Consider the following 144179-nt stretch of genomic DNA (forward strand, 5'->3'; position numbering starts at 1 on the left):
CCAACCCCAACCCCTTTATTTTGAAGATAATTATTGCAATCAAGAAAACAGGAACATAGTTTAAACAACTATTCTTTCTATTGAAAACTTAAATATTTTGTAAAATTAAGATAAATAAAATATTTATATTTTTTTAAAATTTAATAAGATTTTATTTTATTAATAGAATATAAAATTTATCTAAATGTCTTTTGATAATAAATATCTTTAAGTTTATTTGTTTTTTATCAGAGAAAATATTATTGTATTTTTAAATTTTTTTGTCTATTATTACATTTAAAAACTGCTTGATTGATCATCAGATCTTAGATTTTAGATATTAAAAAATAACGATCAATGAAAATTTAAAAGATATTCTATTTTTTTCATTTACTTGATATATTAAATCTATATTTTTCATGTTAATAACATCAGAAAAAACTTAAATAAAATAATTTAACGAAATGAAGATCTTTAACTTCCATCTTCCATCATTAGTTGTTGCATGTTATATAAAAATTTTGCTATTTTCATCAAAAATAATATAAAACCAGAAATATTTGTGAGTCATATCATATATAAAATAAAGAAATTAAGTAAAAAAGGGAAAATCAGATTGCTAAGGTTAAGTGTTGATTATAATAAATGGATAAAGTGGTATATATAAATTAATTATAAATTTATTTAAACTTAACAAAAATAGTTTGTTTATAATTTTTCAATTTTCCTTAGCTTCTTCAGCTTTCTTTTGTAATTCATCAAGTTAGGCTTGATATCTCTTTTTAATAGCATCGAAGACAGGTTTGTTTTCGTCCATAATCTTTCTTTGGTTTTCAGGAGAGAGATCTTCTTCAGTGATAGCCCACTTTTCCTTGAAGGCCTTAATTTATTCTTCAGTGGTACCACAGTAAAGAGGAACTTGTAAAGTTACATTGCAGATCTTTCTGAATAATTTTATATCCAAGAAGAAACCAGCATCCAAAAGAGGAGCTAATCTTCTAGCATTTTCCTTAATATCACTAGTGTTATATTCCTTGAAGAGTTCGTAAGATTTTTCGTCAATGTGATCCTTCAAAACATCAGATTAGAAAGGGAAAGTGTATTTCATGCTGCTTTCGTCGTAGTCATGAACTTGCATAAACTTTTAAATGAATTGTAAAGACTCAGTAGTTAAATTTTCAGTGGGAATAACTTCATCTTGATTTGGAATATTCTTGACGTAAGTACTTAACTAAGCGAATTTGGGGTCGAATTCTACAATGACGCCTTCCTTACTTTTTAATCTAATAGGTTGGTTATCCATTTTATATTATTTACAATTTCTTATATTATTCTTAACAAGGTTTTATTTTTACTTTAACTTCTATTTATAAATTAATTATTTCAATTATTTAATACTTTTTGTGTTTTTGAAATTAACTTTTCCACGCATACAGGCTATTCTAACTATAGAAATCAAAACCTAAAGAATCTTGTTTCTAATAAATACTTATAGCTTTGGTTTTGCAATATCGCGGTTAATAGTTGTCACTTCTCACTTTATTTTTTCTATCTGTGTATGTTTCTTTCTGATCTTTTTAATAGAAATAAGAAGATGATAAGAAATAAATTGATTATTGAAATTCCCTTTTGGAGAAAAATTTTGCTATTTTTCATAAATAAAATAAAGTTGAGAATAAATATTTATTCCAGAAAAAAAAATAATTCTATTTTATACAATAAAAAATATATATGCATAAATTATATTATCAAGAATATTTTTATTTCTTAATTAGTTAATTTATATATAGTATCTAACTTTTTATTGACTTAATTTATTCTCAAAGTTATGATATTGAAAAAGATTAAATTAGCTATAATATTTTTCTTCTCAAAATAAAAAATTTATTCAATCTATTATACCTAATCAATTTAATAATTTTGTAAATTAAAAACCCAAAAAGGAATCTATTCAAAATTTATCAAAAATATTAAACAAAATTATTTTTATAAAAATCTATCTCAAAATTTAATATTTTTCTGATTAAAATACTTAAAAATCAATTCAAATTATTATGATTATTTTTAATAATTTTTTTTATGTGAAATATATAGTTAATAATATTTTTTGATAACTCAAATACTATTTACTATTTTATATTTATTTTATTTAAAACAAATTATTTTGAAAATCAATAATAAAATCTAATTTACTTTCCTATTTACATTAAAATTTTAATGGTAAAAAAAACATTTAGACCACTTGTTAAAATAACATTATAATGCTAATTAAATAAATAACTAACTAATAATATAACTAGTTACATTTTTATTTTAATTATGTAAGTTAAGTTTAAGGGATGATAATTAATTGTTTTAAAATGAATATTTATTAAGTTTATGATAAATAGATAAATTATTAAAATCGAAATTTATTTTTTCAAAATCTAGTTTTTGCTCAAAAATTACCTTAAAACTTCTCAATTTTAAAATTTTAAATGAAATAATAATTAATAGCAAAAACTTTTTAAACTAATGTTAATTATTTGTTTTATGTTGATTATAATCAGATATTTTAGGATGTTATACTATTTCTTGTGAAAATAATTTATCTGAAGGACTATTTTTAAATTGGTAATTATGAGGTTAAAGAATTTATTATAAAAATTAATTCTTGGTTAATATCTAAGAAATAATAATAGCCAAATTTGTAAAATAAATAATGAATGTATAAAAAGTATAATCTAAAAGGATAGATTTTACTAATATATAAATTATAACATGCATATTTTTAGGTGATTTTAATTATAAAATATAATAAATTCATTGTATTATCTAATTAATTATTATTTATTTAATTATTATAAGTTTTTAATAAAATTTATAGTGTTAATTTATTTTTCATGATTCATCAATTTTAGTTAGATTCTTTTAATTAATCAAGTAAATTTTTGCATTAATTAATAACTAGCTCTTCTTGTCAATAGGCTAGCATCAAACATTTGAATTAAAATATTTGAATTTTTCAATCTAGAAAGGTTGGCTATTTTAAGGATAAATGTTTTATTAACCATAGTTGCTAGGATTGAACATAGGAGCTTAAGGAGATGACATATTTGGGTTATTATACTACATGTTATTTGATGAGATCAGCTATTATGCTTTTTACTAATCTTGCATCAAATATTGATATTATAAAAATTAGTTTTATTGAGCTTCATCTTCTTAAGAGTTCAAAGATGTAAGCTTCTAATTCATTTGACGACTGGGATCGTAAGGCATGATTCCAGCAAAGTTAGTTATGTCATTTAAATTTTTTTATTGGTTTAAATTAGAATTGCTCATAAATTAATTATTTTCTTAGATCATTGAATTCTTTTTAGACAATATCGAAGTGTTAGAGACTGGACTTTATTATTAGTTAGTTGTTCCAGATCTTTTTATTCCTGATTTACTAGAAGAAAGGGCTGTATTAGATTGTATTCCAGTTCCTACTAAATTAATCGATCTACGAGTAACTCTAGATTCATTACGTAACTTCTCGTTTTCTCTAAGTAGCAATTCTTTCTTCTTTTCTAACTTATCAATGTGGTCTTGTAACTCATTCTTTTATACAAGGAGATGGTCTCTATCAAGATTCCACTTTGCTCTTTCCTTTTCGTGTTCAAAAATAAGAGTACCTCTTTTTTGTTCAGCCTCTTTGTATTTCTATTCAATTTCTGCTATCTTTTGTTTAAGAACTTCTTTATCTGTATCAAGTTATCTTTAATAGTCTATAATCTACATTTTTATAAAAAATATGAGTAAGTTTAATCCAAGGAATTAATTTTATTTACCTTTTAATCTCTTTCGTTTTTGAGTTACTCTATTTCTAGAAGCAATTTCTTCTCGTTTTCAATGAAATCAGCTAATTTCTTTTCGTTTAACATTTGATTTCCTAGTTTACCATGCTTTTCGACGAGCATATTCTCTTTTAACTGCTTAATTTCTTTATTAAGTCTTCTTATCTGTCATATAAAAATTTGTGATTTCAATTAAAGAAATATTTAGTAATGATAAAAATTACCTTATCTTCATAATCCTAAACAGATCTTTAGTTATTTTCATTTAATTCATTAATTTAGTTTTGGTATTTCTTTTCCATAGAAATGAGAAGTTCATTGAGGTTGTTTTCATGCTCGTCCTTTTCATTGCTTCTAGCCTTTTGTAAATGCATTAAAGTCATTTCAAACTTCTTTAAAGCATCAGCTAAATCTTATTTAGCCTTTAATTATTTTGATAAGCAAGTTAATTAAAAATTTTAACCTATTAAAATAATATTACCTATTCTTTTTATTGTTCCAAGAAAGCGAATTTTCCTTCCCATAAAGCCTTATCTCTTTCATAGTTAGTGATAAGTTCATTCTTATCTTATTCTAGTTGAAGGTTAAATTATTTATATTTGTCAGCTTCATTTAAGAGTGTTTTCTTTTCAAGAGAATATTACTCCTTAAGTTATAGAATTTGCATAACATAGTTCTAATTTTCAGCTTAGTACTTCATGTCTAATTCAGATTTCTTTGATTCGATATTTGCTAATTTTTCTTAATAGATAGCTTTCTCCTTTTCAATTTAAGAAAGCTACTTGTTGTAGGTTGCTTCTATTTCCTTAAGAGTTTTTTTAACCTTTTCATACTTCTCCTCCATCTGGTCTCTTTGTTATTAGAGTTTATCAGTTTTCTCATTCAACTCTTGATTCATTTCCTATTTAAGTATTTCTATAAAAAATAAAATTAATTTTATTCAATTTATTTAAAAAAGAATATTTTACTAAGTTTTTCTTCATAATGTTAAATTAAAGTTTCGTTTTATCTTGCTAAGTCTTCATTCTTCTTGGATAAGAATTCATTCTAATAAATTTAAAAAATTTAATAAATAAAAACTAAATTTAAAAATATTTATCAAATTACTCTTTAATTTGAAAGAGCTATTTCTCTTGAGAATTCTATTTTTTATTGAATTTATTCATCTGAAGCTTACTAAAGCTTTTGCTTAAGATCGTCGATGTAATTTGAGTTTTCAGTTCTCTCTTATTACATTTCTACCTTAGCTTGAGTTAATTATGATTCTCTCTTCTTCAAGTTGGCTTCTAAATTTTCTTTCTTTTATTGAAGAGCAATGTTTTCTTTCTCCTTCTTTGATAATTCTTGAGTTAGATTTTCAACCTTTTGAATGAAAGTTTTTCTTTCAGCATTGAAATTGTTGATGTATTATTCCAAGGTTGTGTTATTGTTGCTTTGGAGATTAAGCAAGCTTTCTTTGGTTTCCTTTGTGTACTTTTCAAGAGTTTCAATTGTTTGTTGCTTCAATGCAAGTTCATGCTCATATTATTATACAACATTGTGGTATTGAGCTTCTTGTTCTCTTAAATCATCCTTTAAGTTTTCTATTTCCTAAAATTAAAATTTTTTTATTTAACTTTTAAATTTATTTTAAGTAATTAATTAAGTACTTCTTCATAAGTGTGTTAAGCTTCTCTAATTTACTCTTGATATTCGTCACATGATAGCTAGTATCTCTTATCCCATTTTTCTTTATCTTCAGCTAATCTCCTTTCAAGAGTCTCTCTTTCGATTTCATAAATATTTTTAAGTTAGGCTAAACTTTCTTCAGACTTTGCTTGAGATTCGCGAATGTCCTTTATAGCATTTTGCTTGATTTCTTCAATTTCATCTTCAAGAAGTCTAATTCTATTAATGTATCTTTCTTCAACTTCCTTGAAACTCTTTTGCTTTTCATCTTCAAGCACACTGTTCTTTTCCTCAAGTCTTTGATTTACATTTTTCAATTCTTACACTTACTCTTTGAGTTATTCTATTTCCTTTTAGAAATCAGCTTCTTCAAATTTGTTCTAATTATTAATTGTATTATTAAAAAAACATCAAATGTTTCAAATATATTACTCTCATTTCTAATTCACTGTTCTTTTCATTTAATTAGTCTATTTATTAGATGTAACGCTTCTTAGCCTTTTCAAAATCATTTTCAAGTGCCTTTATTTCTCTAGTGTGATTTTCTTTTAGTTCTTGTAATTAACGATTATCTAATTTACCAGAGCTGTCTAAACTTGAAGACTCCAAAGCCTTTTGAATAAAAAAAGAATAATTATTATAGAGAATAAATAAAAATTAAAACAAATACCTTCATAATAGCTTCATGAGCTCTTTTGTTTTCTTCTAATTATTGCTTTGATTCTTCAAATTGAACTTGGAGGAATTCTATTTTTTGTTAAAGAAGGGCTTTTTCTTTTTAGAAATTATTTTTGAAGTTAATCAAGGTGTCTTCCTTCTCTTTGATGAGCTCTTCATAGTAAACCATCTTTTCTTAAAGTTCAGTATGATTTTTGCTCATATCATTTTGAAGGAACTAAGCATGCTACTCTTCGTAATTTCTTAAATCTCTTATTTCGTTTTAAAGTTTTTGGATTTACAATTGAGATTCTTCAAGGAGTCTGCTCAAGTTATTTTCGTTAACTTCCCATTTTCTTTTTTCGCTATCAAACTTTTGTTGACGATTTGTGAGTTCATTTTCAAGCTCATAAATTCTTTCTTATAATTCATTGATTTTCTAAGTGAGGGATTTGTTTAAAGATTCATACCTTTAATTAATTAAAAAATAAATATTATATTTTTTTATAAAATCTAAAGATGTTTTACTTGTTACTAATATCTTTAATTTGTGAGTTATAGTCTTTCTTAAGACTCTTTATGTCGTTTGATTAGTCTTTGTCTTTTTTAGATAATTCTTCCATTTACTTCTCATAGAACTAGATTCTCTAGGTGAGTAATGCCTATTATTATTTAAAAAATTATTTTTTAAATTTTATTAGCCAATAAATAGATAATTAATTACCTTTTCTTTTTCAAATTCAGATTAAGAAAGAATTTTATTTCTTTCTAGCTCTGAGAGCATTTCTTCCTGCATGATTAATTTCTACTTTTGATCATTTATGACTTTGACACACTCTTATTTTTCTGAAGTAGCTTATTCTTTAAACTCATACTCTAATTTTTCTTTTTCGCTTTTGACTATGGCTAAATTTTCTCTTAAAACCTGTAATTTTATTTAAATTATTGTTGGTCTATTTAATTTTTTTAAAAATATTTTTTTTTACTTATTCGCGCATTTCAATTTCAGTTTTTTCAAACTCTAGTTAAGATTTCTTAATTTCATAATTATTGATTTCGGAATGCATACGTTGCTTCAATTCTTAGAGTTCGAATTCTAATTTCTTTTATACTTCTTGACTTAGAGTTTTTTGAATATCTTACTCATGGGAGAATTATTTGATGAAGTATTATGCACCATCAGATGTTGCTCTATGAATAAAATCAGAAACAAATTATTAGCGATTTACAGTCTTAGGTCCATTTTCCATGAAGTAATTGTAAAATAGCTTTAAATCTTGCTCGTACTCTGGGTAGTTTTTATATTCATTCATTTTTAACTTTCTTTCTATGCTTTGGAATTCTTATTAGATAAAGGATTGACAGTTTCTAGCGCTTTCTCTTTCATTTTCTTATCTGACAATATTAAACTTTTGCTTTATTTTCTTAATGACTTCATTCAGATATTCTTCAGATACTTCACCAACAGCTTTCTTTTTAAAGATGGAAACACTGCTTTCCTTAGCCATTTTGTGGTATATCTTTAAATCTTCAAGAGAGCATGGAATCTTATTGTGTAAAACTTCTCTTAAGACCTTTTATTTAAAATTTAATTAATTAATTGACTGACTGAATATTAATAGAAATTTGAATTGAAAAGACTGAATTAATTAATTAAAAAATGAAAGTAGAATTTTGCTATTTTTTTCTAATTTTCATAGCAGAAAAACCAGTATTTTTTGAATTATTTAATTAATTGATTTCTCTATCTACTAAAAATTTTTAAAATTTTCTTCCAATCTTAAGGCGAAATTTGAATTTTTATGTTTTCTCTTCTTTTTAATTGTGTAAAGGTGTTTCTTAAATATTTGTTATTAATTACTTGATCATAATTTTCAATTGCGCTTTGTTAGGCTTTGTGGCATTCGTTCTTGCAAATATAAGACCAAGCATTTTCTACATTTGGAACAGCTCCGTTGTTTATCGCAAATACATAACTTTTAATTAAATCACAGTACATTTCTCCTGTTAAATTTTTGCCTCTAAGCTATTTGCATTTCATTCTGCATAATATAGATTTTCTCAAGTTAATGACTTGTTCAAAGAATTCTGGTCTTAACTAGTCGAAGTCTAATTTATCTAAGTTCTACAAATTTTCTTCATTCGTTAAAGGTCTAACTAAAGTAGCACAATCTCTTTCTTTGAAGAAGGTCGTTAAGAGTCTTCTAATTCTGTTTTTTTGTTCTACTTAGTCAGAAAATCCCTTCTAAGGTTGCAAAGCTTTCTCTAAATAATCCTATAAATTAATACCAAAATTTAATTAGATTTTGAAAAAGATATTCTTTAAAATTTTTAAATTGTTGTAAAAGCACCTAAAAGAAAAGTATTGAATAATCAATTACTGTTTTTTACTAACTAGTTAATCAAATAATTAAGAATATTGTTGATATTTGTTTATCATTTTATAATTAATTCAAAATGTGCTAGTTTACCTTAGATGTTATTTACTCTCCTTCTTAATCTACTAGTTGAAGAGAAAAGTCTCTTACTACCCAAAAGAATGAAGGGAGATATTAAGAATAATCTTCGAAATCTATTTCATCGTCTTATCCACTCTTAATGTGAATATTTTTAGTGAGATTGACAATTAAAGAGAGATTTTGAATTGCAGCTTCGTCAATCGAACCAACAGAGTTATATATAAAGCAAGAACTTAAAAGGATAGTTAATGCAAATATTCTTGAATCATGTGTTGAGTCTTCATCAAGCGCACCTATACCTTCTGAATCTATGATTAAAATGTGAATAGTTTCACCATCTTGATTCTAACCTAAAAGAGGCTTTCCCCAAACCCAGAGTCCCTTTTTTAAAAATACAATATCACTTGCTGAAATTTTGATATATTTCATTTATTTCTGTAATTGATGTTTTGATTATAACTCTATATTGATAAATATGCTTTTTAAATTGGCTAATTTATACTTAAATCATTTCAGAATTATTTAAAAATAATTTTTGTCTTCTAAGTTAATAATTTAAAGTCAAATCTTTACTTTTGTGCAAGGATTAACAGTGGGTCCAACACCAAAACCGTCTGATCTACTAAGTAACATTTGGTTGAGCAAATAACTTTTACCTGTACGATACATACCAGCTACACCAACAACTCCTATGGGTCCTGGGACGCTTTAAATAAAATCTATCGCTTCGTCATTCAACTAATAACCTAATTTTAAAAAAATATGTAGCTATGCATTATGTAATTATGAGGCATGGAATGTATATATCTTGGTAGAGCTAAAAAAATAACTGAACATGAAGTATTTATATTTGCTTACACTATTAACTAGGATTGAATGACACAAGAGGTATTGCTTCCTCCCTATACTGACCTTTCTTTGACATATTTTTATTTGAATGTAATTAAATTATGAATAGCTTTACTTCAAATACTCTTAATTAATAATAATTTTTTTAATTTAATAATTTAATTTTTTGATATGAACGAATAAATCTCTTAAGCTACTGCTGCTTTTAATTGTTTGATAATTAGATTGATCGATTTCTTCAATCTTTTTGTTTTTTTGAAAATTTAATTAATTATTCTTCTTAAATTTATAAAGATTTTTCAAATCTAAATACAAAAAAAGCAATTAATTAAAATCTATTTATTTAGTTAGTATTCATATTTTACAAAATCATAGCAGATGGATATGAATTGTGATATTATAAACTCCTCTTCAATTTTATTCATTAATTTAAATAGCTCTTTATTAAAGATAAATTTTTATTAATATCAAAGAAATTGTAAACCGTCTCTTTTCCAAAATTATAAATTGTGGGGACAATTTTTGTTAAATTAATAAATAGGCTATGATAAATATCAACAACTTTTATATAAGCTATCTCCAATAATCAAAGCTAGCTAATTATATTATTCTTTGATAAAAGCACCTACTAAAAACATTTTTAAGTTCTTTAAAATAAAATATTATTTATTAGATGAAGGAAGTATAATAAAATTTATTTTTTATTTAAAAAATAATTTGGATCTTTTAATAATTAATATGAGTTTCTTTTAAGTTACATACAATAAATATACAATTCTTTTAAAAAATACAATAAAAAAAAATTTTTAATTGTAATTAAAATAGATTTTAGCAATCTACTAACAATAATAATTTAAATTTATTTTTATTTAAAACTAAAATTTAAAATTATATCAAAATAAGCTAAGATATTATTTTTTATTAAATTTCCATTTATATTATGAAATCATTACTTCCTTTTAATTAATTATTTATTCAAATTTTAATTGCTATCTTTGGATAAATCTTTTATAAGAAATTAATTTTTCATATTCATTAATAAATACTATTATTAAAGTTAATATTGAATGTTTGTTATAAGCTTTTGAATATTTATTTATTAAGTTAAATTTATTGATAAATTAAAGTTTACTATTTAGTTTAATTAATAAGCATAATATTTACTAAACAAAGCATCCATTTTTTTATCTTTAAATTTTAAAGCTATAAATGTTTTTAATTAAAAAAAATACATTTCAAATTTAATTATTTTCTTTATATTTGATTAAAAGAAACTTTTTTGATTTATGAAAGAATTTTTAAAAATTAAAAAACTTTTTAACAAAAAATACAACAAAGAAAAAATAAAACAATATAAAATAAAAAATGATTATATCTTAGATAGAATAGGTTACTTAACATTTATAAAAATATTAAAATTTAAAGTAATAAATAATAAAAGCTTGATTCTTATTCATCTAAAGAAGCTTCATAAAATATAAGCAAGATCCAGCTCTTGTTTAGGTAATTTAGTTTAATAATTTAAAATAAATTAAATTTTTGACATTTTTTTAAAAAAAAGCAATGTTTTTGATATTGCCTCTACTCATAAAAAAATATGTCAGGAAGTAATAAAATTTTAAAATTTAAAAACTTTATTGATAGATTTTAGGTAAATAAATTCATAGTCTTATTTAAAAAAATAATTTATAAAATTAAAAGCTATAATGAGATATTTGACTAAAATGCCACTTTATTTGGAAAAGCTTTTGAAAAATTAAAAAATTTGACTTAACTTTCTCTTCAACTTCAGTAATAAAAATTCTTATATTAATTTATACTTTTTTAATTAAACCTAATCATATAAATCGAATTAGAATAAATTGCATAGAAATTCAAGGGGCTTAAAATCTCTTTACATCTATTGGACAATGCAAAAATATAAGACTAATAAATATTGATTTAAGGTATAGATAGTATGATTATGTGTTTTATTAATTCATTATTTTTTGGAGATTGATTGGTGTTTTTGCTTTTTTTATTTAGCTTTTTATCAAGTAAAATAATTTGTTACAAAATTTTTTAATTCAAAAATTTAAGTTAAAACAGGATAAACTTATCTAATACAAGCTAGTTAATTAAGTCTCTAAGTTAATTATAAAATCTTACTTCGTTAGCAATTAACTTAAGGTAATTAGAATAGGATAAAGAATTAAATATTTATATTATTTTTAATTAAAATTAAAGTGAAAATTTTATAGAATCAGAAGAACATGAAATTATTGATATTTGTGAATCTTTATGTGAATTTCATAAGTTGAAAAACTTATTTTTAGGTTTATAGTAAAATCTTTAATAACTAATTATAAATATAAAAAATAAATTAAATTTAGAATCTTATTTATATTTTGATATATTATTTATTTAAATGATAAAAAGATCCATTAAAATTTCTGATAAAGATTTATCTCAACTATTTTCATAGCTTGGAAAAGTAAAGCAATTATGTAAACTTAAACTTGATTTAAGGTAAAATTATATACAAAACAAATATATCTGCAATCTAATAAGCAATAAAATTTTAATTTATTAAAGCGATAATCAAATATAAGAGTAAGGAGCTTTGATTATAGGTGAACAAATAAGCTAACTTAAGAATCTGGTTTCTTTGAATTTAAATCTTAAGTAAAAACAATCAATTAATTTTTATAAAATATTTGTTAAATAATTAAAAAACTTTATTATATATATTTTTATAAAAAGCGATAATAAAATTTAATCAGCAGGAATTATAAATCTAATTTAAGGAATAAATTAAAGCTCAAAATTAACAAATTTTGTATTAAAAATCAAGTAAATAAATTTAAAATTTGTTTATATGCTTAAAATGCAAAAATATTTTTTAAAATAGCTTTAACAAAATAGAAAATATGATAAATTAAATAGATTTTAAATTAAATGTAAATTAATTTAAATTTTTAAATCACATAGAACTAGATTTAAGGTAAATTTTTAATTAATTTTACTATTATTTTTAATTTAATTAATTCATAATTCATTATTGCTCACATTAAAAATTTTTCAAAAAGCTATAACGAATTTTGTTAGAAAGAGCTGAAATGCTTATTTTACTAATTTAGTTTAATTGAAGCTCTTAAGTAACTATCTGTTGACTTAACGTAAATTATTTAAACAGACTTTTTATATTTAAATTGTTAAATTTTATGTAAAAATAAGTTCCAATTAAATAAATGATCTATGTTTACAAGGGCTTTGTGATGGAATTATTAAATGTACAAATCTAAATGATTTTAAACTAAATTTAAGGTAATTTTAATATTAAATTTTTAAGATCAAAATTTAAAAAATTGTAAATAAATTTAAAAAGCATTAACCATATTACAGATTTTGGAGCTTAAATAATTGGCAGTTCAATAGGAAAATGTTACAATCTCTGCTCACTAACTCTAATATTAAAGTAATTTCTAAAATCTAAAAATAGAATTTAATAACTTAATTTCTTCTATGAAAAAGCTAAAATAAAATAACTACTTAAGGTTTTTATTATTTAGATTAAACATTGGAATACTGTAAAAATTTGGCATCTTTTTCACTGTCGTTAAGGTATTTTCTTACTTGAAAATAATCAATTATTATAAAATATATTAGTTCATGAAGCTGAAAATTGGTTAATAATATTTTAAAATTTAGAATGAACTAAATAAGAAGTTAATAGGAAGAAATCTAACTGCTTTAAAATCTTTAAAAGTGTGCAAATCTTAAATAATTTGTTCTTCAGATAAGGTAAATTTTTATATTTTTAGTTTTTTAAGGAAGTTTATTAGCTTTTTAAATAATCCAATTTCAAATTAGCAAAAAGTATTGTTTTTAATAAAAAAATAAAAATCTTGACTATTTTAATGATTTACTTTTCATATCTCCTAATTTTATTTGAATAAGTAAATAAATTAAATTAAAATATAAAAAAAAAGCAACAACTCTTTTAGTGATTATGATGCTTACAAATTGTTGAATTCTCTTTACAGCTGCACAAGCTTACATACTTTAGAATTAGATTTAAGGTAAAAATATTACAACACATTTTACTCATAAATATAATTGCTATGAATAGTTTTTATAAGTTTTACTTACCTGCTACTTGCTATTTTTTTATTTCTATGTTAATTAAATTTTTATTATATTATTTTAATTTATAATAGATAAAATTTGATTGAAAAAGATAGCTTCAAGATTATATTTAGGAAATTAATTAAGATTAAAAGATTAATTGTTTTAAATTTTAAGAATCTTTTTTATTGAAATATATGTTAAAAGTAAGTAATCTTATTGATAAAATTTATTTTTAAAAGTATTTAAATTCTAACTTCCTTTAAAAAATCAATTTTATATTTTTATAAAAACTATTTTTCATTGTTATTTTAAGAAATAAAAAAATCTATTGATAACATAAATAGAATTGTAAATTTTAATATATACAAATGAGAAATAATTATTTTTTATAAATATTTATTTCTAATTACCAAAATGCAAAAATGGATAAATTAAATAATTTTTAGATTTTTCTTCAAATATATTCTTTCAATTTTTATTTGTTCTCAAAAATATAAAATTTATGCTGCTTTTATTAAAAAATTTTCCTTTTAATTTTATAAAGAATTATTAAGCTAAAAAATTCAAGTTGATAAAATTTTAGAAAAATGATTAATAAAGAAAACTGCTCTTAATATACGAAATTATAAACTGTAAATTTAATTTCTTATGTAAGTAAATTAGAAATTTTTAATCTTTAACAAAAGTTTTTATTATGCCACTGTGAAGATTTTGAGAATCTAAAACTTAGCTTTTAGTAAGTTTATTAATATTTCAATACTTAAATATTTTATATTTATTTTCATAATATTTTTGAGAAAAAGAAGTAAAAAAAATAAAATTACTCAAAGCGATCTATTGTAGTTAAGATCTAAATTAGAAAAATGTGTTAATCTCCGTGTATTAGATCTTAACCTTAAGTAAATTAATTAAAATTTATTATTAATTTCTATTTATTTTGTTTAATAAAAATATTAAATAGAGTAAATAAAATTAATTTATTTTTATGTAATTATTTTAAAACTAATTATAAAATTTATCTAATAAGTGAAAATAGATTAGATGATAAAATTTTATCATTTTTATTCTAAGATTTTTTACCAATTAAAAAATTATTGGGTCTGAAGCTTGATTTAAGGTAAAATATTTTTATAATATCTTTAATAACAACAAAAATTATTATTAAAAATTACTTCAGTACTAACAAAATTGAAAATCAAGGAGTTAAGATATTAAGTGATGCTTTAAGTCATTTTCAAGAATTAGAAGACTTAAATATTGACTTGAGGTATAATTAATTTATTTGTTAATAAAGATTGAAAATAAGAAATGTCATAAAATTTATTTTAGTATTATTATTTTTAAATTACAAATTTTTTTATTTAAATTCAAAATAAATTAGGATTATTTTTTCGTTTTTTAGATTAATCAATAAGAAAAAGAAGCCCTATTGTTATTTTTCACTAAATTTTACATTATAACTAATTATATTTGTAAAAAAAAATTTTTATTTTTTTTTAAATACTAAATTTTTTGGAAACAAATATTATTTAGATTAATCAAACTATCAAATTTTAACATCTATTTAGTTTACTTAAAATTAATTTTTTATTTTAATTTCTAAAATTAAATATAAAAAGAATTTCTCAAAATAAATGAAAATATTATAAATATTAAATCATTTTTACCTTCATTTTATAAAATAGTTGTAATTCAATTAGAATAGATGGAATTTCTGCATTAAGCATTATCTTTTAAAGATGTAACAAACTAATTCAACTTAGAATTTCTTTAAAGTAAATTGAATTAAAATTTGCAATTTATAATTAAAATAAACTTTAAAATGCTTAATTCTTTTAAAGATTTGTATTTAGAAAGAGAATAAATCTACTTTAGTTAAAACAAATTATCTTAAAAATGATTATTTTTAATAATAATATGATTTTTTCACAAATTAATTCAATAGAAATAATAATTTGAATGATATTGACTTAGCTGAGTTGAATAAAAATTTAGGAAATTGCAAAAAATTAACCAAGTTATTTCTAGACTTGAGGTATCTGATACATAATTTAATAAATTATATTAAATTTAATAAGTAGTTTTAATAATAAAAAGTTATAATTAGATTGGAGTGAATAAATATTTATATTTATTTTAAGGTTTATCAAATTGCTAGAATCTTTAAAATTTACAGATTGACTTAGAGTAAAATAAATTAAATTAAAAAATTACTCATTTTTTGATAAAAAATTTAAAAGGAAGAACTATATTATTAATTAAGCTTGTGAATGTTTTAGGGATGAAATTGGCAAATATACAAACCTTTTTAGTGCTAATACAAATTTAAAGTTATTTAAATTTTATTGATTTGAAATTTTTATCTAATATTTCTGAAATAATTTAGAAAAAATGAGATCGGAGATTATGGAATTGAATTATTAAGTTAAGGGTTAGCAAAGTGGTAAAACATAAAATAAATTTCCCTAGATTTAGAGTAAATTTTATCTTTAATCCTTTTTTTGTTAATAAAAAAAAACTAAATTGTCAATCTAAAATAATAATATTTATGAAATATTCAAATAACATAAATTTTTTTTATATTCAGTTTTATTGTTACATATTAGAGAAAATTAGATTGAAGATTATGGTATTTCATAGTTAAGATAAGGATTAGCTAGGTGTCAAAAAATGCAAGATCTCTCACTTAACTTAAAGTAAATTTTATAAATTTATTATGTAAAATTATAATAAATATATTTTATTGCAGTTAAAAATAATAAAAAAATGGTATTTAAATATTATTTGGCTCAATTATTTGTTTACATTATTTATAGAATTACAGAATACCAAATAGAAATAACATTTTATTTATTTTTTGAATAAATTTACAAATTAAAAATCTATCATTAAAATAAATTTTTAAATAATTCGATTTCTTAAAAATGTATTATTAAAATTAATAAAGCTCAAATCTAAAAATATCAGATGATGGAATATCTAATATGAGTAGAAACCTTGAAGTTCTTATGAATCTAACAAAATTAACACTTAGTATAGAGTAAAATAAACTTTAATTAAAAAATTTGCAATATTTTAATATGATTATTAGGAGAACTAATGTCAGTGATGGAGGAGTTAGTAGCTTAGGAAAATTTATTCTAAAGTTAAAAAATCTTCAAATTGTTTCTCTTTCTCTTTTAAATGGGTCATTTCTTAGCGGATTTTAATTAAGAGAAGGAGGTCCTAATATTTTAGCATCAGCTCTCGGACATCATTAAAACATAAATACCTTAGATTTAAATATAGAGTAATAAATTTATTAATCATAATATCTTCTTTTCATAATTATTTTTCTAAAACAAATTAATTTTTATTGCAATTTTACAATTTTTTTTATTAGAAATTTAACAACTTTTTTTGGAGAAGGAATTCCTGAAAATATAAATCTATAGAGCTTATCTATTCATACATAACTATCATATGTTGATTAAGATAAAAATACCTTTGCCTTTGGGTTAGGATTGAAAAATTTTATAAATCTTAGCTCATTCCGTTTAATTTATAAAAATAAAACACATGAAAAAATAAACAATTAATGAGCTTATCATATATTTTCTTAGTTAGAAAACTGCTTAAACCTTACAAGTTTAGTAATTAATTTTAGGTAAAATTATTATTTTTTTATAAATTAAATTAAATTAATATTATATTTTCTTAAATGATACTTTTTAATAGTGCTATTGGTTGTTTTGATCAAGGAGCTTAAGGTTTAAGTCAAGCATTAATTAAATTGAAGAATCTTTAAAATTTAGATATTGATATTAGGTAAATTTAACATTTTAGATTTATATTTAAAAGTTAATTTCTTAGCTTAACAAAGCTTTAATTAAATTTTTGAAATATTAAACTTAACAAATTATTTTTTCACTTAGTGAATCTTCCATAAGTCTACAAGGTTTTGCTGATTTTGGAAAAGGAATTTAACAAAGTAAAAATATCTTAAATTTGATTATCAACTTAGAGTAATAATTTGAAAAACTAAACAAATAGATTAATTAATTTAATATTTTTTTAAAGATTTACTAAAATTGGCAATGAAGAAATAAGAATATTATCTGAATCTATTGCTGACTTAGAGATCTTAGTTAATTTGAAGCTTAATTTAAGGTAAAATAATTTAATAAATTTAAAATTTATAGATGTAAAAAAGCATAAATAACTATTAAGTTTTATATTAAAAATATAATTTTAATTGAAAGTTTTACTTACTTTTTTATTTACTTTATTTGATAAATTTTAATTCATAAAAAAGAGTAAATAATCACAATGATTAAGGCATTCTTATTTTAGGAAACATGCTAAAGAAAAAAATAAACTTAAATCTCTTTTCATAGATATTTCAAGGTAATTAATTTTTAAAAACTTTAAATTTAAATAACCTTTAAGAAATATTTTATAGAATTTTATTTTAAATATTAAAAAAATAAAGTTACAACTAATTTACATTAAGTGCTCAAAAAATACTAGTTTCTTAGATTTTAAAAGCATAATAGTTAGCTGCATTTAAGATTGTAAATGACTACCTTTAATGAATCATTTTTTAGATAAATACCAGTTTATTAAATAAATATTTTTAAAAAAATTTAATTGTTGTTATTAAAAATATTATTTTATGTTTTGTTATGCAATATCAATTATTATTATTCAAAAATGGCAAAATTGAATTTTAATTTTTTTATTCAGCTTTTCAAAAATATTAAAAAATCATCCTTTAAACTAAAATTTTAACAGTAATCAAAAAATCAAAAGTATTTAAAGTGTATGAATCGATCAAAAATAATCTTCAATTTTTTTTTGACAAAAATTAAATTTACTTTACAAAAATTGTTTGTTTATATCTTTTATCATCAAAACAAGTATGAACACAAAAATATAGATTTAAGTACAAAAATTGAAATGGCTGGCAATCAAATGAATTTAATCAGTTCTGATAGTAGTTTTATGATTATTATACTTTTCTTTTAGTAGAATTATCTTTAACTAGCTTAATTTTTTATTTCATATCATTAATTTATTTTTTCAGTTGTTCATTTTCTTTTTTATAATTTTCTATGCTATCTCTCATTTATGCAATTTATTTAGGGCAAAAGAAATCTTTTACTAACCTATTGAATAAAAATAAAGACATTTTAAATCAGAAAATTATTATCTTGCTTACCTGTCTGCGTCTTATTTTTAAGGCATCTTTTTATCATATAGGGTAACAAACAAATCAGAAAACTACTCTATTAATTGTTAATCTTCAACATACTTTTTAAATTCCTCCTATCTAGACATAGATTTCTTTTAAAATATATTTTTTTATATTTGTTTAATAAGATATTACTACTACGTTACTATTATAAAATTGTACCTTATCTATTTAAGTTTTATTTTTCAATTTGGAATTCATTTCTTTCAGAAATTTATGGTATTATTCTGTTTGTAAAATATTCAAATTGTTAAATTAATTAAAAAAAATATCTGATTATTAGATAAATAAATAATTAATTAATTGATGCTATCATGAAAAGCGTTTATCTATTTTGAATAATTTTATTAATATTTTGTTTAGCTGATAAATAAAATGTTATTATTTTATTTTTATAATTCAACAAACAAATTCTAAAATTAGATTAGCAGAAATTTGTAATCATAAAAAATTAAAGTAAAGAAAATTGATAAGGTAATTGAACAATAATTATATATGATGCATTTTCATAGATATAAGCAATCAGATTGTAGTACTCATAAATATTGATTGATTGAAATAAAAGAAAAAATATGTTGGATTTATTTATAAATCAAATGAAAAAATTAACAAAACTTATTAAAGAATTTGGGTTAGTTAAAGCTAAAAGAAGGGAATGTATGAAATAATCGAATATTTATCTTTGAGTAAGCTAAGTGAATTAATGATTGAATGAATGACAGATGTTTATAGAATAGAAATGTTTGTAAAATAAAATAAAAAAATAATTTTTGTTTGAATGTTTCATATTAAATATATTTATTAATGTTTTCAGATTTTTTCAAGGGGCTTGATACCAACCAAGTAGAAACACTTTTCAAGGACTTAACGAGTAGCTTCAATGAGAAGGATACGAGTAAGCTTATCTTCAGAATTGTTGATGTGATATTTACGATAACCTTCAGCTACTTTGCAAGCAAGGTCATACATATAGTCAGTTAAACGATTAATTGCTAAATCTTCAGTAACCTAGTCAAGAACATCAGGGAACTTTATGAGGAGGGAAGCAATGATTCTTTCTTGGGGATGAGAAATCTTGAATCCTTAAGTTTAGATAATTTTGCAGAGTTCTTCAGACTAGACACCACTCTTACGGATGATGGAGCAAAGACGAGCATAGGAATAGAGTAAGTAGACAGCAGTATTACCCTTAGTGTCAAGCATTTTATCATAAGAGAAGTTATAGTTGCTGATTCTGTTTTAACGTAAATCGTAATATTTAATAGCAGCCATACCCATCTTTTCAGCAGCATCAAGATATTCTTCTTCTGAGAGCTTGGTGTAGTTACCCTTGTTTTCTTTTTCTTCTTCATCTTCTTCAGCACCTTCTTCTTTAGCACCACCTGAAATACGTTCTTTAATTTTTTCTAAAGCACGTTCTCTAGCTTCATCAAGTAAATCTTTTAGCTTGACAGTTTCACTGGAACGAGTACGGAAACGCTTACCGTCTTCACCTTAGACGATACCGAAACCCATATGCTCAGCACGAGTAGTGGGAGGAACGTGCCATCCGATTTTTTCAGCAGCAGCAATAATATAATCAAAATGAGGTTGTTATCCAACATCAGTAATGTAAACTAAACGATTGCAGTTCAAAGTTTTTAATCTATACTTGATGCAGGCCATATCAGTACTATCGTATCCGTAACCACCATCCTTTTTGACAATGAAGAGAGGAGGTTAGTTCTTATACTTTTCAATGAAAACACATTGAGCACCATCACTTTCAACAAGCATACCAGCATCCTTGAGGTCTTAAATGACAGCAGGAATTTTATCGTTGTAGAAAGACTCACCGAAGTCTTCTAAAGTAATGTCTAAACGCTTGTAGATTTCAGTGAATTCCCTACGAGAAATTTCACAAAGAATTTCCCAAGCCTTGCGACATTCAGGGTCACCACTTTGAAGGTCGACGACAGTAAGTTAAGCAGTCTTCTTGAATTCAGGATCTTCATCGAATAACTTCTTAGATTCCTTGTAGAACATAGTTAAATCTGATAAATCAATAGGTTCATTGAGGAAATTAGGATATTTTCTCTTCATATAAGTAATAAGCATACCGAATTGAGTACCCCAATCACCCAAATGGTTAATACGAAGAACTTCGTGGTTTTAGAATTCAAAAATACGGCAAATAGATTCACCAATAATAGTTGAACGCAAGTGACCAACGTGCATTTCTTTGGCAATATTAGGAGATGAGAAATCAACGGCAATCTTTTGTTTCTTTTCAGTGGGGTAGTTCAAACCATTCTTTAAAATATTGTTAATTTCATCTTCAATAACTTATTATTTTAACTTAATAGTCAAAAAACCTTAGTCAGTAACACCTAACTTTTCGATAGCACAGTCCTATTTTATATAAAAGCAGTTTTTTAATATAAAATCGTTTATTTTTTGCTTTGCATTTTAAAATTACGAAGATCTTCTCTCCTTATTAATACTTAAAGAAAGTTAAAAATAATTTGAAAAGCTTGAATAAAAATAGCAAAAAATCAAACTTATTATATTTTTTCTCCTTTATTTTCATTACTTTTAAATTATTAATATGATTTTTACTAATAATAAAGATGTTTTTGGCATTAATGCAAATTAATAATTTCTTTTTTGGATAAATCTTAATGAGATTCATGTTTTATATGCTTTAAGAGATCTGTAAAAAAGTTTTATTTATTATTAAACCTTTATCTCTATTTTAAAGATAGAAAATAAAAAATATAAATAAATATATTAATACCTTATCTTCAGGATTGAATGATTCAATAACCTTATGACAGAATGCCTTAATGTCTGCCAAACCAAAAGCTTGCTTTGTTTTCTTATCTTTATTTTGGTTGAAGACTTGCAAGAGAGTTGGGGTGTTGTAATCAACATCAACTAAGTTAGAAACAGGTTAAATCTTGATAGGAGGAGATTAAACATTGTAGGGCTTCAAAGCATTGTTAACAACGTTTAATGTGTGTTGAGATGCGATTTTCATCATACTTTTTAAAACTTTAGACTCCATTTATATTTAAAGTTGCTATGTATCTATTTATTTTCTTTAGAATATTCAAATAATTTCTCTTCTTTTATTATTTTTTAATTAAATAATTATTTTTTGGCAACTAATTTTTTGTACTTTTAAACCCAACATTTGTGCATCTAATATATGCAAATATATACCCAAGTTTCTATCATCACAAAATAGTTAAAATTTAATTTAACATACATAGATGCTTTAGATTAGATATTACGCCAAAAACTGACAATTTCATCAATAATGTCAAATTAATTAACCAATATTATATTCGTTATTATTTTCCCATTTAATTTGTCATCCTAAAGACAAAAATATTTCCAATTATTAACAATTGTTACAAAATTAGGCACTATCATAAAGCCATTTCATAATATTTAACATCTATGACTTATTATAAAAATATAAAAGATTAAAATAATTTAAGCTGATCAAAAATTTGATTCAATAATTAATCTTTTTTTTCATAAAATATTGTTATAGAATGTGAATCAAAAGATAAATAAAAGATTTATTTTATAAAGTGAATGAAATAATTAGTATTATTAAGCATAATGATTATATTTTTTGTTTTAAAAAATTACATATTATTAAATTCACTAGTTTAAATTTTATCCAATTTTAAAGTAGATAAACAAATAGATTCCTTTTCAAAAAAGAGATTTTCAAAGTTTTTTATTTCAAAAATTTTGCTTACAAGTTACTATTATTTTAATTTATTATTATTACAAATATATATTTATAAAATTAATAAATTTCATTTTACCACAGGTAGATTCATCTTTAACAGTCTTCTTAGTGTCAAGTTAAAATTTCTTGACTACATTTTTATTGGAATTTTCTAATTTATCTGTTCATTTTTCACTATTGATGAAAGCTTTAGTCTATTTTTAATCGAATTCAACTCAATAACCTTAAATCTAAAAATTGTAGTATTTTTAAAAAATTAGTGTGAAATAAATTATTAGAATTAATATGTAATAGAAATTAATTTCTTACTAGACTTGACAATTTTTATTAAAAAAATCTATTTTAAAAAATATTAGAATATATATTGAATGAGACAAATTAAAATAAATAGGATTTTGGAAAAAGAAAAATTAAGAATTTGACTTACTATTATGAAACAATAATAATTATATTGCTATTTATTATTGATATTAAAAATTGACAAATGCAATTCTAATTAAAGATTTAGATACAACTAAGATTTAGTATTTTTTATATAAAACAAAAATAAATAAAATTTAATAGTACACATAACAAATGAACGAGTATTCTGTTGAAGATTTCGAAAAATATTTACAAAACGGGAAAATTATATTTCTTTATGATGGATTGTAATATCTATATTTTATTGGTTTATTTACAAACTTTAGTTTATAATCATCTACATATTTAATTAACAGATGCAATTTATGTTATGGAACAGTTAAATTCTTTTATAACAGAAATCCTTCAAAGTTTGAGTTCATAAATCTGTAAAGCGTTATAAATGTAATTTTCGCTATTGTTTTTAAAAATTTTGAATTTTTTTTAATCTAACTCCTTTTTATTTCAAATATTATTTTAGAACAATTAGTTGGTAGAAATATTTTAAATTCCTACTAGCTTAAATGCTGTGACAATCATTAAAGGTGCTTTTAATTCAACTCAAAATAACTAAAATCAGCTTTAAAAACCTTATAGAATTCTATATAAATCGCAAGCAATACAAGAGTGTCTTAAAGAATTAAAATAACCATGGTGCATTATAGGATTTATTATTTAATTAATCCCTTTAACTGTTAAAGACTTCAGTTATGATTTAATAGGTAGATTTAGATATAAAATATTCGGAAAAAGTGATTAAATATGTTAAATTTAGAGAAAATAAAAGTGATATGCTATTATACCAAACTAACTATATATTAATTTTATTTAAGTTAAAATTTGCATTTATTATTTTATACATATCATCTAATATATTGATGATTATCATAATTAATAAAAAAGATTTGTTATTATATTTTACCTTCAATTTATTAAAAATTTAATTCATAAACGTTACTTCTTATTACAAATAAATATTAAGGATTTTACTTTGTAAGGAAGCATTTATATTCACTAAAATAACAAAATATTTGAGATGATTAAATTTGATAAAAAATCAATTGAAAGTATGGAAATTGATTTAATTTTTTTTTGGTTTTTAAAAGTATATATAGTGTTGTAAGTAAAATTAGTTAAAATTAATCTTCAAATACACCAGATCATTTCAGCTCACTCTTTGATTATATTAATTAATAATTTAATCTACGACGAGATTTAAAGAAACATTATAAATACTTTAATTTGAATACGATTTTAATATTAACACAAGAAAAGAAAAAAATTATTGCAAATTAAGCTATAGTAAAAATTTAATAGAAAGTAGTAAAAATTGTATTTAAAATAAAGTATTTTTATATATCAGCTAAATAGCAAGATAATCTAACTAGAAGGCTGATTAATATAAATAAATAAACAAACTGAAATTAAATAAGTATGGAGTTCGAAGGGTTCGATCTAGAAAATCCGTGCTAGGTCTAGAAGTCTGAAGAAGAGAGGAGATTAGAAAGGCTTTAGACTGGGTTTATCACAATTCAGCAATATTCAATGCATGAAAATAGAATAATTAAATAAGAAGATTAAATCAAAAAAAAATAAAGGAAAATGCTTCAAAAAATAATGCAATAAACGAATCATTTGAGTAATAAAATGCAACAGGATTAGCGCAGGAGTTACCATAATTTTGGGAACGATTCATATAAGTTTATGAATAACCATCAAAATTAGTAATACTAATCTAATTAGCACAATGAGTAGAGTTATTGTAATAACTTCCACCATAAAACTCATATGAATAACGAAAATAATGAAGAAAACAGCAGCAATTTGAATATTTGCAATTAATATTCTGAACAATAATTCTAAAATTATGATTAGCCACCTGATTATATGCACGATGAAGAAGAGTGGGAAGAAGAAGATGAAGAGGAATCTTAATTTTTACTAGAAGATGAAATACTTTTAGATTTAGATTTCTTTAATAAAAAAGGAGAAGAAAATATAGATAAGTGTATCATGGAAAAAGTGTCTATTTGGAACGATGTTAGACCTGTTATTTAGGTGATTGCAAAGAAAAATAGGATTGAAATAATTTACGACAATGGACATAGGTTGCTAAAAGATTTTAGATTTTTGATAAAAAAGCTAGAAAAATATAAAGATAATCAAGACGCAAAGTTTGCAAGCTAATTGCTTTAGTAGCACTAAAAAAATATTGAATTAGAAGAAGATTTATTTGCTAGAATAGTTAAGTATTATGATCATGAAATGAATATCCTTTATGACATGGTTGCAAAAAATTATGAGAAATCTAAATAAATTGCTTACAAAATAATAGATTCGAGAGATGAGACATAACTGTTTGCTTTTTCTATCCGCAAACTCAATCTTGATGATGGTATTCAGCATATTTCAGGTCCTTTTGGCTATTCAAAACCTCTCGTTGATATATTTGGAGGAGATATGGGAACTTATGTGAGATTTATCATGAGAAAAGGTGTTATTGAACATTTTAACAGACAAAGCCATTTTATTATATTTCTTATGAAGTTAAGAATTATTGATAAAACTGATTTGACTGTCGTAACGCTTGATAACATTAAAATACCTATTTCAGTCTCTTTGGAGAGACACTCTTTGAGTAAAATTCAAGTGATGCCTGATTGCTATTAAGAAGATTATTTGAAAATATATAATATTTTTATTAAAGATGAAATTCTCAAGCAACTTCAAGATATGCGTCGCTCAAAAGAAAACTTTTAAAATACAATATAAGGCTTAGAAGATTTTGAATATTTTATGCAAAGTCAGATATTCTATGATAAATTTTATAAGAAGTAAAGACATTCTTCAGATTCTGCTAAGATGTGCAGATATAGATACTTAGACAGAAGCCAAACAAGTAGATACTAAGGTAAATCTCAGCGAAAATATTGTGAAGAATATCTCCGTAACTTTTAAGGATAGTTTAAGAGAAAGAAGATATACAAAAATTCAAATCAACAAGAATAAATATAAAAAGAAGGTAAAAAAATTTTAGAAAATCAAAGCAATTTTAAAAATCTGTAGCTAATGTAAGGCTTATATTTAGATGAAGATATTATAGACCTGAAAGAAAATGGAAAAAATATCAACGGTTCACAAGTTGATATCCAAATCGATAGTTAGACTGTTAAATAAGAGGAGACAGATCCTGATCTGTCAAACTCAAACCATAATAAATAAAGCATAAATATACAACAAAATATCAATAGCTCCTCAGGTAAAAACTAAAGTGACGAAACTTCAATTAAAAAATGTGTTGAATAAGATGAAAATATAAATCAAAGCGATAAAGATGATTAAAACTCATCTATACTAAAAAAACCCATACGTAAAAGAAATAAATCTTAATAATCAGCAAATAATTTGAAAAAGTAATAAAAAAAATCTGATCTTGGAGATTAATAAAATAAATTTTCTTCAAAAGAAAACAACCTTTGAGGACATTTATATAAATAAGCTTATTTGCAATTCTTTACTATTATAAATGCAAATAATAGGAAAGGTAATGCATTAGTAGAATTGAACTAAAATAATAAAATATGGGAAATTATTACTGCAGCTATTACTCAATCAATCAATTAATGGATGGATGGTAATTTAATACATTTCATCTTCTAAAATAATTAAAAACAAACATAAAAACAACCAATTATATTTATTAAAAACAAACACTTTAATTATTTTACAAACAATTACTATTAGTATTTTAATAATTAATGTATTAACATTAAAGAAATACCTATAAATTGAAAAACAAATGCTTAAAAGAAAAATTAATTATCATTAAAAACAACAAAAAGTTCCTAGTAACAATTTAGTTGTTAAAAAATTTGTACAAATAACAATAAATTTCAACAAAAATTATTCTAAAAATTATATATTAAATAAACAAAATAGAATAAATTGGTGCAGTTTATTTCTAAAAAATATAATATAAATTATTCATAACTAAATTAAAAAAATAATTTTATATTTCTTGATATAATTTAAACCTTTAACTAGATAAAATTTTTTAAACTAAAAAACTTCTTTGCAATTAACATTTTTAACTTTATTTTAATTTCCAATTCGTTATAAGATGAATAATTAATAAATAGAAAGATAGATAGATAGATAGATAGATAGATAGATAGATAGATAGATAGATAGATAGATAGGTAGATAATTTACTTACTTATTTAAATATTAAACCAAACATTTAGAAATATATTTTAAAATAAATAATTAATTAACTTTAATTTTAGACTAATAAATAAAAAAATATAAACTTTATTTAAATATCTGAATAATTTTAAATATTTTTTTAATCTCTTATCTAATGATTTAATTATAATAGAGACAGTTTTATTCGTATTTATTAAATTTATTTTGTGTATTATTACTTATTAAAAAAAAATATTGTATTAAATAAATTAAGTATTTGTAAGGTTTTTTAGAAGCATATCTTAAATTATTGTTAAAATTTTTGTGTTAATTAAAATGACTTAAAAAAATAAAGTTGTATTATGTATGATTGTATTTTGAAATAAATCAATTAATATTTAAAAAAGTTTATAAAAGATAATACGATAAAAATAGATGGGGAGGGGACATATTAATTTATTTTATATTAGACAAAAAAGAGGAATAAATTATATTTCTATATAAAGTTTATTTTGAAAAATTATTTATTTATTTATTTATTTTATTATTTATTTTAAGTATGGTTTTATTTAATATTTATTTATTTATTTATTGCTTTGTATTTTTATTTATTTGACTTCACAGAAAATAAACTTCAGATCTTTTTGAATTTTGTAAGATTATCTCCATATTGTTAACCAATATCGATACCACCCATTAATAGGTTTGCTCTTTTAGCATTAATTAATTAGGATTACTACTGCTACTGTTAAAGTAGGTATTACTGTTTTAAATATTCGTTATTTAGTAGTTCTTGAATATTCGGATCAGCAGGGTTCAATTAAATTTGAGAAGATGGATCCAAAATACCTTATGCTTGCATATTTTTCATCTAATTTTGTATTTAGAGTTATTACAGCTGTTAAGATTAAGAGAGGTTAGGCATTACTAATTAGTTCTATTAAGAGAATAACAGTTAATTTTATTTTTATTACTATTGAGCCATCAACAACTATTGTTATTGCTAAGACATACTTTAAATAGGCTAGTTCTATAAAATTATCTGTTAGTTCGGTAAGTTTTGCTAAGGCTATTATTATTGGAGAAGTTATAAGCGCTACTATTATTGTTATAGCTAGAGAGCTTAAATTTAAGACTACTAAGCTAATTATTACTAATTTGGCTATTGCTGTAATCTCTAATTTTATTATTACTATTATAAAAGGAATAAACTTGGGTTATTTCCAGACTGCTAAAGTTGTATTAGCTATGATTAGGATAATCCTCCTTGATTCTGCTAAAATTGCTATTGCTGTTATAAATAAAGCTTCTCGTTTGGAGTAAGAGTATTATTCATTTCTAGAAGCTAATGATTGGCTGCAAGCTACTACTACTAATATTTTTGCAGAAATTCTTACTCTTATTGAGCTCTTTGTTAAGCAATTTACATTTTTTCTTTGAGTAATTGTTATTGCATAATTTGCTAATATACTTGCTGCTGTTATGACATTTATTAATTTTAAATATTTAGGTTTTAGAGCTGTTAATTTTAAATCTGCTAAGATAGCTACTATTGCTGTTAATGGTGCTATAATTATCTTTAGAGTGATAATTATTACTAATGCTAGTTTAACTATTCCATTTAGCTTTAAGTTAAGTTTGGTGATGCAAGACTTTCGCTTAGTTGTTATATTTAACCATTTTCTGCAGCTCCAACTATTTGCATGCCTTGTGCAGAGTTCATTCCTCCATTCTTCAATAAAAAGCTTTACAATGCAGATGATAAGTTTTAATTTTAGTTTGGAGCTCCACCTGTTGGAGTAGCATTTTGACCTCTGATTTAAGTAGAAAGTTATGCTGGATGATGTGCTGATTCTCCTAGGGAAGGGAATGTAGTTGCTTATTAGCTCGAAAACAAATTAACTTGAGATGTATTTGGTAAAGTTTATCCTTTATCTATATGGATACTATTGCTGAGATTAGTTTACATCTATTATTAACGCATTTATTCTAATTTAAAAAGTTGTATAGCATTTTAGTCTGATCCCTAAGCATTTAAATTTTGCATATTTAATTAACCTCCCTTTTGATCAGTTGGAGTAGATAATCCCACACTTGAAGATGCAGCTGGGTTGTTATTAGTCCAAAGTTAAGAAGTACCAAGAGTTACTTCATTATTACTTTAACCAGGTATCATTGATTGGTTAGATATTTAGCCATTTACTCCGCTAGAGTCTAAAAGGCCTTATTTTTGCAATTATTATTACTGGAACCTTAATTACTGTTACTATTACTACTACAATAAAGCAAGCTATTATGATTAAATCTATTAACTTTAAGTTAACAATGATTGCTATTATTATTGCTGCTAATTCATTACTATTTACTAATACAACTATGGATTAGTTTATTTTAGCTGCTATATATCAGAAGCTGACAAATTAGCATTAGCATTTACCTATGCAGCATTTAAAGGGTTACTTATACCAATAGACGATGCCAAAGTTGGGTTAAGAAGAGAGCTTTATTAGCCTTACTAACTAGCTAAAGCTGCTATATTACTTCCCTGTTGTAGTTATTAGCTTTTTTTTAATACATCTATTAAATTTGTTGATGTATTTTGCTTATTCATAGCTTAGGATTAAGCTGAAGTAGCAGCTCTGTTTCCATGATTAGAGCTATTAAGCAAACCTTCAGATTTATCTAGTTACTGAGATTTTTACAACTGCATTTACTTCTACATCTAATTTCCTTAAAGGAGAGCTGCATCGCCGCCTAAAGATATTGAGTTGCTGAGCAGTTATTTTTACTAAATTTGCTACTATTATTATTATACTTAGTGCTACTACTATTATTATTGTAATAAAATAATCAAACTATGATAGTTCTACTCTTCATTTTAATAATTTTCCACCAATATTTTATATTCAACAATTTAATCAGGCATTATTTGCTTTAACTAATCAAGTTTTTTGAGAATTTCTAATCTTTCACGTAACTCTTTCATTCTCATCTAAGTTATAATAATTTATTATTTAATTGCTTCAATATTGTGTTGAGTATTTAGGGCAATTGACTGCTGAGAACCAAATTAAGGAGAAGGAGGCTGTTGAGCGACTTGAGATAATTACTAAGAATTTTAGAGTAAATTTCCACCGCGATTTTGAGAGGTATGCAATCCTTATTACAACTACTGATTTGAATGTTAAATTTGTTAGTCTTGAGTAAATATATGAGATGATCCTAACCCTCCAGGAACTTGTTATTAATTTAGACCTTATAGTTAAATTTATAGCTGTTATTGCTATTAAAGTCCTAAAGGATATTATTTGAATTGAGGAGTAGTAGGAGTTGCTTGAGGTTCCTTCTATCCACTTAAACCTAATTAATCTTCCTTCTTTTCTGGTTTACTCACGTTAAGCCTTAAATTTATCTTATTATTTCCTTCACTTTATTTTTCTTACTTTTAGTGTTTAGTTTATTTTTATTAAACTTCCTTCTCACTCTACTGATCTGATCCAGATTTTTATCTTGTATTTAAATTGTTTGAATTGTTTCCGCTATCTGAAGCTTAACACATAAAATTATCAAAGTTTGGGGGATCAATAGTCATAACTCCAAGCAGATCTTCCTTATCATTTTATTCATCATCTCCTTTTATAGAATCACCTAAATTAGCCTATTGCTGTTGTTGTGAAGAAAGATTTGACTCTTCTCTTTTTCTTATTTCTAATTATTATTATATTTTTAAAAATTCTTATATAGACATGATTTGCTATTCTACTTCATTTATCTTCTAGTCAATCTACTACAATTATTAAGCTTGGTTAGGCTATTGCTATGCAACAATTTTCATTTATTTTAATTAATTTAATTATTAGAAATAAAACATTTGCTATTTTTAAATTTCAGTTAGATTTTACTGTGGATTTACGTTAATATCTTAAATAATTTGCTACTATTTCTATTATTACTACTAATATTACCATTACTGTTATTATAAGAATTATTGTTATTACTTTAATTAATTTTATTAAAATTATTATTATAATAATTGCTCTTGCTGTTATTAAGCTTATTATATTTATAGCTGATTCTAATCTAAATCTTTTTATTCTTATTGTTTTTCCTAATCTATTTAATTTTGAACTTATTCCTCTGTATGTTAATTCAAAATTTTTGTACCATTTTAAGCTTTTTTAGGTGAAAGATGTTCTTTGCTTGGAACAGCAGCGTTTGCTGTAATAGACTGATCCTCCTCTACGTTCTAACTTTTTTTGACTTTTTCACCATTTTATTGTAATAAATTTAGTTTGTTAACTTCATTCTACATTAATTATTATTATATTTATAGCTAATGTTAGTTTTAATGTTGCTATTATATCTATAGTTGTTATTTTTATTATTAATTTTATAATTTATAAGATTATTTACTATTTTCTTCTGTAGAGTTGTTTTTATCTGCTATCTAATTGCTTTTGTTATTTACATTCTTATTATTGTTTAGTAAATGTTTGTCTTACTTCTTAATTTACTTGTTTACTTTTTTTTATTTATTAACTTTTTTATTGCTGTTACTACTTTCTTCGTCATGTTCTTCCTCATGATTATTATTAACATTGCTACCATCGGCTTCAATATTTTCTTCATCTATTTTATTGCTAATTTAGTATTATTAACTTTTTATTTCTGCTTCTTCATTTTCTACTTTTTTATTAACTTTCTTTTATCCGATAGAATTATTTTTTTTATCATCTTCATCCTCTTAAATATCAGATTACTCTTTATTTAGTTCCTACTCCTTTTAAATTAAAACCTTCTGCTTAGATTAAGCCCTTTGTCTATGTTCAGGTTCAGGATGTTCAGATGATTCCTTTTATTAAGAACCTTTTCTCTTTAATTGGCTGCTTTCTTTCTTTGAAACCTTAGGTGGTGGTGCAACTTCTTCTTCTTCAATGCTCTCTTCTTAATTAGCTTCTTATGCATAATTAGAGTTAAGAGGTAATATATCTTTTAAAAGTAAGCTATGGATGAAAACCATTTATGACTATGGCTCATAGAATGCTCTGCAAATAGGAATCATAGCAATAGAATTTTCGCTAAATTATTTTTATGCTCCTGTCTCATTTGATTCTTCATCTTCCTCTAATGAATTTTTATTTCTTCTTTCTTCCTCTTCTTCCTCTTCAATTACATCTAATGCATGCAAGATAATTCTTCTATACAATTCATCAAAATAATTGTTATTGTTAACAATTGACTCATATAAGCAATTATATAAATTATATTCGTTGCTATCTTTGTTAAGGCTATAAAGAGATTTCCATACGTTATTTAAAATATATTTTATATTTAGAAGATATATACTATTCTTTACACCCAAAGTTTTCATAGTGGATTCATAGGACATTTCTTCGATTTCATCTTTAACATGGCCTATAAGTACACCAATAAATAAGTCCTTAAGAGAAATACTTCCATCACTGTTTAAACATGTTTAGCTACTCTCTTATAACTCCTCACTCAAGAATTCCTCAGGTACATATACATTCTTGGCATTATATTTCTAGATAAGGAGAACCAAATATAGCAATCTTTAATAAATAGCATTAACGTAGTGTAAAATTGAAAAAAAATATTTGCCTCCAAACGCAAAAGGTCTATTTTCGCTTTTTGGGAAATATTTAGAATGCTAGAAATGAGGAATACTTTTAATTTATGAGGATATAAATAAACTACAGCCGTTTTACTAAAATATTTTTTAAGATGATTTAGTTTAATAGTGATTAGAGTTACCAAATAGAGGATGGAAGTTTTATGTTCCGTTTTAAGATTTGTGAGTAGGAGAACTAATTTATTTTAAGCTATTCTCAGAGTTACTAGACTCTCCTTTAATATTTTAAATGAAGGCCTATTCTTCTGGAATATCTTTATTCATATTTTCATAAAAATGGTTTAATTAATAATCTTCTTAATTCAATCTTTAGCTTTTTAAATAGTTCAAAATAGAGCGCTTCTATTAGGAATTAATTGTATCCTTTAAAATTTATGGAGTTACTTACAAAATACATTTAGAAATTTGTTAAAATATATTAATATGTTCCTCAGTTATTTATAGCTTGTCCCTTTGCTGCTACTCTCTTAAAAATGTATATATCAAGTCAACTGACATTTACAATATTTCTTTATTTTAAAAATTAAATGTAAAGCTAGGAAAATCTATGAGATGCTTTTAGCTCGATGACTTTTTTTTATTCTTTTTTTTTCCTTAATCAAGTGAAAATTCATGATTTGCTTAATAAAATTTTTACATTTCTTAAAATAATAATTTTTAGTTTTTATCTTAGACTTCTTAAGCTTCTTGAGCTGATTAATCAATCAAACACCTTTCAAAATTGAAAAAACTTGTTAAATCTGGACTAACTTTGTCTTGAATATTATTTTTTAAGGTGTTTTGATCATTACTTGATAAGGAATATCTACGATTTCCTCCTTAATTATTTGAAAGTAAAATTTCCTGCATAAGTTAATTAGAAATCCTTCTAGCTTCAGCTTCCTTTTCAATGAATTTAAAAATAATTTTATTCAAATGTAAATTCTAATTTTCTAATTTTTTTGCATTGTAAGTTTTTTAGTCAATCGAGGCAGGATAATAAAGCTAATCTAACTTTCTCCATTTTTCTTAGAATTGCTCTTTACAATCTTTTAAGGCCTTTTTTCTGAGCTACATTTTAGCTTATAGCTCTTAAATAAGGTCAAATTCCTCTTATTCAGCTTTTTCTTCGAATTTATTAATCATAATCTCTCTTAATGCATCTTCAGTTTTTTAAATATCTATCTCAACCTAATTAGCTTAAGTTTAATCTTATTAAAGACTGTTTTATTAATTTTTATCTTCAACTTATACTTAGCTTTCCTCTTTAACTTAATTTTAACTACCATCTTAATTTATGATCTCTTCTTTTATTTAGTTCAATTACTTTTCATTATCGAGTTAATTAGTTTATTACTCTTATTGTGAGCTTGACTTATCCTATGACTATTATTACTACTTTTACTATTATTTTTCTTTTAATTTTGAAAGTTCATCCTCATCTATTATTTCCCCTTCCTCTATTTCAACTTAGGTATCTAATTAAATAATTGCACCTACTTCCTCTTCTTTTTTTTGAATATCAGTTTACTATTAATTCTTTAAACTTTCATTTATTTATATTTCATTTTTTTCTTCAATCATTTTTTCAGCCTTTTACTAATCCTCTGATTTAACTTCAGGATTGATAACAATCTCTTGCTTTATTTCAATTTATTTTTGATTAAACTCCTAAAGTTCCTTGTGAATTTGTTTAATTTCTTCTTCACTAAATTGCTCTTCAAGTTTTTCTATCTCCATAACGCATGGATTTATTTTTTTCAACTTGCAGTTATTGTATACGTATGTGTTATATGAATTGTATTAAGATAATATTTAAATTTAATTTATTCCATCAATAATCCACTGCTTTTCTTCTAAGCTTTAATATTATTTATTTTTTAAGAGATCTAACATACGTATACCTTAAGTTAATAACTGAATTTCACCATCCTATCTATATCTCTCATCTTCTTGCTTGTATAAAACATCATGATATTCTGTTTTATTTCTTGAAATAATGTCATCCTTGCTTTTATAAGGGAGCCCAATGCAGTAAGTGTTGATTTCTGGATGCTTAACCGAAATAGTATTCCCTTCAATTCCCGAACATACAGCATAGCTTACATCAATACGTTAAAATTGCTAAATATCTTTTTCAAAGTGAACAGCCCTAACATATGGAAAGTAATATAGATTCTTGTACAACATAGCTTATCTTGATTAAATCTTGAGACGTCTCTATTTTTGCTCATCTGTTTCTTCTAATTCGATTTAACTGTCAATAGCTTCATTATCTTCAAATCTGTTTCTATTGTTGTTTTGGATTTAAGTTTTAGATTTAATTTATGTTGCATTTAAATGAAACAACTAATAAATAAATATACTTATTGCTATTCTAATTATTTGAGTTTTAAACTATTTGCTTTGAGTGTTTCCTAGAAGGAGGACCTGATGATATTACTCGGCCTTCACTCTAGTCAGACCTCTTTCTTCTTAAGTCATCACACTTGCTTTTAATTAATTATTAATTAAAAAAATTAGATATAATAGGATTTAGATAAATTATATATATTACTTGATCTCTTTTCTCATTTTAAAATCTTATTCTCCTCCACAATTTCCCTTATGCTATTTGCTTGATTTTATACCTTCTAATTCAATTTTGTCTTCATAACTTATCTTGTCTTTGCTTTATTTCTTTTACTTATCACTCTTAGATTTTTCATTATCGTATTCATCTCTTTTTTTGTTATCCTGATCATCAGACTCTCCTTCTTCATCCATCCCTCCATTCTCTTCTTAATCATCTTCATCATTTTCACTATTATTACTTTAGTCATCCATTTATTTACTATTTTTCATATCTTTATCTTGCTATTTTATACTCTTTTTCTTATTATTTGTAGTTTATTGATTTGGATTGCTCTGCATTTATTGATGCTAATCTGCATCGTTATCAATACTTTCTTAATCATCATCTTCATCATCGTCATCTTCTTCATCACCTGAAGCTTCATAATCTTCATCTTCTTCATCATCATCTTCGTCGTAGTCTTAATTGATATTGTTATTACCTTCTTAGTTAGTGCTTTTAGTTTAACCATTTGCTACTGACTAATTGGGTTAGCTAATTTAAAAATTAGATTGATTCATTGGTAATTTCACACTGACAGTACGACTTCTTGTTCTAATGTTGTGCCCACTTTCACTATCTTAACCATCTTCTTTCATATTTTCATCCTAATTCTACTCATTTGAATTAGTATGGCCCTTTTCGTTTGTTTCAGCATCCAATTAATTATCCTCTTCACCTTGTTATTTTTTGGGTTTTCTACCACGTTTGCTTTTTGCTTGCTAGATGTCTGAGGAACCTTTTTTTGATTTATTATTATTTGAAGCTCCTTCTGTCTTGCTCTTCTGTTTCTAATTAGATGAAGATTCATTAGAATCTTTTCTTTTTCTCTTCTTCACCCCTTTTTATGAATTTTAATTATCACCATTGTTTTGATTATTTGCTTGATTTCTGATTTCTTGAAACTCCCTTGAGTTCATCGAAAAATCTGAATCAAATTCATCCTATTCAGCAAGCTGACTACTGCTGGCTTCATAATCTTCGTCCTCTTCACTATCCTCTGCTCCAAAATATTATTGATAGAATTAATCATCTTACATTCTCTCTATTTCGGACTGATAAATCTTTGCTCGTTTTTACCTCTTTTCGCTATTCATTTTTTATTGATAAAGACAGGATGATATGATTGATTTAAATCAATTTAGAATCCCTTTCTGTTCAATCTAATTAGTTAAATAATATGTTGAGATAGACTAGCTAATGTGATATTTTTGTAATCTAATTGATGCTGTTTTATCTTTACTTTTTGGCTTTTTGAATGATGAATTCTAACAATTTTTGTCTTGCTTATCTATCTATTGTTTTCTTTTATTTCGACTTTATTTGTTTTCTCTCTTTTTTATTTCTTTTGCTTTTAAGTCTTCTATTTTTATGATTATCAATTTACTCGCTTTACTTTACTTTGCTTTTTGATATTATATTTTCTTGAAATTGATTTCTCTAAAAATTGTTTGGAAATTACTTTCTTTGTTTCTTTCTTTGATTTAGGTTTGTTTTTGTATTTACTTTATCTTTTTTCTTAACAATAATCAATCAATCAATCACATTTTTCTTTTATTGTATACATATATATAGTTAATTTATCATTAATTTATTGATTCATTCATTGATTCTTGATATTCTTTTAGTTTATTTATTAGTTTGATTTTTATTAGGTTATTAAATTCAAATTGATTTTGTAAATTCTTCTTCCCCTTTTACAATCAATCTTTCTTTCTTTCTCACGTCTTTCTTTTATCATAATTATTAATAATACTTTTTTTGTTTAATTTAGGTTTTTTTTGCATGATTAACCTCTTGAATAGTAATTATTATATTTGCAAAAATAATTATTCCTTTTTCAATACTTTATTTCTAAGTTATTACCTTTTGATCAGCAAGCAAACAAACTATCAAATGAGTGATTCCTTTTATAATTAATTTTTTTTATCATAATTTTTACAAATCACTCCTTTTAAATTTTGATTGCAACTAAATTATTAATAAATTTATAATACAAAAAACTATGATTGCTAATAAGATAATATAAGAAGCTTTCCTTTTCTTTCGATTAAAAAGCTTAAAAGTGTTACAGCTAACCTATTTTTCCTCTTTTTTCTTTTCTTTACTTCATTATTTGTGCTATACGATAAAATCCCAATCATCTTTATATACACTTAATTTGATATATAAAATGTCTAAATAACTAGCTCCTCTGAAATTCATAAAAATTTACAATTATAGTTAGATGAAAAAAGATATCTGTGATATTTTTAGTAGAATTTTGCTTTTAAGACCAGAGCGCTAGCTATTATTTATTAAATCTCTTCTTATTTTTTGTTAATAAATTTACTTTTAAATACCGATTAATTCCTTTTTTTTTATTTTATTTTCTGTTCAATCATGAATTATTCTGAATAGCTTCAATTTTTCACTCTGTTAAATTCTTAATCAATAATTAGTTGGCTCTATTCCATTTAATTTTATTTTTAATATTTATTTAAATTATTTTAGCTAATTTATTGCTCCATATTTCTAATTCATCTTGAGCTTATACAAGGACATTACTTCGAACTGTACTAATGCTTAAATGAAATCAAATCAATCTTTAAACTTTACCTTTTAAAATTGTCAGTCCAAGCATTTATAAGCAATTTTTATAAGTTAAAAATGATTACTAAAGTGTATTAAATAATTAGAATTCCAATCCCATAAATATTTTTTTTGATTTAAAAGGTTTGTAAAAAAAATGTGTTAATTTTAATAAAATTTTTTTTTATAAGTTTTTAAAAAATTTACTATAATAATTTATTTTTTCTAGTTAATTAAAGCTATTCCTATTTTTAGTAAGTAGCTATAAAAAAAATAAAAGTTAACTATGAGCGTTAATTAATTCTTTTAATTTGTATTTGTTATTAAAAAACTAATATCATCTAATCATTTTTGTATTTTATAAAAATAAAATCAATAAGAAGAAAAAACTTAATTTAATTGGAAATATTCATTCTGAAATAACAAATAGAAGAACATATTTAATAACACATATAGAAAAATATTATATATTTATTAGGTTAAAAACTTTGATCAATTTCATATATCATTAGTATTTAATAGTAGTTAACTTTATTCAGATAAAGTTTATTAAATTCTTTCTAAGTAAAGTTTTATCATTAATATATCTCTCTCTATTTTTATTAAATTTAATTCTATTGGTCAATTTTTTGATAAATAAAGCTTGCTAAAGGTTCTATTATCCATTAAAAGTTTTTCCTCTTTTAAATATCAACTTTATTAAATTAAAATTGAAATAAAGAGTATTTAATTTTTTGAATTTGCTTTATTCTGAATTCTATTACAAAAATATAAATTATTTTTGTTAAAGAAATTTAATTTTTTAAATAAATTAATAATTAAATTGTAACTATTTATAAAAAGAAGATATAGTAAATAATATACTATTTATAAATTATTTCTCTCTTTTTTGCTTACTTTGCTTAATCATTTTTTGTGATATAAATTTAATTTAAAAATTTTACAAATATTTACACTCAATTTTTCTTTTATCAAAATAGATTACTTTATTTCTAAATAAAATAAATTCAAATTAAATTAATTTTAATAAAAATTAAAAAATGAGTAGTTTATTTTTATTAGATATATAAAGTACCCATATTTTACCTTTAAGAGTTTTAATTAAGAAATAAATACTTTCGACTAAATATTTGATAAAATTAATTAAATTTGCTAAGTATTCATAAATAACAGAGAAATTAATTATCTAAAAATGAAATAATACATAATATTTTTAACAATTTTAATACATGCTTTAGCTACTGCTAGTGATTAAGATAAGCCTATAGTTGTGTTTTATGATTCTTGCGACTTATAAAATAACCATATTATGTATTAACAAGATTCAGATAAAGAAGATTTAGATACAGTTTTAAATTATCCTTTCGACATCAAAGCAGTAATCTTTAAGTAAAAAGGTTAATTAAAATTTTATGAAAATGGATAACTGTACTATCTAAACCATGACCTCGAATGCATTGAAAAAGGCTAACCATCTTATTATGATCCTTAAGCTTAAATTTTTATAAAGCGAAACAATAAGTTTAGGTCAAAACTACTCAAGAAAAGCTTAAAAAAATAAAAATAAGAGCACATAAATGCTTGAAGGGATGGCGAATAATGCTATGAAAATAAATTATTTACAGATGAAATTGCAAAAAATAATACAAATGAATCTGAATATTTATAAAACTAATAATAAGATATGATCTAAAAAATTAAAATTATGAATTTATTGAAATGTTTTAATGATATACATGTGCATTTATTAATTTACTTAGTTACACAAATTATACTTTTTAGAAGTTAAATAAATATAAAAAGATATCTTCAATAATCAATTAATTTCAAATATCTTTTTATATTTATTAAATTGAAATATTAATTAAATAGGCATTTATTAAATTTTGAAGCAGCAGATTAATTGATTTATTTAGTCATTAATTTATATATATATCTAATTATTAGAAAATTGAAACAATAACTTATATTAGTTATTTTAGATTACTTTTTCAATTTCTAATATATGTTATACTATTTTCGTTACTATGTTTGCTTTGTTGAATTTTTCCTTAGTTGAGATTGTTATTCTTTAAATAATAGCATTTTGTATTTTTAAATAATATTATTTCTTCATCTGTTACATTTTCACTCCATAGCTTATTTCTCAATAATTTTTAGCATTCAATAACTTTAGTAATTTTATTTTATAAAGAGTCTCCTGTTGTAAAATGAAATTATTTTATCTAATTTTAATTAATAAATAATAAAAAATTAAGTAGTGTTTGTTAAAATAAATTAGTTTATAATATATTTTGTTTATTAAATTAGATTAACTTATTTTTGGTTTTAAATATTAAATAATACCTAATTTTTATTAATACAACCAGTTAACAACAGAAAATATTTTAGGTTATTTGTAATAATATAAATTTTAGAGATTAAAAATCTTACATCTATATTTTGAAAAAATTTTAATATTTTAAGGGATGATTTATACAAACAATTGCCAAAATTAATTAAAATAATTAATTTTAATTTTTAAATTATTTTCCGTAGAAAAATTGATTATTTGAATATAAGAAAGTGGTATTTACCTCTTGAATTGATGAATTTTGAAGATCGCTCATGAGATTTTCGATAGAAAATTAGATTTGTTAGTTAATTATTTTTTTATTAAAAATCTTTTAAAAAATAAATTAAATATTTAAACTAAAATAAATGTATTTTACTGTTTGCTTGTCTTTTTATAATTACTACTCTGCTTTTTCCTTTTATCTAACATAATCCACCATTTAATCTACTTCAATATCCAATATAGATTCATTATATGCCTTTGATTTATACATTTGCAACTCATTTTATTATTCTTCTAAATCTTTTCTCAGATTAGCAATCTTATTTTATAAAATCTCTCTTCTTTTCTTTAGAAACTGATTTGACTCCCTTTTAAAATAAGTTAATAATTCTAAATAAATTTAACTTAATTTTGACTATTTTACTTAACATGATGAAATTAATCTAAAATATCAGAAGGTTTTTATATCTATTAAAAATTATTTTAAATTTCATCAAAGAAAGATTTATAATCTTTGATTTTTTGAACTTATTCGAGCACTTTTTATTGAAATCGGGCTTTTCTGTTTTCTTCTCTGTCAGATTTTCTTTATTCTTCCATTTATTTTTCAATTTCTATTTATTGTTAATATAATATCTCTCTCTATATCTATTTCTAAACCTCTTCATCGTTGTTTTCCTTCACCCTGATATTCTCATCAAGTAAATTTTATTTGGACTAAGTCTGCTGTCTCTCTCTTTTCAATTTCATGAATTCTTACTATTATATGAAAACATGTAATTATTATTTTTACTTAAAATAATATATTTGATAATTAATTCAGTATTATTTGAATTTTATAGTTGCAAACTCTGAATAAAAAAATTAAAAATAAATTTTAAAATTATATGATTAAGAATTGATTATAAGAAAATCATTTTCATCTATTTTTTTTAGAGTTTTCTGAAAAAGTTATAATTGAAAAATATATATGTGTTAGTTACTTTTATTTTGTCGATTGCTTTGACATCTGTACCTAATAAATCTTATTCACTAGATAAAAATTTTTTAAGAACTTCAAGCATTATTGAATCATTTTCATATGGAACTTTTTTAATCATGTAATCATTTGACCTTACCTCGATCATAAATTGGAGAGATAATTTTATTGTTTCTTCATCATCTACTTTTTATTCATATTATTCTATTTCTTGCTTAAGCTGGTTAAAGTCAGAATCTATATTTTAGTTACATTCTTCAATTAATTTTTACTCACCCATCAAATTTTTGACCTACATTTATAGACTATAAAGTTTTTATAATTTTTCCTTATAGGTTGGGGCGAAGACGTTAAGCTTGTGCTATCCAAATAATAATACATCTTGAATCTTCTAGATTTAATCTTATCTACTTGTATATTGTTCTTTCTTAAGTATCATTTCTCCCATATGTCTTGTTGATAAAACTTATGGAGAGTTCTACTTTACTTTTTTGTATAATAATTTAAATGAAATTTATATAATTTAACGTTTCTCTCTATAATATTTAAAGGATGTTAATACTGATAGAACTTTCTCTTGAAAAATGAAAAGTTTATCTTGTTGTACGCTTGGTGCTCAAAGGACTTACTTACTAAGAGTAAGTGTTATATTTCTTTTCAGGAATTTACTTCTCGATTTACTATATTAAAAAATTCCTTTCATTCTATTCATTTTTGACTGTCTCAATAACTTTTGGAGTCTCAAAGAATAGAGTTGTCTATTCCATTTCATCTTATGTAGTTTACTTAGCTTTTGTTCCACGTTTATCATTTCCATCAATGATTTATTGAATATTACGAAGCTAGCTTACAGCTCTTTTCAACTGATTTTATAAATAAATAGTTATAGTGTGATTTTTCTTAACATAAAATAAATAAAAAAGTTAAGTTGATTTCACTTCAATCAATTGTATATTAATTCATTACATCTTATACTACAACATCTATCTATTTCTACTTTTTAAACTAAATTTTTGGCTACTCTGAAAGGGCTGATTTTCTTTTAACCTCAACCGGCTTGTGATATTCAGTAATAAAGAAATCTTCAGGATTGGCATTTAATTGATTAAGAATTAACTTTGGAATTCTTTCTGATTTTTTGTACAAATTATAAAAATTAATTTTTCAAAATCATTTTATTAATTCCTAAATTACTTTCCGCAGATTTATTTCCTCTTTTTTGAATAAAGCTTGACTGTGTTGATTAAAATTAACTATTTTGTGAAACTTATTAGCTATGATTGAATCTAGGCGAAGATTATGATTTCAAAATAGATCTGATTACAGACGATCTTTTTTATTCCTATGAGGATCTAGGAATACTTTTTATAGATGGTTACTTCTAATATTGTATTAATTCATTCATAAATATGTAAATCAGTGATGATATATAAAATTATAAAACTATAGTAAATCAATCTTCTTAGTCAATTAAATATCCTATTTTGTATATTTTTAATTTTGTGAAAGCAAAATTTTTAATGATTTATTAAAGCATCACAAGTAAATTTCAACTAATTATATACAAATGACCTTTTTAATCAGTTGATATTTTTAAAAATAAAATCTATTTTCACCATCCAATAAATTTATAAAACTTCAATCAACCAGTTAATTTTTAAATGGAGTTTTAAATATCAAATAATATAAAATTTTCATAGACAATAAAAACTCATCAATTAAAATTGTTTCATTTAATAGAAATTTAATATTTTTAGGATAAATAATATTTTAATAATATCAATTTTGCTTTTAATTATTTCTATAAACAATCTCTAATAGTGTTTAAAGTAACTTAAAAAAAATCATTTATATTAATACTTTTTTAATTTCTCTTTATGATTTAAACTTTATTTAAATAAAATAATTACTTAAATTAAGTTAAAATTTAATCTCTACTGATAAATTTATAATATTATCAATATAAATACACTCTTTTTAATTTTATTTATCTTTTTATAAATATCATTTATTGAAGATGAAAACATTTTATTTTTGATTATTCTTATTTTTTAATCTTTTAAATATCAACTCAAATAGTTAAATTCATACTAACTTCTCTTCGATTGTTTGATTTTTATTAAAAAAAGCAGATAATCAAGTTTATATTACTATTAATAATAATTTATTTTTGCTATACGTATAAATAAAATCAATTTTAGTTAATTAAATAGATAAAAAGCATAAAGATCTTTACAATAAAATGTATAACATAACATTACTCTAAAAACTTTTTTTTATAACTACTCTCTTTACACCTTAAAAACATATTAATAAATTCAAAAAATAAAAACCTATAAATATTATTTAATACCTTATATTAGTAGATTTTAAAAAGTCTTGTTTAATATTACAAGTTTTAGTATTTTGCATTTTTAAATTCAATACCTAAAGCATTTGTTTTTTGGGATATGTACATATTAATGAGGATAGTAGTAAATAAAAATAATATTTCATTTGAAAATGTAATTTAACAATTTTAATAAATCTTGTATTTGAAATCAAAATTATTCCTATTAAATTAATTTCATATTTGAAAGGTAAAATAAAAATATTTAAAGTTTAACTTACAGTTACTTGTTATTCTTTGATAACTATATTTATTAAATTTTTAAATTTAAATAATATTCTGCTATTAAAATTCTAGATTTGTAAAACAAATAATTAAAAAAGATAGCTAATAAATAAATAAATAAATAAAATTTTAGAAGGATAATTATGGAGTATATATTATAAATATTTATTTTTAATATTTTTGGATAGAAAGCAGAAAGAGTAATTATAAAAATAAGAAATTTAAATCCAATCATTTTAATTTACTATTAAAAAATGAATATAATTTAAAAGTTAGTGTGTATTAATTAGAATAAACAAAATGACATTTACGTAGATATCAAAAGAGATTTGTAATCTTATTTGATCCTTGAAATATAACCTGAGTTTTCTAGATAAATAGGAGATCTTTAATAAAAAGTATAAATTATCACATTTTAATACTAATATGAGTAAATTAATATAAACTCTTGACATTCTACCTTAATAATCTGAAGACAGTGATTATGATTCAAAATTCCATAAATAAATCTACTTTTGCGATAATATTTAGTTTAATGCATGTTACCCCAAAAAGTGAGAAAAATACTAGCATTTAAAAAATAATAAAGTTCATTAAATCAATCATCTATCTACTCATTAATAGTATTATTATTGTTTTAATTTTTTATGAATTGAATACATTAAATTTAAAGTATTCAAGGTGTTTAAATTTTTTAAAAAATTTGAAAAACAAATAAAATAGACTTTTTATACTGTTTCATTAATGTATTAATTAACTAAATATTTTTAAAATATTTCATAATAATTTAATTTTGTTCATGCCTTACGAAATAAACTCCTTTTAAGTTGTAAGTAATCTAAATTTTTTTCAAAATATAAATTATTCATTTTATTTTTAAAAAGCTTTTTTACAATTTTTTGATTCCTAACTAACTAGTTTTCTACTTCATTATATTTAATTCAAACATTTTACATATAAATTTAAAAATAAAGCGAAGTTAAATAAAATTTAAAGTAAATATTTAAAAAGAAAAATAAAATAAAAAAATAATAATTTCTTTATTTCAAAATTTTCATTGCTTCATTCTTCATTTAAGAATTACTTTATTTAACAAAATTATTAATTCGTTCCTAACTAATACTTTGATTATCAAAATAACTAACTTTTAATTAAGAAATTAATTATTTATTCTTCACTGTTCGCAATTTAATTATGCATTCATTCAAAATGTTAAAATATACCATAAAACTAAGCCAGCTCAACAAAAAATAAATATTCATTCATTTGCAAAGCAAGTTATTAACATTTTTTTTAGTTTTTCAACCACCTATTAAAATTTTCTCTTGAAAATATTACAAACATTAAATTTTGACTGCTTAATTTTCTTTAGTTAAAATTAAAGAGTATAAAAATTATTATTCTAGTAGTGATGTCAATCATATTTTCTATTTCTTAAGCTACCTTCGAGCTTAAAGAAATATAATGACTAACTGAAGAAATAGTGGTTCTAGTTGATATATTAATGTTAAAAATGTTCTCTATCATAATTCAAAATGAGCTAGCTACTCAGAATAAAGGTAATAAAATTCTATTTGCAAGGAATACAGTGTTATTTTTAAGTAATATAAATTATGTTTAAAAAATACTAAATTTTCAATATATATACATGCCGATTTGTTGATTTTATAGTTTAATTGATTGTAAAATGTATGGTTAATATATAAAAAGACAAAGAAAGAGACAAGACAATTAAAGTGCTTATAATAAAGAAGGTGAGATGATAATAATAATAATAATATTAATTTGTTTTATAGTAATGAGATTTATAGGTAACCGATTGTATTTTGTTTATTATAATTTAAGGTGAAGGTGAGGAATTTTGATCATCAAAGAGCTAAGCATATAACTAAGCAAACAATTTTTTTGCAAGTGTTGTTTGCTAGATTGATTGATAGATAATAGATAGGAGATGATTTTATTTAGCTATTTTGTCGTCTATTTATCTGTAATTAAGGTTAGTTAAATAGATAGAACCGATATACTTTCTTTTGCTTGCAAATTTAAGTTATTAATATAATGATATTATAAGTTGAGATGATAATCAATTTCAATGAAGGGATAAGACTGAGGAATTTTATTTATTTATTTATTTGTTTAGCATGAATAAGTTTTTTTTGATGATTTAACTTATTTGAAATATGTTAATGAGATGTTATAGAGTTATGGGGAAAGTGAAGAAATTGAAAATAATAATATTTTTTTTGCTTTTTACAGTCGTTTTTTTAGTTTTAAAAATGATATTATAATATTTTTTATTGGCTAAACTTTATTTATTCATAGGTGATCAAAGTTTTTGTTTAACTCACTCAATTTTAATATTTTTGTAGGCAGAGCAATTAAGAGAGACATCTATTTCAATACGAGGATTGAATCTGCAATATTTACGCTTTTTACCGTTAGGGTCAATTTTCTTACGTTCAACGTTCTTTTTGTTTTGGATTTCAGGAGCTTTTTCTTCTACTACTTTAACTATTTTGTTGATGAAATTTTCATCAATATCTTTATTTTCCATGTTTTCGATATTCTTTAATTTCAAGGAAAAGCTTACGTAGAAATGTTCACCGTGTTTATCCTTAATATCTTTGGCTATTATATTAATAAATAGAAGTTTAGAATATTGAAATCAAAATTTTATTTGCCATACAGAATTAAATATTATATTTTATGAAAATTCGATTAATTGATGAAAACAATCTTCGGGGTAGGGAAAAATAAGTAATGAACAATTTTGCTAGTATTTTAGGGTTCAAAATACCGCTCTTTTTTTTGTTAATACGTATTGATTCATTAAAAGTAGTAAGTAAAAAAATTAATTATCGAACTCCTTATCAAATCTAATAAGGATACATATATTTTTTAAATTCTCCATAACCAACAAAAGGTTTATGAAATGGATAGCCTTATTAATTGAAAATATCTACTTTGATAATAGAAGAGATTTACTATTGAGCTTTATTAAAAGAGATGATGCTTCGTATTGTTAATGTAGTTATATATTTTATAAATTTAGGTAATAGCTGCTATTAGCTATTTATTTATTTGAGTATAAAGCTCTATACTTTTTCCACAAGATAATTTAATAATTAAATTTTCATAAAATTTTCATTTGTATTTTTTTAATTCTATTAATAATTTTTCTTAATAATTTTTTTTTTTTCGACTTTTCTTTTCAATTTTTTTATGAACTTTTATTGCTTTATAGTTTTAAATGATCAATGTGTATCTCGTAAAATGAATGTAAATTTTGTCAAATTTATAAATTTCTAAACATTAAAAATTAACTTTAAATGTATAAGCCAATTACCAAGTAGCTTTTTAATATTCTTTTAAAACATATTCCTATTTGTCTTAACTTAATTTTGAATTTAGATTTGATAAATGCTTTTATATTATGAGTAAACTTTAATATCTTAAAAATTGTAAACCAATTTGCAAAAATTTTCTCATATTTAATCTTGCTAATGGAATTGAATGCCCGATCTGATGTGTTACATATAAATAATATTTCTTCTGGTGTTTTCTGCTTTAATTAACAGAATGAAATAGTAAAGCACATTATTTTAGCGTTCTAAAATTATATCCTCTTTTTTTTGCTGCTATATTTGAGTATTTTTGATTTTATAGCTTCATAATTTGTTGATTTGATTTATGTATTTTGATAAACAATCAATACATGTGAAAAATAAGCGTACTTAAAAATAAAGTTTAAAAATTGTATTCATGATTGCAAGTAGAATCAGATGAAGTATTTTATCTAAATAAGATAGAAAAATAAATAAAAAATTTATATGTGAGGAGAGTAAGTGATTAATTATTTATTATTTAAAATAATACATATTTTTAAGTAATCTACCCCTTCTAATTCTGATTCTATCAATAAAAAATACACTTTGTTTTCTATGAAAATTCAAGATTTTAGATTTTTTCAAAATTTTTGATTTTTTATAAATATGAAGAATGTCTATTTGTTTGTTTGTTTGTTTTCATCATGTTTAAAAATTTGTAAGTAAGTTTAAATTAAAATTAAATTATTACAATATTTAAGCTCTTTGGTTTGGGGTTCCCATGTAAGGAAGTTAATAACGTCTCTCTTCTTAGCATGACCTTTGATGAGGTGGAATAGCTTGGAGAAATGCTCTAATGTTTTTTCTTCTTGGTGCTTCTTTTCCAATTCTTTCATTTCAGAACCGATCATACGGTGAGAAAATGTTTCTTAAAGGTTAGCTGCTAATCCTTGAGTGTTTATTATTTATTGCTTTGCATCGTTGACAACCTTAGCAGACATATTGTTGATACTGATCAATTGAGAAAAGCTTTCCATCTTAACTTAGCGGATGTTTTAAGATATTTTTGAGATGGAAGAAATTCTTTCGTTGAGTTGTTTCTCATTGAGGCAAGAGCTAGGCTCTTCAATTTCCTTTAAAACATTGATGAGGTAGGTGGTGTCATTGTTGCTTGTCAATTTCATCATGAAGTAAGCGCGTTGAAGAGATTTGAGAGTATCAAGCAAGTTGTTAATATGTTCTTGCATTCCTTCCAAGCTTTGTATATTCTAGTTGAAGAGATTCTCAATAGTATTAAATTAATTGCTTGTAGCAGCAATATTTTCAGTTACTTTTCCCTTCACCTAGTTAAGAAAAACTCTAGCATCAATAATTTCATGACCTGTGTGTTCTATCAAGCAATTCTAGCACAACAATTACCACTAATAAGAGCAATTTGGAGAAGTACACAAGAACTTCAAGCCTGGCTCAGCCTTGTGTTGATGCTTTTGGCAAGAAGGTATCTTAATGCTGGGCAAAGATTACAATTAAGCAGCCATTAAATGCAAATTGCTTAGATTGTTGAATTATTCCATTTGTTATAACTGCTATTACTATTGTATGTTTTCCATCATATTTAAAAGCATGAATTACTGTTGTGGATTTTAATTTTATTGAACGTTTTGAATGGGTAAGCCAATTAAATTATTTTATTGGTTTAAAGCAGCATTAAGTTGTTGTTAATTTTGCAATTATTGGATTTAGAATTGCAAAAAGTTATTATTGTTTAAGAATTATAATGGAGTTTATTAATTGGTTCCGTTATTCATATTGACTAATAAATTCTTAGTGGGTGAATTAGTGCCGTTATTGTTGCTGTTTGAGTTAGCAAGAGTATTGGGGCTAGCGAGATTATTTACTAACATGTTTTGGTTGGTTGGATTTTAAGAAACCTAAGTGTTCAATTAGAGATTAATAGAGTTTTAAGACTATACAGGAAGAGATGTGCAGTTTGCAATGCTTGTTGAGCTACCGTTCTAGTTATTTAAACTAGAAGAGCTGATCAATTGATTCTAAGTCCGAGAATTAGAAGCAAAGTTAGAGACAGTTGGAAGATTTTACTGAGAGGAAGTATTGCGCATTTATGAAATCAACTCAGTGTTCATAAAGTATGGCATTTAAAGTTTAGTATTAGAGGCAAATTGGTCAGGTTGCATTGTGGGAGTGCTTGATGTTGTGGAGGTTTATTCCATAATATTTATTTTTTCAGTAGTTTGCTTTATCTTTTATAATTTCAAATAAATGAAATATATTTGGTTATTAATTAATTATGATTTTAGTTTACAATTACACTTAAATAATGACGTGCTTCAGATAATACCTTTTGCCAATCAATTAATAAATTAATCAATATTTTATGTAAGTATTATTATTTAAGTAGCTAGATTTAAAGTAATGCAAATTTATTAATTTTTAATTTTGGTATTATGATATGTGATTTAATGGCTAGACGATTTCTCTCTTACTTTTATTTATTTATTTATTTAAGACGTGCCTAGTTTAGTTTATTAATTTTTTTTTTTTGATAAGAGGGCGATTGATAATTATTTCTTATGTTTCTTTTTTTTTCACCAAAATAACGAGATTAAAATCTCTTTTTCTTTTAATATTATTTATAAATTTAGATTATCTTGTGTGAGATTTCTTAATTTAAAGGGAAGTAATTAGCGATTTAATGAATGAACGATCAAATAGATATGGGAATTTAGAGTCAAATCAATTCAATTTTTGATTGAATTTAATATATTGATAGATTAAGAATCAATCAAGTATACTTTTTTAGTTATTATTATTTACTAATTAATTAAATTATTACGAATTTCTCTGCCAAAAATAATTAAATTATTTGTTTATTGATTATCTTATTAGCTCTTTACTTTCTTTTTCCTTATTTTGATTTGATTTTTTATTTAATTTTTCTTTCTGTGATGTAAATTTAAAGTTTTAAGTAACGAGGATGATGATGTTTGATGTTCACAACGATAAACCAAATCTCTCCTTTCTTGTCAGATGAAAAAAATTTCCCCCCCTTTTACTACTTTTAATTATAAAATTTCTTAGATTTCAATCAAATATCTAAATTAGATGAGGGATAGTTGTATTCCTTCAAATTCAGAATTAGAAGTGTTAGTGATATTTAGTTATGATGAAGTTATATTGGGAGCAATAGATTTTGTAAACTCTTGACAAAATTTGTTCGAGTTGCTAGATATTAGTACTAGTCTGATTTAGAAGAAAATTAAGTTAATCAGATTGCAATCAAGCAAGAAAGAAAGTAGTCGAATTAACAAATTGTTTGTTGGTCAGCCAAACAATATAACAGTCAAAGATATAGAATTTTTATTTATTTATTTTACTAGCAGACAAATAATTTAACTTAGTCCTTCTAGCTTAATATATATTTTTAGGGAAATGAATTGTTCTTGATTATATAGTTTTAGATGATCCTAATAAATAATTTTATTGCGCTGGTCTTCCTCTTACTGAGTCCTGTATCAATAAAATTGCAATTTTTCTCTTTATTAATTATTAAAAAAGGAGAAATGAAGCAAGCTTAGTGGGTTTTTTATTTTAATTTATAAAGTAAAGTTCCGATGAAAAATGCAGGAAAAAATATATAATTTTTTATTTTCTGCCTGAGTACAGTAGTTAGGTCGGTAGATGTTTTATGAAATTGGAATTGTTTTTGATTTTTATTTATTATAAATAATTGGAAAGACAGAGGGAGGGAAGGTATAGATTTTAAATGAATTAGAATTCTGATTTATTTATTGAAAAGAAGTAAGTAAATTGATGTATTTAATAAGCAAAAATAAGTAAATGAACAAATACGAATTTGTTTTTGAAACATAAAGAAAGTATTTCTAAATAAATAAGAAGAAATTTGCAAAAAGAAGACTTTATGCAGATTTGAATAGTTTTAATTAATCATAATTTATTTTCCGATTATTTTTAAGTTGTAAATTTGTCATTTAAATTTGATTTGATTTGCATGGCTGGTTGACTGACCGACTGACTTATTGATCGATTAATATATTTTTTTATTTAGTTTTTATATATTTTTCAATTCGCCAATGTCAATGCAAACTAGGTACACTTAAATTAAAATAAATAACAAGAAGTGAAAAAATTTTTAGGAAAAAATTTAATTCAAAATAAATTTTAGAGTATTTACTATGTGGTAGCAAGCAATTAATGTTTACTTATTTATTTTTTTATTTTTCTTGCTTTTTTATTGGTGCTTATAAGTGTAATTTTTATTTATGTATTTCAGATACCAACATAATAACTAATCAAATTAATTTTTCGACCTTAAAGCCAAATAAAATTTGACTTATTAATTCTAATCTCCCACTTTTAATAAATATCCTGGTCTCCAAATATTGGCTAGCTTAATTTTGTGTTACAGTAAACTTTACCTTTTGATTTGATTATTTCTAATAAATTTAAACACTTTTCCAAATCTAACACAAGGGAAAAACTGGCCTATTTCATTTATAACCAGCCACTATCTCCATGAGACTAGTATCCTAGTAAAATTATTATTTTGTTATTAAATTTAATACCTCACTAAAATTTAATTCAAGTGAGTTTCAAGCTTGAATAATTTTTACCTTAGCAGGGCTATTTTTAATTTTTTTATACTTTTAACTTCACTTCCCTTATTTCCCTTATGGAAAACAATATTACGAAATTCTTTCATTATTTTTTCTTCTTACAAACTTCGATATTACATATCAAAAATGATTAATTTTTTAATTACCCCCTTAATATCTTCTATAAATGTATTCTATTTAGCTATGAATTAATTAATTTATATAATCTTTTCATTATTTTTGAATATCAGCAAAACTCTATAATGGGTGAATGAGTAGTCTATTTTAATGTAAATTAACAACTTTATAATTCTGATATTGTTTACATGGACGTAGTAAATACATGTAATAGGGCTAATTGATTCTATTTTTGAAACTGAAGAATCCCAATCAGATAGGTTGATTATATAATATAATATTCTAATCTTTTATATAAAAGATAAAAATAACCCACCCTATTGATTCACCACTTACAATCTAAAAGAACAAAATATAAATTCTAAATCTTGAGAGAATTTTCTAACTTTAAATACTCTCAACTACAAAAGAAGTAATACTCAAATAGGCAACCAAACAAATATAAATTTAACTTAACTTAATAGCTTTTTTGTAAATCGCTGTTATCAAATAATTTTATCATTTCAGAGAATATTTGGAAATCTTATGTATCTGTGAGAAGAAAACTTTAGATCTCACAAATAACTTACAAATTTGTATTAACATAAATATTGATAGGAATTTTATAGGAAGTTTGTTGAATTCTAGATTATTATTGCCAAAAAAAAAATATTAGTTACATAACTTTAAAATCTCTTATTTAATATAGCAAATAGATCTTAATCAAATACGCAAACGTCTACCTTCAAATTTGTTTAATAATAACTCATTTTTAGTTAATGAACGCAGATTTCAAATTAATTTTTAAAGTTATCAATCAATCAATTTCTTAATTAAATAAATAAATGAACTCTTTTTTGCAAATAATCAGATAAATATTGATTATTTAAATGGTGTTTGTGAAAGGTTACAGTTTGATTAAAACAAATACATAGTAATTATGGGAATACTTACATCCATTCAAAATCTTAGAAAATCAACTTTTTACCATGAATATTTACCCATTTTCAATAATATTTTATAAAACAAGTACACTATTTTCTTTAATGCCCTTTTGTACTAGGAATATGGACAAAAAGGTTTAACAGAAACTTTTTAAAAAACCCTTATCTTTTTATTATAATAAAATGTATTGGTATACTGATTTAATACTAATAATTATTTTTCTATTTTACTTTTTGTTTGCATTATTTTTGTTATAATTATAAAAATTTATATTTTTGCTTCCAAAAATTTTTAATTTTTGTTTTATTTGATTGTTTCTTTGTTTGTTTGTTTGCTTGTTTATTTGTTTGTTAGCGTATACGCTTGAAAAATACAATATATTTTATGATTTGTAAATTTTAAAAAATAAGTTAAAGGTTCTTAATAATAAAATTTTAGGATTATTAAAATCGGAATTTAATATCCAAAAGTTTTTCTGTTAAACCTTCTCATGTCAGCAATCCAGCTTACAATTTAAAAAATATTTAATTAAATACCATTAAAATTGTAATCCTTATTTACCTTATCTTGGAATCAGCTGAAGATTACAATTATTTATTCAATTCACTTCTATCTGCCTTCTCTACTAATCAATAAAATCTGTATATTTCTTTTCTTAAAAATTAGTTACTTAAAAACAACTTAAGACTACCTCAAAAATAGGCTAGAATTTTACTTCGCCGAATAGAATTCTGAGATAATTACATAAAGGTATTTCTTTTTAATAATTCAGCATGAAATTTAGTAGGATTTTTATCTATTTACCGATTTTACTTAGTCTTGAAATATTTCCGGAGAAAATTGAGATATTTTTCTGAATGCAATTAGCAAAAAGTCAAAAATAAAGTATTTTGGATCAAATTGTGAAAGAGACTACTTATCTATTTTCCGCAAAAGGAAAAAAATTTAGTTACATATTTTTCAATTAAATTTTTTCTCCTATGCTAATAGAAAAGCAAAAATTATTTGCTCAAATTTTAAGCAGTGATAAAAAAATGCTGCTTTAGTAATTTGGTGTAAGAAGAATTTAATTACTTATTTAAAGTATGATAATAGTAAACAAAAATTAAAATTTATCATGTAAAGTGTATGTGAATTTAAAACAAATGCAGCTTAATAATATCATATTTCAAAATATCTCTAACTGTATTTTAATATACTGTACTATTCCCAAAAACTAGACTATAATAGATCTGTTTTTTCTTTAATAATATTAGAAATGCGAATTTAACTACATGTATACTAAGAAATGATGTTAAAAGATAATTAAAGTGCGTTTTTGCCAATATCAAAAGTAATTATTTTTCAAATAAACAGAGTCAAATAAATGATTGAAATAGTTTATGATCAATATAAAAGCTATGAGTCTGAGAAATAAAAAAATTCCTAACAAATATCATATTGAGTTAATATTTCAATATTACTATCGAACAAAACAAAAGTATTTATCTTAAATTTAGATATTTTAGAAAATTTATTCAAAAAAAATATTTTTATTGAATTAGTTTATAACACTCCCAGATGAAAAGTTTCTATAACATCAGTAAAAATGCTATCTAAAGAGAATGGTAGGATTGAAAAAAATAATTAGAATCCTTTAATAAATATTCATACAAGGTTTTATTTAATGACAGAACAATTTATTTCCTTCTGTTTGTTTCTCTTTAAAATAAAGAAGATTCTTTGATTAAAAATTGCAATAGTAGTGAAAATGTAATTTGACCTCTATAATAATTTTTTACAAATGAATACTGGATTAAATCCTACTCTATGAATTTTTTAGGATGCTAAAAATTTAAAGCATTCACCTTGTATTATTCAGTGAAAAAATGTTAATAGTATCAGAATAGATTATAAAAAGAATTTTTGTAAATACTTCTGAGGTATTTATGATCCAATTGAGAAAATAAAAAGCTTAATTTTTCCTAAATAAATTGTCATGCAATTAATAAACAAAATTGTTGATTAGTATTTATAAAAAAATTAACTAGGATTAAAAAAATATTGTTTTTTTTGAATTTTTTTAAACATTGCCATTTGTTAATTTTTTTTCTGATCTCAAAAACTTACAGTCATTCAGTCAGTCATTTATTTCTAAAAAAAGTTTTCGTTTATTTTTTATGAAAAAATGCTATTAAAAAAATGGAATTGGATTAATAAAATATTATATAAAATTAGTTAAATTGATTACTCTAAATATTTTGTTAGTAATAAAAAAGTTAGTAACAAGTAAAGTATGAATGCAGAGAATATTTAACTAGTTCTATATACTATCACCACCACATTAAGTAATTTTATTGAAAAACTCTACAAAATAATTAAGATTTGAGTTTGTAATCAGCTATAACAAAGATCAGAAAATAGATATAAAAAATTCCTTGAGAAGAAAAGGTAAAAATATATTGTAAAGAAAAATAAGGAAATGAGAGTTTACTTATATTTTAAGGAAAAAGGAAAGTTAGAAAAAAATTGCAAATCCTTCGCTTACATAAATATTACTGCTTTTTAGAATTCATGAAGTAAATCAATTTGATTTTATGATTTTATAATTAATCTTAAGGTAGAAAACCAATATAATAATGAATAAATTAATGAATGAATTAATTATTAATACAATCATTCAGTTTGCAATTAATTATTTAACTCTTTATTAAATTTTCATTAACTAATATTTTAAATATCGGATTAGCTTTTAATTTTAAAAACTTATTTTTGTTTGTATACCGACCTATCTTTTTTGAAAAAAATTTGCAACTCTATAGTTGCTCTACACAAAAAAGCAATCAAAAAAATAATCTAAGACATAACTCAATTATTCTTAAAATCACAAAAATTATTATTAAAATTGTAACTTTATTTTATTTCTTAAACCAAATATCAGCAACACTTTTAAAGATTTGAGATTACAAATAAATATAAGTGTGCGTCATTTAATTGGATGTTTAAGGAATAACAAGTTTGATTTTTTGAGGCGGGGTTTTACTATGTTTTAAAACTGCAAAGAAAAAAATGTGCTTATTTAGCATTATTTTGATTGCTAAAAATAATCTGAGTATTTCTAAACATTTGAAATGAAAGACTTTCTAATTTATGTAAGGAATTTAAAAAATATAAAAGACTATGATGAATGTTAGTATTCTAATCGAATAATTTGTTAATTTTTTAATCTTTGAAATCAGAATCTAAAAATTTAATTTGATATCAAGAGTAATTTAAGATATCACTTGCTCACTGGTATTTAGGTTTGATTACTCACTAAATTATTAATTTTTGTAAATTTAAATTAATTTTTCTTGTGGGGAGATCTTTAAAGTTTTTATTTACTTAAATTGTTTTATGTGATAGCTATTTATCTGCTTATTTTAATATTAGGGGCCAATTACAATTCTAAAATATTATTAAAGGGTAAGGTATTTAAGTAATATCAAGTTAAGTTTTTTGTTAATTTCAATTTACTAAAAATAATATAACACGTATCTATATATCTATATATCTATCTATCAAAATATTCTTAACAAGAAAATAACTTTTTTTCTAAATATGTGGATAATCTAGCGAATATTTTTATATTTTTATATACTATTGCTAAGCAAATTCAATTTACATCTTGTTCTACCTTTCAATTAAAATTACTTTTTTAAATTTAAAAATAGCCATTCCTATTATTTTTTCTCTCCTCCTTTTTTATTTTATTAACTATCTTAATATTTGTATTTTTTGTTTAATTGCCTAAATTGTTGTCAAAAATTTACATTCTTTCAGATATCTAATTTTAATTTCTATTCCAAAAAAATATTTACTCAAAAAGATAAATTTAATAAATTTGATCTATTTTATTGTTTACTTGATCTTTTAATAGATAAAAATAATTAATTATAAAACAATCTCACATAAATGTAATACTTAACAGCATTTAATTGTGTAAATTACTCAGAATTTGCAGCTTTCTTAGATCAGTTTCTAGCTAAATTACAGATTTTTTCCAAAAAGATATTATGAAAATCAAAATATTAATCTAATAGAAGATAATATCAAAAGTAACACTTAACTAAAAAAACATCCAATTCACAAAAAATAAATAAAGAATGAAATTTCTAGCATGCTTATTTGGAGGTAATTTATAACTAAAGCGAATCCTAAGTAAAGTTAATTATTTTTTATGAGTAAATGATTCTATGCTGATAGTACATCAATTTACTAGTAGTTTTAGTCATCAAAAGAATACTTCTCAAAATTTAATTTTTTTATTATGAAACTTTTAAAAAGTTAACACATATGTGTACTTAATAAAGCTCAACACATAATTTTTGTTTGACTGTATGATTATTATTTATTTAAAATCAAAATAAAAACAATAGATAAAATTTCACCATAAGCTTTAGTTAATTGAGAAATTTGTTAATTCAGATTTTCTAGAGTCCATAAAAAATTCTGAAATATAAATAAGTATTTATTTATTATTCGGTAAGAAACATCCAAAAATGGTGTAAAACTTATTTTATATATTTAAAAATATAAAGTAAGCTTTAATCAGGAATAGGACAAATTAGCTATTAAATCTCAAAATTAATTTAGTCTTATAATCATTCAATTTTAAACAGAATTTGGCAAGGCTAAACATTACATTTAATTAATATTTTTTTTAAATTTTTGTTTGTGGATATAAAAAAACATATAAACATTCTATTAAAATATCTGAGTTACTAACTTTAACTTATATTTGCTCAAATTTTTAAAATTATAATTTTTATGCAAATTTTCAATTTGTAATTAATAAATTAACAATTTGATCAAATAAATTGCTAACATGCATCTAAAATACAATCGAAATGATGTAATATTTAAGAAAAATATAAATCCCAATTTTCTTTTATTTATTTTTTATTTTATAATTCTCCAATACTTCTATCGAAATCATCTTTTCTGATTTTTTCTAAGTTTTCTTTTTTCATATTTTTTGAGTATTTTGAGAATATAAACTCAAAAAAAAGTATTAATTCTGCAGAAAATTCTCTCAGCCCCTCAAATGGAATATGAAAACGCTAACTACTACCCTTGCTATGAGGAGTATCTTGGTCAGACAATTTACAGTATAAATCTAGACTCATATCTAATGATCTTTTTACTTTAGAAACAGCACCATTGCATTCAAATAATTTAATATTTTAATAAGCATATTCTGTTTAACCCTTCAAAAATTCAAAGAGTAAGCAGAGTTGTCCCATTCCTTAGTTGAATTCGGTGTAATTCTTTTAATTTAATTAATATATAATCAATTAAATATTTCTAACTTGAGAATACAAAAATTGAAAATTGATTGATTGGCCTAATATGTATCGAATAAGATAAAAAATTGTATGGTGTTGCTTCGAAATTTAAATTAAAGTCCTTAATGTTAGAAGGATTTGTAAATTCAATTTATCAAAATTTAAGATGTAATATAAAAATAATTAATGAGCTTATTGACTAAGATTACAAAAATATTGTGATGTAAATTCTTTTCAAAATAACAAATAAAAGAATTTTCAGAATAATTGATTGCTAAATAAATTAAAAAGAATTATATATGCATACATCTTTTGTTGGTAGAGTTAGAGTGAAGCCATTTATCATAATTTTATTACAGTCAATTCTGAATTAATCTCTCAAAAAGTCTTAGTTTTCTAAAGACTTAATTTATTGATTCACTTGTAGGAGTTCTTTTTATTGCATTTATTTTTACTCATTGAGGTCTAAAATTTCCTTTTCGAGCTATAAAATTTCATCGTCTAGCCTATTTTTTGAAAGAAAAAAAAAAATTAATTGACTGTAATTCAGCCTTAAAATAGTAATTTAAAAAGTTGAATTTATATTAATTAAATTTATAGTAACCTCATTTTTTTTATATTATTTAGACTTTTTAATCCATTAAAATTAAAGTAAATTCCTGAAAGTTGCTTTTTTGTTTAATTTGTATGATTACAAGCATAATATTATAACTAAACACTCTTGTAAATATTTAATGTAAACTAAATCTTATTATTTCTTACTTAATCATATTTAACCTAAAAATAATCTAATTATCGAATAAATCAGTTTTTTTCTATAAATCTATCAATAATTATCTAATAAAAAGCGAAAATTCTAATAAAATTGCAAAAATAATTTTCAAAAGAAACTCATTAATACTAGTATTACTTTAAGTAATATTGAAAAAATTTAGCTGTTGTTTTCAAAATATTCTTTTTAATTTCTTCAATACTAAATATTCTAAAATAATTTAAATAATTTACATATTCTCTTCTTTTAACACTTTGCAATATTCGTCTTACAATTTTACTACTTAGACGCGTAATTTTTCTTTTTCTACTTCAGAAATTTTAATTTTCAAGTTTAAATCTTATTCTCTCTCACCTAGAAGTTTGAAATCTTCCTAGGTAAATTTACTTTATGATTATCCAACAAGCTCATTGATGTAAAGCTCTTATTCTTGAAGCCTCCCTATTTCCTAAACGTTGTTGCTAAGCGAATTTTATAACTCTTGAATTTTCTTCTAAACGCAGTCATGGCAGAGCCTATAGTCTTTTAAATCTATTCCATCAATACCTTCTATCTAACTGAATTCCTTATCTATCTCCTAACTCTCTCCACTCCTATTATTATTAGTATTTCAGTTTAAAAAATGCTTATCTTCAAAATTGATTGCACTCTATAATTTATCAAATAATAATTTTTTTCAAATTACTCAACATATTCTTCCTCACAGAAAATGCAGTTATAAACGTTTGCCTAATTCATACCATTTTAGTCAATTTAATTTTAACTTCTAGATTTTTACACTAAATTTAAAGTAGGAGGAGGTATACTCATATAAAAAAATGTCTCTCTAGTCAATAAAACTTTTAACAAATTTAAATAGTTAATTAGAACAAAAGAAAGCAATAATATTGCGCTGAATTAAAATACAAATGAGATTGTTTTATATGATAAAATATATCTATTTATATTTGTATATAGCATGTAAATTCACATTATCAATACAATTATTTGCTTATGTAATTAGAAGTATTTTGATTTTAATAATAAATTAATATTCTACAAACTTAAGGCAAAGCAATAAATATTTGGTTAACATATTTATTTTTTACTTTAAATCAAAATAATAAAATTTAATCACTTTTAATACTATTTGTTAAACAGAATTAGATAAACAAAAGAAATAACAACATTATATTGATTTTAGCATACCTTAGTAATAAAAGTTTAATATAAAGTTTAAAATGATGAACTTTTAGAGGCAACAAGATATAAACGCAGTTGATTTCTTCGGATATTACCATTTGATGAATCAATTTGTTATAAGATCTTGCAAGGATTAGCTTACAAGTATTTAAGTTAAATAAAATTCACTTTTTGAAGTAGGGTATAAAATTGGGAGAAGTGTAGTTGAAAAAATTACAGAAAATTGCTTAGATAAATTCAAAGAAGATGTAGAAAAGAACAATGCAAAATGTCTTCCTCAAATTAAATTTATTAGCAAAGATTTCTGGAGTTATTTATTTTAGAAAGACGTAGATAAAGCTAATCATAATCTCAAAGGAACATTTTATTTGAAAGTATTTACATTTACAATGTTTGAAAAGCTATCAAACACAGAGTCTCCCGAAGTTTAAGAATTTGTCAGTTTATGGTACTAAGTTATTAGAGGATTAGTTGCTGGAGCTATGAAGGGATTATCTTACCCATCTGAGGTTTCAGTTGATTCTGTTCCTCCAGAAAAACCAGATCATATTTAACCATTTATGATATCTATTCAAATATTAAATTATCCAGCACTGCTGTCATCTCAAATTTAGCAAAAGTGATTGATCTAAATGTCAATTAGATTATCTTTTAAAGCAATAAAATATCAATAATTAAAAATAATTTATATCTGTATGATAGATTTATGTATATAAATATGTGTATAAGTAATTATTTCCAATTCCCTAAAAAGTAATAAATAATTACCTTAAATTTAAGAAATAAACTTTCAATCAATAATTCGATTAAAGATATTTTTAAATTAAACCAACAAAGTGAATTGGTATGTATTCATATAATAGACATATTCATATGTCTAACTATAATACCTTTAATCATCTTTACAGCTAATTTATCATGTATATAATTAAAGATTTTATTAATTAATTGAAATAATTTTATATGAATATTATTAAACCTTTTTTATATATGAACATAAATAAATTCTTGAATACATTTTTCTAAATTGAAATACTAAAAAAGAAATTAAATTTTATTAGTAAGTATTTGATGAATATATTTGTGATTGATTGATGTATGATTTTTATGAGTGAAAGCTACCACTATATAATTTAAAACTTTCAATATTAACTTCCTAATTTTCTCTATAAATCCTCCAAGAAAAGATGAATAATTTACTTTTTAAATTGAAATGATAAAAATAACTAATCTTTAAGATCAGGTTTTAAATTAATTATGGTCAATAATTGACCTAGAGTAAATTGGGAGAAATTTTTGTATGATATGTATGGAAAGTATTACTATTTGTTTAGTTTTTCTTATTCTTGCTTTCTTATGATATTCATCATTGAATCAAAAACTATTGATCCAAGAAGTCTATCCTAAATATTTATATTGTTGTTGTGCTGTAACTCCTTAAAATCGCTTACAATTTACTCATTTTGGGTGACAAAAAGACTGTTGTTTCTTAAAGTAAGATACATTGATTCTTTAAATCCTTTTTTGTCACTCATGCTTAGAGTACTTGCTAATTTTTTAGAAACTAAATTGAAGCATTCTTTTACTAAGTTATTTAACTCTAACTAGCTGCTGCAGTTTTTAAAGATAAATTATTTTTTACTTTCAATCTCTCTTTTTTATTATTGTATTTCTTTTTTTATTTACTCTAGCTCATTTGCAAATAGGGATTATTGAGCTTAATCAATTGAAGCCATATCATCAAACTCATTCATAGCTAATATAGAGCTTGCATTAGGATTAATTAAAGATTACTACTATTAATGTACAACGCTAGAATTTTAACTAAATGTAATGTCTTATTTGTTTTATTTCTTCAATAATGAAGGCACAGATATACTGTTGCTGATTGAATTATTTTAGTTAAAGACTTAATATCTTTTATTAGTTCTCGTTTAGGAATTACTGCTAGTTAATATTTTCCCCACATTCTAAAAAATACCAGATCTAGCTACACTTTTTGATACATTTTATGTGGTAGATGAGTTAATTGTCGGTAATTAAGTTTGGTTAGTTTATTCTAAATTGATTTATAGTTTTGTAGTTTTATTTTGTAAAAATTCTTTGTTCTTTTAAAAAACCGCTGCTTCAGTAATCATTATTTCACTATTAGGCTAAATAGAAGTATTATGTTACTGTGAAACTCCTATAATAGAACCTTCTTTATTAGCATGAATATTTATGTTAGGTTAGGAGCTAATTTACAAATTTTTTTATTTTCTTTTTAATTTGAGGTATTTTTTCATTTTATCAATCTTCATTTGAGCCTCTATATTGATTGAAATTAAATTTTTAAGCTTATCAATCCTACTTTCATGAGCTCTCTTTAATGCTTTCAGTGTCTCATCTTCCTTATTAATTACTTCTTATATCTTTAAATATTGTTTCTCCTTTCTCTCATGAAACTCTTTTAATTGAGATAAATCAAATAAGGCCTTTTTAATTTGAGGATTTTGATTTAACTCCATTTCTTGCCTTTGAAGTTGCTATTCTTACTCATATATCTCCCTTTTCTTTCTTGATAATCTATTTTTTTTAACTAGAAATTTATCTCTAACTAAATTTTCATGATTTTCTACTGAATATTATATCATATTTTCTAAATGCTGTATGCCTTCTTAAAGAGCCTAATATTCAAATTGAATCACTCTTAAATGGTTCGTATTATTATTATCCCCATTTCCGAAAAAATGCAAAGCCCCTATAGGAGATCCAACTTTATTAACAGATTATACTGAATTTTTAGTCTGAAGTGAGATTGAATTATTCATCTCCTAAATGGATTACAAAATAATCTACTAACTAACTTAACAAGAAAAATTAAAAATATTCAGATTGGTTTATTAATATTTATTAATTAAACTTTTTGATTCAATTCTACTAGTTTTATTAAATAAATTAATTGCTTGTAATTGTTTTTATTTTCATCAAAATAATTTCTTAATTGTTTAGATTTTTAAGTTATAACTTATAATTAAGTAAATTATTAATTATTATTGATGATAAAAATTTAAATTCATTCTAACTCCTGGATATTTTTAAATAATAAATATAATTAAAATATTTTAATGTAATTATTCTTTAATAACACCTAATAAAAAATTAAGTCATTTGTTAATAAAGCCCTTATATTAACATTTTACATAATTCTTTAATTTAATTTACTTAAGATCTTTTTTAACATTTTTGTGGATATATATTTGTTTTTAAATTTATTTTTTCAAGATGTAAATTATTTCAATAAATGATTTAAAAATAGAGAAAATTAATTTTAAATTAATGTGTTTATTGAGAAATTAACTTTGATTTATTTTAAAACTTAAAGGTAAATATTCTTTTAAAATAATTTGTTTAATAGCAAACTAAAATATGCAAATTAATTATTAACACCAAAAAAATTTAATGGAATATTAAAAGTCAGTAAGAATTAAAATTAATACAGATGAATAATATTAAAAAAGATTTTATAGTAAAATTTTAGAAAATGATAAATATCTGATTTAAAAAATCTATGTTTCTAATTGCACTCTTAATTTTAAAGCTAAGATTTTTAGAGATAAATATCAATCAATCCTCAATTAAATTCAATAATTATTTCTAATAATCTAAAAACTTACTTATCTATTTTCAAAACTTTTATTTAGAATAATCTTTCATGAAAAGAGGTCTTAGCCCTTCAGTTTCTAAGAATTTAAATTAGGTATAGAATAGTAAACCTTATCAATCTTAGGCTGCATAAGTAGTAAAAAAATAGAGCGAATATAAAAATAAATATAGAGAGCTAGAGCAAATAGGTAAAGGTACATCAGGAACAGTATTTTTAGTGAAATCTAAATAGGATAAAAAATTTTATATTGCAAAGAAAATTATTTTGACAAACTTAAATGAACAGGAAAGATAAGCAGTAGAATAAGAAGTAATTTATATGCAAATATCTACAATTATTTTATTTAAAATAAAATTATTTATTTCAAAGATTCACCAATTTACTTAAAATATTTATCAATTATTTTTTAATTAGTTAATCTTACTCAAGAAATTGAAGCACCCTCATATTGTTGGATATAAGGAAAATTTCTTAGAACCTTACTATATGATTATCATTATGGAATATTGTGAGTAAGGAGATCTTTCGTTTCATATAAAGCAAAAGCTTAAAGAAAATGATCACTTTCCTGAAAATATCATTTTAAATTGGTTTATTTAACTAACAATGGCACTTGATTTCATTCATGAAAAGCATGTTTTGCACAGAGATGTTAAAAGTTCAAATATATTTTTAACTTCTAGTGGTAGCATAAAGTTAGGAGACTTCGGTATCTCTAAGGTGCTACACTCTACAGCAGATAAAGCTTAAACGTTAATTGGAACTCCTTATTATTTATCTCCAGAAGTTTGCGAAAACAAACCTTATACTTATTAATCAGATATTTGGGCTTTAGGATGCGTGCTTTTTGAAATGTGTGCTTTGAAAGTAATTCTATATTTTAATATAACTTTTTAGATTCTACTTATGAATTCATTTAATAAATTTTAAATATTGATAATTAATTTACTGAAGTATTTTTGAACTTTATTCTATTTTAAATATTAAAGCACCCTTTCGTCTCAGAAAGTCTGATGGCCCTAGTTGTAAAAATTATTAGAGAACCAAACCCAAACATTCCTAATATGTATTCAAGCGATCTAAATTGTTTGGTTTAGTACAATATTATTAAGATTTTAGATTTATTAAATATTTTAATTATTAATAAATAAATAGAATTTTATTAGCAAAAAAACCAGAAAGTAGACCAAGGACAAAATAAATATTATCATTTCCTTTTGTGAATGAAGCTATGAAAGATTTTATATCTTCTAAAGGATTAAAAGACGAACTAAAAAATTTGCCAATTAAAAAAACTCAGTTGCACATAAAAAAGGAGTAGAAAATAAATTAGGAAAAAGAATAATAACCAAGCTCAATAAAATAAATTTAAAGGAAAAACAGTTTGTAAAATTAAGCTCAAAAATAGGCAAATATAAAAGCTTAGCCTTAACAAAATGTTTAGAAACATTAAGAGTAATAAAAATCTGTAGGTAGCACAAAAATTAATAGAAAAAATAGCAATGATATTAAAAAGATGGAGGAACTCATATAAAAGTAAATGAAAGAAGTTTAAAGCGAAGTATAAAAGAAATTAGTTGAAATTAAAGGCAGTAATAATAAAAAGCCAAACACCTCTAATCTTTAAGATTAAAAATCACCAAGTAATCCATCACTTTCAAAACCATCTTCAGCTTCTTCACAGTCAAGTACAGCTCATTAAACACCATAAAGATAAAATGATTAAAAAATAAAGTAATCACCTTCTCGATAAATACAACCCAAGATTGAAGAAAAGCATACAAAATAATCACCATAGATTATGACAAAAAACAAAGTTGAAACACATAATAAATAGTCACCTTAAAGTTAAATAGCATAAAAGTAGGTAGGAACTCCGTAAAATATATCAAAAAATCCTTCTTCAGGAGTGTTAAGTAATGAAAGTAAAACAAGTAACAGCAGTAAAAACTCATCAAGAGTAATTGATGAAGATGATTATGATAAGAAGTATCAGGAAATGATGAATAAAGTTAAATAGGAGTATGAATAAATAAAAAAAGAGTCTCCAAACCCAAAAAAAAGTCCAACTATAAATAATTAAAAAGTAGCTTCTAGCTCTTCTGCCTCTTAAAATAATTAAAAATAAAATAATTTGATCCATCCTTAAAAAGCTTCCTCAAATTAAAATTATCAACCAACACCAACTTAGCTAAATCAAGGGGTTGTTAGTGCTTAAAGCTAATAAAGGTATAATACTAACTATTCTAAAAATAATTTTGAAATGACCCAAATAGAAGAAGACATTTAGATAAAAAATATTCCTGATAATTAGGCAGAAAAGGTACAAACTAACATAAATTTGTAAGATAGTTCAAAAAAATAAAATTTTCATTTCAGCTAAAAAGGATAAAATAACTCTCTTCTATAAGATTCAAACGTGTCCTTTAATCTCTCACTAACTAATGTAATTTTTGATATTTTAACAAATTGTTTGAGCTACTTTAATTTTTTTTTCTCTTTCGTTAAACAAAATTAAATTCAATAAAATTGTTTAAATAATAATTTTATTTTATTGAATAATTCAGAGTTTATTATTTAATTTATAGTTAAGTTAATTAATGATCAAAAATAATTATTTATAAATAACAAAATAATTTATTTATTTATTTGCATAATAGGATTCTGTTTTTAATAACACTGCATTTAAAAGTAACTTGCCCAAGAAATAAAGCACAATTATAACAAGTGGAGGTAAAGAACAAATTATCGAAGAAATAATAGAAAATGAAGAAGCATAAGAACATGAAAATATAAAATCTTAAGCTCCAAGCGATGTCAGTGAGTATAAAAATGAATTCTTGAATAGTGAGTTTATAAAATCAAATAAAAGTGACGATGCATCTAAATATTAGACTGTAATCAGTGAGCACATTTAAACTTAAATGATGCCTTAGATTCCAACTTAAAATATATAAAAAAACAATTAAGAAGAAATAAATGATTTCTAAGATGATGATTTAGATTTTGAGTCGCTTCCTCAAAGAGAAGATTATTTAGATTCTGAAGAAGATAATGAGTATGAAGAAGACTTTGAAGTTAGTTCAGAAGAAGGAGATTCTAAAAATGAATAGAAAGAAAATGTATTTAAAGAGTCTTTTTTGAGTTTTTGATTGACTTTTTTTATTAATAAAATAGAATGATTTTAGATTGACAAGAAAAAATTTAGACAAAGAACTTGATGAAGTGATCGAAATGTACAAGTCATAATTGCTTAATAACTCAGGGCAAGAGGAATACAATAAATTTAAGCATATGTTAAATATGTCTGGTAAATTAAAACTTAATTAACTAAAAATTAAAAAAAAATACTTTATTAAATTAATAGAAATTGCTGAAGCCTCAGTTGAATATTCATCTGGAGAAGTTTCTAAAAAAATGATGATACCAGCTGCTTAAAAATAATAGAAATCAAATTTCACAAAAAAGTGAAGTTATTTATTGATTTAAAAAGTAATTTAATGAGAAAGATTTAATTAAAAAATTGAAATAGTAAAATTATTTAAAAAGTAAAAAAATAAATTAAAATAAAAATTAAATATGCATGTAATTTAATATTAAAAGTAGATAAAAAAGATAAATAAATAAATAAATAAGTAAGAAATTAAGTATATAATTTAATATATAAAAAGTAGTTTATAAATAAGATTTATATGTACAATATGTATGTAACAATTACATTAATTTATTTTTGTAGATTTTTATTAATATAGAGATTTTTTCATTTAAATTTTTTATATATGTATCAATTCTTACTATATTATGGTACGAACTTACAACTATATATTTTTGTATGTTTCTTTGTTCAATTAGATTCTATCAATAATATTAAGAAATTATTATTATAAATTATCAAAATTAATTTCAGTATTACTCAACCAAATTAGTCAATTTTTTGTTAGACAGATTAAGATTAGCATTTAATTATTTATTTATTATTTAGAGATTGTTTAAGTGATTTATTTTTTATGAGATTTAGTATATTTTTATTGAAATTTATAATCTTTTATTTGATTAAGAGTATTAAGAGGGTATTTAGTAAGTTTGTTATTGTTGTTAATGGTGGTGATGGTTTACTTATATTTATCCAAATAGTTTACAGAAAATAGGCTTGCTATCATTATAGCTATATTATTATCTTGGTTTTGAAATTATTTGTTATTCAAACTTGCTGATAGATTTTAATTAATGTGCAAGCCTTATTAAACAATAAATTTTTTGAGTAAGAAAAAAGGATAAGATAGAAAAAATTTATTTGTTAATAGGTATTTTTTATTTATTGAAAAGGCTTATCAGCAACAAAGGAAGAAAGGTTTTTTCTTAAGATGAAGAGAAAGGATTCTTCTGATCTCTTTGTTTTACTTAGCTTCTCTATAGGCAGCTTCTATTTATTGCTGGGAGATTTTAATTACTCTTTGGTTTAAGAGAAAGTCAACTACTTCCTTGTGATTCCATCTGACTGCTACTTACAATGGATAATCTTCTATTTCACCCCCAATTTTTGATTTCATGTTAAAGTTGCTTTCTTATTTGACCAAAAATTATACTATCTTTTTAAATTAACGGAATAGTTTACAAATAGATATCTTACATAAAAAATTATTTATTTTAATAATTATATACTTACATTTAAGTTTCCGTTTTTGCAAGCTAAGTAGGATGCATTTTAACTCTTAGAATTGAATTTATTAAGTAAATGCTAAGGATCATCAGGAGACCTCAAATATCTTTTTTTAGAATAAAATTTGATTAAATAACAAAAGATTTTTAAATTTAAGAAAATTTATTTTGATATATTTATCAGATAATATATTTTTATCATTTTTCTATGTAATAAAATTTACCTTTTTGGATCTTTTTACAGAATATCTATTATGTTTTTAATATCTTCAGGGTGTCCTCTCTCAGAAAACTCGCAAATCATTTCTACCATTCTAACCATGTTAAAAGCATTGTTTACATCATTGTTTTTGGCAGGATTATTATTTTAATTTTCTATTTCAGACTCTTTATTTTAAGAGACCTTCTTTTTCAAAGAGTGAATCTCTGCTTCAAGTTATTCCTTTAAATTACATTAAAAAATTAATATAAAATTTATTGAATTTCAATTTTGTAATGATTTTTTTGTTAACAAACACTTTAACTAATAAATGATAATAAATCAAATATCTCAGCCAGTTACTGAATGCAAGTTAAGACACAAATTAAAAAACTTCTTTGATAAATAAATAAGGAAATAAGTCAATATTAATCATTATAAGTTTACAAAATTTTTTGCAAAAAAATTAAGTTTTTTTCATTTATTTTTTAGTAAATAAAATTTTGGCTAATTTGTTAAAAAGAAAATTATAAAATTGTTGCTAAAATCAAAGTAAAACAATGTAAATTATCTTTGTGAAATGAGTTTGTTGTAATTTAATGATATATTATTACCGTTGATTCTATTCTACTGACCTAGTTTGTTTATAATCTTGTTAAAGTTCTTGCAACTGTACCTATAATTTTAAATTTTTCTTTAGCAGATAATGGACTTTAAGGTTCTTAAGCAGTCAATTCACCTTTCTTTTTTTCAGCTAATGTTTAAAATTATTTTACTTCCATTTTATTCAATTAGGACTTTCTTCGTTGAGCAGGAGTTAAAAATTTTACCTTATCAACTTCATTACCTGTAAGCTCTTACTAACTATTTTTTTTTAGCATCTTTTCTTACAATACAGGAAGCTGCTAATGAGATTGAATAAGCACTACTTAAGTACCTGGTTATATATATTCTAATGACTAAGGGGAATTCTAATTGTCATGTTCACTATTATTATCTTGATCTGGATTAGAAAAACTATTTTCTTTCTTAAAGGCTGAAACACTAACTCTATTTTTTGAGAATCTACTTTTTATATTTGATCTATTTACATGCAAAAAGCTCTCATTTTGACTAACTTCAACTTAATTTGAAGAGTTTTATTCATATTAAAGAACTGGTAAATTAGCTTAAGCAGACTACTAAGGACTATCTATTGCTCTATTGCTATTTTAAGAACCACTTTCGCTATGACTCTAATTATCATGTATTTTTTCATCGGTACTTTCTTCTAAGTGTTCATTCTCTCTTAGCTCAGTAAGCTTTTTCCCCTATAATTTAGCTAAAGCCTCCTTAGAATATACAGGCTTAAGAGGAGAAGGACATGCAACTTTTTGATAGTCTTATTCACCGCTTACATATCTTCTTGGTGTAGAAGCATTACTTCCCCCAGCAGCATTTGCAAAAACGAGATTTCCTTTAATATAAATATTAGATTCTAATGATCCAGATGTTAATGTTTTTCTATATTTATGATTAATTGTGTCAACATTGCTATTAGAAATTTTATTATTATTATCATCATCTCCAAGATTTAATGCTGCAAGAGTATCTCGCTTCATTTATGAATAATTTGTTGTAGGTTCATGTGTATTCATTTTAGAAATTCTTTTTTCCCTTGTATTTTGCTAGCTGTTATTGTTAGCCATGCCAAAATCATCCTCTTTTGATATCTCAAAGTTGGAGATTAAATTCTCTTCTATCATAAGTTATTTATAAATATATGTGTGTATTTCTTTCTTTGTAAATGTGTTTGAATAATTATCTATATTTTTATTAATTTTTGTATTATTTGAAATTGTTGGTTGTCTGTATTGTATTTCTTCAAAAAAAATAATAATTTCGAGTGTGTAATGCAGTACTTGTGATTTTGTTCTAAGTCTAATGCCTTTTAATTATTTTTGTTATAATTTAAGAGTATTTCCTTTTGGATATTTAGTTTAACTTTTTATGTATAAATTAACAATTATAATTAAAAACTTTTCTTCTCTTAATTGGTTGATTGATGTATTAGTCAAACTCATTCAAATATTATCCATATTTTACTATTAACATAATGAGTGATGCGTGCTATCCATTCTTTTTTTTAATTTTTTAAATTATCAAAAATGATCACTTTGTTTTCTTTCTAATTTTTTTTCTAATAATGAAGATTGAGTCTTCTAAATACTATCCTTTGTGATTGTGCTTATACAAATTTAATCGATCAATCAATCTAGTTCTAAAAGTTAAATTTTTAGTAATATTAAACATTTAGATATATTTCTTATTGTGTTCACTTACATTTATTTCATCAGTCCAGTAAAAAATAGCTGAATTTGAATATCTTTTTCATTAATCGATTAATTTTTAGAACTTTTCCAAGGTAGATTTTTATAGTTTCAGATTGAAGATTGTAACAATTTACAAAATTTATCTTTTTTAAGAAAAAGTGTCTAAATATTAGACAAATTAATTTCAGTTATTTCAAATATAGTTCTTCTTTATTCAAATAGTAAATCTTATAAAAAATTAAAATATCTCTTTTTTTAAATTTATAAATAAATTTCTATTAAAAGTAATATATTGAAAAATAGAACTGAGTTAGTTATATTGCTTTATTTATAATCTAAATTTAATATTACTTTGATTAATCTTTGTTTGATGATCTTATCTTTTGTATCATGCATAAAAGGGAATTTTTCCTATCTATTCTAAATTTTAAGCTTTTGATTAAATTATGGTATGCCATCATAATTTAGTTTATAAATTTAATTTACATAAGGTTAGTATAGTTTGACATGCTAGGCAGTATAATAATAAAAAATAAATGATATTTGATTTTTTTAAAATTTTTATTAAAATTAATGGAAAAAACAATTATATTAATAAATAATAAATATTAAAAGTTATTAACCATTTTGAAAATCTAAAAAATTAATACTTTCTTAAAATCTATGGATTATCTGGAAATTAATTTGATATTTCTCAAATTTATTTGATTGGTCTTTATCAAAATTAAAAATATTTATTGGTTGGTGATTGAATAAATCACTCATTTATTAAATAATCAAAATATCCTCTGGTAGTTGGTAGGCAAAAGTTCTCTAGAGTCTACCTTAATTTCTTTCACATTTTTAAATTAAATCCTTAAATATATTTTACCTAATTAATTTATAAACAAATATAAATATATTTACTATCTCTTAAATTTGAAAATTATTTTGAGATAAAACATATTTTTCACACACAAAATTAATATAGAAACTCTTAAAGTAAAAAACTTAATAAATTCTGAGCAATAAATTAATCATTTATCCTTTAAGCCAAATATTATTTAGCTTTATTGAGCTTATTAGAAAGGCTATGTAAAAAATAAAAGATGAAGATCTTTTATTTAATTTATTAAATGACATATAATGTTTCATATTTATTTTATCCATTTTTTAAATTATTTATTGAGTATCATTACTAAAATTGATAAATTCTATTTCCTAACTTGTAGGGTAAATGACTGATATATAAAAAATATAATAATTACACTTCATAAACAAAATAAAAGCAAAAAAAATAAACTATTTAAAAAAATAAAAGTGTTTTTTAACAAAATATTGTTAATTAAATTATTTTGATTTTATATAAATAAAGGAGATATTCTAAATATAATTAGATAGTATTGAAACATATTGAGATATTCTAAATAATTTTTATCTATTTTCTTCTAAAAAAATTGTTATCCGTTATTGTTAGAGCCATAATATTATTTAGAATTTTTAGTGGGAAATCTTTTTTTAATATTAATTAATAATCTAAATGGAAAATATGCATAAGAATAGACAGATTATTATTTATTAAACTAAATAATAAAATAATAATAATAAATAAAGATATTATAAATTTAATGCGTATTATTGAGGAGTATAAATAAATTCATTAGAAATACAAAATAAAGATAAATTGATTGAATTTGTATATCAAAAACTAAATTCCTACTCATTTAAAGCAAAAATATAAAATGAGCAAATTAATAAAAAATTTAAAGGTTCTACTAGCTTTTATTGAGTAAAAGATGTTTATTCATCAATATTTAAATTAATTTAGGATAGCTAGATTAAAAAAATTTAAAATTAGATTTATTGTAAATTTAAAAAAATAAGAAAAATAAAATACTTTTAAAAAATTAATTAACTTTAATATTCTAAATGGTTTATCTATGATTTAAAAGATATTAATCGAATGCAGATTATCAATAAAAAAATAATCAAAACAAAAAACGAAAAAATAATCTTTCTAATAAAAATAGATCTAACTAAAAACAGAAGAAAGTTAATCAAATTCAAAAATGTCTTTAAATAACTACACACAATAATGGCATCTATTTGAAAATAGCTTCAAAAACGATTAATATATAGAAGAGTTTACTTAAAATTTTTATCCACACTAGGAAATTTAAAATTTTTTATATCCAAATTAATAAGATGATTAGCAATTTAACTTTTTGTAATCTTCCTCATTTTAAAATTTACCTGAAAATAACAGTACTTTATTTTTATAAAATGAAATAACCTATGAATAATAATAATAATAATAATAATAATTCTGCTGTAATTGTTTCAATTCTATAGATGTGTAGCGCAGTACTATGAGCTAATTTGATTAATATTAACCAATCCAAATATAAAAAAAGATATAAAAACCTAAAACTATAGATAGTAGATAAAGTTAAAAATAAAACTTTTAAGTTATTCCTAATAAAAGAACTATCCACTAAAATAAATTTGATAAAATAAGTTCTGAAGAAACCAAAAATTTATTTGTTTTAATTGTTCCAATCTTATAAAAAAAGATTTTAAAATTTTATCCTGAGTTGGAAAATAAGCTTGAATGTCTAACTTTAGACAAAAAAAAATAAAACTCACTATAATACCTAAATAAATTTTTATAATAAAGTATTTAAAATTTTAGTGATTAATAAGAAATTCAAAAATTCAAGGAGACTTCCATCTTTGTATTGAGATAAATCTTGATAAAATATTCATTAAACTGCAAAGAAATAATAACCAATTATTTAACTACTAAATACACACCAGCATTTGAAATGATTTTATAAAATCCAGGCAAATTTACTTCTATTAAACAGGCTTTGGAATCATTCAAAGCAATATATATAAAAAATAAATAATGAATTCTGATTATCAATTAATCTAAAAATATTAATTTAATAGTTTATACAGATATTTCACCCCGAGTAACTCTTGTATTTTATTTATCAGTTAAAATTGGTGTTTAATTTTAAAAACCAAAGAAAATACAATAGCTTTGAGTTACTTGGGGTGAAATATCTGTATTTCCTTATATATTAAAAATGTTATTTCAATAGTAAAATATTCTTAAGTCTTATTTTTTTAATTAATATCAAAAAAAATATCTAACTTTTTCAATTTTATTATTATTATTATTAAATTTTTTTGATAAAATAATGCATCACACACAATTTATTTAATATTAACGTACTATTTAATTAGATCCTGTCCTTTTATCTATTAATTAGCTTTTCTACCAAAAAAATCAAACAAATATTTTAATAGTTTTTTAATCATATTCCTAAAAAAAATGACCAAATAAATAATAAATATTTCATTACTATGATTTAACAGTTTTTTTTGGAATTTAAATTGTTCAAAAATTCTTAGAATTTCCTTTGTGATTCTTAAAATTATATACATATGATGATAATGTATTTTAGGTTGTCTATCGTCTTCTTCAAAATACTATATGTAAGAATTTTAATATTAATATTAGAATTTCTATTCTAAAAAATGATAAACTTAGTCATTTTTCATAACTATTCTTATAAATTCATTAATCGTTTCTTAGAATTTTCCTTTATGATCATTAAAGTTTTATAAAAATAAGTGATAGTTAAATTTTACATTATCTTTCTTCTACAAACATCTATCTATCTATCTTTACATTTTTTCAAGTTAATTTCTCAATTTTTAATTAAAATTTCAACCTATTCAATTTTAAATTTATTTTATTTATCATATTATTAAGATTTAAAGTACAACTAAAAAAATAAAAATTCATTCTCTTTAAGCTATAGATAGTATTTTTATTGGTGCAAATTCTAATAAATTACCATCCATCTCCCCAAATGCTTTTTATTTTATTTTAAAATTTTAATTTTTGAAGAAGTTCAAGTAATTAAGGTGTTAATTAAATGAATGGCTCTTTATGTAAAAATACTAAATAAACTTCATTAAATTATGAAAAAATACAAAATTTATCCAATTAAAATTAATATTTTAAAGTCAAGTGTTTAATAATTCTATTTTAGTTTAATAAAGAAAGCTGAATCAAATTATTATTGATAGTGGTTAATTCTAAATCTATTTCATAGATATTAATCAAATAATATGTATTTTATGTTAGTGCTACTTTTAATATTGCGAAATAATTATCTTCACAAAGCTTTTTTGATGAGTTATATGTCATGTAAAATATAATTACAAAGGCTGCAAAAAAACTTTATGATAAGAAATATTTTTGGCAATTGGTATAATAGCTATCTAATTGTCTTTTAAAAACTAAAATATTAAATGAAAATAAAGAAAATCATTTAAAAATAATAAAATTTGGGGATTTAATTGAAATAGAACAATTCACCATTAATAAAAATATTTCAAAAGGAAAGAGTCTTTCTTTGTTAAAAAGAACAAAAATAATCAAGTAAATAAATAAATAATCAAATAAGAAGAAAGAAGCTTAATTTCATCAAGTTAATATTAAAATGTCAGTACATAAATAATACGATTAAAAGCGTTTTATAGGAGGTGACTCAAAAAAGCATCAAAATGGTCATTCAAACAACCTTAGTTAAAATTCAGATGAATAAAGGTGGCATAGCGTGTAAGAAAGCCATAATTCTAAGAAAAAAAATCATCAATTTGAGCATTAACTCAGCTAGTCTGGAGTTTAAAATTCAGGAACCACTTTAAGTAAAAGTCATCAACACACAGGTAGTTTAATTGGAGAAATTATACCTTAGTAGGCAACTGATTAAGCTAAAAAGGAAAAGAGAAATAAAGATAGGCTCTCACATTTATCGAAATTACTTCCTCAGAAAGCTCGCTGGATAGGTTATTTAGACGTTGGTTGTGGAAATGCTGAAATTTCAGTAACAATTGCATAAAATTTAGGTATAGGAAGTGTTTATGGAGTTGATATGTTTGACGAAGATGATTTTGTACAACCGAGCATGGATCTAGAAGTCAAATACCTTTAAAATTTGAATAATAAGTTAAATTTACCTAATAACTGTGTTGATTTGGTCACTTGTTTTATGGCTATTCATCACTTCGAACATCTTGATTTGATGCTTAGGGAAATATAAAGAGTGCTTTTAATAGAAGGCTATTTATTTATTAGAGAGCATGATGTCCCTTTTAAGAATAAAAAGCTAAGGGCTTACATAGAAGAGCAGCATAGAAAATATCCAGACCATCCGGCTGATGGATATATGATGCTTTATGATAGGGAAGAACTTAAAGACATACTTTTTGCTTATGGTTTTGAGCATCTTGGAGATAGCAATTATACAGGCTAGAATTTATAAGCTGTCTATCACTCTTTATATGTCTTGAAAAGAAAAGAAGTAAACTCTAATTTCAAGTAATTAATAAACAAAAATAGAAAGGATTTAAAAAATAATGACAGTCTTAATGAAGAATAAGAAGAAGACTCTTAAGAAAAAAGTAGCTCGAATAATTTCAGTAGTAGAGAGAGTATAAACTCCTAAGGATAATAAGAAGGAGATGATGTTTTATATTTTAATTAGCTATCATTAAGTAATGAAAAGAGAAAATCATCTCACGAATTCAACAGAAAAGAAATGCAAGAATAGTATGAGTAGATAGTTCTATAATAGAATTCTGACTCAGTCAGCAGCGAATAAGATAAAGAGTAATCTCCTGTTGTTGTATTAGCTCAAAATAAGCAGTAGCAGCAATAGAAAACTTAGTTGAACTAAACACATTTTATTTAAGAAGAAAAAATTTCAACTTAAGAAAGAAAGAATATTCAGAATTAAAAAAAAGTAAACTTGTATCCTGATTGGGATATAAATTCGGAAATTTAAAATAGCAAAATTGAAGAGGAAGATGTTGATGTATATGCTAATATTATTTCAGTCCCTCCATCTAAAAAGGAATAAGGTAGCTAATCTTTGCAAAAGCAATAGTCATCCCAGAATAAATAGTTATAATAATTAAAAAAATCCTAAAATTCTAATGAAAAAATACAAAATGTAGCTGCTACATAAATCTTAGAAGAGCCTTCTCACTAAATAAATGAAAACTAGAAGATTAATACATTTGATGAAGATGGGTTCGTGGTAGTAGGAGCTAAAGAAAAAACAAAAAAATAATAACCAAAAAATAGTATTTAAGCATCTTAATAAGTCACGAATATTAAAGGATTGAATTAGCAACAATAAATTCAAGAATGTTAAAATAGCAAAAAATTGAACTCTGAAGAAAGCGAAGAGAACCTTAAAAAAGAACATATTAAGAAGATTACAGAAAAATCGATTATTGAAGAGCATCAAGAATAGCAAATTGATGGAGAACAAGAAACTGCAGTCTAAGATGATGAAAGTAATTAATTCATTTATATTAAATCCAAAAAGTAATTAAAAAAAAAGAACAAAAAGTGATTAAAATTAAGAAGACATAGTTATTCATTCATTAATTAAATGATTCATTCATAATTAATTAAGTAAATCAATCAAAAAATAATATAATAAATAAATAAATAAATGGCTTATATTATGGAAGTTTTGTTTTAATAATCAATCAATCAATTAACTATTTACTAACTACACAAATTAATAACTAATTAAAATATAAACTAAATCCTAATCAATATAACAATATCAAAAAAATAAATAAAATAAATAATTCATTCACTAATATAATAAAAAATCATTTAATCGCTTTTCAATTAATTGAATTAAAATGAAAATCAATTACATATAAAAATTAGTTTATAATTAATTAATTTATTAAAACTTATTAAATGTTTAAACTAATACTTCTAAATTAAATTCACCATTCTAAAATTTAATAATTCTAACTAACATCTATAATTATGACTCTCTATCTTACACTTCTTCTTATAAATAAAATGTAGGACACATATCAGAGAAATTAACTAAGAAAATTATCAAAGTAAAACAGAAGTATTCTAAATATTTACCAGCAAAACTCCTTCATTGCACATCTTAATTCATTCAATTTTCTTATTAGATTAAAAAATTTTTTACAATGTTGCATAAAAAATAAATTTTGAAATGAAAGGCATTCATTCATTCATATACACATACACTCTTTATTTTGATAAATTAAATGGAAGTAGTAAAATATCTATCTAACTAACTAACTAATCTATCAACTTATACATTTCTAAAATAAAAAGCAAATAAACAAAAAACATTAAAAAGTGTATATATAAATTTAAATATTGCAATCATAAAAGTTTATTTGTTAATCTCCAAAAATAAGATAAAAAGAAATTAATTAAGTTAGTAAGTTTGTATGGAAATAAGCAAGTTGATTGAGTGATAGCTTAATCAAGTAGAATTAAGAAAGCCAACTCTCTAAGAAGATAAATTAGGCATCTTAAATAATAACTAATTGCTCTTCAGATATTCAAAAAGAAGATAATATATATGCATATAGAAGTGAAATTAGTTATGAAAGTAATCAATCAATTAAGCTTAATAAAATATAAAATCGCTATTATATTTATAATAAACAAATTATTTAAATTAACTCATAGACAATATTATTAATTTTATTTTATTTATTTAACTATCTTTATGAACTTTATGCTATATCTATTTAACCTAGCTTATCTAAAACTTAATTGCATACTTTTCTACTTGATTGAAAGCTACATTTTTTGTTTAATTACCAACTTGCCTTCAAAATAAATACAAATGTTTAGTAAAAAATAAAATAAATAGTCGTTTTAAACCAGCTGAAGCATTTTTTATATAATTCAAATGTTATTTTTTCCAAAATCAAATTTCCACATTAATATGTGATTGAATGCCTATCCAAAATCAAAATAAAAATATTAAATTAAATAAAATTAAAAGATTTTTTAAATTTTTTTGGAGATCATAAAAGTTTTTAGAATAAAAATAAATAAAATTTAGTTTTAAAATAATGGACATTTTATTTAATAAATGTTGAAAATAAATAGAAAGAAAGTTGATTTTAAATTAATTAAATTTGAATTAAAATTTATTATAAAATAATAAGCAGCTTTAAAATTATTATTAAATAAAGGAAAATAAAAAACATGAACAAGATCAAAGAAATTCATAAAATGAAGGAAAAGAGAGATAAAAGTAATAAGTTAAAGTAGATACTAACAAAACTTTATAAAAATCAACTAAGAAAATAGAAACAAACATTTAAGAAAGGTTTTCTCTCAAACAAATTTCAATAATAATAGGAGTATTAGTATTTGCAATCTGCTTTAATCAGTTATTTTAACTTATCTGATATAATCTACAGATAAAATTGATTTTAATTATCTGATTTCAATAGAAGGAATTATTTGCTGAATGTCAAAGTAAAAAAGATATAAAGCACTTTCCTATTAGTTTTAATTATAAATATGTTTCAATTAATACCTTTATTTATTTATTTTAATTTATTTCATGTTAAGCATTCAATAATTATTTTATGAAATTATTTAATTTTAAGTGATTAAATTATTTTATTTCATTAATTTTGATCTTTAGGTTTTCACATTATTTATTTTAAATATAAAAATACCCTTAATCTTCAAATATTAATACTAGAGATCTAAAAAAATAAGAGTTATTCAAATAAATACAGGTAATAATTTAAATTTAAAAAAATGAAAATTTTTGGTGTTAATAGAATACATTAGGATATATATTATATCTAAGTTGAAATTTTATTTATTAACTGATCTTGTTTATGATACAAAGTTATTTTATTAAATTAATTTTATTTGATTTAAGTTATTATATAATTTTATTACATTTATTTTTATTATTTGATTTTCTTTTTTTTTAAAGTAAAAAAGTGTTTCATTTGAAAAGAATGCTGCTGATATTGTATAACTAACTGTTTAGTATAATATTTTTTTGGTAAATAAATTATTTTACTCAATTTATTATGTTATTTTATTAGCTGATAGTTTTAAATTTTTATTTGTTACTTAATTAATTCTGATATAACACTACAACTTTTTTGAGTGATTTATTTGATTTAATCAAAATAATGAATGCTTTAACTTAGTTTTAAGTCATTAAATAATTAATTTTATTTCTCTTTTATAAATTTTTTTAACTAAATATTTAACTATAATGGCTATATTTTTTGTGTTAATTTTTAATGACTGCATTTCAGATAATATAGCTTAAAATTATTTAAAATTTTTTCATGCAAAAATATTTGTTTTAATTACTAAATGTTAAAATTTTAATCAAGTAAAAAAGAATTTTAAACAGACTGGCTTTTTATTTTTGTAGAGATTATTAAGATTTTTTTGATAAAACAATCTCTTTTTGTCTTTTTTTAATTTTTGTTAATAATTTTTGAATTATTTTTTATGATATTTGTTTTGTTAATTATTTTTTGAAAAGGTACCATAAGAATTGAATAATTAGAAATCGTTAATGAATTCTTAAGAATAAAATTTGAACAAATAACAATAATAATAGTTGCATCAGTAGTAGTAGTAATAACAGTAACTATTAACCACTAAGGACAGCTCTTAAAATAGGAATATAGAGAATTTTTTAAATAAATCTAATAAATATTCAAGGGAGAGTCTGTAATTTTTATAAGAAAAGAATACTCTATTATTATAATAGTAGCTACTTCCATAAGCTCCCCGATTTAAGCAATAACCTTAAAAAGAAGATGTCCCAAACGAAGTTAATAAAATTTATGAAATAAGAACATAGTTCAATAAGTTTGAATAGGAAAATAGAGGAAATAATGCAATTCAAGGATTTATGATTTAAAATAACCCTTTTGCAAATACCACATCAGGATTAAGTAGAGAAGATGTTTTAGTTGATGCAAATAATGTTGCAAATGAAGATTTAGATGAAGTTTAAGAAAGCGAGTAATTCACAGTTTCTTCTAAAATGAGAACTCTTTAGAATACTTCTAAGTAAACATTTTCAATTAGTAAGGTAGAGTTAAAAAACTTAGTAGTTCCTCCGTTACCTGAGAATTTAATAAACATTTCCAGTAATCAAGACTTGCATTAAGGAGACAGATAATCAGTTAACACGTATGTACTTTCTCCAAATATAAGTGCCAGGACTTTAATGCCAAATTCAAACAATCATCATTTTATGAGCTAACAGTAACTGAAAAATGCATAGCCTTAAAATTAATTACATTAAAAATTAGATAATTAAGCTGTTAAGCAAGACATTAGAAATTAAATAGGTTAATTCTAGCCCCATTAAATGCCACTGCAAATTCAATCTTAAAACACAAATCATTAATCTCAAAAGATATCACAATAAAATTAATAGCATTAACCTTTATTTTTTAACCCCCCTTCAACTCCTGAGCCTGGAGTAAGTATTAATGGTATAAATGTTACTACAAGAGGTAGACTAAATGGGAATTTAGGAAATAATATTAATAATAATCATAAAAGCTCATCAAACTCTTTGAATAACACATAAAGAACTATTTTTGGAAATACTTCTAGTATTAATTTGAATGCTCCATTAAGCGCAAATAGTCAATATTCTGTAAATAAATCCCTTTAAAGCCTAGGTTATGCCGTAAATTTGGTAAACAAAAATATAGAAGATTTGTCCAAGCATGTTTCAACCATGAATCCAAACACTCTACAAATATTAGATTTGAGTTCAAATAAAATCTCTAATTTTCCAGTTGAGCTGTACTAGATGAAAAATTTGAAAAGATTGAAATTAGAAAGTAATCTTATAAAAATACTACCTAAAGAAATATTCTTAGAACTCAAATTAGAATCATTTTCAGTATAAAATAATCTTATTTAAGATATACCTCATGAAATTACTGAATGGAAAAACAACTTACAATGTTTAAACATTTCTAGAAATCATATTCACACATTTTAGAAATATATTTGCTATTTAGATGGAATTAATTCTCTTAATGTTAGTTCGAATGATTTCATGGAAATTCCTATTGAATTTATTTTTCTTGTTAATCTAAAAGAGTTTTCAATCGACTGGTTTAAATATTGCTTGCCTCCAAAAAAACCCACTGTTTAAGGTAATGAAGGCTTGTAGGTTCTTAAAGAAATATTCTTGTTGTTGTGTAATCACCGCAGCGCTGGTTTCGTTACTTTTCTGTAATTCACCACACATTTTTCTGATAAAAATCTAATAAAAATATCTAGTTAAATCAAAAAGAATAAGCCAAAAACACCAATTTAAAAAAAGGTTTCTTCACCAAATTCTAAAAACTAGAACGTTAAATCAAAATAAAATATAGAAAATGAGGAATAAAGAAAACACAGGCTTTAATAATTGGAAATACTAGCAAATTAATAAAACTAAGAAAATAGATTTGTTTTAAATGTTAGCAATACTAATTTATTAAATACAACAATTACAAGTCTAAATGAATCACAACTGCCAAAAGAGAACGATGGTATTTAGTATTTACCAGAAGAATTAAAAAAGAAGAAGAATAGACTTTTGTGCATAAACAAAAAGGCTCGTGAAGAAGACTCTATCCTAGATAATAGCAGAAGTCTGGTTGAATTAATTAATTTGAAATAGATTTAATCAAGTAACAACTAGCCTTTAAGTTCAAAAAGATAAGTTAAAAGTAATGCTAATTTGTAAATTAGTGGATAAGTTGCATCAGGGGTATGCAAAACTCTGATTAACTTCTCTAGTGAAAGTGATTTGAGTTTTGGATAAATTGAAGAAGTTCTCCATACTCATCATGATTTAGGTTCTTGCTAAGAATAACTTCACACTGGAAGAAATAGCAACAATCTATAGTCTGCCCATCCACTTAAAAATAAGAAAACTCCAAAAAACTTATAAAACCCAGGCTAGATAATTAAAACAGATGAAAATGTTAATTTCGATAAAATTTTATAAGAAGTTGAAGAAGAAAATGAAGAAAAAAATAATTAAATTATTTTTTAGCATTTGGATATTAAACTTGAAAATCCTCCAGACCAATTACTCTCATAAAGAGAGTAAAAGTTTATGCAAAAGCCATTCGAAGTAAATGAAGAAAATGAGATAGATAATCTTTGTGATGAGTAAGAAATAATCGACTTAGATTAAACTGATTAAGCTGATGAAAATATAATATCAGAATCAAAAGAAGAGCAACCAAAGTCAGCCTAATTCATTGATATTACAACTCCAAAAGTGTATACTCAGTATAACTAAATCGATCCAAAGAATGGTAGAAATCTAATGCACTTGGTAATATTGCTTAGTTATAATTTAGTTTAAATTTTAAAAATAAATATTTAATCATTTATATTTTTAGGCTGTGATAGATGAAGATATATCATCATTAAGATGCTTAGTAAATTTAAACTTTGATTTGGTAAATGAAGTAGATTTCGATGGACAAACTCCTCTTTCTTTGAGTATTTTAGAAGAAAAGTATTACTCGGCTAAAATTCTCATTTTTAATAAAGTAAAGTTTTGTTCATATGTTTAAGATACTATTTTACTATGATTTAAATTAAATTTAAAATGAATAATTAATTGATCATTCAATATGATTTAAGGAAATAATTTTTATATTTTAATGCAAAGAGATGAAAATACAATTTTTAGAAAAGGAAAAAATAAAAATTATTGAAAATAGGCAAATGTTAATGTAGGAGGAGGAGTTTTTGGGAGTAATGTTACTATTGGTGTGGTTAAGATGTAATACTATCTTATCAGAGATTTGATACGCTTTGGGGCAGATGTTAATAAGTAAGACCATGATGGAAATGGGCCTCTGCACTATTTATTTTAACAATACTATAGGAATCCAGAAGAATCGTCTAAGATTGCTTAAATGCTTCTTGATAATGGAGCAAATCCTAATTTAGAAAACAATGAAAAGTGGTCTCCTTTGCATTTTGCTGTCAGAAGAGGATGCTTAGAAGCAGTAGAATTTGCATTTGAATACAACAGAATGTGTTTAGCAAAAAAAAATAAAAGAGGATTTATGATCAATAAGGCAGGAGGAAATGAAAGAATTACAATTCTTCATATAGCTAGTGAGATGAATTTTTAAAAAATAGTATAGCTACTTCTCAAAAATAACGCCGATATCTTTGCCAGAAGATCTGATAACAAGCTCTCATATCAGCTTTGTCAAAAGCATACTCTTGTAAAAAAGCTTTTATTGCTGTCTTAAACAAACTAGATAAATAGCCATTTAAACTTCAATAAATTTGTTTAAATAGAAAGCTATTAAGATAGTTAAGAAGCTTATGAAAATAAATTTATAGAAAAGTAAGATGATTCTTTTGAAAGATATAAAAAGAAGAACAATAAAAGGAACAAAAAAGGAGCTTCTAAAAAATCAAATAAGAATAAAAATCATAAAAAGTAAGAAAACTAAGAATATGAAATAGACTTAGTCAAAATAAAGGAAGAAGATGATGACGATGATGAAGTATATGGAGATGAAGAAGAAGTAAACTTTGATTCTGAAAACGACAATGATGGAGTAAATGAAGATGATGACGAATAGGAAGATGAATTTGATTAATCAGGAAATTACTCTTCTAATGATGAAGACGGGTAAGTAAGTAGCAAAGGGGATGAAAATTTAGTAGATTCTGCTGACAGTTTTCCTGTTGATATGGAAGATGAAGATAAGAATATTATAAAACAAAGAGTATAGAATGGATTAAAAAATTTAGATGGCAGCATAGGCAGCAGTAAAAACCTATTAAAAAATAAATTAAATATGATTAATGTCTCTTCCTAGCCTCGTATGATTAAAACTGGTGATATTTATGCCTAATAACTATCAAAATACTAATTGTAAGAAATAAATAATTAATTTGTTAACTATAAAGATAAAAATGGATGGTAAGGACCTTTATAAGAAATGATAGAAAACTAGTTGAATGATAGAGAACATTCACTTGATGAAATAGAAGACGAAGACCTCAAAGGTGATGTGCCAAAATGGTTTTACAAAGATCATAGCTAAATTCCTTATTCTCCCAATAATTTATAGAAAATTTAAGGAATGAATGAGATTATAAGCTAGATAATATAGCAAAATTCTTCAAACGTCTCAATAAATAACAAATATGTTAAATCTTAATTCTAGCAAAGCCCTCCTTTGATCTTTCATCATGGTATTAAAACTCCTGAGCTAGTAGATAATAGAATTTCTCTATTCAACAATAATAACAATAATATTAATGCCAATTAAAATAAGACATAAGTTAATTCTATCAATTAATTAAACTATAATCCTAACATCTAGCAGCATATGATATAATAGCAGCTTTAATACTAATCATCAAAAACTCAAACTATTTAAGCTTGTAATTTTTTTAGTAATCTGAAAAATTACAAACAAGTTATTAAGAGTGCTAGCAATATTAATGAATATTAACTTAAAATTTTAGATGATGGCCTAGCCTTAACAAACAGGCTTTATTTCCTTAATTAATTAAAATTTATCTAATTTAAATTGGTGCAAATTTTAAAGCTTATTACCAGATAAAATATTTATTAGCTGTTTTGCAGATCAGGAATAATTGAAGATTTTCTCAAACTTGGTGATGACAACTTAAATACTTTAATAAATACAAGCTAAGAGTTTAACAGAAGTATTGTTTTTATATATCGCAAGTTAGCCGAATAGCCTAGCTTCGATAACAATAACTTGATGATACAAATAGTTAACTTGTTTGGGGATACTTGTTATCATCTTTATATTCTTTTTTATGATAAATAAACTAACTCTAATACATCCTAAAAGTAATAGTCTTAATTATCTTCATAAACTACTTTAGCTTTACCAATAAATGATTAAAATATAAAATCTAATGAGATTACTTCAGCCAATTCATTAAAAGAAAATACAGATGCGAAGAATATAATTGCTGAGTTAAAAAAGTAGACTGATGAGCTTTTCCCAACATTTGCTAAGAGAATGAAGATAGATTACAGCAAAAATATTTTGAAAGATTATTTGGAATTGCAATAAGCAACAAAGATCAAAAAAGATAATTTCACTCAAAAAACTCTAATCACTGACTAGGACTTTGATAGAATGATGCCAACTGAAGAAGAATATGAAACTGAAAATGAAGAACTTACAAAAGTATTATAAAATTATGCACAAATAAAGCTACGCAGCAATCCTCTTTAAGAAATACCTAAATAAAATAAAATATTCAAATGATTAATTTAATAAATTATTTAACTATTTTCACAAAACAAACTAATCAATTTTTTTAAATAAATCCCACCCCACTATATTAGATAGTCAGAGACCTAAATTTTTGAGCACTTTTTGAAGGGAATTTTATTATAAGTTCATAATTAGGGTATATTTCTACACCCCCCATCTATAAGACTACCCGCTACCGACTACTAATATATAAAATTTATTAAATAAAAATATATATCAAATTAAAAAAATATTTGTATTATCCAATCTATCAATTACAAATAAATGTTAAAAATAAACTATTAATCAATTTTAATTACATATTTATATTATCCAATTTATCGATTATAAATAAATGTTAAAAACAATTAATTAAATAACTATAAATACTTTTAAAATCAATCAATTAAATTAACTTTTTAAAACAATCAATTAAATAACTTTTAAAAATAAATTATAAATTAATATTAAAAATATCTAACTTGCTAATTACAAATGAATGTTTAAAAAATAATTAAATTAAATAATAATCAAAATAAATATTTATATATTAAAAAATAATCAAATAAATAATTTAAATTAAATAATCATTAATAAAAATATCTTCTGCATACATCTATTTAAACTTTTTAATTTTTTACTATTATATATTGAAGAACTTACAAGCAAGATAATAATTCAGAAATATTTTAAAAACAAAAAGTAATTTATATTTAAGATTTATAATGTTAAGATTATTATATTAAAAAAGGTTAATTTAATATTAAGGAATTGTTTGATATTTAATTTTAAGATAATTTAAATAACTTAAATAAAGATTAAAATAAAGATTTATCAAAAATAATCATTTAAAATATATTACTATCAAATATGTAAAATGATAATTTAGTATCAGATATATAAAATGTCGATTATAATAAATATTATATTGAAAAAAACATTAATTTAATTTAAGATAAAGATCCAATAATTTTTTGTGATAATATAGTTATTTTTTATTTACTTCCAACTTAATTAATATAAAATGGTAGAGTATAACAAGAATTTGTATCATAAAAAAATACATAAATAAGAAAATAATGTTAAAAATATGGTTCAATAAATAATTAATCAAATAGTAAAATGTGTGACGTAAAACATTTAAGATTTCCTGTTAGATTATCCAAATAAGATAAAGATAAAGATACACCTGAAAAATTATAAATTAGATAAATTTTACATTTAAATAAATAAATTTACTAACAATATATTGACAATAAAGAATATTAGTTTAATGATTATTTGTAAAATTATAGTTATTATGTTGTTAAATTAGAGTGTTAAAATATTTAATAAGAATAATTGATTTAAAATTATAAATTAGCTTAATAAGAATTAAATTAATAAGGATTTTGGTTATTTTAATTTGATATTACATAAGATTTACTTGGTACATTTGATAAATAGTAAACAATTAAATATTTATAAGAATTTGGTAATTTCTCATTTTAAGGTTATCGAGTAAAAAAAGATAATGTAATATTAGATAATGAGAATGTTGTGGGTAAAGATTATATTTCTTGGTTAAGTAGTGATTATTTATTTACAACAAGACATAAAATATACAATAAGTTTGTATGTTAAATTAGCTTAACAAATGTTTAAAAGAAAAAATTTAATAATCATTTAATTGATACTTTTAATTGTCATACATTTAATTTAAAATAATTATTAATAAATAACTAGTAATATGAATTAACAAGATTTGAAATAACTATTTACCATTCTTAAATTTTAACATTTGATTAATATAAAGATATTATGAAAGATTAAATTAAATTATTTAAAGATTCTAATATTTTCAAAAAAACAAACACCTTTATAGAATTAATTTAAAGCTTTACAAGAAAAGTTAAGTTAGAATTTAATTATAGTAAATAATATAGAAAATAAAATATATTGTTCTTTGTGGTCTAATTGTTTAACTTAACAACATTATGGGTAAGTAATAAGTTTTAATATTAAAGATAAATAAAATATCATAAATCATGCTATTAAAAACTATTCTTTTAAAAATAAACCTTGTTATGTTTTAGATTTATAAAAAATAGATAATTAGAGTATTTAATATATTTTACAATGTTACATTAGATAAACAGGTGATATTTTAATTAACATCAAAAACAAAAAAAGTGTAAATAAATAAATAATTAATATCTGATTTATTTTATTAAAAAGATGGAATTGCTTAATATTTATTAAACAATTAAGATAATTTATTTAATTTTACAATTAATTAGTAAGAAAATGATAATGCGTAAATATTTAATGTATCAAATCAAATAAAAGAATTCTTTATTTTAAGCAATAAAGAAATTGAAATGATTAAGAAGTAATTAAAATAAAAGATATTACAATTAAATTACATAATTACAAGAACAAATGATGATATTATTAGTTAAATTTAACTTTCTAAATAATATAATGAGTAGATATTACAAAAAATAAATGATATTACAACAAATCTAGTTTAATACATTAGTTAAATTGAGTAATATAATCATTCAATTTTAAATAAATTTAAAAATTTTAAATAGTAAAAATATTTATCTTAAATAAGGTCAGAATTGTAAGAAGGTTAATCTAAATAATTTAATATAATCAGTTTTAAAAAGATTGATAAAGACTATTATTGTTTAGATAATGATAACAATGTATTAGTAATTCCATAGATAGATAAATATTTTGATATGATATTAAGTACTAAAATGTAATAATTTAAATAAATAAAATTATAATAAGAATATTAAAAAGAAGTAACATCAAAATAGAAATCTGATGAGTATTTTACAATTTACATTAGTAATTATTAAGATTTAGAATAAAATAAGAGTTCTTTTAATTTAGAAATAAAAAGAAATATCAAAGATTAACAATATTAATTGAAGAGTAATTTTAAATAATTAACATATCCATAAAATGAGTAAATTTTTGATAATACAATCTACTAATGATTAATACTAAGAATTAAATAATTTAAGGAAGTAATAATAAAGTAATTTAGAATTTATACAATGACTGAATGCAGAATCACTGTGGCTTGAACTACCTTTAAAGTATATTTTATTACCTATGTTTATTTTTATTTTATGCCATACCCTATTTTCGCAAGTAAAGATTTTAAGCTTTGTTAGATATTTTCTATTCAATTGATAGAAGTTTAATATTTTAATTTTCAAAAAATTAATATAAATCTTTGAATCCTAATTAAAATGAGGCTTGATCTCTGCTATAAAGTTTAATTTCAAAAGAAAATTTTTCAATTTGAGCTGGGATTTTTGTTTTTTTTTGGTTGTTTGATTAAGAGGCATTCATTTCAAATATCTTCTTTTTCTATTAATTAATAATTAAATTCTTTGATATAAATTTGCTAACTACAAAATAAGAGTAAATAAATAAAATCATCAGTAACTGAAAAAACATAACCTAAAAATATCAAATTAGATAGGATCATAAGAAAAAGTATATAAATATGATACAAAGTTAGTTAACAGTAAAAGAAGAGGAAAGAAATATAAATAGAAAGTTAGATCAAGTAATTTTTTTTGAAATTTAAATTAAATTCTATTAGGTATAAGTTTATTTATAATTTATTTTAAAGTATTTGTTCCAAATTTATTGATTTTATAATTTGTTCGTTAGTCAGTTCCTTTGTTACTCAATTTTACTTTCTTTTGTTCTTTTTATGTGTAGATTCGACTCAAAAATCCTCTTATCTAAAATCCATTTAACAATCTTGTAAAGCTAATGATTTACTTTTATTTGTTGTTAGATTTATTTATTTCAAGTTAATCTTTAATTTTGATTTCTATTTTTAATTAATTTTATCAAACAAATATTAAAGTAATCTTAATTCAAACTTCATAAAAAAAAGTAATTGAAACAATATCATCATTAACTGAAAAAAAACTCACCAAAAAAAAAATAAATTTATTATATCATTAGAAAAAGTGAGTACAATTATATAATAAATAGGATACAAAGTAAGTTAATTGGAAATGAAGTGGAAAACATTTAAATAGAATGTTAGATCAAGTAATTAATTTGAAAGTTAAGTTAAATTCTATTAGAGAAAAGTTAATTTATAGTTTATGGTAAAGTATGAATGTATTCCAAATTTTATGATATTATAATTAGTTAGTTGCATAGTAAGTTAATTAATTAGTTAATTATTCAATTATACTTACTTAATTAAATGCAGATTCAAATAAAAAATCGTCTTGGCTAAAATTCATTCCATTTAATTGCCTACTGAAATTAATGATTTTATTTTATTATTTGTCAGGTTTCGTTAATATTTATTTTTTTCTGAATGTATTCATGTTTATTTACCTTAATCATTCATAGCTTAGCTGATAAATGCATTTTTTGTTTACAATTAGATTGATTATTTTAATAAAATTATTGTGTGTAAAATTAAAGATTTATGTTCATTTTATTTTATTGATTATTTTATAATTATATTATAGCAGAATTAAATATGTTTGCAATCAATTTTATTTATAGCATGCATTCTTTTTTATCTCAAAAATTATTTTTGATTGTGTCCTTTACGATTTAGCCAAACTATTGCATTTCCTAATTATTTAAATATAGATATTATTTCATGTTTTATGTTGTCAAACAAATATCTAAAAATATTTCTCTTTAAAAGTTGTAAAGATTTTTTACCTTTTCATTAAATCTTATAAACAAGGATATTGTGCTTTCTATACACCCGCAAGGAGCAATATGAGCAGGACAGCCTTAAGTGAAGCACTTATTGCAATAAATATAAGATAGATAACAGTAACCTGAACAAATTTTGCAGACATGGCGATCATACTTTTCATTTTTATTAGCAAATTCATATATTTTCAACTTCTTTCCATAGATATTTATTAAATCTTTTCTTTTATGCAATTCTTCCTTTTCAATTTCTTACCACTCATGAAGGATCTAAGTTAATTAAATTTTATTAAATAGAAAAGAAATTATAATTAATTAGCTAATCTAATTATGTAAGAAAGAAACATTCTCTAAATAAATAAAAAGCGAATAATTTTACATTTTATAAGGTAACTTTATCAAATGAGGAGTCCTAGAGGTTTTAAATGATAGAAACCAAAACCCATGCAAGGGAAAAGGATACTTTCTTTTGGAATCCTTTTCTTGCATAATCAAATTTAGCCTCTTTGTAAAACTTAATCCACTCTGGAGTCACAATATTTACAGCTTCTCCGCAATTAAAACCATGTGAAAATCCTCCATGGTACACTTTAGGGAAAGTGACAATAAATTCACCAGCTTTTTGATCAGTTCTATAGACAGGAATACCTCTTTTCACAGCTTCTGCAGGGCAAAGTTATAAATTCAAGTGGTGTAAAACTGCTGGATTTTTTTAGAATATATCTTTATATTTTTCTTAATATAGTTCTTCAAATTTCTCCTTATAATCAGCTGGAATAGTATACCTTTTTAATTTGAATTGAATGGTAAAAATTTTGTTTATTTTGAATTAAACTAAAATATATCTATCTCATTGTGTGATAGTATAAATAGTTTAGAATAATTGATTTTTGAATGTATAACAATCATACCATGTTTTTGGTGCACCCATATGAAGATAATTTAGGGCGTACATATATAAATCTTCAACATGAAAGCAGAAACTAGCATAGAGCATACCTAGGTAAACCCAAGGTGTTGTGATTCCACTAATATCACCACCATTCTTAATAAACTGGAATAAACTATTGTGAGATCTATTAATATTCTTCAAATTAAACGAATGAAGATAGCTTATTTTGTCATGCTTAGTAGGTTATTCAGCAAAAGCACTACCATACTTTTATGAAGGTAAATCAGCTGCATATTCTACTTCAACCTGTAAACAAAAATTTTTTAATATACTGATATAAAAGAATAAACTTATTTTACAAAATAAAGGAAATTAAGTTAAAATAAAATTAATAAATTAATAAAGCAAAAAGCAAGAAAGCTATTTGAATATAAATTCATTTTCTACTAAACAAAATTAATTAGTGAATTTTATTTATTTTTCTATTAAATTAAATTAACAAATCTTGAAACATTTAATAAGTGAATGAATTGAATTATTGCTTGATTGTGGTATTTGAATAAACATATTTATAAATATAATGTACATCTTTGAAAAGGTGAGGAAACTCTACTATACTCCAGAATTCATATTCATTCAGCCTTTCTTTCTCTATAAATCTCTCTTCTGTTTAGTAATCATACTTTTTTTAAAATTTCTCAGCATACTACTAATACTCTTTGTAAGTAAAACCTTCCTCATTCTGCTCGAATGGCTTTATTTTATTAATAATAAAATTAGTAAACGTAGATTTTAAAAATAGTAAAAAATATTTTCTATGAACATTATCTCTTTATTCACTCCCTTAAACAACAGTTAAGTTAACTATTTTTTTTTAACAATCTTTAAAAATAATGATATTTTATCAAACATACATTCAAAAAATAGCCAGAATTTTAGTTTAATTTACATTTATAATCTAATTTAATTTGTTTCTTTGTTCTAAATTATTAGTATATCAATTTAATATTCAAAAATCAATGTATGTATTTCTTTTGTTAATTTTAAAATCATATAAAGTATCCATTCATTGATGAATATCTATCTATTTATCTATTTATTTATTTATTTAACGTGCATATACATGCATTGAAAATTTTTTATCTATATATCTAAGAATATTAGTAATAGTGATTTTGCTACCATTTTAATATGTACATTAGATATTATTTGATCTATTAATTGTAGCATTTATATCAAATAGGTTCAATGATTATTCACCTTAAGCCTTAATACAATTATTAGATGAGTTTGAATATATTCTTTGCAGCAAAGAAATTTAATAAGATTATGAAATATTTAGTAAGAATTGATTTAGTCTCTATTATAATTACTAATTCTATGTAATAATCAAATTTATATATTCTTGTTCGAGGAAAAAGGTGATTAAAATCCAAAAGTAATGACTCTTTATAACGTATTAGTCTCTTCTTATCTTACAATTAAATAGTAATTAAATTAATTTACTAAGAAGAAAACGCTCTTTATAATTAATAATTAGAAGCCAGGCTAAGCTTTTTGCATAAGAGAGAAGACTCTCTAATAAAAGCTTAATATTAAGCTCAGTCCCTAAAGAAGAAAAGTAAAATATGACACGTAGGCTGTCAAAATTGGTAATACAAAAACTTAAATTTTAGAAAGTTCTCTTTAAATGATTTTAATGAGAAACACAGAAAGTTAGCGCAAAGATGTAAAGTAGAAATATCATTTTTTTTTACCATTTTAGAAATGTTAACTACTTAATTTTTCAAGAAATTTGATCTCTACTTTTTAAATTATAATTTTTTTTTCCCCCTTTTTTTTTTGATTGTTTAATAAATTAGGTAATAGATAGATATATCAACTGATAGTAGATTTAAATTCTTTGATAAACAATAAAAAGTCTAAATGCTTTAAAGGCTTTTCATAATTATAATGAGATCAATTAAGAGAGAATTAGAGTTTGAAAATATTTTAATCAGAAATTGAATAAGATCTTTTTTGGATATTAGATTATTTTTCATTATCTAACTCAGATGATAAGGATTAATTATATAAAAAACTGAATTAGAGAGTTATTTTATAGTTTTAAATAAATTTTTGCACATTTTTTTTTAAAGGGATTTAAAAAATTATCCAATATAAAATCCCTTTAGGAGCTAAGACAAAGAAATAATGTTTTTGGTTTAAAATTTGTTTTTAGCTATAAATAAAGACAATGAATATATGCAATTAATACCTTTCCTTTAGACAGTTTATTGACAACTTACACTCTAGTATTGACCTTACTCTAAATCTTGGAGAACTAGAAGTCTGGCTTCCATTCAGGTGGTGGTATAATTTTGACAACCCCTTACTTGTCATATCCCTTTAGATAAAGATTAGCAATAAGTCTAAAAGGGTCGTTGAATTCCTCAATAGTAGGCCTAATGATAGGAACTTCAAGAAACTAGTTAAAGTCTGAAATAGGTCTGAGCTTGGTGCTTACATCAACTAAGCTATTTTAAGAGATTTCTTCTGTCATAACATGGTTAGATGAAGAGTCATCCGTAGATATCCCAGCACTTTTTGAATGTTTCAAGGAGCAAGACTCTTCTTTAGGCAAAACTTCAATAGGTAAATTTTTGTGAGGTCTTCCCCTTCTTTTTTGTGTCACACTCTTAGATATTTGTTAAGGAACATCCTTCTTTTACTTTTGTATTGTCTTAGTCTTCGATTTCATAGAATTACGCATCATTTTATTGCACGGAATAGCACAGGCTCTTAAACAACTCCTCCTTTTCGGCAAATTTTTTTCTTTGACTTTAAAAATTTTTCTTTTGTTTTTATTTTGTTTGTTTTATATATATTATTATAGTCTTCTAAAAAACTCCTAATCTTTATCATTTGATTGTTTTTATTAAATTGATTCAAAATGTTAATCAATCTACCAATCAATCAATCAATCATTCTAATCAAAAAATAATTAATTAACTAATCTTTTCTTATCATTAATAAATGAATAATGAATATTCATTCATATAAACATTCCTTTATAATATGAATCTCATTCATTTTTATTAAGAGGCATGTACATTGATTTAGTTGATAAGTAAATAAGTCAGCCATTCAGCAATATAAAAATTAATAATTAGTTAGTTAGTTATAATTTACTATAGATTGCTTAGGTTTCATTCTTTTGTTTGTTTGTTTCTTTATTTGTTTATTTGTAAATATTACTATCATTATAAAATAAATGTACTTTGCTTTTTGATAATTGTATTTCATTAATTCATTAGTTGTTAAATTTTCTTCTGATAAAGACCCCCTATTTTTTTAAAAACAACTAATTTTTTTCTTTTATTGATCTTAATTTATTTTTCAAAACTCTTTTCTCATATTTATTTTAAATTAAATAAGGATTATTTTGTCAATACTCTTGCAAATTTAATTCCATGACTAATATAATTTCGAACAAAATCAATTTGATTTTGCCTATCAATTGCTTTACCCCTGCCCCTTTTCTTTGCTAACTTTTTCTTTATTTTCTTTTACTTATATATAAACCATCCATCAAGTTAAATTTTAAATATTAGACAAATATTTAAATCTGTTTTTGTTTTGAGGTATTTATTTATACAAATATATAAAAATGGAACGTTTTAAAAAATAGAAAATGACGAATATTTAATTCATTCTCATTAAATTAATTATGTACTTTCGTCATACCCTAAAAACACGCCTATTAATAATTAAGCTTATTCTCAAAATAAACTATCATTAAGTTAGTTTAAAATAAAAAACTATTTATTCTTTATTTTTTATTATGAATTCTTTTCAAAACTATTATGTTTATCCAATCGAATTTCAGTTCGATAACTAAAGTAATGTTTGTGATTGCTAATAAAAAATTTATTTTATTTTCAAATAGTTATAAATTTTACTTATTTTAATAGAAAGGTAAATTTTTTCATTTAAAAAAATAATTTTAAGTTTATTACTGGTAGTTTTCTCTACCTTTATCGTTTACTAATGAAATTTATTAAACATTTAAAATACATGAAAAATAAATCTCAGTTTATTTTTTTTACGAAGAAAATAATTATTAAAATTTTTAACTTACACCATTTTATAGAATTTATTTTAAAATATCCATTTTATAAAAGAATAAAATCTTAAGTGATGTTTTTAATTGTATTATTTATTATGCTTTCGTTTAGAAAAAAAAAAATAGCTATTAAATACAACAAATGTTAATAATCTGCTTTTTAAATCTACAACTAAATTAAGATGACTATCTTTTCATCTGTTTAAATAGTTTTCAAATAAGATACCATTTTGATTTTCTAAGTAATATTGCTTAAATAAAATGATAGGTTATATATTTTTATTTCTGCTTAGCCATTCATTCATAAAACTTGTAGACATGATTATAAATTGAAAAATATAATTACAACTTTTTATTGAAAAAGAATAAAAAATAATTTAAACTTAATATGTTTAAATAATCTATACCAGCTTTAATAAACGCAGCTTAAATCTATGATGGTTTATTATTAGATTCTGTTTACTGTATTAATGAATAATGTATATTTCATCATTAACATAAATAGATATTTATTTATTCAATTTACCTTTTATTAAATGAATTAAAACTTATTTTGATTTATTTCTCTGAAAGAAATTAATTGAGGTAATTTTTACTTTTTTAATTAATTTTGATAGGTTATTTGCAAAGAGTATATACCTTTTCTATCAAAGCTGATAATAAAAGGTTCTTAAAAAAGAATTAAGGATATAAACCATAAAATATCTAGAATACAATATATTGAAGAAATTGACATATCAAATTTTACTATAATTAAAATTTTATAAAAAGTAATAAAGTTTAATCCCTAAACCTACTTTCGTTTAATTACAACTTTACTTAAATTTCAAGATGCATATCATAAGCACCTAAAATTCTAATATTAACTCAATATTTTTAATGATTTGTAATTATTGTTTGATTAAAATGATTTCACAATGCACTACTTTCTTGCTTTATTTTTTTAACTTTCTTTTACATATGCTTTTCAACTACATCCTATTAACATTAAATAATTTTAAAAAATAATAAATTTATTAAAAATTTACATCTAATTCATCGTAGTCTTCCAAGTTTTATCTTCTTATTTTATTTTTCTTTAATTCTTTAGAGACAGCCTTTAATAAAACAATAATTAAAATTAATCAATAAATATTCTTAAGTAAAATGTTTAATTATTTACCTTAATAAGTTCAGATGCATCAACATCAAGCTCATCATCGATTTCCTTTTGCTTCTTCTTTTATTCAGCTACTTTCTACTTCTTTTCTTCTTATACTTTCTACTTCAATAATTGCTTTCTCTTTTCTTCCTTAGAATTCTTATTTTTGATCTTTTCCTCTTGTTTGGAAATAGCTTCTACTAATTTATTAGACTTTTGATTATCTTCATTTTGAATATTGAACTTCTTTCTTAGTAGCTTGGCCATTCTTTATTTAATACCTCTACTCTTTATGTCCTTCAACAATTTCTTGCCTTCCTCATAAAGAGACATGTCACTGCAGTTAGATTAATCAAGAATATTTTAAATCTTTATTTTTGCTGCTTCGTTCGTATTTTTAAGAATTTTTTTCTTTGATTCTAATTCCTCTTCAGTTAATTCTTTCTTTTCTTTCTTCTTTTCTGCTTATTTTTATTTAACTTTTTCTAATAATTTATTCTTTTTTGCCATTTTTCTAGCATCTTCAATTGAAAACTCAATAATAGGTGTTTTCTTGTATTTCTTTTCAAAGTTTTGCTTATCATTTACACAATATTCCAAGAATGAAAGTGCTTATTCATGTGTATTAAATTCTATGAATCCAATACCTCTGCTTTTAGGTACTCCATCCTTATCAAGTTTATTCTTATCTCTAAGCAATAAGACCTTAATATATATAATTAAAAAAATTTTAAATCAAAAATTAAAAAGCAATTATTGTTGTTACCTATTTAATTGGATTTTATTTTTTAAAATATTCTTGACCATGTTCTTTTATAAGTGCTGCTTGAGCATAAAGTCTAATATCTTCTTCTTAGAATTCGTCTTTTGGTATGTTCATAAGGGCAATTCCTTTGGAAATTAAAAATATTTTTAATATCAAAGTGATAAAAATATAAATGTTAGTATACTTGTTGAGGATACATAGTTGTTAGGGTTTTTTAGCTTATTCAATTTTTCTTATAAGTGAATACGTCTCTTTTCCTTTTCTTCATTAGTCATGCTTTTTTCTTCTTCGAAAATACCTAGCTTGGCTAAATGAACGTTTCTCTTTCCTTATCTGTCAAACTTTTCTAATTAATCTAAAGTTTTAACTTTATCTAAAGTGATTGAATTTCTTTCAAGCTTCTCTTCCATAACTTTAGAAACTTCTTCTCTTTTCTTAGCTTCCAAGAAAATTATTCTTCTTCCATTCATTTCAAGATCAAGTTCGCTTATTCCTATTAACAAAATGAATATTTAAATTTTTAAATAAATAAACAATATTAAAATAATAAATAGCACATACCTGAAAATATATCATGAATGTTGCTGGCATTTTTTTTATTTTTTTGTTAAAGACAGTTTTCACTGAGTTCATTACTCTTTGCAATAAGTTTAAGAGCTACTTATGCATCTTAGAATTTTACAAAACCAGTACCTTTGTTGCTTCCTGTTTCATGATTCATACATACCTAATATCATTTTATTAAATTAAACTTTAGAACCAACATAATACTTTATTTAGTTACCTTTGCCATTTCTACTTTACCAAAGTTTTGGCAGAAGGTTCTTAAATCCTTATCAGTAGAATCATAAGATAAATTTCTAACAAAACATGTTTTGGATAAATCTTCATTTTCAAATAATTTCTTTTATCCTTATTAATTCTTTCCCTTTTTATTTTAATTATTTTTATCATCATCTTCGTCTTCCTCTTCTTCATCATCATCTTCGTCTTCATCCTCTTCATCATCGTCTTCTTGATCTTCATCATCTTCACTTTCTTCTTCTTCATCCATTTTTTTTTCATCGTCATCTCCTTCTTCCTCTTCAATTTATTCAGATTTTTTAGCTTTTTGTTTAGATTACTATTTATCTTGTTAATTTTATGGCTATTGATGGTTTTTGAATTCTTCTTTGGAAACAGCTAAATCTAAAACGATATTTCTACCCTTCCATTAAGTACCATTTAACTCCTTTTAATTAATTTAAAATTGATTAATCAATAATCTAAATTCTACTTTATAAGCTAAAGTCAAATAAATACATTTATAGCTTTCAATGCACAGTTTTTATTAGCAAATTAGACAAAGGCAAAACCCTTAGATTTGTTTGTTGAAGGGTTGACTGGAATATTAATTTCAATAATTTCACCATACTTACCCAACAAACCTTTAAGATGCTTCTCACTGATATCAAATATTAAATTTCTAATAATAACTCTACCCTTCTTTTATTCTGATTTATAAAATAATAATATTAAGTCATATATCTACTAGTAAGTAAAATAATTTTATACGGGCTTAATTCTTATCTTAATCGTTTTCTTGTTCTTGTTTTTCAACTACTTTCTTACTTTTGTCAGTCATTTTTGTTAAAATTTTATTGCTCTTGCTATTTAATTGAAATCTTTTATTTTTTATCAAATATTTATTATTAATGTTTGTAAAAAGCTTTAATCTAATTTTAACCTTCAATCATTCATTCAATTTAAAGCACTCGTATCTTGCATTATAAAATTATCTGTTTATCTATCTATCTTAAATAAGCAATAGGAGATTAAAGAATTATTATTTACTTGGTAGAGATAGCATTTCTAAATCATACTTTTTAATTTAATAAAAAAAAATGGATTAATCTAAGACATTAAATTTATAAAATTTATTTGTTTTATTTTAATAAAAAAATATTAACATTTGTAAAATATTTTTTTGTATTTTACATTAATTTTTTAAAATTCAAAAATATTTAACAAACTTTTTCGTATTGAATGTTTGTGTTTGTAAATTTATATTCAACTAATTTTTTTTTGGTGTTGATTAACCTAAATATTCTACAACAATTTTCAGCAAATTAATAATTAAATTTTTAGAATAATACTTAATTTTAGAAAAATTCCAAAAAATTTAAAGGATAGAAAAAGAAAAATAGAACATTTCAAAAAAATTCATAAATTTAAAAAATGAGCGAAAAACAAGAATAAAAAGTTGCTGAAACTTAAGAATAAGATTAGGTTTAAGATGATGGTTAAGATAAAGTTGATTAAAAATTGAATGAATAAACAGAAAAATCTGAATAAGTTGAAGAATATAAAGTAAATAGATCTAATTTAGAACATGTAATTTTTAATTTGACCATTTTTTATCATAATAACTTAAATTTAAAAGTCAAATGAAGATAAAAAATTGGATCAAAATGATGAATAAAAATCTGAGGAAGACTAAAAAAACGATTAAGAGCAATTAGATGAATTAAAATAAAGCGATGACGAAAAAGAAAATAATTAAAATGAAGATGAAGATGATTAAGACTCTTAAGAAGAAATACCTGAAAGTGAAAAGGTTAAATTATTAAGTTAAAATTAAAATAATTTTTGAAAAAAACAAAATATTTAGTCATTAGAGAAAGCATTAGAATTCAAAGAAAAAGCAAATAAATATTTTTATGATCAAGCATTTGATGATGTAATTATTATTTTAAAAAAAATATGTTGTATTTAAAATTATATTTATATTATTAGGCTATTGAGTTTTATTATAAAGCTTTAAAATATTGTCCTTTGTCAGAAACAAAATAGTGTTCAGTTTTGAACTCAAATTTAGCAATTTGCTACTTAAAGAAAAATGATTATGAAACTGTCATATAGTACTCTTCAGAATCTATAAAATTAGATCCTAAATTTAAAAAGCCTTACCTTAACAGAATAACTGCTTATGAAAAAACAGAAAAGCTGGAAGAAGCGATTGAAGGTATAAATTTTATTATGAAATAATTTTTTCTGTTAAAATAACAACTAACTGCACTTAATTTGATTAAAATATATATAATTCGATAAAATAATTAATTTTCTAATTATTTAATTAGACCTTAAAGAGTTAGAAAAGTTAGATCCTGATGACAAGCAAATCAAAACTAAAATATTTATCATGTAAAAAGATCTAGAAAAGTTAAACGAAAAAAGAAAAACTGAAGTGCTTTCAGGATTAAAAGATTTAGGAAATACTATTTTAGGTAATTCTTTAAAATAAAATGTATTCTATAAATTAATTATTTTAATCATAATTATAGGTAAATTTGGTCTAAGTTTGGATAACTTTAAATTGAATTAGAATGATAACGGTTCCTATAATATTTAATTCTCTAAATGATTTAGTTGATTATATAATTTTATTTGTAAACCATTAATTTTATTAAAATTTAAATATTTATTTTTAATTTTATTTTATGTTAATATAATTGCTTAGTTTTGTGTAATAAAAAAACTTTTTCTTTAAAATAATTTAACTTAAAAAACTTTCAAAAAAATTTTAATTTTAATAATTTTTTTGTTATCTGTAGTGAGATATATTTAATCTCTCTATAATTCCTTCTTCTATATTTTGATAAATCTGAGATTCAAAATGCGAAATTTATCTCAAAAACTTCATACATACTTAAATGATTTAGTGATTATATAATTTTATTTGTAAACCATTAATTTTATTAAAATTTAAATATTTATTTTTAATTTTATTTTATGTTTATATAATTGCTTAGTTTTATGTAATAAAAAAACTTTTTCTTTAAATAATTTAACTTAAAAAACTCTCAAAAAAACTTTAATTTTAATAATTTTTTTATTATCTGTAGTGAAATATATTTAATTTCTCTATAGTTCTTTCTTCTATATTTTGATAAATATGATATTCAAAATGCGAAATTTATCTCAAAAACATCATACATACTCCTTAAAATCATGATTATTAGAATTTTATGGTAACAATATGAGATTATTTAATTTAAATATTGATAAAAATATTAATATTAATAAATAAAATTTATACTTCTTTCTTTTATTTTTAATATTTAAATATAAAATTTTAATTTTTGTTTACTTTAAATTACTTTAAGATATATAAATTTAAAAACAAAAATTAATAATATTAAAAATATTTATTATTATAAAAAAATAACAAAAGATTATTTTTGAAAGACTAAAGAAGATAATTAATTTTATGTTCACCAAATAAATATTTCTTTACATTATAAAAATATAAGTAAAATAATCAAGGATAAAAAACAAAAAAAATTATGTTATTTAACAAAATCTTTTTTTTTAATTTACAAATTTTATTATTATTATTTAAATATTTTTTAAATGAAAATAAATCAAATTAAAATTTTTAAATTTAAGTGAATTAAAATTGGAATTAATTTAATTTATTAATATGAAATATTTCAATAAAATATTTTGAAATTTGTTTAAAATTAATCAAGCTTTACTTGTTTTATTTAATATGATATGATGATTTTGTTTCATTAAAATTTAAATTTTATTAAATAATAAAGATAAAACCCGTTTTTGTTTGTGTTTAATTAAAAGTAAAAAATAGTAAATGAAATAACCACATCTATCTCAAAAATATTAATCCAAATATTTAAAAAGAAAAACTAATTTTATTATCATTCCAAATTTAATAGATAAAAATGGAATTTAATAAAATTTTGATTTAGGAGATTAGGTCGAAGAAAATAAATATTTATTCTTACTTTTTTGTAATTAGATACAATAATCAACTTTTTATTTTTAATGAAATAAATTTAATTTATTAGTTATTGAAGATTATATCTTTGTTAGTTGTTTATATTCATTTAAACTTACTTTTATTTTATTAAAAACTATTAATTTTTACATAATATTTTTTACAAAATAAGATCAGATAAAATAAAAACTTGTAAAAATGAAAAGGGTAAAAATATAAAGCGTATTAAAGTCAAGAAAAGAAAAAAATCCTCTTTCAGATGATGATGAAAAACAGCAAAATAACGAGGATGATGATGATTATGAACAAGATGTAGGAAAGGATGAAAATGCATTAATCAATTAAAATAAAGATGAAGATAGTAATATGATAAAAGAAACAGCTCTACTTATTGCTGCAACCCTTATATATTATATAGAATTTATAATTGTTCCTTTTGCAATGATAATAGTTAGTTTAATAATTCCTTTTTAAAAGGTTGGAGATAAGAGTATCTTATTTTTAATATTAGTTGCTTTGTGGATTATAGTCTCTAACTTATCTATTTTGTATATGTAATATATTCTTCTATTTTCCAAAATCCAAGATGATAACTTAAAGTTTATGTACTCAGATAGTATGTTCTTTTATCTTAACGCAGTCCTTGTTTTTGCTTTTATTAAGGCTAAGCAGTGTAAAATTTTAACATTTGGTTAAATCTTTTCGAAATTATGCTCAACTAATTCATTTAGCACATTTTAGTACCTCCATGACAAAGAATCAGATAAATTTGCTTTTTTGTTTGATTTCCCTCTCTAGTCAGGCAGGAGCAATAATAACTCAAAATCTCTCAGAGATTGTGGTGTATCAAACTTATCTCGTAGATACAAAACATTCGATTTTAATAAAGCTGAACGTAAAGTTATTCAAAACGATATCTTTAAACTGAATGAAGAAACTAAGTTTGAGGAATATGTATTTCCCTAGTTCCAATAATATTTAATTCTAATAGCTATCCTCATGATTAAGATCTACTTGACATTCAAATATCTTGATTTTGTAGGTGATGCATTTAGCTATAGAATTCTGCTTGATGTGTTTGTAAATATATTCCTTTATTTCTACACGGCTTTTAATTTGAATAGAATCTTAGGAAATTATGATTTAAGAAAGAAGTTTACAGCATTAGAAGCATTGAGCGATTTAGTTAAATTCAAAGATTTAAACAGTAAAAATATGGATGAATTACAAAATAAAATTGACTTTACTTGCCCAATCAGTATGGAAACTTGGGATAACTACAGAAAAGTCATTCTTACTACTAATAATGAACTCATGTAGACATTGGAAATATCTTATTTCTGTTTGTTCTTTTACTTTGTATTTGTTACTTTGATTGTATTCTCTTCATTCTTTGAGCTTTACTGGATTTTCGATAAAGAATCTATTTTATTAAACCCTATCTTTGTCATCTAAAGTTCTTTTGATTTTGTATTCTTGAGCTTTTTCTTACTGTTCAGATTCTACTATGGTACTAAATATAACGATACCTTTGATGATATGTTACTAAATCTTAGAAGTTTATCAGATGTAGTTGATGATCTGATTACTATGTATGACTATTACTTTGATTGCATTCTAAAAGATGGTGATAAAGTTGTTTGTGAAACAGTAGATAACATTTATGGTGTCGTAATTAAAAAAATTAAGTTAATGAGCTATGAATTTATGGCTTATGAAGAGATAATTTTACCAAATGGAGTTAAATAAATAGAAGGAGAATAACTAGATGGAATTAAATACTACGAAAATCAATCCATGGAAAATTTAGGAAAACTGAGGAAGAAGTTATTAGAGTAAATCAGAAGGAGTGTTAAGAAGATCCTTAAGTCAGTTGAAAATGATCAAATTGAATTCAAATATCTTTTCTTGAATTTAATAGATGTCAATTTCTAAGATACATTTACCTCATTAGTTATTGCTTTGGTTACTACCCTGCCTACTATAGTACCTAAATTTATCTCATTCTACAGCCCTCCAGAACCTGAAAAACCTTAAGATCCCTCTAAGTTTTTTTGAAAGATGTTAATAAAGATGAAATATTTGCATTTCATAATTTCATAATAGTAAAAAAACAATAATTATATCATAAATCTTAATTTTAAATTTTTTATTTTTTCATAATAGTAAGTATATTTTTAGAATTTCTTAAAATAAAATAATTAATTATTAAGTTAATTTACTTTCGTAGTATAATAAATCAATCTGCTTTTTTATTTTAATCCTATGATAATTATTTTATTAATAGGATAAGTATTTATCATTTGTTATTAAAAGAGTTAGTTAATTTTTTATTGTACTAATTTTTATTTAAGTTTAAATCATTTAAAGAAGATTTGTTTTAAAAAAAATATTTCTAAGGCTGGCTGTCCCATTTAAATTTAGTAAATCAAATATTTTATTAGACTCATATAAATTATAAATTAATAAAATATTTCTAAGTCATAATTAATGATTTTAAATATTAATTAATGAGTTTATATTTAAAATTTATAATCTTTTGTCCATAAAAATATGAATTTATTATAATTTTTAACAAGGATTATTATTGATTTTTAAAATTTACTATAAACACTAGCAAAAGTGAAAAATGATAAGAGAAAGTTATTTTTGACGATTTTTTATCATCAAAGAAATATTAAAGTTCCAAAAATAAAATAATCAATAATTCATAATCAAACCATTTTGATTAATTTATAAAAAACATTATTTATCATCCTTTTATTATTTAACTCTGTTTAATAGGATATATTAAATTCATTTTTAATAAAGATAGTGTTGAAAGTAAAATAGTGATTTTGCTCATTATTTTAAAATTTTAACCCTTTTTTAATCAATATTAATTTATAAATCACAAATTTCGATAGAATTTATACTGTAAAAAAGGATTATAATTTAAGATATATTGTTTTAGAGCTTTTATTAACAAATAAATAAATCATTACATATCTTTTAAAAATTTTATTATTTATCTTTTTACCATTAAATTTTATTATTATTACCTATCAATTATAAAAAATTAGCTATTAATTTAGGTTGATTATCACTTAAACTTTTAAATTTGAATGAAATTATTTATGATTGTAATTATATTTTTATATTTCTTTTAAGTAAAAAATAATGGCAATAATTTGTATGAATTTACTAAATAAAATAAGAATTATTTTTGTTAGCCTAAAAGGTAAACCTAATTTTAGTATTATATTACATGTTTCTTATGTTAAAAGATTAAAGCTATTTTTTAAAGCCTTTAGTTTTTAAGTTATCCAAATTTATTTTTATTTGAAGGAGTGCAATAGAAAAATAAAATTTTTTAATTATAAATTAATTAAATACATTTTTCATTGATTTTATTTTAGTAAAAACATAATTATAAAATTTTTTATATAAAAATGATATTAATTTTTGTTATTTAATATTAAAAATTTATTATCTTTCTCAGAAAGATGAAGCATTCAAAGAATCTTACTTTTGTTAAAATAAGAATTATTTACCATTTCTATCAAAACCAATTAAATAGTTGTAGTATAAAGGATATCCTACTTAGTTTGAATCGTCAACCTTTAGGATATATTCATCATTCACTTTAAGAACATAATTTTGTGAAGGTATATTTAAATTTTATAAAACTCCATTTATGTCTTCAACTTATAAAGTTATGTTAGGAAGATCGTTAAGGAAATTTTTATTTATAGAAACGTATCCAAGCTTCTTATTTTAGATGATAGCTTTTTTTTATACAAGAGGCTTCAAGAATTCTTAATATCCTTATTAGCCTAAACCGATTGAGTCGTAAGAAGAAATTAAAAAGGGTTATTCATCAGACACCTAATAAGATTTACCTTAAAAGTTAATATTTTTCAAGGGTAATTACCATCCTCCATTTCCTAATTTAGGTAAAACAATTACTTCAGTACCTTATTAAGCAGTTGTACTTTCACTATCGCCAATGTATAAGAAGCTTTTAGGTTTAAATCCATTTACGAGTTAAACATTATTTTTAAGATTAAAGTAAAAGACAGGATTCTTTACTTTGTTTAGAGTATAAAGTAGGTTTGGAATATTTGAATCTGAATCAGAGAAATCAAATATAGGAGTTCCTTAACCGTAGCGAAGATAAACAGGTATTTCAACACCACCTAGACCTAATTCAGTTGTATAACCTGAAAGGCTTACATTTGATACATCACCACACCTTCTAGCATTTGGAAGAACCATATCAGTTTAAGAAAATTAATTTTGATTAGTTTATATGGTAAAGCTTTCAGAGCAACTGTCCTTATCGCTATTTTAGTTACCACCAAAAACACCTTTAGCAGCTAATATGTAAGTGTTCTTTGTTTAGTAAGAGTCTAAGGTTTAGACTTGAAGCTCAAGGCTAACTTAAGAATAGACTGTTCCAACAAGTAATCCAAGGAAAAGAATGGCAGACAAAAATAATTTATTGCTCATTTCAGTATTTATTTATTTAGATTCTTTATTTTAGTAATTTAATTTTACTATTTTGAATAAAAATAAGATTGTAATTTATGTGATTGCTCCTATTAGTAGCAACTTTTTATTAACTTTTTATGAAACAAAAATATAAAAATTTAACTTTTGTCATTTTTGATGGACAAGAAATTTTTTTAAAAACAAGATTTCTGGTAAAATTTAGTCAATCAGAAAAACATTCTGATCTTTATTATTTTGTGTTTACAACTAACTAAAATTGAACTCTTCTAATAAACTATTGAAATTGTTACTTAAAGAGCTCTTTAATATTCATAAAAAGATTTTGTTATAAAGAAACGTAAATAACTTGCTTACATTAATATTGTTAAAATCTAAAATCCGACTATTTATAATTTTTGATTGTTTTATTGTTTTATTATTTTTAATTAATAAGCTTTTGAATATTATAAAATCTTGTTAATAAAAGAAATTATTAAATTTGTCTCTTTTTAATTCTTAAGTTTTTTTATTGAAAAAATAAGCTTATAATATAAATATAAAAGAATATGTCTTGTAAATGTTAATTTTTCTTATAAATTCTATTTTATTTATTTATACTGGGAATATTGTATACTTTTGATCTTAAATTAGGTTTTTCAAGCAGTCCTCGACAATAAAATTATAGTAATTCTTATGAAGAATCCTTAAAATTTTGTAGAATTTACTAAATTAAAAACTTGAAGATTATTGAAATTTAGAATACTCCTCCATTAATAATTGGATTATAAAAAATGAGAAAATCAAAGTATTTTTAAAGTATTCATTCAAACTCATATTTTTTATTTTTTTAAAAAGAATTCCTTAAATAAGATGAAATTTATTGAATTTATGTGATTTTATATTATTGATAGATAAATCAATTTATTTTTTAATTTTATGAATTTTAATTGTTAAATGAATAAATAAATTTCTAACTCAAATATATTTTATGCCAAAGCTATAATTAGAAAATTGTTAATATTGATAATAGGATGTTTTACATACAATAAATAATATATAAAATATATTCTTAGATACTATTTTTTAAATTTTATTTTACACCTAGGATATACAAATAAGAGATTTACATTTAACTATCATATACTTATATAATCCCCTCATATTTATAAAGATAATCATTATCAAAAATAATTTAAATTTTCTGATATTTTAGAAAATAATTAATTAGAACTATCTTGCTAATCTTTAAAAAAAAGCTAATATTGTTGAATTAAAAAAAATTTTTTGCTTATTATTAATTTAATATTTAGTTAGATACAATTCAACTCTTAGAATTTATTTTAATTTTTAAATATAAAAAATTTAAATGAATCTTTTTAATTTTTTATTACTATCTTTTTTATTTTAAGTGATTTAATTTGAGTCTGTTAATTTTTATAATATCCGATTAATTTATCTAATTTTATAAAATAATTTTTTATTTATTCCTAATCATAAAAAACAAATTAAATTTTAATGTAATTTTTTTATAAATTTAAGTTGTTACTATATTTAAAGAAAACTCGAAGTATTTAATTTTCAAATTTTTAAAAATAAAATTAAATAAACTTTGGATAATATAATTCATGTATGCAAAAGAAGTAAGAAAAATTTTTGTATTTTTTTAGAATAGAGTCTAGGTATTATAATTATTTTAAGCTTGATTGTAATTATTTATCAAATTTATATATAATTTGATAGCCTACAAAAAATTACATATATAAAACATAATAAAATTATACTTTGATAAAAAAACATGAACATTCAATAAACTTAAGGTTAATTTTTACAATGCTATACATGATAATTTAAAATAAACATTTTTTTATCAATATTACTATTTTTTTAATTATTTTTTAGTAATTTTATTTTATATTTCTTTAGAAAACTTTATTTCTTTGAAATTAATTAAAAATAAATAAACAAACAAACTGAAATTTAATTCTACTTAGAATATGATACAATAGTCTTCAGAAAATATGCTGCAAGTAAAATCTTCAGAAAATGTTCTGCAAGTGAAACTTTCTGGAAAAAACTCTTAAACATTAATAAACATTTCAAAGAAAGCAGATTCGTTCATTTACGATGAAGAAGCACATTAAAATAATACTAATCGTTTAAATATTGCAGAACTTTCTTTTGGGGGATCAATAGAGTAATCTAATATATCTTAAAATAATTCAATTATAGGTATAAGATAATTGCATTCTTTTCTTAAAATAATATTAAATGTCAAAAAATAAAAACATAATGATTTTTTTATGATAGAATTCTAATAAACTAATTCTTTTAACATTTAAAAAAATTAAAGTATTCATCATTTTTTGTAATGATCAATAATTGATATAATTTTTGTAAAAAGAAGTATCTCTATTTTAAAAGAAATAATGTAAAATGTTTTAATTTGAATTAATTAATTAAATTTTTATGAATAGGATTTAAAAATGATTAAGATGAGAATTTGCTAAAAAATAAAAGTTAAAATTATTGCAAATATATCATAAATAATGAAACAGCAACTGATTATGTAGAATAAGATTTGAGGAATAGCTAAAAGATTAAAAATGTAGGCTCCCCTATAAAGTAGAATCATACAAGAATACTTCAAGAAAGAGCAATAGATAAAATATAAAAAGCAGAATTTTCAAAGACACAACAATTGTAAGTAATTTTTAAAATAGATTATCTCCTTAATTATCATATAAATAAAGGTCAATAAATAATGCACCACCTGCTTAAATTGATGAACAAACCAAAATTATTTCAAATGGATTGAATAGTATAGATAAAGTAATTAGGATAATTACTTTTATAAAACCTTAAGTATTGAAATTTTTTGAAAACTATACTATGAGTGGAAGATATCGTTAATTCAATTTGGATTCAAGACTATTAGTTAATGACAGAATAGATTTTAGCTAATATATCTCAACAAAAAAACCTTCATTTGTTAAATAAATCTTAAATGCTTTTTACTCTGTTTTCCTATTGATGATAGATACTTTCTTTTTGTTATTAAGTAAATTACCTCTAATTAATCCAGAAAATAAAATACGAATAATTATAACTTCTATAATTGTTTGCTATAACTGCTTTTATCTACTTCTAGTTTCCTTTACAGTTTTCTTTGAAGCTGAATTCGAAGGGCTATTTGAAATATTATCTAATATCGCAAATGGAGCTTGGGTATTTGAAATGCTGATATCAATGAATACCTCAACTTATCACGAAGGTGAGTTTGTCACTGATCGAAGAATCATTTTTAAAATTTATACTAAGGAATACTTGCTTTTTGAGATTCTTCCTCTTATTTTTGATGGCAAATCCTCTTCAAATATAACGTTAGATATACTTTACAAGCTGCCTTTATTACTTAAACTAAAAGGAATGTCAATAGTATTGATTAAACTTGAATTTTTAATCCTTCAGCACTTAAAAAAGCACTATATTTTATTAATAATCAAACTACTTCTATAAATTCTATTGCTAACTCATTTAATGGCTTGCTCTTATGTTGCTCTAGCATAATTTGAAATGCATTTTTTAAACATTCATAATACGTGGATCAATTAAAGTAAATTTTTTTAGTTTTAGATAAACATAAACAAATGAATTTGCTATTTTTTTAATGAGTAAAGTTTAATTATAAGTGATATTAGTATTTAGATTTTTTAGTATCAAAACCATTTGAATTTCATTGTTAATGTTCTTTTTTTACATGTTTTAACAAATAGGCTAACTAATGGTAAGTGAATATAAATGGTGGGTTGCTTATTTTGAAGCATAACTATGGGCTTTCCATACTATGGGAAATTCGTATTCAATTTCTGTTTCAACTTAATTAGAATATGCTATCACTTCTTTTTGGATGCTCATATCATGTGTTTTATATGCTTATCTAGTCAATACACTTGGAAGCATACTCTAAAATATAAATTTGAACTCAGAAAATTATAAAAAAGATCTCAATACTTTAAATAAATACATGCAAAGAAAAAAAATAGATCTGTAAAACATTTTATCATTAAATTTAAAATAATTTTAGAGTTATCTAAATAAAATTGATCAAATAAATAGCAAAAAAATACTTTAAATTTCTTAATAATTTTTTAGAAACTTTAAAAAATTTAAATAAAAATAAAATTTATATTTAATATCAAAAGAGAGCTCTAAAGGATAATGAATATTCACTTATAAAATCAATACGAACAATAACTCTAAGTGCAATTTGATTAAGAAAAAGAAACTTTAAATAAGTTAAGTTACCACATGAGAAATAAACTATTTACAGAATCTAACAAGAATATTATCAAGTAATTTAGCTTTCTAAAGCAATTTTCTCAATAGACACTTACAAGTGTTTACTAAATAATGCAAGAAGAGAGCTACACTGAAGGTTTAACAATTCCAACTTTTGATCTAAACTCTTAAGATAGTTTTTTATATTTGATTATACAAGGAAGTGGTAAATTTAAATTTTAATATAATTTATTTAACTATTTTTTATTTATCTACTAATTAGTTGACATAATCTAGCTTTTTTAGTTGAACCAGGAGGAAAATGATTTCCTGTAAATTAAAAAATTAATAATCTTTTAAAATAATTATATTTATTTTATCATCTTAAATATAAAAGAAAATATTTTAAAATCATACTATTAAAATAATTGTAGTTAAGAATACCAAAATGAAGAAAAAAAGAAGTCAGCTGATTATCAAAAAAAAGGATAAAAGGTGGTAAAAAGATTGACTGTAGGATAAACTTTTGGAGAATATGAATTTTTTGCTAATTCATAGCTTCCTTACAAAATCTAAAGCTGCAAATAAACTATTGTGATTAAAATATCATTGAAATAATTTATCTAAATTGTAAATTAGAACAAATAAGACTACTAAATTTTCATGGAAATCAAGCATAAGGTATAATTAAATAACGAAATGAGTATAATAAAAACTAACTGCATAATATGTAATGCAAAAAATCATCATTTTTTAGAGTGTTTATAGGCTCATTTACCAAAGCATCCTTAATTTACTATCTTCAAACATACTTACTACCCTAGTCAAGAGAGAGATACAAACTATAAAAGAATTAAAAGTAAGCATGACAGATGCTTAATAATAAATACAAGTGAATAAAAATAATTAGAAAATGAATTTGAAGAAGATGTGACTAGCATAGACCAATACACTTAAGATAAAGCGGATCCTAACCAAAATGATAATAAATAAATATTATATGAAGTAAATAGAATTAGAAAAAAAAGTAGAATGTAAGAATCTTTGAAAAACATAGAGGAATAAATGTAAGCTGATCAAATATAAATAGGTATCAAATCTTAAGTAAATAAATTAATTAATTATATTTTTTAATAGATTGCTAATCATGATATTTCATTCAATTTTTATAATTTTAATCTAATTTTTTTCATTCTATATTTTAATTGTTTTTATCATTCTGTTTTTTTCAAATTTTAACAATATTGAATACATTTTCTCAAATTTTGAATTTAAAAAATTTTTTAGTGTGAAATAATTTTTTTAACACATCTAAAAACTTCTAATAAAAATCATAAATTTTAAAAAGGAATTTAAAAATAGCGAAGTATGGGATATAAAAAATAATATTGATGGTAAAAATAATTCTGATATTAATAATAACATGAACATTAGCTGTAAGAAAAAGTAAATTTCGAATTCTAAGCCTCTTATTAAAAAACCTTCAAGTAATGTTCATAATATGGATAATAAAATTTCTAGTGAATAATAATTTAGTTAATTTGAAACTTAAGATAAGCAAATGCTTAAAGGTAGTAATAAAGTTATTGAATAAGAAAATTAAACAGCTATCTTTAGTCATAAATAAGAGTACAAAAATTCAGATAAAAATGTAGATACAATTATAAGTTTTACAAATAAATATTTAGAACCTAGTTATAAAAATTAGATTTAAAATTAAGCAATAATATAAAATAATAACCATAGAATAGTCTTTGAAGAAGCCTTTTATAAAGACAAGTGGGATAGCTCCATTTTTTATTGGTTATTTGATTTAAAATGTGAGTTTCTTTATTTTTTCCCTAGAAGTAATTGTAAACATGTCCTAAAAAGTTACGAAAAAATTATAAACCTAAAGAAAGAAAAAACTAAAAAAAAATTAGAAAAAAACAAAACTACTTTATTTAAAAAATGATGAATTTTTAAATACATATTTTTATTTATTTTAGAAAATTTATTTTTTATCAACTAATTCTTTGCAGATTTTCTAAATTACTGATGAATTATTTAGAAAATTAATTTAAATTATTAAAATTATATTCTTTGTATGATGATAAAATTAATTAATTATTAACATATAAAAGTATTTGCAATTAGAAATATACATTTTTAATCTGTAATTAATTATAAAATTATTCTAATTTATTAATAAACCTACATAGAAAAATGATAAAATTTAAGCTTTAGAGATAATTTAATAGTCTAAAAAAATTGAGATACAATTATTTATTTGTAATAATGTTTATTATTGAACCTTTTTTTTATACAAAAATCTTTTCAAAAATTTTATCTAATTTTGTTTGTTGATATTTAAATTAATTTTTTGAATGAGAAAATCGTTTTTAGTTAAAACATATTTATTTTATAGTATAGATGATCAATAAATATATTTAGTCAAATAACTGATTTAATAAATAAATAATACATTCAAGAGAAAGTTTAAATTGAAGAGAAGTAGTAAATATCAGATTAGTTATAATTTAAAACATAAAAAAATAATTTAAAAAAATCAAAAGAAAGTAAGAAATTTATTTGATAAAAAAAGAAAGCAGTTTTAAAATAGTTAGCTAAATGCTTGAAATAAAAAAGATAATTACAAATAGTACTCTAGTATTTATCTACTTTCCGTTTATTTATATGATATATTACCAAATTAACTATGAATAGTCCTCATTAATTTTCTTCTCCTTTGATTACTTATACTAAAACTGGAATTTTGATTTTATAGAGTAAGTGGAACCAAGTATCATACAAATTAGGAAAGACAAATAAAATGATGAGCAAATTTTAGATAAAACCTAGCTAAATGTAACAAGAATACCTTTCTCTTATATGTTATCTTAGCCCGATTCGACAAAATAATGCCAATGGAATGAAAAAAAATGCATATATAAAGAATTCAAGACATGTATAAAGAGTATCTATGACTGTCCAATTAGCGATATATAAATATCAAAATAATTTTCCATAAAAGGATATCAGAAAGTATTTAATTTCACTGACACATTGTTTGTCTATGTAGCAAGAGAGAGTGAAAGTTTATATCCTATAGTAGATATTGTATATAATCAATCCTTACAAATTTAAGGGCCTAATCATAATTATAATAAATTAGAAAATTAAGACAAAGAAACTTCAGAAAACTTTTAAATTTTGCCAGAATTATTGCTATTTAATAATACTCTAAAAGATTATAATTTATTTATATAACAAAAGACTTTTTAATAAAGAGAATTTAATTTTCAAAATTAATTCACAGTTTAGAGAGTTGTATATATAAGCTAAGAATGTACATAATTAAAATAAGAAATTTTTAAAACAGATATTATTCAAATGTTTGACTACTTCCTCCCAGCTGTTATGGCTTAATTTATGAAGCTAACTGTTTTTGGATATATAAATTCAATTTGGTAATTTTCTTTTCCAATCATTGAATTGCTAATTATGATAGTTACTGATACATTGTTTATTTATTCTACTTATTATGCAAGAATTAAATTTTACTTTACCTTCGATGATCTGGTTAAATCAGGCTGTTTTGAAAAAAATGGTGAGATATATTAAATAAAGTAATAGTTTTTCCTTCGATATGAAATAATAGGCTTGTTTTTTTCATTCATTGGCTTTATATTATTTGTACTATTAGTATATTTAGTTCATTCGTTGATAAAAGCCTTTATTTATATAAAAAATCTAATTAAAAATACTTTGGTATAGTAGACAAATTAATAATCTAATGAAAGTTAAATAGGTCTACAAAATATTTGATAATGATCTAGTAAATTTATCATCAAAAAATTCAAAAAAAATAAATATTGAGTAATTCAAATATACAAAATAATTTATTAAATACAAGTTAAATCATGCTTTAAAATGTTTACCAGTGCTTCCTTCAAACAAAAAAAATTTGGATAATTTTTTAAGAAATCAAACAAAATAAATTAATCTCAAAAAATGAAACAAACTTAGATTGAAAATAAATTAATTTCAATTGAAAATAAATAAATAAATAAATAATATTATTTTTAACAATAAGTTTTATATTTATGTTTAATTATAAAATTAAATTTTTTCATTAGTCTTTGAATTATATTTTTTTGTTTGACTCTTAACGTTGCTACTATTCCAAACTTGAATTTAGCTATTCTTTTGATAAAATGCTATCATAATTGTTCCATGATTGCTTGTCTATTTCTTCATCGTTAGTAACTCTCCTTTAACTTGCTATTTAAGTGTGAGATTTTTAAGCTGATTATAAGATTGTTTGATTTATAGATTTTTCTGGAGACGAAGTACGAATAGCATTCTTTATGGGGTACTATTGCTCAGGAGGTTCTTGGTCTTTTATTTTGTTAAATGCTTGAATTCTTGTGTCCTTTAGTTTTAAGTAACGTCTTCTATATTTAGCCCATGTAAATCCAAGTCTCTCGTAAAATCTTCTTAAATGAGGACAGTTTTCTCCACATTTTAAATGAACTTCTGCAAACTTTTTAAAGTATTTTTTAAAGTCTTCTATTCCAATATCTTCATCATTCTATTTACCAAAATGTCCTCTTATTGTTTTCAAAAGATCTCCAAATTCTCCTTCTATTAAATTATTATTAAAAAATATAAAAAATGTTTTGAAAAAAGACAATTCTTACTTTTTTAATTCATCTTTTTAAAGAGAGCTTCAACTAATTAGTCTTCGTTTAATCCATCTAATTATTCCAATTTATCTTCTTCTTCATCATCTGATTTTCTTCCTTTTTTTGCAGTCTTTCTTTCAGGTAGTTTGGAGTAACCTGGAAGACTTAAACCTTTTCTTTAAATAAATAACTTTATAAAAATAAATTTAATCCGTTAATTTACTCGTTTATTTTGTGAGCTATTTTTTAAGTATCGCCTACTACAATCGCTTCCCCTTTAGTAATAAATTTCATAATTGCATCAACTAATTCATCAACTTTATCTGCAGGGCAACCAATTTATAATAAAATACTTTTAAGTTAATTAGTTCCAGACTAGCTGTTAAATGAACCTAAAATATCAACCTGAACTTCCTTTTCTAGTGTTCCAAGTTTTAATTTTCTTTTTGTTACTTTACCATTTGAATCAATAACAGTTTCTTCAATAGTTCCATCTTTATTGATGATTTGGTGAGTAACTTTACAATTAATTTAAATTTATTTTAGATATTTAATAAAAAAAATGTATCCAGAAAATAATTTAAAAGAAGAAAATTAATTTACCTGTTTTCTTTCCATCTTTTGAAATTTTAGTTTCTTCTATAATTTATTTGCCATCAGCTCCTATTTTTTTTTCTAATAAACATAATTGATGAGTAAAGTGTAAATTTATAAAATTGAAAATACTTATTATAACTTTATTTCCTTGTGAATCAATTATTTCTTCCTAATTTTTTTAATTAACGAATATTTTAATATGTATATAAATAAGCAATCTATCATTTTAAAAATATTCTTAAAATTAACTTTTCAGGGTAACTGACTTAAAAAAAATAGATATAATAAAACCTGTGTAAATATAAATATGGTACCAAAAATTTGCCCAAAATATTCAAGTAGTTTATAGATGAATTTTATAATGATAAAGTTAAGTTTGGGATAAAAAAATTTTGCATGTTTTTTTTAATGAGGGCTCAGTTAAAATGGGTTTTAAGTTTGAAAAATTTTACTGAATAAATAGATAAATAAATATTTACTTCTTCAATTCTATTGCCTTCAGAATCTTGATAGACAACTTTTTTCACTGTATATTTCTTTCCATCTGCTCCGATAATCTATGATAAAAAAAGTTATATTTATAAATTTTAAATTATAATTTTAATAAATTACTTCTTCTTCTATTATTTCTCTGCCTTGGCTGTCTCTAAATACTTTTTTTTTAATCTTTTAAGAAAATAAGGCAAATAAATAAATGGGCTAAACTTATCTTAAGAAAATACATTTTTAACATTTCCTTTCGAATCAATTATTTGTTCCTCAACAATTTCTTTTCCATCTTTTGATTTGAATATTTTCTTTTTAACAGTTATCGTTTCTCCAGTATTAGGATCTACATATGTTTCCTCTATAAATAAAATTTTTGTAAGCAAATTCATAACCAAAAAAAAAATTGTTAATATTTACCAACAAAAGTGTTGCCTAACATGTCTTTTGTAACGATTTTCTTTTTAGTGGTACTTTTACCATTAGCATCTATAATAGTTTCTTCTATAATCTCTCGCCTTTGTACAATAAATATTAATATTTAAAAAACACAATAATCTCTAATTACCCAGACTCGTCTATTTTTTTCTTTGTAATAATCTTCTCTCCTGTTGTCAAATTTATTCTAAAATCATTTATAATTAATATATTAGTAAAGTAATAAAAATTAATTAAATATTTGCCTTTCTTCTGTAACTGTACCATCTTTATTTTAAATTTTCTTAACAATAATTTTATTGCCAAATTAATCAATTATTTCTTCTTCCTATTATAATATTTTTTTGTACTTTAAATATTTACTTGGAAAGAACTTACTTCTATTTAGTTTCCATTTTTATCAATTTTCTTTTTAATTATTCTTTTTGTACCGTCAGCATTAATAATTTCTTCTTCGATTATTTAGTTTCCAAACTAATCTACTTTTTTTATAACTCTTTTTTTACTTCCATCAGCTCCAATGCTTTCTTCTTCAATTATTTAATTTCCATTCTAATCAACTTTCTTTTTCACAATAGTCTTTGTTCCATCTTGATTTATAATCTCTTCTTCTGTGTATTTATTACCATCCTAATCTACCTTTTGCCTAATGTTCTTAATAAAAATTTTTTTCAGCTTTATTGATAAGCAGATATAAAAATAAGTTACTTTTATAACTTTGTTTCCTTAAGCATCAACAGTTACTTCTTGAGTATAAGAATTTCCATTTTCATCTACAAGTAGGTTTGTTTTTTTAACAATTTTATTTCCTTTTTCATCAGTGATTGTTTCCTCTTGATGAACATATAATAAAGATAAATTATTGATATTATACTTAACAGTAATTTACCAATAACAGGTTTTCCATCAGCCCCAATAACAATTTTTTTCTCAATCTATTTAATAAAAAAAATATGAATTTTATGTTATTTTAGCAATACATTTATTACCTTTGTTTTTTTACCATTTTTATCAATTTTTTCCTCAATGATAATTCTTTAGCCATTTTTATCAATTTTTTCAGTAACAATAACTTTAGTGCCGTCAGCATTAACAATTTCTTTTACAATCACATCATTTCCATTAGCATCTTTAATCCTTTTGGTCTATATTTTATAATTATTTTAGTAAACTATCCAATTAAATGAATTAAATACTTTAACAATTTATTTATTTCCGTATTAATCAATAATTTCTTCTTCAATAACATCATTTCCATCCTTGTCCTTTTTAACTTTGGTTCCTTTAAAATAAATAAATAAATAAATATTAATTTATCAAAATCAAAATATTATGATTGCAACTTTTATTTTTAGATATTATTTTTATTTGATGATTAATTTAATTATTTTATTTTTAATTAATTAATTTATCTATCATTTCAATTATCATTTTTTTATTTTGGTATGATACTTCTTAATAAAAGTAAATCAAATAATTTTATTTGTTATAAATAAGTTAATTTTTTATTCAAAATATTTGTAAGAAAATAAATAGAAGAATAAATAAATAAATACTTTTAACAACTTTGTTTCCATTTTCATCTGTGGTAATTTCTTCAATGATATCCTTTTTAAAAAATAATAAATTAAGAATGATTTTTTTTAAAAAATTTACATTTCCATCTTTATCTTTGATTACTTTCTTTATTACATGCATTTTTTATCCAGTAGTTGGATCAACATAAACTTCTTCTGTGTATTCTTCTCCATTCTATAAATATTATTTTATTTTAAATGAATGAAAAGATTATATTTACTGCGTCCTATTTGACTTTCATTTTTTTAATTCTTGTTCTTTCTACTCCATTTTCATCAAAATATTCTATAATATTCCAAATAAATTTTATTATGAATAATTATTAAAATATTTCTTACTTTCTTCAATTTCGTATTCTTCTTCTCCATTCTGATTTTTTACCATCTTAACTTTATTTCCTTTTTTATCAGTAAACCATTCTCCTTCCTTTATTTGAGATCCATCTATTGAAACTGGTTTAGAAGGTTTTTATGGAAGAACAAATTTGCTTCCACCAATAGCTAAACCACCATGCTTGTTGATGAATTCAATCATAGATGGATCTGTGTAAATACCTGCCTAAGGCTTTTCTCTTTTTCTTACTTCATTACCATTTTTATCTATGACAACTTCTTCCTCAATTTCAATCTCTTCTTCAACCCATTCACCTAATTAAAATATATTTTATTATAATTTAGTTAAATAAATACCAACTTGAACGAAAACTACAAAAATTATTTTTTTTGAGAAATGATTAGACAAATTATTACCTCGAGAATTCATTCTTTGTATTTTCTTTTTAGTTTTTTTTATTACTATCTTTTAACCTTCTTCCAAAAGTTCAGGATCAAAATCTTAATCATAGTTAGGGTTGTTTAACCTTTCTTGATCTTTCATTTTTTATTCTTATTTTATCTTTTTAACCTAATATATTGAATTTAAAAATATTTTATCTGTTGGAAAAACTATAAAAATAATAACCAGATTAGTCGCGTCGAATCCGCAGAGCTCTTTAATAAGAGAATCTTTGATCATATCAGATTCAAATCTGCATAAGACCTCTAATTCCTTAATATTTAATCTCTTATTTAAATCAAATTTAAATAATTCTTCAGCCCTTTAAATGATGGCTTTTTTTTGTTCGTCGTTTAAATTTGTAGTCATAACGTACCTTCTAAATCTATCAAAGTTAGATTTAGTCTCATCTTAAAACTATTTAATGTTATCCAACAAATCTTTCATTTTGATTTTAAGTTTAATATTCTCCTCTATATATCTCTTTAACCTTTCTTTTTCTTACTGACTAATAATGATGAGATCTTTTTCTTTTTTTACTTTTCTCTACTCATCTTCTCTTTTCTTTTCTTAGAACTAATATTCGTCTACTTTCTATTATAATTTTTATGATTTTTACTCTTATAATTCGAAATCTTTCTTCTATTCTTTAATCTTTTTCTCAGCATCAGCTAATTTCTTATCTTTTGCCTTACTTTCTAATAATAACTTATCATACCTCTCCTTGAGAAGATCTTTTTCAGTCTATTTATTTATTTATTTATTTATATTTATTATGAGCTTCAAAAATAAATGAAAAGATTTACCTAAACTGATTGATCAATGCCTTCAATATTTTCTCTTGCAAGCCTAAAGTTTTGTTTTAACTAAAATTCCTATGCTTATTTTGCTTTTAAAGCTACATCTTTAAGCCCACTAACAAGCTCATTTTCCATTATTTAATAGCCCTATTTTAAATTCTCTTCTTTACTTAATAGGGCATAACCTTCTTGTTCAACTTTTTATGTTAGAAATTTATCAAATAATTTTAATATTTCACAATTTAAATACTCTATTCAGCTCTTTTTTTTTTAACAGCAAGGTCTTTCAAAACTTATTTGAGTTATTTTTCAGCATTAGATGCGTCTATATTTATGTTCTTTCTATTTTTTAAAAACTCAGAAACATCATCACTAGCTTCATTTAGCTCCTAAGCAATTGAGTTTAATTCCATTTATTTGAAGTTAATTTAGCTCAATCTCTTTGCATCTTATCTATCTAATTCTGTATCTGTAGATTTATCAATTAATTTCTTTTATTTAAAAAATAAACAATAATTTTTGATTCAGTGAATTAACTAACTACATATAAACTGGAAGCTGTATTAAAATAATATTATAAAAAGTAGATTTTAAACAAAAATCTAAAAGAAAAAAATTAAATAAAATATTATCTTATTAATTTTATTTACTTTATCATTTTACTAATTTATTGTAACAGTTTGTTTTTTAATCATGCTGCTCTTTTATCCAATTAATCTTGGTGTAATTAATCTATCGCTCTAGTTAGCATCTCTTTCTGCGGAGCTCGTTCTCTATATAGATTTTGCTTAAATTGAATTCATGCTATCTGTAAGCTGTTAATCAATCCCTTACTCTGTATTGATCTTTATTTTTAATATTATTTCTAATAGCATATTCTATCCACTAAAAATTTTTTGAATAATAGATGTGTATTTATCTAATTTGAGTTCTCCTAACTAAAAATGCAGTTCTCCTAGAATCAGCTAATAAAGCTAAGATGTCTATTAAACATAATTAAATATTTTTATGAGTATTTCTTAACGTAATAATAACAATAAATTTATTATTTATTTATTTATTTATTTGTTTGTTTGTATATATTTACTTTCTTCATTGTATCTAATATTGAAGATCTATCTAAATCTTTAATTCTTTTTGAAATATCGTTTTCCACTTTGGAAAGTAATTTCTCCATTTTTTGTAACTTTTCGAATTCAGGAACCAAAATTTTATTTCCTAAAGTAATCTTTAGTACTTCATTGTTTTGATTCTTCATTTCTTAATGCTTAACTAATTAAATTTTTCAAAAAATCTATCAGCCAATTTTGTTATTTTTGGAAGGTAAATTTTAGTAAATCACTCAAATTATTATATTCTACAAATAATATTAACAAAAAGTTATTAATATGATAATCAGTAGTTTCGTTAATCAATTTAAATAGCAACACAACAATAATATAATCGTGTTAGGCACAATGAGTTTAGATAATTAAAATTGGAATTTAACAACAATATCTAATTTTAAAATAGTCTAATATTAATTTTTAAATTTAGAATAAAGATAATTAACAATAATATATATTCTACAATTATAATATGTATTATTAAATAAAAAAATTTTAGCATTTTTATAATATTTATTGTTTCATTTTTTCAAGCGTATTATCTTTAGTTTAACTTTCTTCATATCTAAAATCATTGGTTTATTTTAATAGATAATGTTTTTTTCAAATGAGATTCTCTCATTTAACATATTTATTATGATTTTTTTATTGAAATAGATTCTATTATTTAATGTTGATAATAATAAATAAATATTTTAGAAAATTTAAACAAAAAAATGCAAATTTTTTTCCCTTATTTAATTTTAAATAGCTATCTACACTTATAAATTTAAAATAATACAATTTTTTATGATAAATTGTAAATATAAATTTTAATGTTTAAATTATTTTATTGCCAATGTTTAATAAACCAAATAGTCAGATATTTCATATAAAAAAAATTAAAAAGAAATTAGTGAAATTAGAAAATTTGGTTTATTATAGAACTTATTTTAAATAATTTTTTATAAATTCATCTCAAATTCTTTTTGGTGTTACTTATAATAATATAAAGTAAAATTTGTAAATGTAAATAGATTTGATTGGTTGATTTTATATTTTTGATACTTGAAAATTTATTAAGTAGAAAATATATTTATTTATTTATCTAAAATTAATAAATGTAAAAAGCTGTTATTTGGAATTTGTCTATAAAAATTTGTATTTGTCTATTTGTTATTTTATTTACTATTTGCTTTTATAAATATCTTTATTATGTAAAAATTGTTTAAAAATTTTTACTTTAAACCTATGAATAAATATGTATTAATTAATATCTGAATAGGTTTTTTATATTTTAATGATCAGTATTATTATTTTCAATGTTTTTAATTTTTATTATGTATTTTTTGTCACTTGTTTTAATAAGTGTTAAGAATTAATTATTTTTTGATACAAATAAATAGGATTTATCATATTAATAACACTAGTAATATCATTTAAATGGACTTTGAAGAATTCGAAGATCTCATTTAGAGGAAAGAAGATAATGTTATTCATTTAAAATTTATTGATAAAGATGAAGATAAAGAAGTCAAAGAATATGAGTAGAAAAAATAAAAAGTCTTTAATTTTGATTCTTCTGAAATATCGATTGATGATGAATAGGGTAAAAATGATATCTTAAAAAAAGTATTAAGAGGAGATTTATTTCATAATCAGGCTCATGAAGAAGTCGAAAACGGTGAAAATCTAGACACTACTATCCAAGATGATAATAAGTCTACTAATGCTATAAAAAAAAGACCAAATATAGAGGGTAGCTAAGACATATTTTCTGAATTAAATGGTGATAATTCTCCATTAAACGAAATGAGAATAAGTAGAAAAAATATTGGAACATTTCAAGATGAGTTTGATAAGTAGTAAATCAAGTAAATCATTTAGGAAATGAACAACCCCTAAGAAAGATTAAAAATGTGTCTCATAGATGTAAAATAGTAAACTGCAGAAGAGCTATTAAAAGAAATAAATGAAGCAGTACACCAAGCTAATCCTCACATTAAGAAAATTACGCATCATCAAAGGCGAGGAAGGATGTAGACAGTCATTGGTATTCCAAATTAAGTCTAAATGCTCATAAGTTAGCAAGAATAGATGAAATTAGAATAGAATTTAGAAAAGTTAGTACAGAATAGAAGTATACGATAAACAAGTAATCATAGTACCAGTAATAATATAACTTCGTAAAGCTCAATGCATACTCTTGTAATTCCTAGTGATAAGGATAAATTATGTAGCGGTGAAAGAGGAGCAAATAACCCTTAAAATCAAAATATCACTTCATAAATTAAAGTTTAGACTTAAGTTTTCAATAATAAGGCTATGGTAAGCTCTCAAGATGAAATAGATTCAAAAGGTATAACTGCTGCTTTCTAGTAGTAATAGTAAAATTTAAATTAAGATTTGACTAATTCACAACTGCTCGCATCAAAGTTAATTAAAAGTGAACCATTAAATCTTCACAATAAAGCTAAGAAGAGTGAGGAATTCAATATGTTTACTTCTATTAAAAGTGAAAAAATAAATGACAGCTAAGTTATTCACAGCCGTTTTTAAACAAATTTAGAAATTGCTATCCAGAATATCAACAACGAGGACTTATCTTAATAAAAAAACAATCAAAAAGTAAGTAATAGATTAGCATCTTTACTGTATTAGAGAGCTAAGGATAATGAAGAGGAAGATGTTTAGAATTCTGCTTAGTTTCCTAATATTCATGGTTAGTTTAATAGATTAAGCAATTAGTTCTACAATACACCTTTCATAGGTTAAAAAAACGATTTTAATAGTATGACTTTACAAAACTTACAAATTTACGATGAGGATAACATTGAATAAAAAAAATTTTTGACTGTTTAAAATAGCGAAAACCATCTTTTATCCCCTGTTGAGTAATAAGGTAAAAGACTTGACATATTAAATATAATGAATAACTTAAATAATAATTAAACTAAGGACAAAAAAATTACAGAAAAGCAAATAAGTAATGCGATATCTAGTTTATAAGATATTTAAAGTGGAGATTTGTAGAATGATAATACTTAAGGAAATAAAAATAATCATGATCAAACGTCATAAATTTAAAGTGTTATTTTAAAAAACTAATAAAATTCAACTAATGTTATCACTTAAAATACTGAAATTAAAGATTAATAATAGAATAACAATCCTTGTGAACATAATTCTGTTGATCAAAATAAAGATCAAAGCATATAAACTTCTTAGGAGTAATCTCTAAAAGAATCTAAATAATCTTCAGTTTTGCCTGAAAGTTCTAAAAATAACTAAAACCAAGGAACTTAAGTCCAATTTGAAACTTCTAACTTAAATGATATAGATATGAAAATGCTGACTACCAAATTAAGACAGCATAGAAGCAATACAGTGTTTTATGATCAAGAAAAGTATTTACTATAAATGAAAAAAATAGGAGAAATGAATCCTAATCATAATCATATAGTCACTGATGAAAAACCACAAGAAGGATGTGTTGCATGTGAACTCCACCAACTTATGAAATAACACACCAACAACAATCCAAAAGAGAAGCCTAACGACTAACAAGATGTGGTGGAAACAAAAAATTTATTTAAAGAATTACCTTTACACGTTATTGAATCTAGATTTTTCTTAAAACAAATTTCTCTACTTAAACAAAACACAGAAGATGGAGGTAATTAATACAGATTACATTTTTTTGTTGCTGCAAATTTCCTTTAAAATCTTTTAATTAAATTTTTTTATTAAATAAGATAATACAGATAAACCATTTGTTATGGGAAATAGAAATAGCCCTGATTTAAAACCTTTAAGAGTTTATTTCTTTGGTAGAGAAGATACCTACATTGATTGCTTAATTAATTATGAAAAGACAACAGTTCTCTAATTTGTAAAATTTGCTCTTTTAAGCTACAAGAAGAAAACCAGTCTAAATTAAAGTTTACTAAAGTACCCCTATTAGCCTTCAAGGTATAAAATTTTTCCTAATCAGGGATCAAGACCTTCCGAAGTTTACAAGCCTCAGATGGAGTCTTGTGAACAAGGTGATAACATGACAATGCTCGATGCTACAGAAGAATCTTAGGAGAATGCTTGTTGTTTGGTTGAAGTTGAGGATATTAATGAAACAGAAAATGATCACGATTATGAATTGAAAGAATTTTAGTAAGTTTATGCTAAAGCAGGTCAATTAGTATTTAAGGTAGAATGTAAAGAGAAAGAATACTCAACATTTATTAGAGTTGATAAAGATAAAAATGTTGAAGATGTTTTTGAAGATTTAATCAAAAGAAAAAAAATAGATATTGATAGAAAGAATTATATTATTCAAGCTAAGATTTTTGGAGTAGAAAATGATGTAGAACTTGATTTAAAAATGCCTTTGAAGATTATTAATGATACTTGCTTAAAGATTATCAGAAGAGAATATGAAGATAGATAGGGTGGTTCTATGGATGACGATAACAAGTAAGCTATAAATACTCAAAATGATCTTGTTAACTAATATACAAATAACTAAGAGGATTCAATTAACCTCGACGAGGATTTAGATGATGAAGAAGATGAAGACGATCCTGATTTAATCAGCTAGAGTCCAACAAAAATGTTAGCTAAAAAGTAGGCAAAATAAGTATAGCTTTATAAAGATTAAATTAATTAAGACCCAATCATCATGACTAAATATGAAGAATTTGAAGTAACAAAAGTTACTTACGTTAGTAACAAAGTCTCTAAGTTGTCAAAGCGTATTATAGGCATAGATGAAAATTTTATTTATAATAGAAAGGTTTAACCGAAATTATTTTCTGTTAGAGGTCTCCTTTGTTTTCTTTTCCCATCTTCTCCCTATGATACTAAGTGCCCTAAAAAGAGGATAGATGATATAAAGTATATGTTTATAATTGAAGGTGGTAATTTACTTATTCAATTTACAGAAAAAGACATGGTTAAACAGTGGCTTCTTTACAATCCAGATCTATCTGTATCACAAAGAATGTTTTAAAAATTAACCTATCTAAAAAAATCTGTAGAAGTTAGAGTTCCTTGATAAAAATATTTTTAAAAATATATTAATTAATAAATATATATAATAATTAAAAAATAAAGCAAAATAAATGAATTATATTTGGTGATTAAGTCTAATAAGCTTACTAACCAACAATTAACTATCATACAATTTTAGTTAATAATTAAATTACTTATTTATAGAAAATTTAAATATTTATGATCAGATTATGGTTAAATTTAACATAAATTTAAATATTAAAATAAATAAGCTCTCTATATCATTTTTTTTCAAAAATTTTCCTATTAAAATTTATCTTTTTATTTTGAATTTATTAATTTAATGATTAAATTAAATTATTGTAAATTTTCTGTAAAATGTTTTCAAAAATTACAAATTTCAAAAATAATTCTTACCTATTACTATATATTATTTTTTTATATTTATGTTGGTTGCATCACACATCGATTAGAAGAAATGCAGTATATGAATTTAATAAATAGTTAACTTTTATTAGTTATTTTATTTTTTGAGAGCTATTTAAAGTATTCTATTTATTTTTTAATTTAAAGATGTTGAGAATAAAAATATAATGGTATTCAAATATTAAATTATATTAGTAAGTTATCAAATATAGAATGGTACCTTCTACCTGTCTATATATAATAGTTTTTATCTAAAAATAGATTAAGATGAGCTTACTTAAATAACTGTAAGCAATTAGTGATATTTAAAATTTCAAAGATTCCAGATTATTTCTATTAAAAAGCAAATACATCATTTTATAGTTAAAATTAAAAATTTTAAACAAGGTTTTTTTTGAAAATGACGTATATAATTTATTATTTGATTTATAAATTGGTTGATTACCTTAGAGTTGACCATAATTTATTATAGTTTTTTGTTATGTACTAGAGAGGTTAATTAATATAGATAATTTTAATAAGAAAAGAAACAAGAAATTTCATAATTTTTTGTTAAGAAATTAAGATAATAAAAATCTTAATGATTTTGATGAAAAGGAATTTTCTACTCTTGCTATTTTGAATCAATAAAAAATTACAATTATTTTGCAATTAAATTAGGTGAAAAAAGTTTCTACTTTCTTAAAAATGTGTAAATTCATTTATTTGATTTTAATATGGACTGATTGAATGCTTTTGCTCTCTTCAAACATTTTAACATTTAATTAAAAAAAAATAAATAAGAAAATATAAATCTTAAAATCAAATAAAATCTGCAAAATTTCAAAGAAATCAAAGCAAAATAAGTATAAGTATAAATAATTTCATCTCTGAATAATATAAAAATGATTCAATCACTATCAAAGAACATTCAAAAACTTGTTTAGAACAAGTAACTTGTATCTGCCATTTAAAGAAACTATCATGAAAAAGTTATTGATCACTTTGAAAAGCCAAGAAATGTTGGTTCTTTAAATACTAAAGCTAAAAATGTTGGCACTGGCTTAGTCGGAGCTCCTGCCTGCGGTGATGTTATGAAACTCTAAATTGAAGTTGATGAAGATGGAAAGACCATCTAAAAGGCTGTTTTTAAAGTAATTAACAATGAATTTATCCACAATATTTTAAACATTTTATGATTTTTACAAATTTCATTATATTAATCATATTAATATTTGCTTATTTAAAAAATAGACTTTTGGTTGTGGCTCTGCTATTGCAAGTAGCTCTTATGCAACTGAAATACTTCATGGAATGAGTCTTGATGATGCCGCTTAGATTAAAAATTCAGGTATTTAATTATGCTTTAAAAAAAATTGTGGTTTGAAATATTAAAACAATTTTTTGTTTGTTTATTTTTGGAACATAAAATTTATAGAATGATTAAGCTAAATTTGGCTAAAGACTTTATTATTTCTTAAAATATAAGCATATTAGATTAAATTTTTGTACTATTTTTAAATAGATATTGCTTCCTACTTGAAGCTACCTCCAGTTAAATTGCATTGCTCAATGTTAGCTGAAGATGCTATTAAGAAGGCTGTAGAAGATTACAAATCCAAGTAAAATACTGAGACTCCAAACAATTGAGATAAGGATTTTGTTACTAACTTAAATTCATACATATATAGATACAAAAATTAATAAATAAATAACATCTTTTAAATCAAAATAAAATTTGCATGACTCTAAACTTAATCTCTTGAAATCATTTTATAAACAAAATACTAAAATAACTTTTCAAACCAAAGCAATTATAAATCTACTTACTTATCAAAATTAGATTAATAATGAATGATAAATTTCTAGAGTTCAAAAACTTGACTTAAAATTAGCATATAATAATTAAATAACCAAACAAACAATATCTCTATCTCAATTTTAAAAAATCAAAGGATCCACTTAATTTAAGATAAAATCATTTTAGCTAGCTATTGAAACAGCTTTCAAATAAAAAAAATGATGCTTTAACGATTATGTATGTATTTTAATTTGAATATAATTTATCTTTTTATATGTTATTATATGTTATTTTTTAAGTTTTTGGATTCTACTAAAAAAGTTAAATCTTATTGCAATACATTATATGTTCTAAATATAATTTTAAATTTTATTTCATAATATTTTAAATATATCATAATTATTTTTTAATAAGCTCTACTAAAAAATTAATCCCTTTCTGAATGAAGCCTCTTAAATCCTTAAAGGATTATGTTTATGAATTTAATAGGAATGCTTGAACTAGAATAATTATGGTAAATAGGTACACTATTAAAAATTGATATTGTTGTGGATCTTTATATATATTAATATAATACACTTTATTTTTTAGAGAATATTCCTTTGCGATTATTGAATTTTCTGGAAAAAAACAGAAAATTTTAGTTTATTTTATTATAATTTATTATTATTAAATTATTTATTGGAATTTAGTAAAACTCTCTTCAGAATTTAAAATTAAGGCAAATAATTTATTTCCAAGTATTTTAATGATTAAATCTTATTTGACTTAACTGACAATCTTATTTTATTAATTAACTTAATATGATGGCTGATACAAATAATTTTGCAAAGATATGCTAACTAATTCTAGACAGAATCTTATTGATTTATTTTATTTTTGAAAATCTTAAAAAGTTTTAGTTTAGCTAACAACTAATAAATTAAATAATAATATTTAGCTATTATATTATCTTTGGCGCTATTAAACACTATCTTAATTTTTTAATGTATTCATTAATTAAAAGTTAATAAATATTAAGTTATTGATACTTATTCCATTCACATTTTTATAAAAAAGCATCAAAAATAGCCAATTTAAAGCAAAATGCAAATGCTCTCTCGACCAAATACTTCTGATAAGAAGTACAAAAGAATGCGCTTTGGGTTAATAGAAGGATAAGAGAATTTAAAATAATTTATAGAAGATTTTGAGTAATAATTCGATTGTAAATTTGAGCAAGTAAGATTAGTAGATGAATTGTTTAAAAAAAATGAAGAATCTCTAAATATTTATAACAATGGTATTAGAGTCATAAGTTATCCAGATTAAAATTAGCCATAGTAAATTAAATTTTGATTGAAGCAATTCTTTAAAGTATAATTATTTTACTATATTAAGTGAAATAGAATAAATCTTATTAAAAGAGTTTGGAAATTTTTTTGAATATTCGTATAACTTGATAAAGTCACTTGATGATCCTTCTCCTCTTTTATTAGGACTAGATTATGTGTAACTAAATAGCTCACTTTGAGTTAAATTTTTCAATATAATTATCAGATTTACATTTTTATTAGGTCTACATCTAAAATATAAATTCAAACTGGATAGAGGGTTTTCTTGCCACATTTTGGCTTAAATGTATTAGTTTATGAATATAGAGCAGCAGATAAAATGTCAGAATCAGGAACTAGTGGTTATGTCGCTGAATTCAATTATTACTATGAGCAATAAAGCGGTTAAATAAGTACAATAGATAGTCAAAGAGAAAAAATCATAGAACTAGAAAAATTAATTCAAAATCAATTCAAGAATACGTAATTTTATAAAAAAATAGTTAAAGTACTAATTTTACTTAAAATAGTATTACTAAATTTGCAGAGATAAACATCAATGTAAAAGACAAGAGAGGTTTTGACGATGTTAAAAGGCTTAGACCTTTATTAGAATGAATTAGATTAAATTATTTTTAAATTAATATTGTATATAGTTCAAGAAATTAGTTTTTTTATAAAATATAAAATAATTTTTTATAAAGCTTATTTATTTTCTTTTTCAATTTCTCTACTTAATTAATGAACTCAAAGCATTTCATTGATTAAAAAAATTCTAAAAATTAATTTTAATTTATTTTTTAATTTCTAATTTTAAATCCAGTATTTTTAAATCTGACATATTGAATGGAATAAAAATATACAAATTCTGTGTCCTGTAATCTAAAATAAGATGAGTTATTTTTGTTTTAATTTTTAATATTTTTATTCTCAAATTTAAGACAGACTTGAATATGGATTTTTTTTGATTGTGGTAATAGAACCAATAATCTTTTGAATAAATAAAAACTCTATACATATACTACTATTTTTACTAAAAATAATCTTTTTTTATTAAAATTAAATTAATTACTGATTAAAAACTTAAATACCAAAATTTATATTTTTTATCTATCTTCTTTGTGCCTAAATAAAGAATTTTGGTTATTCAAGTTTCAGTAATTCATTAGATTCTTTATAAATAATTTATTTAAAAACATAAAATTAAATAAAAATTATTCAAAGAAATCAATTCTTTATTATCAAAATATCAAATCAAAAATGAACTCAGAAAGCTATACCTTTCAGAATTTAATGGTGGCCACTGATGGTTCAGAGTAGTCGAAGAAGGCTTTTAATGTATGTGATACTAATTACTCATAATAATTCAATATTTTTGAATCTTTTTAAAGATATAATAATTTAAATACTATGTAAAAAGTAAGCACTAGAAGTATTCTCATCTGGAAATCTTTTCAAAGTTATTCATGTAATTCATGTTTCAAATAAGGAAAAGACATATTTACCTAAGCATTTTACTCTTGAAAACATAGAATAAGAATATAAAACAGAACTACTTTCTAGAGTAATTTTTTATACTTTTAGCGTCCAGTAATCAAAACATAATTATTATTTTCAAAAGTTAACCTCGAATAGATACAATTTGATTTTCTAGGAAAAGAATAATAAGTATTAGCATTCAAGAGAACAAATTCTAGACATATGCTCTTAAGCAAAAGGTGATTTCTTATTCATAGGTTATACAGGAAGAAAAGGTCCTAAAAAGTAATAATAATTATACTAGAAATATTTGTTATTTAAGCTAAAATTAATATCTACTTTTTTTAAATAACATAAAAGCGACCCAACTGTTCTTTCTTAAACTGTTAGAGGAGTAGCATTCAACTAGATGATACCTTTAGTTATTGTAATAAAAAATTTTTATATTTAATTTGAGAAGAAATTAGTTTACTTATAAAGCCATGATAAAATATATTTTTATCTTAATCAAATAGATAAAAGAATTATTTGTTAGAAAAAATTAAGCTAGTGGAGGATTTACATTTTTAGTAGGTATTGATGGATCTAAGAAGTCCTTAAAATGTCTTCATATAGCTGCTTCTCTTGCCAATAACCCTAACGACAAACTTATAGCTTGCTTTGCTCCTTCCCCAGATAGGATTAAATAAATAGATGAGATTAACTAAAAAGTATAAAACGAAATGGCTCAAATAAACTTTGTAATTGAATTTAATTAAAACAATTATTTATTCATTTATGCAAATCAATATTTAATATTATAAATATAGTAAAACTGGTAGTATGTTTCTTTATAGCCTAATTACGATTCAGGTGAAGCTATTATTAACTATGTAAATTTAAATGAAGAAGTTGATGTCTAGTTTGTTATTGTAAAATATAATTTGTATTTATGTATTAAAGTAATTGAATTATTTTTAACAGATAGGTAATAACGGTTTTAGAGCAGAAAGCGAAAAGAAAGCATTCTTTGGTAGAAGTGCTGAATAAATTCTAAGCAAAGTTATAGCTAACCCAATTATTATTACATGATATATATACTATTTATTCTAATTATTTACCAAATAAATTCCTTAAATATATTTTGTTCAATTATTAAAATGTTTGTCCCTTTATATCCATCTATAAATTTAAATAGTTTTAAAGAAATAAATTTCATTCAATTAAAATAAACAAATATCTTTATTTCAAAAATATTATTTTAGCTTTTTTTCTCAAACATCAAACAAACAAAATCCTTTATTAAAAGATATAAAATTTTATTAAGGAAATAAATCATACGAAAAATAAAAAAATAAAAAGTTAAAAAATGAAAAGACTACAGATTTTAAAATATTTCACTTAAAATTAAAAAATAGACATTTAAAGTTAATTAATAAATTGTTTATCATTTTAAATTACCAAAAATCTACTCACGAATTAATAATCTACTACAAATTAATTTTTGAAAAACTTTAAAATAAAACAAAATTTATATGGTTAAACAATAAACTTTTATTTCTCAAGCTAATAATCTGGTTAGCAAGAATTTTAAAATCTTTTAAGCTAAGGATAGTCCTATTAAAAATAAGGAATGATGAAAGAAGCTAGCTTATGTTATTAGCAGGCTCTATAGATTGATCCATTAGAACAGGATTTACTTTATAACTTGGGAACTATCTTTAACACCAATGGAGATGTTGAGAATGCAAAAAAGTGCTATGAAAAAGTTTTGTAAATAAATCCTTTGTCGTATTAAGCACATAATGATTTAGGAAAAATTTGCTAAAATAAAAAAAATATAGAGGATGCTAAATTACATTATGAAAAGGCTTTGAAAATTAATCCTCAATATTGTATGGCGATAGTTAATCTAGGAACTGTGTACTATGGATAAGGGATGATAGAAGATGCTTAATAATAATATGAGAAGGCTTTATAATTAGATAATAAATTTTATTAAGCTCATTTCAATTTAGCTTTATTATATGATGACAAAGGAATGATTGAAGAAGCTAAACAGTACTATGAGTAAACACTGTAAGCTAACTAGGAATATTATCCTGCTTTGTATAATTTAGGCTTGATTTATTAAAACGAGGGTCACTATCAAGAAGCTAGAAGATGTTATCTGATTACTTTAGATATAAATCCTTAATTTTATTAAGCCTACATTAGTCTTGGATGCATTTATTTTTCTTTAGGAATGCTTGAAGATGCTTAAAACTACTGTGAAAAAGCACTTCAAATCAATAACAAAAGTTTAGATGCCCATCTAAATTTAGCGTTTATATATGACTCAAAAGATATGATAGAAGAAGCAAGGTAAAGCTATGAATAAGTATTGTAAATTAACCCTAAGTTATATCAGGCACAAAATAATTTAGGATTAATATATCGCAAGAAGGAAATGCTTGAAGAGGCAAAGGTCTGCTATGAAAAATCGATATAAATAAATGATTAATATTATTAGGCTTACTATAATTTATCATCGATATATTATGATTAAGGTAACATCTAAGAAGCTAAATAGTGCCTTGAAAAGGCAATCAAAATAAATCCATTATACGATTAAGCTCATTACAATTTAGGTTTAATATATTACAACTAAGGTGAGCTTGAAGAGGCAAAACGATGCTTTATGAAGGTTGTTCTAATTAACCCTCAAGATTTTTAAGTACACGATGTACTCAGAGAAATTAATAACTATTTAAAAAAAGAATGAAATAAATATAAGCTTCCTTTTTCCCTTTAGTTAAGTTCATATTTATATCTTAACTTAATTAAATTTTCAAATAAAAAATTTATTTCAAAATAGTATTTATTGATTACAGAAGTAAATATTTCAATATAAATTCAATTATTTACTTTTAAATGTAAAAGGATTTAATGGAGAAAATTTCTTATTAAAAATAAGTTAAAACAACAAAAAACATGCATTTTATTTTCCATGAAATACCAATAATAGATAAACATTTTTACTATAATTATAGACCAATAAGGGTTCTCCATGATTATTTGATGATATCTATCCTCTCTTTGACAAAACAAAAAGAGCAAGAATTAGGATTTTATTAGATAAATAACTTTAATAATATTTTTTTAATTGAATTGTTTAAATAATATGAATTTACTTGTAATAATTAATTAGCTTATCTTATTAAAAAATAAATATTTTTACTCAATTATCAATTTTTTTTAATTTATTTTTAAAATATTTATTATCGTTATTGTGAAAGATAAATTTATTTTGGATTAACATTTTACTCATAATTATAAATATTAATCAATTTTAACTAATAAAAATTTTGTTAAATGATTTAAATCAAGCTCAAAAAAATGGGTTTGGCAAACCCTTATTATATTTAAATTCATTTCTTAATCTAATCAATTGATTTTGTATTATTGTTGAATTTTTTAAGATTTAATTCAAGTAAGTCATTAGAAATATAAAGAACTAGCTAAATTGAAAATTAATAATTAAATTATTAGCTGGATCATTTTATATACATACAGTTATTAACCTGCTTTTTAAATAAAAATAATAATATTTTTCAATAAAAAATTTGATAATTATTGATAATATATTAAGTGGTCAAATAAATAAATATTAATATCTATTTCATTAAATTACAATTTAAGGGAATACTAAAATGAACCCAGTCATATCTAAGTAGGTTAATGTAAATAGCCCTCAGTACTTTTTAAGAAATGAAAAAAAGAACATAAGAAACCTTTCACCAAGCTATCAGCAAGTTAAAAAGTAGAATACATCAATGCCAACAGCTGCAATTTAAGAATAAAATGAATTACATTAAAGCGTACCCACTAATTTATTAGAAATATAATAGAAATAAAAAGATTTATATGAGTTGTAAGAAAAAATGTAAGAAACTCTATCTAAAAGTATAGATAAAGCTAAGGTATAGAATTCATCTGCTATCTATTCAAAAGGATAACCTAATTTAGCTGGCAAATCTCCAATAAAAAATGATAATCAAATTATTCGCAAAAAAGTAAATCAAGATATCGCAAAATCAGATTAGAAAAACTAGGGAGAAACAAAATCTCGCAGTAAGAGTAATAATGCTTCTATGAATAGCAATTCATTCAACAAAATACACTCCCAGTCATTTAAATCTTCAAACACACCTTAAATTTTATAAAATATTTACACACACAAAAGAGCAGTATAAAACAATCCAAATTCAGATAGTAATATATAGGAAGAAGCAAACCAGACAAATCACGACGTAACTTTAGAATCTTTTTATAGAGAAATAGAGAAGAACAAGGAGTATTTATCAAATTAAAGAGCATATACTTCTGTTTCTCCAATGGCTATTGATAGAAAACTGCTTTCAACTTTGTAAAAAAATAATTAAAAAGTCTTATAAATATATTCGTAAGTATAAAATTAAATGAAGCGTAGAGGAGTTTCTCCAAATTAGTAAAATAAAAAACAGTAAATAAAACCATCCCCTGCAAAAACAGATAATAGAAAAGTACTCTATGAGTCTTACTCTTAAGAAAAAATATAAAAGATTTTACAGGGAGGATAAATATTAGATAGTATAAACTAAGAAGTAGTATCCAATAATAACTAAATAGATAGTAGAAAAGCTTCACCTTTATTTGGAGGTAGAAATGAAGAAAATAGTGCCAATAATCGTTCTAGCTAAAATTCAAGCACTCTTAATTAGTTAAAAAGCCAGCTAACAGATAGTCCAATAGAGTAATTATTTTATTACTTATTTCTATTATTTTATTTTTGTGTTATGAGTTTCCATTATGAGATAGAAAATAAATAGATTATTTTAATACAGGCAAATAAATAAACAATTAAAATTTCAGTATTAACTTTGAATTTTTTATTTTCTATTTCTAAACAATTAGTAAAATAAGTGATACTTAATTAAAGTAAATAATATCCACATCATTCATAATTTTATCTTTTTACATAATTATTGATTTATTTATTTAAAAAACATCTAAAAAAAGTAAGGAAAGCATTTACTATCTTAATTTCTCTTTGATTTAAGATATTATGTTATTTTTAAATAAACACAAAAATTTTTATCATTTATTTTAAATGCTTTTCATTACATACACAAATTAACTTGCCTCAAATCTTTATATGGGTTGAATTAAGCAAATTATTTAAGAACCTTGTTAACTTTTCTTAATTATTTAGTTAATAATTCAATACAATTCCAAGCATCCCTTCATGTTTAGGGACAGGCTAATTTGTGACACTTCCTAATGATTGTTTTAATAGTATAAATACTTCAGGGAATGTCCACAAAGAGAAGGTTAGGAATCATCACGGTGCATCTAATATAAACGGTTAGTAGTCAAATCTGCAATTCATAGGTAAGTATAAGCCTTACTCAGACAGCAAAGGCAAGACTTAAATAACTTCATTAACCAAGTTTATGAAAAAATTGAATAATGAATAGTATTAAGGGTCAAGCTAACTCTATTAATAGCTACAAAAAAGCTAAAAAATAGCACAGGAATAATATAGAAATATGCTTATTTCACCATCAAGAAAAACATAATAGTTTTTTGGATAGAATAGTGCAAAGGAGTCATTTATTACTCCAACAAGAAAATAATCTGTGCCTAAAGATCCAACTCCTGAAAAGGCTTAATAATAAAAAGCAATTTCCCCTTCAAATAGACCTTTTATAGTTAAAGGAAGTAAATCTAACAATGAAACTCCTAAAAACCAAGAATCTAATTTTTAGTTTAGTCAACACATTGAAGTAAATTAAAATGTCAATGCCTAAAATATAAAATAACCTAAGGAAACTTAATAAAAGCAAAATTTAAAAGGGCCAACCAATAATTTAATCATAATAAACAATAAAAAGAATTAATAAATAAACTAAGCGAAGTAGAAAGATATAAATTATGCAGTGTAAAATACTTCACAGTAAAGTAATTAAGTAGTTGAGCATATTTAACAAGTTCAATAAAGCACTATTGAAAATGGTTAAATTTAGCAATAAATTGAAAGATTGAATGAATAGAATAAAATAAAAGATTAGTAAATAGAGTATCTTAACCATTAAGTTAAATATTTAATTGAGTAGATAACCAGATAATCTTAATTAGTAAACGAAGAGGAACATTCATTATCTAATTATAATGCACAATCCTTTGATTATAAATCATAAGATAGATAAAATAGCTCAAGACAATAACATTAAAACGAACTATAATCAAATTATACTTCAACATAAAAGCATGAAGAGGAATTTTATAGTGATAGAAATAATCACAATATTTTTTTAAATGAATAAAATAAGATAACACTTATATAAGAAGCATCATTTAGATAAAGTCTCAATTTGTAAGCTCAATAATAAAATGAATAACAAGAATAAAATCAACAGATAACAAATTTAAATCAAAATCAATTTTAAGAATTGATAAAATAATATTATATTCTGAATCAAAAGTAGACTACTGATAATGTTGATCATCCAGTAAATTAAAATGATCATTATGAAAACTAAATATAGCAATATAGCCAATAAAATTAAGAATAATAGTAACAATAATAATATTCTCATTCTAATGTGGCTGTTGAAACTAGAATTCACCAAAAACAATTGTCATTTTCTGCTTAAGAATAAGCTAACAAAGAAGAAGAGTAAGAACAAGAATAAGAATAGAATTTTTAAGATGAAAGCTAATATCATTAAGTTGAAGCATAAAATCAATAGGCTGAATATTCTTATGAGAACTAAGAGATTTAGAGTGAGCCATTAAACGAAAACTCAATCCAATAATTAGAAAAAAGATGTAAAACAGAGGATGATTATCTTGATGATAATAACACTTTCAACTATAATGATTCAATTCACACTAATTCTAATAATATCATATTAACACCAAAATCTATAGAGCCTAACTATTAATAACATAACTAGGATAATAATCAAATTTAATAGATTTAAGAAAAGTCATAGTCTTAAACCAGCAATCAAAATTAAAATGAGCAAAAATAAGAAGAATAAAACTAAATAGGGGATATTAAAATTTTAAATAATTTTTAGCCAAGGTTATCAGAGTCGTCTGAGTTAAAAAATTCAGTTAAATCAGTTCAAAATGGAAATTATAATTCTGAGGTTAATAATTTAGAAGAAAACTTAGTAATTTAAAAATCTCATTCAGAAAACCATGGTAAAGAAGATGATCATGTTGTACCATACAAAACCCCTCATGAAAGATCTATGTAATAGCCATAATATGAATAAAATATCTAAAATGAATTATAAAAGGAACATCCTCAACAAAACTAAGATTAATAAATTTGAAGCAAATTTAAATTAATTCATTTATAGATTTAAAATTTATTATTATTAATTATTGTAAAATAAAAATTATTTTTATAAGTAAATAAAAAACTTTTTTGTATTTATATTTTAAAGAAATTAAAATTATATTTTTAGTTAATTTCAACATATTTTATTATTTGTTTATTAGTTTGTTTTAACAAAAATTATTTAAAAAAAAATAATAATTTTTATTATCTAAAAAAGAAATTCAAATTTATGATTTTTATTTCTGTCAAAATTTTAGTGTAAATAAATAAATAAATCAAGTTACAAAAACAAAGTTATAATTTTTAAAAATAAATTAAATTAATTATTTATGAAAGTTAATAAAAAAATAAATTTAAAAATTCATAAAAATATTAATTTTATTATCTTAATAAACAAATAAGATTTTTATAATTAAAGAAATTTTAATATTAATAATAAATAATACCTTACCTGTAAGTTATTTGAAATAAAATAAATTAATACTTTTAATTTTTTGTATTTTTAAGAAATATTTTCTTAAAATAGATTTATTTTTTTTAAAGAATTAAAATATATATTCAATTAATTAAACATCAAAAAAAATTTATTTAATTAAAATAATAAATTTAAGAAGCACAAAGTATATCATCCACTTAATAATGGAATTTATTTTTAAAACTTTTACATAAACATTTAAAAATTATATAAATGATTATTAGAAATAATAAAAAATAGTGATTACAAAGAAAATATATTTATTTATTTGTTATCATTCAATAAACAATTAAAAATGTAAACAACAAATTTGAAAAATATAAAACTGAAATTAATTTTTTACTAATCAATATTTTATTGATAATAATACTAGTCTTTTGATTTTACTTAATCGATTGAACATTTACCTCATTTCTCTCCGTTATAGCTGGTTCCACCTTTTAAGTAAAATAAATAAATTTTAATTTTTTTGTAATACTTTTAATAATTAAAAGCTTACTTTAAGTCTATTCTAAATGAAATAAGAACTTAGTTTTATTTAATTTACTCACAAAATTTAATGATTCCTTCTTATTTGATGCCACAATCACTATTGTAAAAAAATAAATTATTTTTTTGAATAAGAAATTAACAAGAAAATAAACTATTTTAATCTATTTAAATGAACTAATTTATATACCCAGTTACCTTACTTAAATACTAAGATACTTTACAGTCTTGCAACTAAATAATTAATTTCCAATTGATTAAAAACCTTAAGATCCTATTTAATTATGCCTTTATTTGTAAATAAAACTAAGAAAAAAACTAAATTAGTTTAAAAGTTTTATACTCTAATCCTAAATGTAGTTTGTATAATTTTTGACAATTAAAAAGAGAAATAGCCAACTATTAACACCCTTAATAATCAATCATATTATTTCTATTTAAAATTTAAAAATTATAGATTAATTTTTCAATATTATTTATTAATTACCCAAGATGCAACACAACATTATCTAAATTAAAGCAACTTTGTAGTTTCTAACCAAGTAAAATTGCTCCTTGAGAAGTTAAATCAATTTTGCTTAATTATTTATGATTATCATTTATGTATTTAAAATCAAAGTTATTACTAGAAGTCTAAACTTATGGAACTAAGGTTAACAAGTTCATTTAGACATTCAGAGAACTTGACTACACCTTCTGAGCCAATTTTTTAATTATAGCTAATGTAGATTGAGTAAATATTTTTAATTAAAAATTTTGATTTACCTCAAGCATATATCCAAAGAAGATAATTTTTTACATTTTTTTAATTATTTCCCTAAACTTTCAGCACCTATACTGCATATTATATTTTCACTATAAAATAGTATTAAAATTATGTACATTAAAACAATCAAATTTTACCTAATACTAAATTTTAAATATTAGAGTTTGTTTAATTTACCTAAATCAAAACCACAAACTCCTTCTGAGTCAATCAAATTATTACTATAAAATCAAATAATTTAATCTGAAATAGTTAAAATAAACTTAAATTACTTCAAATTTAAACTAAATTTTTCTAAATTTTAATATTTTGTTAAGTGATATAATAATCTAATTGCATATCTCGATCCCATTCTCTTATAACTAAAATAAATATTTTTAAATTAAAAAATAATTTAAAAATCTAATTTAATGTGCATTCTCCTTAATTAAGAACCAAAGTTTTAATAATTTAGGTATTAATTTTTTTAAAAAAATTAGGGTATTAATATAAATAATCATTAATTTAGTAGAATGTTCAGTATATAATTTTGCAATATTTTTCTTTTGATTAGGTAAATTATTATTTAATTCAAAGATAATTAGTATTTTAATCATTATAATTAAAATCTAAAAATAATACCTTTTATCAACATCCATAACTTTATTTTAACTGAGCTTATTTCCCATTTATATATCAATTTTTTTTTTTAGGTTAATAATTTTTATTAATCAAATAAAATGAGAATTTTTTTAACTAAATAAAAGTTTGAAAAATTATTTAAAATCTAATTTGCATACTTAAGACATAAATTTTAAACATTTAAATAACTATCTTTTATTCAATTGCAAAGAATTAATCTAGTAGATTTCTTTAATTTCGTTATTATTTGTTTTCTTGCTTTAATATTCTAGATTGGAAAGCTTAATTAATTAATTAAAAATATTTATTGAGTTAATATAATAAAAAATTACTTAAATTGTAATGAAATTGCCTATAGTTATCTACATTTTGAGATTATAATTGCAAATCTTAGCAATGAACTAGCTTCAACTAAACACTAGCTAATATAATTAATTTTGAATATTTTATTTAAAATATTATGAGTAAAATAAATAATCAAAAAAAACTAATCATTTTCTTGAAATTAAATTGATAAACTTTGCATTATTTTTAATTTGAAATTTATTCAGATATTTTGAATTTATTCAAATTAAATAATTTAAAAATTTTTGATTGAAAATTTTACTATTCAATTTTAAAAACATTTAATAAAAATTAATACTTTTTTAAATGGAGTTAAATTCAAATATTTTAATATTTTTAAATATTAAATTAAATAATAAACTTACCTTATGTCAAGCTTAAAATATTTTAAATTGAGAATATTTTAAATATTCTGTGCTAAAATTTAAAGACTCTCTCCTATCTGCTAGTTGTAACTTATAATTTCATAATATTAAAATTTATCTAGATTTTACAATATTTAAATAATTTATTACATTATGCTTAGCTCAAGACTTTGCAAATCTTTTAGAAATTTAACAGATTCAGCAAAAGAAATAATTCCATTTTATTTGATTTAGTTTCGACTTTTTTAAGTAAATAATTTTTTACTTTGTATTAATTTTAATCATTTTAATTTACTCAAAATTTAATTTGAGAACTTTTAATTTATTTAGATGAGAAATCGCTTATGATAATTTTATGAAACCTTAATCGCTAATTGAATTATTTCTAAAAACAAAGTTAAAAATTTCTTAGCTTTTCCAAAAATAATACTCAAATTTCAGTTATAGTTGCTCTAAATTAGAAATTAACTATATTTATCCGGCTAAGTTCTCAAGTTGGGAATTAGATATGTTATTATAGCTTTAAATAAAAATATTTAATTTTTTACAAAAAGTAAAGAACAAATTACGATAAACTTAGATTCAATTTAATTAATGATTTGCAATTCAGTAAGTTTTTAACACTTTTAGAATAATCGCATAAATTATTTTATCCACCAAAAAGTCCACTTTTTATAAAAATATATTAAAAAATTAATTTCTAATTACAAAAATAAATTTACTCTATATTAATACTAAAATCCTAAAGTTATGGAAGCTTAGATAAGTTAACAATTGAATCTTCAATATGATTTAATGAAATTTGCTTATTCCCTCTATTAAAAAAAGCTTTAATTATTTATAATCATTAATACAAATATTATTTTACTAAATTGATAAACTTAAAATTGCAAGATTTGAACACTTTGAAATATCTTATCCAAAACTAATTAAGTCACAACCCTTAATAGAGTTAAAGCTGAATTTAAAAAAGATAAAAGTTAAAAGAGGAGAAACTGTAAATTGTTAATTTACCTGACATTCAACTCAAGACTTTTTAAACTTTAGCAGTTTGAAAGATTCTTTGCAATTTGAATAATTCCATCTTCTATCATATTATTTCTAAAATATCTTAAATTAAACAAATTTTATCAATATAAAAACAATTTCACTTAAGCATTAAAGAAAATGTTTGAAGATTTGCACATCTTGAGAGATTGTCTACTAACAAAAAAATTGATTTTTTTGTCTAATTTGTTCCTCTTTTTTTAAAAAATTAGTTGATTTCTTGATATCATGAATAGTATTTACTAAAGATTTAATTAGAGTTATTATAAATTTTATAATTTCTAGATATTTTAAGCCAGAACTTCTGTTCCTAACAAACCTATTCTATTTTCTCTAAGGAATTAAAAAAATAAATTCTCAAAAATTAAAATATAAATAAATAAATATTTACGCTATTACTAATCTAAATTGTTCCAACTTATTGCAAGTACATATTCCATTAAAAAGACTTAAAACATCTTTTTCTAAAATTGAATTATTTCTAAAGATAATATTATTAGATTAAGAATAAAAATTAAAGCTATTTTATTACTAAAGGTCTAAATCTAAAATCTTAAGGTTTACACATTTTGATATTTTTGTTCCTAAATCTATGATACTATCCTATGAACTCTCTTCAAACCTAATTAAATTACAAGATATTAAAAAATAATGAATTTGTAAATTTAAATAATAAAAACGCTTTGTAAATATTTAGTATATTAATGAGCTCATAGTTTTATGATTCAAACTTTTGATTAAAAATAATAAATTAATAATTTATTATAATTATTTTCAAAAATTTTTACTTCTTCTACACGAGAAACTTTATTA

At 22.3% G+C, this 144179-nt stretch overlaps 34 protein-coding genes across 34 annotated transcripts in view; 18 read left to right on the forward strand and 16 right to left on the reverse strand. All coding sequences in view use genetic code 6, as the record gives it.

Moving 5' to 3' along the window:
- Positions 1-697: 697 nt before the first annotated feature.
- TTHERM_00657230 (hypothetical protein) lies at positions 698-1411 on the reverse strand (the record flags this gene model as incomplete). The annotated part of the gene is made up of 1 exon (XM_001024023.2): positions 698-1411. The coding sequence occupies one exon, from the start codon at positions 1409-1411 to the stop codon at positions 698-700; it is 714 nt and encodes a 237-aa protein (XP_001024023.2).
- A 1541-nt stretch (positions 1412-2952) lies between these two features.
- On the reverse strand, positions 2953-9509 carry TTHERM_00657240 (amine-terminal domain guanylate-binding protein; the record flags this gene model as incomplete). Its single annotated transcript, XM_001024024.1, has 16 exons — positions 2953-3738; positions 3795-3965; positions 4025-4222; positions 4282-4715; positions 4769-4847; positions 4908-5390; positions 5450-5848; positions 5901-6080; positions 6139-6595; positions 6654-6787; positions 6850-7050; positions 7112-7699; positions 7987-8400; positions 8597-8965; positions 9158-9330; positions 9443-9509. 16 exons carry the CDS (start codon positions 9507-9509, stop codon positions 2953-2955), a joined length of 5133 nt encoding a protein of 1710 aa, XP_001024024.1.
- Positions 9510-10719: 1210 nt separating this feature from the next.
- On the forward strand, positions 10720-17124 carry TTHERM_00657250 (kinase domain protein; the record flags this gene model as incomplete). Its single annotated transcript, XM_001024025.2, has 27 exons — positions 10720-10936; positions 10995-11040; positions 11135-11224; positions 11290-11379; positions 11513-11602; positions 11660-11755; positions 11852-11941; positions 12008-12097; positions 12176-12265; positions 12324-12416; positions 12502-12591; positions 12650-12739; positions 12801-12890; positions 12947-13036; positions 13124-13216; positions 13405-13494; positions 14571-14660; positions 14721-14810; positions 15229-15318; positions 15489-15578; positions 15641-15730; positions 15784-15873; positions 15930-16019; positions 16150-16239; positions 16491-16583; positions 16635-16832; positions 16926-17124. The coding sequence occupies 27 exons, from the start codon at positions 10720-10722 to the stop codon at positions 17122-17124; spliced, it is 2745 nt and encodes a 914-aa protein (XP_001024025.2).
- Positions 17125-18506: 1382 nt separating this feature from the next.
- On the reverse strand, positions 18507-19037 carry TTHERM_00657260 (hypothetical protein; the record flags this gene model as incomplete). The annotated part of the gene is made up of 3 exons (XM_001024026.2): positions 18939-19037; positions 18744-18868; positions 18507-18690 (listed from the first exon to the last, which is right to left on the reverse strand). Exons 1-3 carry the CDS (start codon positions 18975-18977, stop codon positions 18507-18509), a joined length of 348 nt encoding a protein of 115 aa, XP_001024026.2. The 5' UTR covers positions 18978-19037.
- A 549-nt stretch (positions 19038-19586) lies between these two features.
- On the reverse strand, positions 19587-21822 carry TTHERM_00657270 (arginyl-tRNA synthetase protein; the record flags this gene model as incomplete). Its single annotated transcript, XM_001024027.3, has 2 exons — positions 19587-21167; positions 21553-21822. 2 exons carry the CDS (start codon positions 21820-21822, stop codon positions 19587-19589), a joined length of 1851 nt encoding a protein of 616 aa, XP_001024027.1.
- Positions 21823-23100: 1278 nt separating this feature from the next.
- On the forward strand, positions 23101-23716 carry TTHERM_000657271 (thiol-disulfide oxidoreductase DCC; the record flags this gene model as incomplete). The annotated part of the gene is made up of 3 exons (XM_012799976.1): positions 23101-23174; positions 23244-23331; positions 23408-23716. 3 exons carry the CDS (start codon positions 23101-23103, stop codon positions 23714-23716), a joined length of 471 nt encoding a protein of 156 aa, XP_012655430.1.
- Positions 23717-24360: 644 nt separating this feature from the next.
- On the forward strand, positions 24361-26406 carry TTHERM_00657280 (hypothetical protein; the record flags this gene model as incomplete). The annotated part of the gene is made up of 1 exon (XM_001024028.3): positions 24361-26406. One exon carries the CDS (start codon positions 24361-24363, stop codon positions 26404-26406), a length of 2046 nt encoding a protein of 681 aa, XP_001024028.1.
- A 1339-nt stretch (positions 26407-27745) lies between these two features.
- TTHERM_00657290 (hypothetical protein) lies at positions 27746-36454 on the reverse strand (the record flags this gene model as incomplete). The annotated part of the gene is made up of 3 exons (XM_001024029.2): positions 27746-35033; positions 35110-35235; positions 35301-36454. The coding sequence occupies 3 exons, from the start codon at positions 36452-36454 to the stop codon at positions 27746-27748; spliced, it is 8568 nt and encodes a 2855-aa protein (XP_001024029.2).
- Positions 36455-39120: 2666 nt separating this feature from the next.
- Positions 39121-39513, forward strand: TTHERM_000657292 (hypothetical protein; the record flags this gene model as incomplete). The annotated part of the gene is made up of 1 exon (XM_012799977.1): positions 39121-39513. The coding sequence occupies one exon, from the start codon at positions 39121-39123 to the stop codon at positions 39511-39513; it is 393 nt and encodes a 130-aa protein (XP_012655431.1).
- Positions 39514-39919: 406 nt separating this feature from the next.
- TTHERM_00657310 (hypothetical protein) lies at positions 39920-42869 on the reverse strand (the record flags this gene model as incomplete). The annotated part of the gene is made up of 8 exons (XM_001024031.3): positions 39920-40153; positions 40505-40591; positions 40640-40853; positions 40910-41244; positions 41469-41950; positions 42027-42327; positions 42431-42594; positions 42659-42869. 8 exons carry the CDS (start codon positions 42867-42869, stop codon positions 39920-39922), a joined length of 2028 nt encoding a protein of 675 aa, XP_001024031.3.
- A 3553-nt stretch (positions 42870-46422) lies between these two features.
- TTHERM_00657330 (hypothetical protein) lies at positions 46423-49635 on the reverse strand (the record flags this gene model as incomplete). The annotated part of the gene is made up of 2 exons (XM_001024033.2): positions 46423-46706; positions 48156-49635. 2 exons carry the CDS (start codon positions 49633-49635, stop codon positions 46423-46425), a joined length of 1764 nt encoding a protein of 587 aa, XP_001024033.2.
- Positions 49636-51410: 1775 nt separating this feature from the next.
- TTHERM_00657340 (transmembrane protein, putative) lies at positions 51411-52145 on the reverse strand (the record flags this gene model as incomplete). The annotated part of the gene is made up of 1 exon (XM_001024034.2): positions 51411-52145. One exon carries the CDS (start codon positions 52143-52145, stop codon positions 51411-51413), a length of 735 nt encoding a protein of 244 aa, XP_001024034.2.
- A 5784-nt stretch (positions 52146-57929) lies between these two features.
- On the reverse strand, positions 57930-59988 carry TTHERM_00657350 (autophagy protein Apg6; the record flags this gene model as incomplete). Its single annotated transcript, XM_001024035.2, has 4 exons — positions 57930-58388; positions 58714-58912; positions 59412-59771; positions 59864-59988. The coding sequence occupies 4 exons, from the start codon at positions 59986-59988 to the stop codon at positions 57930-57932; spliced, it is 1143 nt and encodes a 380-aa protein (XP_001024035.2).
- A 410-nt stretch (positions 59989-60398) lies between these two features.
- Positions 60399-60983, forward strand: TTHERM_00657360 (trafficking protein particle complex subunit 6b; the record flags this gene model as incomplete). Its single annotated transcript, XM_001024036.1, has 1 exon — positions 60399-60983. One exon carries the CDS (start codon positions 60399-60401, stop codon positions 60981-60983), a length of 585 nt encoding a protein of 194 aa, XP_001024036.1.
- Positions 60984-61665: 682 nt separating this feature from the next.
- Positions 61666-62076, forward strand: TTHERM_000657361 (transmembrane protein, putative; the record flags this gene model as incomplete). The annotated part of the gene is made up of 1 exon (XM_012799978.1): positions 61666-62076. One exon carries the CDS (start codon positions 61666-61668, stop codon positions 62074-62076), a length of 411 nt encoding a protein of 136 aa, XP_012655432.1.
- Positions 62077-64054: 1978 nt separating this feature from the next.
- TTHERM_00657380 (plant dual-specificity MAP kinase kinase family domain protein) lies at positions 64055-67477 on the forward strand (the record flags this gene model as incomplete). Its single annotated transcript, XM_001024038.3, has 7 exons — positions 64055-64315; positions 64421-64873; positions 64996-65102; positions 65162-66452; positions 66667-67128; positions 67184-67316; positions 67374-67477. 7 exons carry the CDS (start codon positions 64055-64057, stop codon positions 67475-67477), a joined length of 2811 nt encoding a protein of 936 aa, XP_001024038.1.
- Positions 67478-68337: 860 nt separating this feature from the next.
- On the reverse strand, positions 68338-70927 carry TTHERM_00657390 (ankyrin repeat protein; the record flags this gene model as incomplete). The annotated part of the gene is made up of 4 exons (XM_001024039.3): positions 68338-68595; positions 68673-68772; positions 68890-69107; positions 69479-70927. 4 exons carry the CDS (start codon positions 70925-70927, stop codon positions 68338-68340), a joined length of 2025 nt encoding a protein of 674 aa, XP_001024039.2.
- Positions 70928-75378: 4451 nt separating this feature from the next.
- Positions 75379-79456, forward strand: TTHERM_00657410 (UbiE/COQ5 family methyltransferase; the record flags this gene model as incomplete). The annotated part of the gene is made up of 3 exons (XM_001024041.2): positions 75379-77539; positions 78075-78112; positions 79238-79456. The coding sequence occupies 3 exons, from the start codon at positions 75379-75381 to the stop codon at positions 79454-79456; spliced, it is 2418 nt and encodes an 805-aa protein (XP_001024041.2).
- Positions 79457-80604: 1148 nt separating this feature from the next.
- TTHERM_00657420 (ankyrin repeat protein) lies at positions 80605-86347 on the forward strand (the record flags this gene model as incomplete). The annotated part of the gene is made up of 3 exons (XM_001024042.2): positions 80605-83394; positions 83462-83614; positions 83789-86347. The coding sequence occupies 3 exons, from the start codon at positions 80605-80607 to the stop codon at positions 86345-86347; spliced, it is 5502 nt and encodes a 1833-aa protein (XP_001024042.2).
- Positions 86348-90898: 4551 nt separating this feature from the next.
- On the reverse strand, positions 90899-94689 carry TTHERM_00657430 (JmjC domain protein; the record flags this gene model as incomplete). The annotated part of the gene is made up of 6 exons (XM_001024043.3): positions 90899-90952; positions 91046-91312; positions 91422-91827; positions 91954-92240; positions 92521-92688; positions 94192-94689. 6 exons carry the CDS (start codon positions 94687-94689, stop codon positions 90899-90901), a joined length of 1680 nt encoding a protein of 559 aa, XP_001024043.2.
- Positions 94690-96951: 2262 nt separating this feature from the next.
- TTHERM_00657460 (RNA recognition motif 2 in vertebrate RNA-binding protein) lies at positions 96952-99570 on the reverse strand (the record flags this gene model as incomplete). Its single annotated transcript, XM_001024046.3, has 9 exons — positions 96952-97017; positions 97068-97136; positions 97202-97885; positions 97947-98071; positions 98131-98439; positions 98508-98673; positions 98731-99177; positions 99249-99439; positions 99501-99570. The coding sequence occupies 9 exons, from the start codon at positions 99568-99570 to the stop codon at positions 96952-96954; spliced, it is 2127 nt and encodes a 708-aa protein (XP_001024046.1).
- Positions 99571-100163: 593 nt separating this feature from the next.
- On the forward strand, positions 100164-101349 carry TTHERM_00657470 (tetratricopeptide repeat protein; the record flags this gene model as incomplete). Its single annotated transcript, XM_001024047.1, has 6 exons — positions 100164-100319; positions 100369-100542; positions 100597-100665; positions 100722-100950; positions 101066-101212; positions 101270-101349. The coding sequence occupies 6 exons, from the start codon at positions 100164-100166 to the stop codon at positions 101347-101349; spliced, it is 855 nt and encodes a 284-aa protein (XP_001024047.1).
- Positions 101350-102921: 1572 nt separating this feature from the next.
- On the forward strand, positions 102922-104781 carry TTHERM_00657480 (transmembrane protein, putative; the record flags this gene model as incomplete). The annotated part of the gene is made up of 1 exon (XM_001024048.1): positions 102922-104781. One exon carries the CDS (start codon positions 102922-102924, stop codon positions 104779-104781), a length of 1860 nt encoding a protein of 619 aa, XP_001024048.1.
- Positions 104782-106200: 1419 nt separating this feature from the next.
- TTHERM_00657490 (transmembrane protein, putative) lies at positions 106201-107262 on the reverse strand (the record flags this gene model as incomplete). The annotated part of the gene is made up of 1 exon (XM_001024049.2): positions 106201-107262. The coding sequence occupies exon 1, from the start codon at positions 107212-107214 to the stop codon at positions 106201-106203; it is 1014 nt and encodes a 337-aa protein (XP_001024049.1). The 5' UTR covers positions 107215-107262.
- A 1928-nt stretch (positions 107263-109190) lies between these two features.
- TTHERM_00657500 (histone acetyltransferase family protein) lies at positions 109191-113428 on the forward strand (the record flags this gene model as incomplete). The annotated part of the gene is made up of 8 exons (XM_001024050.2): positions 109191-109425; positions 109671-109896; positions 109947-110809; positions 110970-111243; positions 111399-111700; positions 111758-111806; positions 111909-112578; positions 112823-113428. 8 exons carry the CDS (start codon positions 109191-109193, stop codon positions 113426-113428), a joined length of 3225 nt encoding a protein of 1074 aa, XP_001024050.2.
- Positions 113429-115585: 2157 nt separating this feature from the next.
- Positions 115586-122072, reverse strand: TTHERM_00657510 (phage head-tail family protein, putative; the record flags this gene model as incomplete). Its single annotated transcript, XM_001024051.2, has 26 exons — positions 115586-116100; positions 116157-116317; positions 116365-116659; positions 116745-116816; positions 116868-116907; positions 117218-117295; positions 117351-117404; positions 117461-117585; positions 117645-117742; positions 117793-117849; positions 117908-117990; positions 118041-118316; positions 118371-118495; positions 118552-118597; positions 118652-118807; positions 118859-118944; positions 119219-119270; positions 119319-119414; positions 119461-119525; positions 119579-119887; positions 119990-120143; positions 120201-120758; positions 120821-121011; positions 121065-121305; positions 121465-121797; positions 121902-122072. The coding sequence occupies 26 exons, from the start codon at positions 122070-122072 to the stop codon at positions 115586-115588; spliced, it is 4437 nt and encodes a 1478-aa protein (XP_001024051.2).
- A 1270-nt stretch (positions 122073-123342) lies between these two features.
- TTHERM_00657520 (hypothetical protein) lies at positions 123343-126949 on the forward strand (the record flags this gene model as incomplete). Its single annotated transcript, XM_001024052.1, has 2 exons — positions 123343-125575; positions 125655-126949. 2 exons carry the CDS (start codon positions 123343-123345, stop codon positions 126947-126949), a joined length of 3528 nt encoding a protein of 1175 aa, XP_001024052.1.
- A 1267-nt stretch (positions 126950-128216) lies between these two features.
- Positions 128217-128961, forward strand: TTHERM_00657530 (iron-sulfur cluster assembly scaffold protein, putative; the record flags this gene model as incomplete). The annotated part of the gene is made up of 3 exons (XM_001024053.3): positions 128217-128465; positions 128566-128662; positions 128837-128961. The coding sequence occupies 3 exons, from the start codon at positions 128217-128219 to the stop codon at positions 128959-128961; spliced, it is 471 nt and encodes a 156-aa protein (XP_001024053.1).
- Positions 128962-130014: 1053 nt separating this feature from the next.
- On the forward strand, positions 130015-131273 carry TTHERM_00657539 (hypothetical protein). The gene is made up of 4 exons (XM_001470957.2): positions 130015-130434; positions 130493-130603; positions 130669-130908; positions 130956-131273. The coding sequence occupies exons 1-4, from the start codon at positions 130199-130201 to the stop codon at positions 131041-131043; spliced, it is 675 nt and encodes a 224-aa protein (XP_001471007.1). The 5' UTR covers positions 130015-130198; the 3' UTR covers positions 131044-131273.
- Positions 131274-131685: 412 nt separating this feature from the next.
- TTHERM_00657540 (universal stress family protein) lies at positions 131686-132929 on the forward strand (the record flags this gene model as incomplete). The annotated part of the gene is made up of 6 exons (XM_001024054.3): positions 131686-131763; positions 131846-131989; positions 132047-132189; positions 132265-132331; positions 132420-132644; positions 132714-132929. The coding sequence occupies 6 exons, from the start codon at positions 131686-131688 to the stop codon at positions 132927-132929; spliced, it is 873 nt and encodes a 290-aa protein (XP_001024054.3).
- A 225-nt stretch (positions 132930-133154) lies between these two features.
- Positions 133155-134697, forward strand: TTHERM_00657550 (tetratricopeptide repeat protein). The gene has a single exon (XM_001024055.2). It carries the CDS (start codon positions 133253-133255, stop codon positions 134645-134647), a length of 1395 nt encoding a protein of 464 aa, XP_001024055.2. The 5' UTR covers positions 133155-133252; the 3' UTR covers positions 134648-134697.
- A 752-nt stretch (positions 134698-135449) lies between these two features.
- TTHERM_00657560 (hypothetical protein) lies at positions 135450-139250 on the forward strand (the record flags this gene model as incomplete). Its single annotated transcript, XM_001024056.2, has 2 exons — positions 135450-136657; positions 137117-139250. The coding sequence occupies exons 1-2, from the start codon at positions 135576-135578 to the stop codon at positions 139248-139250; spliced, it is 3216 nt and encodes a 1071-aa protein (XP_001024056.1). The 5' UTR covers positions 135450-135575.
- An 829-nt stretch (positions 139251-140079) lies between these two features.
- Positions 140080-141656, reverse strand: TTHERM_000657569 (kinase domain protein; the record flags this gene model as incomplete). The annotated part of the gene is made up of 10 exons (XM_012799979.1): positions 140080-140170; positions 140233-140322; positions 140421-140510; positions 140566-140655; positions 140710-140799; positions 140849-140941; positions 140988-141077; positions 141126-141209; positions 141261-141350; positions 141610-141656. The coding sequence occupies 10 exons, from the start codon at positions 141654-141656 to the stop codon at positions 140080-140082; spliced, it is 855 nt and encodes a 284-aa protein (XP_012655433.1).
- Positions 141657-141808: 152 nt separating this feature from the next.
- The window catches only part of TTHERM_00657570 (kinase domain protein, putative), a gene marked incomplete at both ends in the record, with an annotated part of 2483 nt that continues 112 nt past the window's right edge, over positions 141809-144179 (reverse strand). The window contains 15 exons of the mRNA XM_001024057.2: positions 141809-141890; positions 141942-142031; positions 142320-142409; positions 142470-142559; positions 142615-142704; positions 142750-142839; positions 142889-142987; positions 143042-143134; positions 143188-143277; positions 143334-143420; positions 143471-143560; positions 143610-143699; positions 143758-143847; positions 143899-144096; positions 144155-144179. The exon at positions 144155-144179 is cut by the window's right edge and continues 112 nt beyond it. Coding sequence (XP_001024057.2) covers positions 141809-141890; positions 141942-142031; positions 142320-142409; positions 142470-142559; positions 142615-142704; positions 142750-142839; positions 142889-142987; positions 143042-143134; positions 143188-143277; positions 143334-143420; positions 143471-143560; positions 143610-143699; positions 143758-143847; positions 143899-144096; positions 144155-144179 — 1394 coding nt within the window. The remainder of the gene's footprint in view (positions 141891-141941; positions 142032-142319; positions 142410-142469; positions 142560-142614; positions 142705-142749; positions 142840-142888; positions 142988-143041; positions 143135-143187; positions 143278-143333; positions 143421-143470; positions 143561-143609; positions 143700-143757; positions 143848-143898; positions 144097-144154) is intronic.

Source organism: Tetrahymena thermophila (assembly GCF_000189635.1).
Source record: "Tetrahymena thermophila SB210 genomic scaffold scf_8254402, whole genome shotgun sequence".
NCBI classification, from domain to species: Eukaryota; Ciliophora; class Oligohymenophorea; order Hymenostomatida; family Tetrahymenidae; genus Tetrahymena; species Tetrahymena thermophila.